Source organism: Bubalus bubalis, chromosome 2 (genome assembly GCF_019923935.1).
Source record: "Bubalus bubalis isolate 160015118507 breed Murrah chromosome 2, NDDB_SH_1, whole genome shotgun sequence".
In the NCBI taxonomy this organism is placed as follows: domain Eukaryota; kingdom Metazoa; phylum Chordata; class Mammalia; order Artiodactyla; family Bovidae; genus Bubalus; species Bubalus bubalis.
The window spans coordinates 55,698,928-55,843,106 of NC_059158.1; positions in this window are offsets into that span (position 1 = coordinate 55,698,928).

The following is a 144,179-nucleotide window of genomic DNA, read 5'->3' on the forward strand; positions in this document are numbered from 1 at the left end:
ACCACAGCTTTGAGTATATGTATTTTTGTTGGCAAAGTCATGTGTATGCTTTTTAATATGTTGTCTAGGTTTGTCATGGCTTTTTTTTTTTTTTTAATTTTATTTTATTTTTAAACTTTACATAACTGTATTAGATTTGCCAAATATCAAAATGAATCCGCCACAGGTTTTTCTACCAAAAAGCAGACATCTTTTAATTTCATGGCTGTAGTCACTGTCCACAGTAATTTGGAGCCCAAGAAAATAAAAGTCTTTCACTGTTTCCATTGTTTCATCATCTATTTGCCATGAAGTGATGGATCCAGATGCCATGATCTTAGTTTTTTGAATGTTGAGTTTTAAATCAGCTTTTTCACTCTCTTTGTTCATCCTCATCAAGAGGCTCTTTAGTTTCTCTTCACTTCCTGCCATTTGAGTGATATCATCTGCATATCTGAAGTTGTTGATATTTCTCCCAGCAATTTGTATTCCAAGTTGTAATTCATTCAACCCACATTTCAAGTGACATACTCTGCTTATAAGTTAAATAAGCAGGGTGACAATATACAGCCTTGACGTACTCCTTTCCCAATTTTGAACCAGTCTGTTGTTCCATGTCTGAGTCTAACTGTTGCTTCTTGACCTGCATACCAGTTTCTCAGAAGACAGGTAAGGAGGTCTGGTATCCCATCTCTTTAAGAATTTTCCAGTTTATAGTGATCCACACAGTAAAATGTTTAGTGTAGTCAATGAAGCAGAAGTAGATGTTTTCTCTGGGATTCCCTTGCTCTTTCTGTGATGCAATGAATGTTGGCAATTTGATGTCTGGTTCCTCTCTCCACCTTTTCTAAAACAGTTTGTACAAGTCGTCTGGAAGTTCTCTGTTCACATACTTTTGAATCCCAGCTCAAAGGAATTTGAGCACTGCCTGGCTATTATGTGAAATGAGAGCAACTGTATAGTAGTGTGAACATTCTTTGGCTTTCCCTTTCTTCGGGATTGGATTGAAAGCTGACCGTTTCCAGTTCTATGGCCACTGCTGAGTTTTCCAAATTTCCTGGTATATTGAATGTATGACTTTAACAGCATCGTCTTTTAGAATTTGAAATAGTTCAGCTGGAATTCCATCACCTCCATTAGCTTTGTTTATAGTGATGCTTCCTAAGGCCCACTTAACTTCACACTCCAGAATGTCTGGCTCTAGGTGAATGACCACACCATCATGGTTATATGGATGATTAAGACATTTTTTTTTGTATAATTCTTCTGTGTAGTCTTGCCACCTCTTTTTAATCTCTTCTGCCTCTCTTAGGTCCTTGTCTTTTCTGCCCTTTATTGTGCCCATCTTTGCATGAAACATTCCTTTGGTATCTCCAATTTTCTTGAGGAGACCTCTAGTGTTTCTCATTCTATTGTTTTCCTCTATTTCCTTGCATTGTTCATTTAAGAAGGCTTTCTTATCTCTCCTTGATATTTTCTGGAACTCTGCATTCAGTTGGGTATATCTTTCCCTTTCTCCTTTGCCTTTCACTTTTCCTCTTTCCTCAGCTATTTGTAAGGCCTCCTTAGACAACCAACCACTTTGCCTTCTTGCATTTCTTTTTCTTTGGGGGTGGTTTTGGTCATTGCTCCCTGTACAATGTTATGAACCTCTGTCCATAGTTCTTCAGGCACTCTGTCTACCAGATCTAATCCCCTGAATCTATTCATCACCTCCTCTGTATAATGATAAGGGATTTTATTTAGGTCATACCTGAATGACCTAGTGGTTTTCCCTATTTTCTTCAATTTAAGCCTGAATTTTGCAATAAGGATCTCTTAATCTGAGCCACAGTCAGCTCCAGGTCGTTTTTGTTGTTGTTGTTTACTGATTAAAGATTCTCCAACTTCAGCTGCAGAGAATATAATCAATCTGATTTCAGTATTGACCATCTGATGTTCTTGTGTAGAGTCGTCTCTTGTGTTGTTGGAAGGTGTTTGCTATGACCAGTGTGTTCTCTTGGCAAAACTCTATTAGTCTTTGCCCTGCTTCATTTTGTATTCCAAGGCCAAACTTGCCTGTTACTCCAGGTTATCTCTTGACTTCCTTCTTTTACATTCCAATTCCATATCATGAATAGGACACCTTTTTTGGTGTTAGTTCATGAAGCTCTTGTAGGTCTTTATAGAACCATTCAACTTCAGCTCTTCAGCATTTGATTAGGTGTAAAATAAAATAAACTACAAGGGTATATTGCACTACACAGAGAATGTAGCCAAGATTTTGTAATAACTAGAAATGGATTACTTTAAAAAATCAATCATTATACTCTACACCTATAACATATAATATTGTACATCAACTATACTTTAATTAAAAAATTAAATAAGAATATCTTATAAATGATTAGTTGATTATCTCTTGCTGCTTTCAAGAATCTTTGTCTGTCTTTTGACAGCTTGATTCTATTGTATCTCAGTGTGGGTCTCTGATTTATTCTACTTAGAATCTGTTGAGTTTTTTTGGAAGCTTATATTCATGTCTTTGATCAAATTCAGTATGTTTTTAAGCTATAATTTCTTCAAATACTCTTTCTGCTCCCTTCTTTCTCTCTTCTTCCTTTTGAATTCTCACACTGATCATTTTGGCCAACTTACTGGTGCCCCACAGGTTCTTGGAGTCTACTCACTTTTCTTCATTTTTTTTTTTCTGTTTCACAGAGTTGATAATTTTAATTATTTTATCTTCGAGTTTACTAACATTTTCTTCTGTGTGTTCAGACATGTTTTTAAATGCCCTTGGTGAATTTTTCATTTCAGTGCTCATACTTTTCAGCTCCAGAATTCCATTTGGTTCCCTTCTGTGTTTTCTTTTTATTGATATTTCCATTGTCTGTAAATCTTTCCTTTGACTCTCTCCACATCTTCTGTTAGTTGAGCATCTTTAAGACAGATGTTTTTAAAGTTTGCTTAGTAAAGTCACCACCTGTTCTCTCTCAAAGGTGTCTTTATTGACTTTCTTTCTTTTGTATTTTTAAATGGACCATGATTTCCTGTATGATCTGTGATTTTATTTTTGGTTGAAAATTAGATATTGGAATATTATAATATGTAGCTCTTGAAATCAGATTCTCCCTTTTCTCCAGTATTTGCTTGATGCTGTTTTGTTTGTTTATTTTGTTTTAACTAACATAGTGTGTGTCTGTGTCAAAGATAAACTTAAAGTCTCTAGGTCATTTCTGACGGTGACATATGTGACTTTCCCTGGGCATCCATAGTGACTTTTTAAAGTCCACCATATATGCAATAGCTTTTGAATATCCTAGTCTTTAAATGCCTGGCTCCCCAAGAAAAAGAAGTGTGAATGGAAAAAAAAAAAAAAAAAGGCTCTACCTCTTTAAATCCCTAGTCAGAGGGGTTTGCTACAGTAATGATGCAGGATGCAGCAAGTGGCATCCAGTCTCTTTATCTACATCTCCACCTTCAGAAGTGACAATCAGTGATTAGTACACAAATGCTCAATATTTGACAGACAAGATTTTCATTGCCCGCTGTGGCTCCAGCAGTTCATATGCAATCAGCTCTAAGAATGATGGCACAATTTCCTGCTTTGAGGCTGTGGGTTAAAGAATGGGTAACAGTTACCATACCAAAGGTGAAGTGAACTGAAATTACCTGTGATTTACCATCCATGCCTTCCAGTGGAAACTAGAAGCCTTTGGGCAGATGCTAGTATTGAAGGCATAAGTGTTCATCACTCAGTCATTTCTGACTCTGTGACCAGGTAGACTGTAGACCACCAGGCTTCTCTGTCCATGGAATTCTCCAGGCAAGAATAATGGAGTGGGTAGCCATTCCCTTCTCCAGGGGATCTTCCTGACCCAGGGATCAGTCAGGGTCCCTGTCATTGCAGGAGACCTTTTTCATCTGAGCGACCAGGGAAGACCATTGAGGGAGGGCATAAGTTAATATCAAATGTGATTTTACTTGGCATTTCCCTAATGAATATTTACTTTTTTGTATCTGTTTGCATTCATTTACCATCTTTGTTAAAATGTCTGTTCCAATCTTCAGCCAATATTTTAAGTTAGGCTGTTCATTTTCTCATTGTTGAGTTGTAGATCTGTATAAAAATTGGTTATCAGATATAAGATTCCTAAATTTTTCTGCAGTCTATGTCTTCATTTTCTTGTTCCCTTAATGGTATCTTTAGATAAGCAAAAGTTTTTCATTTTGATGAAATCCTTTTTATCGATTTGTCCTTTTATAGACAGTGCTTTTGAAGTCATATCTAAGTAACTGTTTTCTAACAGAGGGTGACAAAGGTTTTTCTCTCTATATTTTCTTCCAAAAGTTTATAGAAGTTTACAATTTGGGTTTTACATTTAGGACTATGATTGAGTTGATTTTTTTATATGGCACACCGTATGAATTAAAGGTTTTTGCATATAGATATTGAATTATCTTTATAGTATTTGTCATGAGAAAAACCCATGTTTTCTCTACTGAATTGCCTTTGCACTTTGCTGAAAGTCAGTTGTCTATATAAGTACGGGTCTATTTCTGGACTCTATTCTGATCGTGTGACTTCTGTGTCTGTCTTTATGACAATATTACAATCTTGACTACTATACCTTTATAGCAAATCTTAAATCCAAATGTATTCTTCATGTTCAATGTCAGATTTTTCAAGGCCTTTTGTATTTCCAAGTGAATATTAGAACTAGTTAATCGTTCTTACAAAAACACACAGTGATTTTTTATTGAGTCTGCATCTGAATTTATAGAACAATATGAAGAGAACTGATGTTTTCTTAATACTGAGTCCTTGACCCAAGAGGATAATGTATTTCCCAAATTCTATGAGTCTTTTAAAAAATTTTGTTTGGCAATGTTTTGCCTTTCATAAATTTTTTAATGTATGAAAACATTAAACATATTAGCCTTTCATACATTTTTAATCAAATTTACCCCCCAAGTATTTCATAGTTTAAGATGCTATAAGTTTATTTTTTAATTCAGTTTTGCATTTTCTATTGCCAGTTTACAAAAATACAATTTTTTAGTTCTGTGACTTTTTGGGTGTTTTTCTTATCTTTCATCGGATTTTTTACATAAACAATCATGTTGTCTACAAACTAAAGCAGTCTTAATTTTGTCTTAGATGCCTCATTTCTTTTCCTTGCCTTGTTGCACTGTCTAGAATCTCCAGTAATTTATTGAAAAGAAATGATGAAAATGGACATTCTTGACTTCTTCTTGGTCTAAAGAGAAACATTGTTTTTCATCATTAAGTATGACATTGTCAGTAGATTTTTTTCTGAATGTCTCTTATCAAATTCAAAGAATACCCTCTATTCTTCGAGTGCTGACAGTTTATTTACTAGGAATGCTAATTTCATGTGATGAAATGTTTAAATGATACTTTTTTTTTCTTTTTATGTTTGTTGATATGGTTCAGTTCAGTTCCCTTCAGTTGCTCAGTTGTGTCCAACTCTTTTTGACCCCATGAATCGCAGCATGCCAGGCCTCCCTGTCCATTACCAACACCCAGAGTCCACCCAAACGCATGTCCATCGAGTTGGTAATGCCATCCAGCCATCTAATCCTCTGTTGTCCCCTTCTCCTCCTGCCCCCAATCCCTGCCCCCAAGCATCAGGGTCTTTTCCAATGAGTCAACTCTTCACATGAGGTGGCCAAAGTATTGGAGTTTGAGCTTCAGCATCAGTCCTTCCAATGAACACCCAGGACTGATCTCCTTTAGGATGGACTGGTTGGATCTCCTTGCAGTTCAAGGGACTCTCAAAGAGTCTTCTCCAACACCACAGTTCAAAGGCATCAATTCTTCAGTGCTCAGCTTTCTTCACAGTCCACTCTCACAACCATATATAACCACTGGAACAACCATAGCCTTGACTAGACAGACCTTTGTTGGCAAAGTAATGTCTCTGCTTTTCAATATGCTATCTAAGTTGGCCATAACTTTCCTTCCAAGGAGTAAGCATCTTTTAATTTCATGGTTCCAATCACCATCTGCAGTGATTTTTAAGCTGAAAAAAGTAAAGTCTGACACTGTTTCCACTGTTTCCCCATCTGTTTCTCACGAAGTGATGGGACCAGATGCCATGATCTTAGTTTTCTGAATGTAGAGCTTTGATATGGTGGATTACATTAAAAATCTTTGAATATTAAAATGATTTGACATTTCTAAAACAAACAATATTTGTTCATGATAAATATCTTTTATATGTTATGGAGTTTGATTTGCTTAAGTCACTAAAGTTGTTGTGTCTTATAGTTCTTGAATCTTTTCTTCTACAGTGTTAAGCACATCAGTGTATTTTTTTGTACAAAATTTATACAAGTTTTTTAAAATATATTTTAGTCTGTACTTAACATGCTCTGTTTTTCCCATGACGTCTCTCATTTGTGTTATGTGTAAGTCTCTTTCTATTGATTAATATTTTTTTCCTCATATGTGTCATATTCTTGACCCTATACGAACTGCAATTATTATTCCCCTGCTTCTTTTGAGTGATACTTTCCTCTCCTCAGGAAATGTCCTCATATATATGTCCCATACTCTCAGTCCCATCAGAGTTCACCTGAGTTCCTTCTCACTGCTCTGCAATCTCTGAATACTCTTTCCAAGCAAAAAGATGGAGTAATCTATGATTCACTTCTTGTCTCTCAGAGATGAATACTCTTTACTACTGTGTGCAATGTCTAAAAATCATTGTTTAATGTATTTTCTCTGATTTTCTTAGTTTCTTAAAGTAGGTGAGTAAATTCAATCTCTGTTACTTCATCTTAATTCATAGCATAATTCTTCTTATGTGTAAATATTAATCTCCCTTTTCACCACCCTAGAAACCTCTTTCTAATTTTAACACATTATATAGTTTGTATTTTGCATATCATCTGAAAATAACAACTATCTAATTTCCTGTTTTATCCTTGTATCCTTATTTCTTAGTATATTGTTACTTTTCATTTATACTCCTTAGGAATCCCATGTGATGTTATAAAGAAATTTTGAAAGTGATCACTCTTGACATCTTACATTACTATTGCTTCACCATTAAGTCTGTTATTTATAGTAGATTTTGATGTCTGACATTTTTTATGTTTTTTATGACAAATATGACTAAATGATTTTCAATACCTCTTTTGCATTTAATGAGATGATCATCCTATTTTTCCCCTTCAACCTGTAAATGTGGTAAATTGTGTTAATAGGTTTTTCTATTTGATCATGAGTGCTGACTTTTTAACTAAATTGTCTAATTATTTTAGCAATATTTTATTTAGCTTTTTTGGTAATGTTTTTAATATTGGTCTGTAAATTTCTTTTCTAATATTGTCTCTTTGTCATATTTAAGTATCAGAGTTTTAGCCTTGTAAATTGCATAGAAAGTATTTTCTCTTTATCTAATCTCTAGAAGAGTTTATAATTGAAATTATCTATTCCTTGGCAATTTTATAAATCTAAAACTATTAAGGTAAAATCTTTTCATAAGAGGAAGGTATATAACTATTCATTCAAGTTATCTAATGGTTTTATTAGCATTCAGGCTTTCTATTTCTCCTGAAATAAGCTTTGCTAAATTATTTCTAAGATTTTTGTCTAAGTTCTCAAATTTATTCACATATTTGTTGTTCATAGCATTATATTTTTTAAAAAACACTTCCTCTCTATTTGTATTCATCCTTCCTGTTTATGCTTGTGCTTCCCTGGTGACTCAAGCAGTAGAGTCTGCCTGCAGTGCAAGAGATAGAGGTTCAATCCCTGGGTCAGAAAGATACCCTGGATAAGGGAATGGCTACCCACTCCAGTATTCTTGCCAGGGAAATCCCATGGACAAAGGAACCTGGTGGGCTACAGTCCATGCAGTCTTGAGGAGTCGACACAGCTGAGAGACTGTCACTTTTACTTTCTCCTGTTTATATTGATCACTCTGTCAGAAATTATTTAATTAACCTTTTAAAAGACATAGCTTTTAACATTGATTCCTTCTATTTAAGAAATTGTTGATCTTACTTTTATCATTATCTTTCACTTTAATTTTACTCTTTCCTTTACTAACTTAGTAAGTTGAATGGTTAATTCATAATCATTATTTTTTAGAATTTCCTATTTTCTAATAAACATGTTTTATGATATTTATTTCCCTTTAAGTTTTCTATGGCTGCACCCCATGAGATGTTTATATTAGTAATTTCAATATTCAGGTCAAAGACCTTTAATTTTCATTATGATTCCTTCTTTGCATTTTGAATTATTTAGAAGTATGTGATTTATGTTCTATTTTTTTAATTTTATTTTATTTTTTAAACTTTACATAATTGTATTAGTTTTGCCAAATATCAAAATGAATCCACCACAGGTATACATGTGTTCCCCATCCTGAACCTAAATAAATGAGAGTGATAGTATTTATTGATTTATAAGTTACTTAGGAAAAACGTATTTTTAATGATTTAGTTCGTTGAAATTTGTTGTATCTTGCTTGGTGACTTAATGTTTGATCATTTTTATAACGTTCCCTATGTTTGAGGATAATTTATAGCTATAATTTTCAATATAAGATTCTATATCTATCAAGCTTATTTATTGTGTTGTTTAAAACTCCTAATTCCTACTAACTGTTGTATTCCCTATCCTCCAACTGCTGAGAGAGCACTGAAAACCCTCACTGTTTCATCAATTTTTTTATATAGTTTTGTCAATTTTTGTTCTCTATAGGTGTATACAAGTTTAGAATTGATGTATCACCTAGAAAATTGAATTTGTCATCATTGTAATAATGGTCTTTATTCCTCATATGTTATTTGTCTTGGTAAATTTAGATGTATCTTTTATAAACTCTATGTAGCTGGGTTTTGTTTCTGTGCTCAATATGGAAATCTCTATATTTGAGTGGACATTGTAGTGCCTCTACATTTTTTTTGTCAGAATTATTTCTACAATCTAATTTTGGGTTTTGGGTTTTTTTTGCTTTTACTGCTTTTTCTATGCTGTTTTGTTCTTATTCTTTGTATTAATTGAAGGGTCTGTGGGTATCTTCCTTGCATTTTTAATACTCTGCTGTTTATGAGACAGGACTCTATTATCTTTTAGACTTTAGATACTATGTTTCAATCCTTTTAGTATTATACAAGAATTCCTAGCATATAGACTATAGTAGGCAGAAAGCTAGCACTCCTACTCCCAAAATGTTCACATCCTGATCTTTGAAACCTATCAAAATATTTTCAGGCATAAATAATTTGCAAATGTGATTACAAGTCAAAGTCCTTAAGGTGGAAAATTTATCTTGGATTATCCAGATGGCCAAATCTAATTAATATATTCCTTAAAAGTAAATAATCTTTCAAGGCTAAAATTGGAAAAAGATGTGACAATAGACAAATTACTAACAAGACACAATAGTGTTGGCTTTGAATGCAGAAGGTGGCCATGAGCCAGGAATATGCATTCTGTCATTAAAAAAAGAGTCAAGGAAATGAATTCTTTCCTAGAGATTCCAGACAGAAATGGAACCCTGATAACATATGGATTTTAGCCAAGTGAGGCCTTTGTGTGACTTCTTATCACAAAATTTGCAATAAATTTTTGTAACATCAATAGAAAACTGTTTAGTATACACACTTAATCAAAATTACTTAGTATCATATGACATCAGCAAGATGGCAGGTGATGAAGCTCCAGGCCTCTGTTCTCTCATATAAACACCTAATAATCAATAACATATGGACCAAAATAGTTTTGTGAAAGCTTTAGAAGTGGCAGCAACCAAGAATATGCCAAGCCAAGAAAAAAACACATTCAAATCAAGAGGAAATTTATGTTTTTCCTCACTCTTGTGCCACCACCCTCCTGTAACTCACTGAGCACAGTAGCAGGTTATTGGGAGAAGGAAGTACAACTTCTAGTTCTTATCTTGTGATAGAAAAGAAAAATATATAATTGACTGGCAATGGTCTAGCTTGTCTGAGGACTGTTTTTCTGTCTTACTTGACTATGAGAGCTGACAGAAATGATGTAAGAACTGGGTTATAAGACTGGATATTTCAACTGAAAACTTATTCTGGTGCCACAGTTTGTTAGACCTTCAGAAGGTCTGCAGACACATGAACACCTGCAGAAGATTACAGGCCAATTCCACCAGCTGCCTCAGCCCCTTGTCACTGAATGTAGAGACAATGCTGAGGACTGAAAACCCCCTTGAAGCCACCACAAACCCCCTTCAACTTTCACCATCGAGGATCACGCCGTTTTTGATGTAGTGACTAGATGGCTCAGCGAATGACACACCACACCCCTTTGGACACATTGCTGTCATGTAGCCTCACATTTGTTGTCCTTCACCACCAGGACTGGAGCTATACAATGCCCCAGTGCCCACCCCGACCCTGACTCCCTTGCAAGTGAAGAGCCTTCTTTACGGAAGTCAGTATATAAAGCCTGGAAGAGGTGATTGCTAATTGAATGTGCATAAATCTATGCAAGGCTACAGAGATTGTGAAGAGTCAAGAGAACATGAACCAGCAAAGAAACATAATAAACCTGGTAACTGACTCCAAAGAAATGAGATCTACAAACTGCCAGACAAACAATTTAAAGTAATTGTTCTAAAGAAACTCAGAGACCACAAGTGAACACAGATAAATGATTTAACAAAATCAGGAAAACAATACAAGAACAAAATGAGAATTTCAACAGAGATATAAACCATAAAATGTACAATAGGAAGTTTCAATATCAGACTCAATCAAGCATAAAGAAATATCAGTGAACTAAAGGTAGGTCATTTAAATTATCAAGTCAGAGGAGAGAAAAGAATAAAAAAAAATGAAGATATACTATTGGACTATATCAAAAGAAACAATATCTGCATTATTAGAATTTTAAAGGAGACAAGATGTATAAAGGGGAAGAAACCTATTAAAAGAAATAATGGATAAAAACTTCCCAAATCTGGGAATGATATGGACAACCAGGTACATGAAACTCAAATTTCCCAAATAAAGTTCAACCCAAAGAAGACCACCAAGACATGTTATAACTGTCAAAAATCAAAGACAAAGAAAGAATTTTGAAAACAACAAAAGAAAAGTTTATCACACATAAGGGGATTCCCATAAGGCTATCAGTGGATTTATTAGCAATAACCTTGCAGGCCAGGAGAGAGTGAGATGACATATCCAAAGTACTGGGGAAAAAATCCCCACTGACCAAGAATTACATTACCTGACAAATTTGGTGAGAGTAGAACTTATGTTCTCAAGGTGCATGTGTGTGCATGCACACACACACACACAACTACAGGAGGTCATAGAGATATTTGATTATGGTAATCATTTTGCAATGTATGCATATATCAAAATATCACATTATACATCTTAAGTATATACAAATTTTGTTAATTAAAATAAGTGAAAAAATTGTTAAGATAAAATGCTGAAAGAAAAAATGTCAACAAAGAAGACTATATTTTAAGGAAACTATCTTTAAAAAAATAAGGGAGGATTAAAACATGGATGTGGAGTACATCCCTCTCCATGGATACATTAGTAATATACCTTCAGACAGAAAATGTCACAGAACACCAGTTGAGAGCAGGCAGGAGTTCCTGACAATAAGAAAGGAATGTATGTATCCATGCAAAACTCAGTAGGGCAAAGGAAAGAAAGGAAAAAGGGGAGAGTGAGCAGGACTGGCCCTGCACCTGGGAGGTGGAAGAACTGAAGCAGGGATCAGATCCCTACGTTGCAGCAAGTGCAGCAGCTGATCTATGACAGTCTGAATGAAATGAAAAACACACAGACAACACTTGCCACAGCCCTACATACCCTGGACAGGGATGCAAGTGCCCTGGAACACATGGCAGCTGGAGCTGGACCATAGGAACTGGAGAGTAATCCCAGGGCATGGTCTGCTGTTGACTGTGAGGAGACAACCTGAGGGGCATGAAGAAGGATATCACAGGGGGAAATGCCTTTGGAGGAAATCCTGGCCGCCATGGAGGCAAGGAGTTAGTGCTGAATCACACGCAGGTGTTGGAGCCATCACTGTAGGCTCTGTCTCTCCACAAGCCAGTGCTGGCAGCCGACTATAGAGAATGACTCTAGAGATGGTGGCCTTTAAGTGTCTGATGCACTGAGCAATAGATATGGATCCCAGCCAGGGGGTCCATATAAGTAGCCTGACACACCAAGCAACAGATAAGGACCAGCCAAAGAGGCCCTTTCTTGGAGAGGGAAATGGCAACCCACTCCAGTACTCTTGCCTGGAGACTTCCATGAATGGAGGAGCCTGGTGGGCTCCAGTCCATAGAGTTACAAAGAGTCAGACACGACTGAGCAACTTCACTTTCACTTTCAAAGAGGCCCTTTGAACACCAGCTGCTAGAAGCCAGAAAAATATTCTAATAGTGCCATAACTCTTGCAGCTGAGTCAGCTGGCATCCTGTACACTTGGTGCTGCCAGGGTGCCTGCGATCCAAATAGCTACACCACCTCCACACTCAATCCTCAGTGGGACAGAGCTGCCAGAGGCTAGAAAAAAAAAACCTTAATAGTGCCATCTCTCCTGCACTAAAGGCAACTGACTCCCCTGTGTACATGACATTACCAAGGTCTCCATGATCCAAGCAGCTGTGCCACCTCCATGCTCAATCCCCACTGGGGAAGAGCTGCCAGAAGTTAGACAAAATCCGAAGAGCACCACATCTCCTGCTCCCCTAGCTGCTGGCTCCCCGGCATACCTGCCAGGGACCCTGTGATCCAGGCAGGGGGACCACCTCCACACCTACTCTACTCTGTGGCAAACCCAAGTCCTCCAGGGCAACCTCAGAAGGAAACTCCTGAAGGACAATCCACATACAGAGGTGGAGATAAAACCACAGTTGAATCCCAGGGGCACTGTGGTTAAGAAAGAGAATCAAAAACCTTCCCACCGGCTATACATGCTGCATATAAAATCTAAATAATCAAAAAGGCAGATTTTGTGTCTGTGGAATATATAAAAGGAGCTCCCACAAAAGACTATATATGAGAGCTCCTGCAAAAGAAACCACACTAGCTCTGGATTCTGTGGACATTGGAGGCAAAAACATTCAGGAGTAGGGCCAGATTAGAGTCTGAGCTTTCCCCATGGCAAGTCCAGTGGAGGGCACCCTAGAGAGGCAGAGGTGGACCGTAACTCATAGTGAGGGAAAGGACTCTGACAGCCGAGATCTGGGGAAAACATTTATTGTTATTCTTATATTTTGATTTGTTCTGTAGTTGATTCTGATTTTTTTTTTCTTCTTTATTTTCCCCTCTGTAGTGGCTGTTGATTTTATTACTACTATTAAATCTATTTAAACTTTTGAAAATTTTTAAAATCACATCTTTCACTACCTTTATATACTTCTACCTCTATGTTGGCCTTTTGCAGTTATGTAGGGTTTGGGTTTTTTTTTTTAATATTTTATTTATTTTTAAACTGTTTTACTTTCTAATTCTTTTGTTTGTTTTTCTTATTGTTCTTTTCCTACTGCAGTTATTCTCTCTCTCTCTCTCTCTCTCTCTCTCTCTATATATATATATATATATATATATATATATATCTCAAATAAATCAGTTTCATATATTTCTGTTTAACTTTGTTTTTCTGTATTTTTTATTTTCTTCCTTTCACTATGTTTCTTTGTTTTGCTTCCTTTATTATATTTCCCAATTAGCACTCTTTTTTTTTCTTTTCTGCTTTGTATATTACTTAGTTTTCTTTTTAATTGGTCAATATCATTTTTGGTTTCCTTTGCTTTGAAGGTAGCTTTCTAATACTTTCTTTTCTTTGGAATATTTTGGTTGTGTGGGTGTGTGCATGTGTGTGTTTTCCATAGTTTTCATTATTTTTCTGATTTTGTATTTACTATGTGCATGACTCATCTTTTGTTTATTGTTTTGTTTTTTGTCTTTGCATGTTTGTTTTAATTCCCTTTAATGCCATAACAAATGACTTGAGGGATCTCAACACCCTGGCCAGAGATCAGGCCTGAGCCTTTGGAGAGGGAGCACTGAGTCCAGGACCCTAGACTACCAGAAGACGCCAAACCCCAGGGAGTACTAATTAGTGAGAATGCCTATGAAATTTCCACCTGTATTCAAGACCAGGCATCAACAAACTGCCAGGAACAACCAGTGTAGGATACTTCACCCAAACCAAAAGCAAGACAAAAACACAAACCCAAGCTTCAACAGACTGTATTCCCAGGTACCCAAAAACATACTACCTCACACATCCCTACCCATCAGAGGGGAAGGAAACTCACCCTTTCCCACCAGAACACAGGCACGATTCACTCCAAACAAGAAACCTATACAAACCCCTGGAACAACCTTACCCACTGAGGACAGAAACCAAAAGGAAGAAAGAATACAACCCTAAAGCCTGGGAAATGGGACCTCAATCACAGTAAGTTAGAAAATAAATGAAAAAAAACAGAGAAATATTGTAAAGATGAAGGAACAAGGTAGAAACTTGGAAGACCAAATAAGCAAAGAGGAACCAGGCAAACTACCTGAAAAAGAATTCAGAGTCATGACACTCAAGATTGATGATACAAAACCTCGAAAATAGAATGGACAAAATGCAAGAATCAATCAACACACTCAGCAAGTACCTAGAAGAAATAAAGAATAAACAGAGATGAACAACACAAATACTGAAATCAAAAACACTCTAGAAGGAATCAATAGCAGAATAACTGAGGCAGAAGAATGGTTAGAAGCTGGAAGAGACAAAAGCAAAGTAAAGGAAAAAGAATGAAAAGAATTGAGGATAATTGCAGAGGGCTCTGGAACAATATTAAATATGTCAACATTCAAATTAAGGGGTCCCAGAAGAAGAAGAGGAAAAGAAAAGTTCTGAGAAAATTTTTGAAGAGGTTGGCTTATATCCCTGGGTTGGGAAGATCTCCTGGAGAAAGGAAAGGCTACCCACTCCAGTATTCTAGCCTGGAGTCCGACACAACTGAGCTACTTTCACTTTCACTATAGTCAAAAACTTCCCCAACCCTGAGAAAGGAAATAATTAATCAAGTCCAAGAAACACAGAGAGTCCCATACAGGATAAACACAAGGAGAAACATGCTGAGACACATACTAATCAAACTAACAAAGATTAAACACAAAGAAAAACTATTAAAAGCAGCAAGGGAAAAGCAACACATAACATACAAGGGAAAGTCCAAATGGTCAACAGTGGATCTTTCAGCAGAAACTGCAGGCATAAGGGAATGGCAGGATATAATGAAAGTACTAAAAGATAAAAATCTACAACCAAGATTACTCTACCTGAAAAAGATCTCATTTAAAATAGATGGAGAAATAAAAAGTTTTACAGACAAGCAAAATTAAGAGAATTTAGCACTACCAAATCAGTTTTACAAAAAATGTTAAAGGGACTTCTATAGGTAGGAAACACAAAGGAAGGGAAAGAACTATAAAAACAAACACAAAACAATTAAGAAAATGACTATATATATATATATATATATATATATCTCAATAATCACTTTAAATGTAAATGGATTAAATGTTCCAACCAAAAGACACAAACTGGCTGAATGAAAAAAAAGAGAGAGAGAGAGAGAGAGAGAGAGACCCATATATATGCTGTCTACAATAGAGCCACTTTAGACCTAGACACAAATATAGACTGAAAGAGAGAGGATGGAAAAAGATATTCCATGAAAATAGAAATCAAAAGAAAATCAAGAGGGAATTCTCATATAAGACAAAATGACCTAAAAATAAAGAATATTACAAGAGATATGGAAGGACACTACATAATGATCAAGGGATCAATCAAAGAAGAAGACTTAATAATTGTAAATATTTATGCACCCCAACATAGGAGCACCTCAATACATAAGACAAACACTAATAGATATAAAAGGGGAAATGGACAGAAACACAACCATAGTTGGAAGCTTTAATATCCCACTTACACCATTGTGCAGAATGTCAAAACAGAAAATTAATAAGGAAATACAAGCCTTAAATAACATCAAACAAGATGGACCTAATCGATATCCTCAGGACATTCCATTCAAATGCAGAAGAGTTTATTTTCTTCTCAAGTGCACATGGAACATTCTCCAGGAGAGACCACATCTAGGTTACAAACCAAGCCTAAGTAAATTGAAGAAAATTGAAACTGTATAAAGCATATTTTCTAACCACAATACTATGAGCCCCGATTTCAATTAAAGGGAAATAACTGTAAAAACCACAAACACATGGAGATCAAACAATACGTTTCTAAATAATGAACAGGTTACTGAAGAAATAAAAGGGGAAATAAAAAAATTCCTAGAAAAAAAATGGTAATGAAAACACAACTCAAAACCTATGGAATGAACCAAATCAGTTCTGAGCAGGAACTTTGGAGCAATAAAATACTACCTCAAGAAACAAGAAAAACATTGAATATATAACCTAACTTTACACGTAAAACAACTGGAAAATGAGGGGAAAAAGAAACTCAAAGTTATTTGAAGGGGAAAAAATCATAAAATAAGAGCACAAAGATATGAAAAATAAATGAAAGAGACAGTAGTAAAGATTAATAAAAGTAACAGCTGGTTCTTAGAGAAGACAAAGGAAATTGACAAACCATTTAACAGACCTGATTATCTGGGTCGTGAAGATACTTTTTGTACAGTTCTTCTGTGTATTCTTTCCACCTCTTCTTAATATCTTCTGCTTCTGTTAGGTCCATACTATTTCTGTCCTTTATTGAGCCCATCTTTGCATTAAATGTTCCCCTTGGTATCTCTAATTTTCTTGAAGAGATCTCTAGTCTTTCCCAATCTATTGTTTTCCTCTATTTCTTTGCATTGATCGCTGAGGAAAGCTTTCTTATCTCTCCTTGCTGTTCTTTGGAACTCTGCATTGAAATGGATATATCTTTCCTTTTCTCTTTTGCTTTTTGCTTCTTTTCTTTTCACAGCTATTTATAAGTCCTCCTCAGGCAGCCATTTTGCTTTTTTGCATTTCTTTTTCTTGGGGATGGTCTTGATCCTTGTTTCCTGTACAATGTCATGAACCTCCATCCATAGTTCATCAGGAACCTTATCAGATCTAGTCCCTTAAATATATTTCTCAGTTTCACTGTATAATCATAATGGATATGATTTAGGTCATATATTAATGGTCTAGTGGTTTTCCTACTTTCTTCAGTTTAAGTCTGAATTCGGCAATAAGGAGTTCATGATCTGAGCCACAGTCAGCTCCCGGCCTTGTTTTTGCTGACTGTGTAGAGCTTCTCCATCCTTGGCTGCAAAGAATATAATCAATTTGATTTAGGTATTGACTATCTGGTGATGTCCATGTGTAGAGTCTTCTCTTATGTTGTTGGAAAAGGTGCTTGCTATGACCAGTGCATTCTCTTGGCAAAATCCTATTAGCCTTTGCCCTGCTTTATTCTGTACTCCAAGGCCAAATTTGCCTGATATTTTAGGTGTTTCTTGACTTCCTACTTTTGCATTCCAGTCCCCTATAATGAAAAAGACATCTTTTTTGGGTGTAGGTTCTAAAAGGTCTTGTAGGTCTTCATAGAACCGTTCAACTTCAGCTTCTTCAGCGTTACTAGTCAGGGCATAGACTTGGATTACTGTGATATTGAATGGTTTGCCTTGGAAATGAACAGAGATCACTCTGTCATTTTTGAGATTGCATCCAAATACTGCATTTTGGAATCTTTTGTTGACTATTATGGCTACTCCATTTCTTCTAAGAGATTCATCCCCACAGTAGTAGATATAATGGTCATCTGAGTTAAATTCACCCATTCCAGTCCATCTTAGTTCGCTGATTCCTAAAATGTCAACGTTCACTCTTGCCATATCCTGTTTGACGACTTGCAATTTGCCTTGATTCATGGACAGTCCAAGTTCCTATGCAATATTGCTCTTTACAGCATCAGACCTTGTTTATATCACCAGTCACATCCACAACTGGGTGTTGTTTTTTCTTTGGCTCCATCCTTCATTCTTTCTGGAGTCATTTCTCCACTCATCTCCAGTAGCATATTGGGCACCTACTGACCTGGGGAGTTCATCTTTCAGTGTCCTATCTTTTTGCCTTTTCATACTGTTCATGGGGTTGTCAAGGCAAAATACTCAAGTGGTTTGCCATTCTCTTCTCCAGTGGACCACATTCTGTCAGACCTCTCCACCATGACCCATCCGTCTTTGGTGACCCCACATGGCATGGCTTAGTTTCACTGAGTTAGACAAGGCTGAGGAAAGCTCATCAGTAGCCACAGGGCTGGAAAAGGTCAGTTTTAATTCCAATCTCAAAGAAAGGCAATGCCAAAGAATGCTCAAATTACTACACAATTGCTCTCATCTCACATGTTAGTAAAGTAATGCTTAAAATTCTCCAAGTCTGCCTTCAGCAATATGTGAACTTAAAGTTCCAGATGTTCAAGCTGGTTTTAGAAAAGGCAGAGGAACCAGAGATCAAATTGCCATCATCTGTTGGATCATCGAAAAAGCAAGAGAGTTCCAGAAAAACATCTATTTCTGTTTTATTGACTATGCCAAAGCCTTTGACTGTGTGGATCACAATAAACTGTGGAAAATTCTGAAAGAGATGGGAATACCAGACCACCTGACCTGCCTCTTGAGAAATCTGTACACAGGTCAGGAAACAACAGTTAGAACTCGACATAGAACAACAGACTGGTTCCAAATAGAAAAAGGAGTTTGTCAAGGCTATATATTGTCACCCTGCTTATTTAACTTATATGCAGAGGACAGCATGGGCTGGAGGAAGCTCAAGCTGGAATCCAGATTGCCAGGAGAAATATCAATAATCTCAGATATGCAGATGACACCACCCTTATGGCAGAAAGTGAAGAAGAACTAGAGTCTCTTGATGAAAGTGAAAGAGGAGAGTGAAAAAAGGTGGCTTAAAGCTTAACATTTAGAAAACTAAGATCATGGCATTTGGTCCCATCACTTCATGGCAAATAGATGGGGAAACAGTGGAAACAGTGGCTGACTTTATATTTGGGGGCTCCAAAATCACTGCTGATGGCGACTGCCGCCATGAACTTAAATAATACTTGCTCCTTGAAAGGAAAGCTATGACCTACGTAGATAGCATATTAAAACATAGACATTATGGTTTTTCCAGTAGTCATGTATGGATGTGAGATTTGGACTATAAAGAAAGCTGGGCACTAAAGAATTGATGGTTTTGAACTGTGATGTTGGAGAAGACTCTTGAGAGTCCCTTGGACTGCAAGGAGATCCAACGAGTCCATCCTAAAGGAAATCAGTCCTGAATATTCACTGGAAGGACTGATGCTCAAGGTGAAATGCCAATAATTTGGCCACCTGATGCAAAGAACTGACTCACTGAAAAAGATCCAGAAGCTGGGAAGTAATGAACACAGGAGAAGTTGATGACAGAGCATGAGATGGTTTAATGGCATCACGAACTCTGTGGACATGAGTTTGAGTAACCCCCAGGAGTTGGTGATGGACAGGGAAGCCTCACATGCTGCAGTCCATGGGGTTACAAGGAGTCGGACATGACTGAGCAACTGAACTGAAGGAGACAAAAGAGTTCTATATAGAAAAATATAAGACACTCATGAAAGTAATCAAAGACAACATGAACAAATGGAGAGATATTCCATGTTTCTGGGTTGGAGGAATCAATATTTTGAAAATGACTATAATACCAAATACAATCTACAGATTAAATGAGATCTCTATCAAGTTAGGAATGGCATTTTTCACAGAATTTAATTTTTTTTTTTTTTTTTTTTACAATTCATATGTAAACACAAAAGACCCAGAATTGACAAAGCAATCTTGAGAAAGGAGAATGGAACTGGAGGAATCAACCTTCCTGATTTTGGACTACACTACAAAGCTACAGTTATCAAGATAATATGGTACTAGCACAAAAACAGAAATATAGACCAATGGAACAAGACTGAAAGATCAGAGATAAACCCACATATATAAGGGCACCTTATTTTTGACAAAGAAGGCAAGGATACACAATGGAGAAAAGAAAGCCTTTTCTGTAAATAGTACTGGGAAAACTGTATAGCTATGTGTTAAAAAAAAAAAAAAGAAAGAAATTAGAATACTTCCTACCATACACAAAGATAAAACGGATTAAAAACCTAAATATAAGATCAGAAAGTATAAAGCTCTTAGATGAAAACATAGGTGGAACACTCTATGACATAAATCACAGCAATATCATCTATGACCCACCTCCTAGAGTAACTGATATAAAAACCAGAATAAAAAACTGGGACCTAATTAAACTTAATAGCTTTTACACAGCAAAGGAAACTGTGAGCATGGTAAAAAAGACAACCCTCAGAATGGGAGGAAATAATAGCAAATGAAACAACTGACAAAGAATTAATTACCAAAATATACAAGCAGTACCTGTAAATTAAAAATAGAAGAGCAAACAATACAATTTAAAAGTGAGTAAAAGAGCTAAATAGACATTTAACCAAAGAAGAAATACAGAGAGCCAATAAACACATGAAAAGATACTCAACATTGCTCATTATTTGAGAAATTGCAAATCTAAATTATATGAGATATCACCTCACACTGATCATGATAGCCATCATCAAAAAATGTACAAAAAATGCTGTAGAGAATGTTAAGAAAAGGGAAATGTTTTGCACTGTTGGTGTTAATGTAAGCTGATATAGCCATTATGGAAGACTGCATGAAGATTCCTTAAGAAACTAGAAATAACACTGGTAGCTCAAACTGTAAAGAATCCAACTGCAATGCAAGAGACCTAGGTTCAATCCCTGGGTCAGGAAGATACCCTGGAAAATGGAATGGCATCTCACTCCAGGATTCTTGCCTGGGGATTTCCATGGACAGAGGCACTTTGTGGATACAGGTCATGAGGTCACAAAGAATTAGACACAACTGAGAGACTAACAGCTTTGGTTTCTTTTTCATGACCCCAAAATCCCACTACTGGGCATATGCCCTCATAAAACTATAATTGAAAAAGAAACACATACCCTAATGTTCACTGCAGCACTATTTACAATAGCTAGGACATGGAAGTAACATAGATGTCCATTGACAGATGAGTGGATAAAGACGCCATGATACATATATGCAATGGAATATTCAGTTCAGTTCATCAGGCACTCTATCTATCAGATCTAGGCCCTTAAATCTATTTCTCACTTCCACTGTATAATCAGAAGGGATTTGATTTAGGTCATACCTGAATGGTCTAGTGGTTTTCCCTACTTTCTTCAATTTCAGTCTGAATTTGACAATAAGGAGTTCATGGTCTAAGCCACAGTCAGCTCCTGGTCTTGTTTTTGCTGACTGTATAGAGCTTCTCCATCTTTGGCTACAAAGAGTATAATCAATCTGATTTCAGTGTTGACCATCTGGTGATGTCCATGTGTAGAGTCTCTCTTGTGTTATTTGAAGAGGGTGTTTGTTATGACCAGTGCATTTTCTTGGCAAAACTCTATTAGTATTTGCCCTGCTTCATTGCATATTCCAAGGCCAAATTTCCCTGTTACTCCAGGTGTTTCTTGACTTCCTTCTTTTGCATTCCAGTCCCTGTAATGAAAAGGACATCTTTTTTGGGTGTTAGTTCTAAAAGGTCTTGTAGATCTTCATAGAACTGTTCAACTTCAGCTTCTTCAGCATTACTGGTTGGGGCATAGACTTGGATTACTGTGATATTGAATGGTTCGCTTTGGAAATGAACAGAGATCATTCTGTCATTTTTGAGATTGCATCCAAGTACTGCATTTTGGACTCTTTTTGGACCATGATGGCTACTCCATTTCTTCTGAGGGATCCCTGCCCACAATAGTAGATATAATGGAGCTATTCCAAATCCTGAAAGATGATGCTGTGAAAGTGCTGCACTCAATATGCCAGCAAATTTGTAAAACTCAGCCGTGGCCACAGGACTGGAAAAGGTCAGTTTTCATTCCAATCCCAAAGAAAGGCAATGCCAAAGAATGCTCAAACTACTGCACAATTGCACTCACCTCACACGTTAGTAAAGTAATGCTCAAAATTCTCCAAGCCAGGCTTAAGCAATATGTGAACCGTGAACTTCCCGATGTTCAAGCTGGTTTTAGAAAAAGCAGAGGAATCAGAGATCAAATTGCCAACATCTGCTGGATCATGGAAAAAGCAAGACAGTTCCAGAAAAACATCTATTTCTGTTTTATTGACTATGCCAAAGCCTTTGACTGTGTGGATCACAATAAACTGTGGAAAATTCTGAAAGAGATGGGAATATCAGACCACCTGACCTGCATCTTGAGAAATTTGTATGCAGGTCAAGAAGCAACAGTTAGAACTGGACATGGAACAACAGACAGGTTCCAAATAGGAGAAGGAGTACGTCAAGGCTGTATATTGTCACCCTGTTTATTTAACTTCTATGCAGAGTACATCATGAGAAATGCTGGACTGGAAGAAACACAAGCTGGAATCAAGATTGCCGGGAGAAATATCAATAACCTAAGATATGCAGATGACGCCACCCTTACGGCAGAAAGTGAAGAGGAACTCAAAAGCCTTTTGATGAAAGTGACAGTGGAGAGCGAAAAAGTTGGCTTAAAGCTCGACGTTCAGAAAATGAAGATCATGGCATCTGGTCCCATCACTTCATGGGAAATAGGTGGGGAAACAGTGGAAACAGTGTCAGACTTAATTTTTCTGGGCTCCAAATCACTGCAGATGCAGATCGCAAAGAGTCGGACACGACCGAGCAACTGATCTGACTGATCTGATTCAGTTCAGTACAGTCACTCAGTCGTCTCCGACTCTTTGCAACCCCATGAACTGCAGCACGCCAGGCCTCGCTGTCCATCACCAACTCCCGGAGTTCACTCAAACTCATGTCCATCAAGTCGGTGATGCCATCCAGCCATCTTATCCTCTGTCGTCCCCTTCTCCTCCTGCCCCCAATACCTCCCAGCATCAGGGTCTTTTACAATGAGTCAACTCTTCCCATGAGGTACCCAAAGTACTGCAGTTTCAGCTTTAGCATCATTCCTTCCAAAGAACACCCAGGACTGATCTCTTTAGAATGGATTGGTTGGATCTACTTGCAGTCCAAGGGACTCTCAAGAGTCTTCTCCAACACCACAGTTCAAAAGCATCAATTCTTCGGTGCTCAGCTTTCTTCACCGTCCAACTCTCACATCCATACATGGCCACTGTAAAAACCGTAGCCTTGGCTAGACGAACCTTTGTTGGCAAAGTAATGTCTCTGCTTTTGAATATGCTATCTAGGTTGGTCATAACTTTCCTTCCAAGGAGTAAGCATCTTTTAATTTCATGGCTTCAATCACCATCTGCAGTGATTTTGGAGCCCAAAAAAATAAAGTCTGACACTGTTTCCACTGTTTCCCCATCTATTTCCCATGAAATCTCAGTCATAAAAAGGAACACATTTGTGTCAGTGCTAATAAGGTGGATGAACCTAGAACCTAGTATACAGAGTGAAGTAAGTCAGAAAAATGTATATATCATATTGTAACTCATTTGTATGCAATCTAGAAAGATGGTACTGATGAACCTATTTGCAGGGCAGTAATGGAAATGCACCAGAGAAGGCAATGGCACCCTGCCGGGAGCCGGCATATTGAATATTGAGTGCATATTGCATATTGCATATTGAGTGCAGCACTTTCCACAGCATCATCTTTCAGGATCTGGAATAGCTCAACTGGGATTCTATCACTGCCGGGAGCCAGCGTGAGTAGCTCCACCCATGACAAAGGTCATGAGGAAGGAGGCTTGGCATACGCAAAGGTGGGATCAAGCCTCAGGAGTCTCCCTGGAAATTCTTGAGCATCTACCCCCAAAACCAGAGTCTGCCTACTTTCTGCTTTGTGCTCTCACCTACACCTCTGACTTTACGGGGGGCTGTCCCCCACTACCTGTTTCTGAAAAAAAGAGTTAACTTACAGCTCCAGTTAATAAAGTTCCTGGGTGTGATAGTATTTCAACCTATAAACTCCTTTGGAAGTCCTCTAGCCTGCCTGAATAGGTTTTTCCAGCCACATGTGACTGCTCAGAGCCTCCCAACTGTGAGAGGCATGAGATGTTCTAAACTGTCTGAAGATAGATTCCTTTGAGCAGTTAAAAGATTAATTAGAAATTGTATTGGTGAAGGGTTTTTCACTTGTTGGGCCAATGTTTGCTGCTAAGTCTCCATATCCCTTACCTGCTGTGTCCCTGGCAGTGTATTGATTAATATAATTGGTGTAAGTAGTAGCTTTAATGTTTGTAACTTGGGACCCTTGAGTTAATTCTTTCTTGTTACAGCCCACCACATCTTTGCTCTGTAGGAATGCAACTTTATCTAATGCTTTTGGAGGGTGGCTCCTGACCAATCACCTTTAGAGAAAAATAAGTTTTCTGAAGAAAGGGTCTTAAAATGTTAACAGGCCTCCGGGCCAGAAGATGATGCAAATCACCTAAGCTTTTGCATATGATAAGTTTGCAGGAAGAAAGTCTGGCTTGCTGCATGACTCTACCCCTTCCCCCATTATCCTCTATGCATAACTTAAGGTATAAAAACTACTTTGGAAAATAAAGTGTGGGCCTTGTTCACCAAAACTTGGTCTCCCCATGTCATTCTTTCTCTCACCTTCTGGCTGAATTATTCAGCCTCTTTTCTCCACTGAATTTCCTCACTGAGTTATGCTTATTTCAGCCTCTTTTCTTCACTGAATTTCCTCACTGAGCTATCCTTATTCTATTACTCTTTATATCCTTAATTAACATTTAATTAAGCAGTTGTTTCCTGATCCTCGCCGATGCCGTCCCCGCTTCGAATTCCCTGGATCCACCGGGGCTGGACCCCGGCAGCACCCCATTCCAGTACTCTTGCCTGGAAAATCCCATGGATGGAGGAGCCTGGTAGGCTGCAGTCCATGGGATCGCAAAGAGTCGAACACGACTGAGCAACTTCACTTTCACTTTTCACTTCCATGCGTTGGAGAAGGAAATGGCGACCTACTCCAGTGTTCTTGCCTGGAGAATCCCAGGGATGGAGGAGCCTGGTGGGCTGCCGTCTATGGGGTCGCACAAAGTCGGACACGACTGAAGCGACTTAGCAGCAGCAGCAGCAGCAATGGAAATGCACACATTGTATGTGTGCATACACAGTCCATAATGGACACATTATGTATGTGTGCATACATAGTCCCACCCTCTCCTCCCCTGCTGCAGTGTGTCCATAAGTCTGCAGCAGGGGAGGAGAGGGTGGGACAAATGGAGAGAGTGGCAATGGAAACATACACACTACCATATGTAAAATAGATAGCCAATGGGAACTTGCTATATGACTCAGAGAACTGACATGGGCTTCATGACAACCTACAGGGGTGGGATGGGGTAGGAGGTGGGATGGAAGTTCAAGAGGGCGAGTACATATGACTAATTAATGTTGATGTATGGCAGAAACCAACACAATAATGTAAAGCAATTATCCTTCAATCAAAAATACATTTAAAAAATAAATTCTAAAGAGATTTGTTGTTGTTTTTCAGGCTCCCAGTCATGTCCATCTTTTTGTGACTCCATGGACTGCAGCACACCAGGCTTCCTTGTCTTTCACTGTCTCCCAAAATTTGCTCAGACTTATGTCCACTGAATCAATGATGCCATCCAACCATCTCATCCTCTGTCTACTAATGAATTTAAGTTGAAATAAAAGAATATGAGAGGATAATTCAGTATCATACAAAAATATAAATGTCTATAGTAACAGTAAATATCTAGACAAATATAAAACTTGTATTATAATTTTTATTTATAAACAGTTTTATTCTATTATAGGATTTAAAATCCAAAATCATAAAAAGTGATTAAAATCTACATAAATGGGTATAGAATATATTTGTAATATTATCAACATAAAGTGGAAAACTTGAGAGAGAACAAGATGGCAGAAAAGTAGGTGTATGTGGAGTACATCTCTCTCCACAGATACATCAGGAATACACCTTCAGACACAGAAGTGCATGCAAAACACCAACTGAGAGCAAACAGGAGTACCTGGCCACCAGAAAAGAACATATAGAACCATGCAAAACTCAGTAGGATGAAGGAACTAGGGGGGAAACAGGAATTTTACTAGGACTGGACCTGCCCCCAGGAGGTGGGGGAACCGAAGCAGAGGTCCAATCCCCACATCGGGGCAATCGTCTGGGTCAGAGGAGAAATATTTAAGGTTGAGAGTGAAACAGCAGATCTGTGACAGCCTAAATGGAATGAGAATCAGATAGTCCTTGCCACAGCCATACATACCCTGAACAGGAACAAAGGTTCCCTGGAAGGCACAGTGGCTGGGAACTGGACCACAGGGATTGTGGAGCAATTCCAGAACAAGGGCTGCTGTTGACTGCAGAAAGATGGACCGAGGGGATGTGAGGGAGGAGATTGTGGTGGGAAATGCCTGTGGAAGAAAGCCAGGGAGATGTGGAAGCAAGGTGATACTGCTGAGTCATGCATAGGGGGTGGAGCCATCATAGACTCTCTCTTCCCACATGCTAGTATCAGTAAATGAACAATATAGGGGCTGGTCAATCAAGTGCCTGATGCACCGAACTACAGAGTAGGACCCCAACCAGGGGGTCCCTCTATGTTCCTGATGTACAGAACAACAGAGAAGGACGCTAGGCAAGGGAGCCCTCTAAGTGCCTGAATGGGCAGAGAGACAGAAAAAGACTAGCCAAAGAGTGGCCTCTTTGGCCACCAGAGGCTGAGAAAAGACTCTGATAGGGCCATAACTCTCTTGGCTGAGGCAGTCTGTGTCCCTGCACACTTGGCGCTACAAGGGTCTCTGTGACTGAAGTGGCTGCACCGCCTTCACTCTCAACCCACACTGGGGCAGAGCTGCTATAGCCAAAAAAAAAAAAAGTCCTGCATCTATGCACGTGGGGTTGCTTCAGTCATGTCCAACTCTTTGCGAGCCTGTGGGCTGTGGCCTACCAGGCTTCTCTGTCAGGTGGGTTCTCCAGGCAAGAATACTGGAGTGTATTGGCCAATACTGCTTGCCATACCCTTCTAGAGTACTATATTTCCTGCTGCTCTAGCTATCAACTCCCCTGAGTACCTGATGCTGCCAGAACCCCTGTGACACTTAAAGACGTGGCCCTCACTGGTTCAGATCCAACTCCTCCTGGGCACAGTCAGGAGCAAACCCCAATGGACAACCCATATGCAAAGGTGGAAATAAAACCACAATTGAAATCCATAGTCAATAAAGCAGATTTAGATGCATTTCTGGTGTTCTCTTGCCTTTTTGATGATTCAATGGATGTTGACAATTTGATTTCTGGTTCCTCTGACTTTTCTAAATCCAGCTTGAACATCTGGAAGTTCATGATTCACGTACTGTTGAAACCTGGCTTGTAGAATTTGAGCATCACTTTGCTAGCATGTGAGATGAGTGCAATTGTGCAGTAGTTTGAGCATTCTTTGGCATTGCCTTTCTTTGGAATTAGAATGAAAACTGACCTTTTCCAGTCCTGTAGCCACTGTTGAGTTTTCCAAATTCACTGACACTTTCACAACATCATCTTTTAGGATTTGAAATAGCTCAACTGGAATTCTATCACCTCCACTAGCTTTGTTCGTAGTGATGCTTCCTAAGGCCCACTTGACTTCACATTCCAGAAAACCTGGCTTTAGGTGAGTGATAATACATCGTGATTATCTGGGTCATGAAGATTTTTTTTGTATAGTTTTTCTGTATATTCTTACCACTTCTTAATATCTTCTACTTCTGTTAGTTCCATACCATTTCTGTCCTTTCTTCTGCCTATCTATGCATTAAATATCCCCTTGGTATCTCTAATTTTCTTGAAAAGAACTCTAGTATTTCCCATTCTATTGTTTACCTCTATTTCTTTGCACTGATCACTGAAGAAGGCTTTCTTATCTCTCCTTGCTATTCTTTGGAACTCTGCATTCAAATGGGTATATCTTTCCTTTTCTTCTTTGCCTTTAGCTTCTCTTCTTTTCTCAGCTATGTATAAGGCCTCATTAGGCAACCATTTTGCCTTTTTGCATTTCCTTTTCTTGGCGATAATCTTGATCACTGCCTCCTGTACAATGTCATGAACCTCCATCCATAGTTCTTCAGGCACTCTGTCTATCAGTTCTAATTGTCTGATCTATTACTCAGTCCTTGAATCTATTTGTCACTTCCACTGTATAATCATAAGGGATTTTATTTAGGTCATACCTGAGAGGCTTCCCTGGTGGCTCAGAGGTTAAAGTGTCTGCCTCCAATGTGGGAGACCGGGGTTCGATCCCTGGGTCGGGAAGATCCCCTGGAGAAGGAAATGGTAACCCACTCCAGTATTCTTGCCTGGAGAATCCCATGGATGGAGAAGCCTGGTAGGCTACAGTCCACGGGGTCGCAAAGAGTCAGACACGACTGAGCGACTTCACTCACTTCACTATACCTGGAAGTGGTTTTCCCTACATTCTTCAATTTAATTATGTATTTTGCAATAAGAAGTTCATGATGAAATGAAAAGGACCAACCTTAGGGGGGCTGAAACCAAAATGAAGAAAGAATTCAACCTTGAAACCTAGGAAAAGGAGACATCAAACATAGTAATTTTAAAATAAAATAATGAAAGGCATAGAAATACTGCACAAATGAAGGAACAAAGTAGAAACACAGAAGTCCAAATAAATGATGAGAAAATAGGCAAACTAACTGAAAAAGAATACAGAATAATGATAGTAAAGATGATCAAAAACCTTGAAAACAGAATGGAGACAATGCAAGAATCAATTAATGAAGAGCTGGATGAATTAAAGAATGAACATACAAAAACCAGAATTACCAAACTTAAAAACAAGCTCTAGAAGAAATCATTGGCAGAATATTTGAAGCAGATGAATGGATCAGTAAGCTAGAAGATAAAGTGGTAGAAATAACTGCAAAAGAGCAGAAGAAAGTAAAAAGACTGAAAAGAACTAAGGATAGTTTCAGAGACTTCTGGGACAATATTAAACATGCCAGCTTTTGAATTATACGTGTCCCAGAAAAGGAAGAGGAAAAGGAGGGGTGTGAGAAAACTTTTGAAGAGATTATAGTTGAAAATTTCCACCACATGCAAAAGGAAATAGTCAATCAGTCCAGGTTATGCAAAGAGTCCAAAACAAGAAAAATCCACGGAGAAATAGGCCAGGACACAAACTAATCAAACTAGCAAAGTTTAAACACAAAGAAAGAATATTAAAAATAGCAAGAGAAAAGCAATTGTAGCTTTGCATTTTAGCTACAGCACAATTGCACTCATCTCCCAGGATGGCAAAGTAACGCTCAAAATTCTCCAAGCCAGGCTTCAACAGTGCGGGAACTGTGAAATTCCAGATGTTCAAGCTCAATTCAGAAAAGACAGAGGAACCAAAGATCAAATTGCCAACATCCGTTGGATCATTAAAAAAGCAAGAGAGCTCCAGAAAAACTTCTACTAATGCTTTAATGACTATGCCAATGCCTTTGACTGTGAGGACCAGGACAAAGTCTGAAAAATTCTTAAAGAGATAGGAATACCAGACCACCTGACCTGCCTCTTGAGAAATCAGTATGCAGGTCGGGAAGCAACAGTTAAATGGGACATGGAAAAACAGAACGGTTCCAAATCAAGAAAGGAGTACATCAAGGCTGTATATTGTCACCCAGCTTATTTAACTTATATGCAGAGTACATCATGAGAAATTGTGGGCTGGAGAAAGCACAAGCTGGAATCAAGATTGATGGGGAAAATAGCAATAACCTCAGATATGCAGATGACATCACCCTTATGGCAGAAAGCAAAGAAGAACTAAAGAGCCTCTTGATGAAAGTGAAAGAAGAGAGTGAAAAAGTTGGCTTAAAACTCAACATTCATAAAACTAAGATCATATGGCATCTGGTCCCATCACTTCATGGCAAATAGATGGGGAAACAGTGGAGACAGTGACAGATTTAATTTCGGGGGGCTCCAAAATCACTGCAGATGGTGACTGCAGCCATGAAATTAAAAGATGCTTGCTCCTTGGAAGAAAAGTTATGACCAACCTAGACAGCATATTAAAAAGTAGAGACATTACTTTTTCAGCAAAGGTCCTTCTAGTCAAAGCAATGGTTTCTCCAATAGTCATGTATAGATGTGAGAGTTGGACTATAAAGAAAGCTGAGTGTGAAGAATTGATGCTTTTGAACTGTGGTGTTGGAGAAGACTTTTGAGAGTCCCTTGGACTGCAAAGAGATCCAACCAGTCCATCCTAAAGGAAATCCATCCTGAATATTCATTGGAAGGACTGATGCTGAAGCTGAAACTCCAATACTTTGGCCACCTGATGCGAAGAGCTGACTCATTAGAAAAGACCCTGATGCTAGTTTTGAGGTGGGTCTCTTGTAGACAACATATGTGGAGAACAGTGTGGAGATTCCTTAAAAAACTGGAAATAGAACTGCCTTATGATCCAGCAATCCCACTGCTGGGCATACACACTGAGGAAACCAGAAGGGAAAGAGACACGTGTACCCCAATGTTCATTGCAGCACTGTTTATAATAGCCAGGACATGGAAGCAACCTAGATGTCCATCAGCAGATGAATGGATAAGAAAGCTGTGGTACATATACACAATGGAGTATTACTCAGCCATTAAAAAGAATACATTTGAATCAGTTCTAATGAGGTGGATGAAACTGGAGCCTATTATAGAGAGTGAAGTAAGCCAGAAAGAAAAACACCAATACAGTATACTAACGCATATATATGGAATTTAGAAAGATGGTAACAATAACCCTGTGTACGAGACAGCAAAAGAGACACTGATGTATAGAACAGTCTTATGGACTCTGTGGGAGAGGGAGAGGGTGGGAGGATTTGGGAGAATGGCATTGAAACATGTAAAATATCATGTATGAAATGAGTTGCCAGGTCAGGTTCGATACACGATACTGGATGCTTGGGGCTGGTGCACTGGGACGACCCAGAGGGATGGTATGGGGAGGGAGGAGGGAGGAGGGTTCACGGTGGGGAACACATGTATACCTGTGGCGGATTCATTTGGATATTTGGCAAAACCAATACAATTATGTAAAGTTTAAATATAAAATAAAATTAAAATATATATATATTAAAAAAAAAAAAAAAAAAAAAAAAGGCACAGAAAAACAACCTGACGGGAGTACAAAACACTCATGCTCATTTTGCGTATGAGTTCTGTGAGGTTCAACTGTCAAAACAATACGTGAAATTAAATTTTATTACATGTACTAATTAAATTATTATTTTAACAAAAAAAAAAGAAAAGACCCTGATGCTGAGGCAGGAGGAGGCTGGAGGAGAAGGGGATGATAGAAGATGAGATGGTTGGATGGCATCACCCACTCAATGGACATGAGTTTGACTAAACTCTAGGAGTTGGTGATGGACACGAGGCTTGGTGGGCTGCAGTCCATGGGGTCACAAAGAGTCCGACATGACTGAGTGACTGCACTTACTGAACTGAAGGGGAAAGCAACAAGTAATATTTAAGGGACACCCCACATATTTAACAGCTGATCTTTCCGAGGTATTCTGCAGGCCTGAAGGGAATGGCAGGATATATTTAAAGTACTAAAAGAGAAAAATCTACACCCAAGATTGCTCTACCCAGCAAGGATTTCATTCACACTTTTGGAGCAATCAAAAGCTTTTCAAACAAGCAAATGTTAAGAGAATTCAGTACCACCAAATCAGCTTTACAACAAAATTTAAAGGGACTTATATAGTCAAGAAATACAAGAGAGGAAAAGATCTACAAAATCAAACCCCAAACAATCAACAAAATGTCAAAAGGAACGTTTATATCAATAATTAGTTTAAATGTGAACAGACTAATTGCTGCATCCAAAAGACACAGACTGGCTGAATGGATACAGAAACAAGACCCATATACGTGTTGTCTACAAGAAACCCATTTCAGACCCAGAGTCACATATAGACTGAAAGTGAGAGGATGGAAAAATATATTCCATGCAAATGGAAAAAAATAGAAAGCTGGAGTGGCAATCCTCATATCAGACAAAATAGACCATAAAATAAAGATGATTACAAGAGATCAGGAAGCACACTACATAATAATCAAGGGATCAATCCAAGAGGAAGACATAACAGTTGTAAATATCTATGAACCCAACATAGGAGGACCTCAATACATAAGACGAACACTAAAAGACATAAAAGGAGAAATTGACTTTAACACAATAATAGTAGGGGACTTTAACACTTCGCTCATACCAATGGACGGATCATCAAAACAGAAAATTAATAAGGAACATAAGTATTAAATGATACATTAGATGAGATGGATCTCATTGATATCTTCAGGACATTCCATCCAAATGCAGAACATACCTTTTTCTCAAGTACACATGGAACATTCTCCAGGATAGACCACATCTTGGGTCACAAATCAAACCTCAGTAAACTTAAGAAAATTGAAATCGTATCAAGCATCTTTTCTGACCACAATGCTATGAGACTAGCTATCAATTTCAAGAAAAAAATTGTAAAAACACACACACACACAAACACAATGAGATTAAACAATACATTTCTAAATAATGAACAGGTTACTGAATAAATAAAGAAGGAAATAAAAAAATTCTAGAAACAAATGACAATGAACTCACAACAACTCAAAACCTATGGGATGCAGCAAAAGTAGTTCTAAGAGGGAAGTTTATAGCAGTACAACCCTATCTCAAGAAACAAGAAAAAACATCAAATAGACAACCTAACTTTACACCTAAAACAACTGGAAAAAGAAAAACAAAGAAACCCCAAATCAGCAGAAGGAAAGAAATCATAAAGATCAGAGCAAAAATAAATCAAAAAGAAATGAAATAAACCATCAGTTCAGTTCAGTCGCTCAGTCATGTCCGACTCTGTGATCCCATGAATCGCAGCACGCCAGGCCTCCCTGTCCATCACCAAATTCTGGAGTTCACTCAGACTCACGTCCATCAAGTCAGTGATGCCATCCAGCCATCTCATCCTCTGCCGTCCCCTTCTCCTCTTGCCCCCAATCCCTCCCAGCATCAGAGTCTTTTCCAATGAGTCAACTCTTCACATGAGGTGGCCAAAGTACTGGAGTTTCAGCTTTAGCATCATTCCTTCCAAAGAAATCCCAGGGCTGATCTCCATAGTAAAGATTAATAAAACTATAGGCTGGTTTTTTGAGGCGATAAACAAAATTTACAAACCTTTAGCCAGACTCATCAAGAAAAAAGTGAGAAGAATCCAATCAACAAATTTAGAAATGAAGAAGAAGAGTTTACAACAGATAATGCAGAAATACAATGGATTATAAGAGACTATTATGAACAGTTATATAGCAACAAAATGAATAACCCGGAAGAAATGGACAGATTCTTTGAAAAGTTCAATCTTCCTGAACCAGGAAGAAACAGAAATTATAAGCAATGCAATTACAAGCAATGAAAGCAAATCTGTGATCAAAAATCTCCCAAAAAATAAAAGCCCAGGACCAGATGGCTTTATAGGAGAATTCTGTCAAACATTTAGAGAAGAGCTAATGTCTATCCTTCTAAAACTCTTTCAAAAAATTGCAGAGTAAGGAATCCTTCCAATCTCATTCTATGTGGCCATCATCACCCTGACACCAAAACAAAAACAACACAAAAAGAGAAAACTACAGGCCAATAACACTGATAAAAATAGACGTAAAAATCCTCAACAAAATTTTAGCAAACAGAATTCAACAACACATTATTTTTTTTATTTTATTTTTAAACTTTACATAATTGTATTAGTTTTGCCAAATATCCAAATGAATCCGCCACAGGTATACATGTGTTCCCCATCCTGAACCCTCCTCCCTCCTCCCTCCCCATACCATCCCTCTGGGTCGTCCCAGTGCACCAGCCCCAAGCATCCAGTATCGTGCATCGAACCTGGACTGGCGACTCGTTTCATACATGATATTTTACATGTTTCAATGCCATTCTCCCAAATCCTTCCACCCTCTCCCTCTCCCACAGAGTCCATAAGACTGTTCTATACATCAGTGTCTCTTTTGCTGTCTCGTACACAGGGTTATTGTTACCATCTTTCTAAATTCCATATATATGCGTTAGTATACTGTATTGGTGTTTTTCTTTCTGGCTTGCTTCACTCTCTATAATAGGCTCCAGTTTCATCCACCTCATTAGAACTGATTCAAATGTATTCTTTTTAATGGCTGAGTAATACTCCATTGTGTATATGTACCACAGCTTTCTTATCCATTCATCTGCTGATGGACATCTAGGTTGCTTCCATGTCCTGGCTATTATAAACAGTGCTGTGATGAACATTGGGGTACACGTGTCTCTTTCCCTTCTGGTTTCCTCAGTGTGTATGCTCAGCAGTGGGATTGCTGGATCATAAGGCAGGTCTATTTCCAGTTTTTTAAGGAATCTCCACACTGTTCTCCATAGTGGCTGTACTAGTCTGCATTCCAACCAAAAGTGTAAGAGGGTTCCCTTTTCTCCACACCCTCTCCAGCATTTATTGCTTGTAGACTTTTGGATCGCAGCCATTCTGACTGGTGTGAAATGGTACCTCATAGTGGTTTTGATTTGCATTTCTCTGATAATGAGTGATGTTGAGCATCTTTTCATGTGTTTGTTAGCCATCTGTATGTCTTCTTTGGAGAAATGTCTATTTAGGTCTTTGGCCCATTTTTTGATTGGGTCATTTATTTTTCTGGAGTTGAGCTGTAGGAGTTGCTTGTATATTCTTGAGATTAGTTGTTTGTCAGTTGCTTCATTTGCTATTATCTTCTCCCATTCTGAAGGCTGTCTTTTCACCTTGCTAATAGTTTCCTTTTATGTGCAGAAGCTTTTAAGGTTAATTAGGTCCCATTTGTTTATTTTTGCTTTTATTTCCAATATTCTGGGAGGTGGGTCATAGAGGATCCTGCTATGACATATGTCAGAGAGTGTTTTGCCTATGTTCTCCTCTAGGAGTTTTATAGTTTCTGGTCTTACGTTTAGATCTTTAATCCATTTTGAGTTTATTTTTGTGTATGGTGTTAGAAAGTGTTCTAGTTTCATTCTTTTACAAGTGGTTGACCAGATTTCCCAGCACCACTTGTTAAAGAGATTGTCTTTAATCCATTGTATATGCTTGCCTCCTTTGTCAAAGATAAGGTGTCCTTAGGTGCGTGGATTTATCTCTGGGCTTTCTATCTTGTTCCATTGATCTATATTTCTGTCTTTGTGCCAGTACCATACTGTCTTGATAACTGTGGCTTTGTAGTAGAGCCTGAAGTCAGGTAGGTTGATTCCTCCAGTTCCATTCTTCTTTCTCAAGATCGCTTTGGCTATTCGAGGTTTTTTGTATTTCCATACAAATTGTGAAATTATTTGTTCTAGCTCTGTGAAGAATACTGTTGGTAGCTTGATAGGGATTGCATTGAATCTATAAATTGCTTTGGGTAGTATACTCATTTTCACTATATTGATTCTTCCAATCCATGAACATGGTATATTTCTCCATCTGTTAGTGTCCTCTTTGATTTCTTTCACCAGTGTTTTATAGTTTTCTATATATAGGTCTTTAGTTTCTTTAGGTAGATATATTCCTAAGTATTTTATTCTTTCCATTGCAATGGTGAATGGAATTGTTTCCTTAATTTCTCTTTCTGTTTTCTCATTATTCGTGTATAGGAATGCAAGGGATTTCTGGGTGTTGATTTTATATCCTGCAACTTTACTATAGTCATTGATTAGTTCTAGTAATTTTCTGGTGGAGTCTTTAGGGTTTTCTATGTAGAGGATCATGTCATCTGCAAACAGTGAGAGCTTTACTTCTTCTTTTCCAATTTGGATTCCTTTTATTTCTTTTTCTGTTCTGATTGCTGTGGCCAAAACTTCCAAAACTATGTTGAATAGTAGTGGTGAAAGTGGGCACCCTTGTCTTGTTCCTGACTTTAGAGGAAATGCTTTCAATTTTTCAACATTGAGGATAATGTTTGCTGTGGGTTTGTCATATATAGCTTTTATTATGTTGAGGTATGTTCCCTCTATTCCTGCTTTCTGGAGAGTTTTTATCATAAATGGATGTTGAATTTTGTCAAAGGCTTTCTCTGCATCTATTGAGATAATCATATGGTTTTTATTTTTCAATTTGTTAATGTGGTGTATTACATTGATTGATTTGCAGATATTGAAGAATCCTTGCATCCCTGGGATAAAGCCCACTTGGTCATGGTGTATGATCTTTTTAATGTGTTGTTGGATTCTGATTGCTAGAATTTTGTTAAGGATTTTTGCATCTATGTTCATCAGTGATATTGGCCTGTAGTTTTCTTTTTTTGTGGGATCTTTGTCAGGTTTTGGTATTAGGGTGATGGTGGCCTCATAGAAGGAGTTTGGAAGTTTACCATCCTCTGCAATTTTCTGGAAGAGTTTGAGCAGGATAGGTGTTAGCTCTTCTCTAAATTTTTGGTAGAATTCATCTGTGAAGCTGTCTGGACCTGGGCTTTTGTTTGCTGGAAGATTTTTGATTACAGTTTCAATTTCCGTGCTTGTGATGGGTCTGTTAAGATTTTCTATTTCTTCCTGGTCCAGTTTTGGTAAGTTGTACTTTTATAAGAATTTGTCCATTTCTTCCACGTTGTCCATTTTATTGGCATATAATTGTTGATAGTAGTCTCTTATGATCCTTTGTATTTCTGTGTTGTCTGTTGTGATCTCTCCATTTTCCTTTCTAATTTTATTGATTTGATTTTTCTCCCTTTGTTTCTTGATGAGTCTGGCTAATGGTTTGTCAATTTTATTTATCCTTTCAAAAAACCAGCTTTTGGTTTTGTTGATTTTTGCTATGATCTCTTTTGTTTCTTTTGCATTTATTTCTGCTCTATGTTTTAAGATTTCTTTCCTTCTACTAACTCTGGAGTTCTTCATTTCTTCCTTTTCTAGTTGCTTTAGGTGTAGAGTTAGGTTATTTATTTGACTTTTTTCTTGTTTCTTGAGGTGTGCCTGTATTGCTATGAACTTTCCCCTTAGGACTGCTTTTACCGTGTCCCACAGGTTTGGGGTTGTTGTGTTTTCATTTTCATTCGTTTCTATGCAAATTTTGATTTCTTTTTTGATTTCTTCTGTGATTTGTTGGTTATTCAGCAGCGTGTTGTTCAGCCTCCATATGTTGGAATTTTTAATAGTTTTTCTCCTGTAATTGAGATCTAATCTTACTGCATTGTGGTCAGAAAAGATGCTTAGAATGATTTCTATTTTTTTCAATTTACCAAGGCTAGCTTTATGGCCCAGGATGTGATCTATCCTGGAGAAGGTTCCATGTGCACTTGAGAAAAAGGTGAAATTCATTGTTTTGGGATGAAATGTCCTATAGATATCAATTAGGTCTAACTGGTCTATTGTATCGTTTAAAGTTTGTGTTTCCTTGTTAATTTTCTGTTTAGTTGATCTATCCATAGGTGTGAGTGGGGTATTAAAGTCTCCCACTATTATTGTGTTATTGTTAATTTCTCCTTTCATACTTGTTAGCATTTGTCTTACACACTGCGGTGCTCCCATGTTGGGTGCATATATATTTATAATTGTTATATCTTCTTCTTGGATTGATCCTTTGATCATTATGTACTGACCTTCTTTGTCTCTTTTCACAGCCTTTGTTTTAAAGTCTATTTTATCTGATATGAGTATTGCTACGCCTGCTTTCTTTTGATCCCTATTTGCATGGAAAATCTTTTTCCAGCCCTTCACTTTCAGTCTGTATGTGTCCCCTGTTTTGAGGTGGGTCTCTTGTAGACAACATATGTAGGGGTCTTGTTTTTGTATCCATTCAGCCAGTCTTTGTCTTTTGGTTGGGGCATTCAACCCATTTATGTTTAAGGTAATTACTGATAAGTATGATCCCATTGCCATTTACTTTATTGTTTTGGGTTCGAATTTATACACCATTTTTGTGTTTCCTGTCTAGAGAATATCCTTTAGTATTTGTTGGAGAGCTGGTTTGGTGGTGCAGAATTCTCTCAGCTTTTGCTTGTCTGAAAAGCTTTTGATTTCTCCTTCATACTTGAATGAGATCCTTGCTGGGTACAATAATCTGGGCTGTAGGTTATTTTCTTTCATCATTTTAAGTATGTCTTGCCATTCCCTCCTGGCTTGAAGAGTTTCTATTGAAAGATCAGCTGTTATCCTTATGGGTATTCCCTTGTGTGTTATTTGTTATTTTTGCCTTGCTGCTTTTAATATTTGTTCTTTGTGTTTGATCTTTGTTAATGTGATTAATATGTGTCTTGGGGTGTTTCGCCTTGGGTTTATCCTGTTTGGGACTCTCTGGGTTTCTTGGACTTGGGTGATTATTTCCTTCCCCATTTTAGGGAATTTTTCAACTATTATCTCCTCAAGTATTTTCTCATGGTCTTTCTTTTTGTCTTCTTCTTCTGGGATCCCTATGATTCGAATGTTGTAGCATTTAATATTGTCCTGGAGGTCTCTGAGATTGTCCTCATTTCTTTTAACTCGTTTTTCTTTTATCCTCTCTGATTCATTTATTTCTACCATTCTATCTTCTAATTCACTAATCCTATCTTCTGCCTCTGTTATTCTACTATTTGTTACCTCCAGAGTGTTTTTAATTTCACTTATTGCATTATTCATTATATATTGACTCTTTTTTATTTCTTCTAGGTCCTTGTTAAACCTTTCTTGCATCTTCTCAATCCTTGCCTCCAGGGTATTTATCTGTGATTCCATTTTAATTTCAAGATTTTGGATCAATTTCACTATCATTATTCCGAATTCTTTATCAGGTAGATTCCCTATCTCTTCCTCTTTTGTTTGGTTTGGTGGGCATTGATCCTGTTCCTTTATCTGCTGGCTATTCCTCTGTCTCTTCATCTTGTTTAAATTGCTGAGTTTGGGGTGTCCTTTTTGTATTCTGGCAGTTTGTGGAGTTCTCTTTATTGTGGCGTTTCCTTGCTGTGTGTGGGTTTGTACAGGTGGCTTGTCAAGGTTTCCTGGTTAGGGAAGCTTGTGTCGATGTTCTGGTGGATGGAGCTGTATTTTTTCTCTCTGGAGTGTAATGAAATGTCCAGTAATGAGTTATGAGATGTCTACGGTTTTGGGGTGACTTTGGGCAGCCTGTATCTTGAAGCTCAGGGCTGTGTTCCTTTGTTGCTGGAGAATTTGCTTGGTATGTCTTGCCCTGGAACTTAGAGAAACTTTTCATCTTTAACATAGATGTTTTATCAATGGTGCTGTACAGAAGGAGAAGTTTTGAAAATACTGTAAAAATAAGACCGATAACTGGAAGTAGGAGGCTTAAGTCCAAACCCTGACTCCAGGGAACTCCTGACTCCAAGGAACATTAATTGACAGGAGCTCATCAAACGCCTCCATACCGACACTGAAACCAAGCACCACACAAGGGTCAACAACACATTTAAAAGCTCATACACTGTGATCAAGTTGGTTTTATTCCAGGGATGCAAGGATTCTTCAATATATGCAAATCAGTCAATGTGATAGACCATATTAACAAACTGAAGGATAAAAACTATATGATCATCTCAGTAGATGAAGAAAAAGCCTTTGACAAAATTCAGTACCCATTTATGAGTAAAACTCTTTAAAAAAAAAAAAATCAGCATAGGAGGAACCTACCTCAACATAGTAAAGGCCATATATGATAAGCCTACAGCAAACATTATTCTCAATGTCGAAAAACTGAAAGCATTTCCAATAAGATCAGGAACAAGACAAAGTTTCTGTTTTCACCACTATTAGTCAACTTCCTTATTTTAGGAAGTCCTACAGCAATCATAGAAGAAAAAGAAATAAAAGGAATCTAGATTGGCATAGAAGTAACGCTCTCACTGTTTGCAGATGGCATGATACTGTCCATAGAAAACCCTAAAAGTACTATCAGGAAATTACTAGAGCTAATCAGCGAATTTAGCAAAGTCCCAGGATACAAAATCAATACACAGAAATCACTTGCATTCCTATATGCTAACAGTGAAAAATCAGAAAGAAAAAATAAGGAATAAATTCCATTCACCATTGCAACAAAAAGAATTAAATATCTAGGAATAAACTTACCTAAGGAGACAGAAGACCTGTATATGGAAAATTATAAGACACTGATGAAAGAAATCAAAGACAACATAAACAGATGGAGAAATATTCCATGCTCCTGGGTAGGAAGGATAAATATTGTGAAAGTGAATATACTACCAAATGCAATCTACAGATTCAATGTGATCCCTATCAAATTACCAATGCATTTCTCACAGAACTATGACAAAAAATTTCACAGTTCACCTGGAAACACAAAAGACCACAAATAACCAAAGCAGTCTTGAGAAAGAAGAATGGGGCTGGAGGAATAAACCTTGCTGACTTCAGATTATACTACAAAGCTATAGTCATCAGGACAGCATAGTACTGGCACTAAAACAGAAATATATACCAATGGAACAAGATAGAAAGCCCAGAAATAAACCCATGAACCTATAGGTACCTTGTTTTTGATAAAGGGGGCAAGAATATACAATGGGGCAAAGACAGCCTCTTCAATAAGTGGTGCTGGGAAAACTGGACAGCTACATGTAAAAGAATAAAATTAGAACACTTTCTAACACCATACACAAAGATAAACTCAAAATACATTACAGACCTAAGTGTAAAACCAGACACTATAAAAATCTTAAAGGAAAATATAGACAGAACACTTGATGACATAAATCCAAGCAAGATCCTCTATGACCCACCTCCTAGAATAACAGAAATAAGAACAAAAGTAAACAAGTGGGACCTGATTAAACTTAAAAGCTTTTGCACAGCAAAGGAAACTATAAGTAAGGTGAAAAGGCAACCTTCAGAATGGGAGAAAATAATAGCAAATTGAATAACTGACAAAGAATTAATTTCCAAAATATGCAAGCAGTTCATACAACTCAATGCCAGAAAGACAAACAACCCAATCAAAAAGTGGGAAAAGATCTAAACAGACATTTCTTCAAAGAAGACATACAGCTGGCTAACAAATGCATGAAAATATGCTCAACATCACTCATTACTAGAGAAATGCAAATCAAAACTACAATGAGATATCACCTTATACCTGTCAGAATGGCCATCATCAAAAAGTCTACAAACAATAAGTGATGGAGAAGGTGTGGAGAAAAGGGAACACTCTTGCACTGTTGGTGGGAATGTAAGTGGATAGAGCCAATATGGAAGACGGTCTGGAGATTCCTTAAAAAACTAGGAATAGAAACACCATGTGACCCAGAAATCCCGCTGGCATATACTCTGAACAAATCAAAATTGAAAAAGACACATGTATCCCATTGTTCATTGCATCACTACTTACAATAACTAGAACATAGAAGCAACCTAGAGGTCCATTGATAGATGAATGGATAAAGTTGTGGCACATATACACAATGGAATATTACTCAGCCATAAAAAGGAATACATTTGAATCGCTTCTAATGAAGTGGATGGACCTAGAACCTATTATACAGACTGAAGTAAGTCAGAAAGAGAAAGATAGATAGATAGATAGATAGATCCTACTCCATATATATGGAATCTAGAAATGTTTTACCAAAGAATTTATTTGAAGGGTAATGCTCAAAATTCTCCAAGCAAGGCTTCAGCAATACATGAACCATGAACTTCCAGAGTTCAAGCTGGTTTTAGAAAAGGCAGAAGAACCAGACATCAAATTGCCAACATCCACTGGATCATCAAAAAAACAAGAGAGTTCCAGAAAAACATCTATTTCTGCTTTATTGACTATGCCAAAGCCTTTGACTGTGTGGATCACAATAAACTGTGGAAAATTCTGAAAGAGATGGGAATACCAGACCACCTGACCTGCCTCTTGAGAAACCTATATGCAGGTCAGGAGGCAACAGTTAAAATTGGACATGGAACAATAGACTGGTTCCAAATAGGAAAAGGAGTACGTCAAGGCTATATATTGTCACCCTGCTTATTTAACTTCTATGCAGAGTACATCATGAGAAACGCTGGGCTGGATGAAGCACAAGCTGGGATGAAGATTGCTGGGAGAAATCTCAATAAGCTCAGATATGCAGATGACACCACCCTTATGGCAGAAAGTGAAGAGGAACTAAAAAGCCTCTTGATGAAAGTGAAAGTGGAGAGTGAAAAAGTTGGCTTAAAGCTCAACATTCAGAAAACGAAGATCATGGCATCTGGTGCCCTCACTTCATGGGAAATAGATGGGGAAACAGTGAAAACAGTGTCGGACTTTATTTTGGGGGGCTCCAAAGTCACTGCAGATGGTGATTGAAGCCATGAAATTAAAGAACACTTACTCCTTGGAAGGAAAGTTATGACCAACCTAGATAGCATATTCAAAAGCAGAGACATTACTTTGCCAACAAAGGTCTGTCTAGTCAAGGCTATGGTTTTTCCAGTGGTCATGTATGGGATGTGAGAGTTGGACTGTGAAGAAAGCTGAGCACCAAAGAATTGATGCTTTTGAACTGTGGTGTTGGAGAAGACTCTTGAGAGTCCCTTGGACTGCAAGGAGATCCAACCAGTCCATTCTGAAGGAGATCAGCCCTGGGATTTCTTTGGAGGGAATCATGCTAAAGCTGAAACCCCAGTACTTTGGCCACCTCATGCGAAGTGTTGACTCATTGGAAAAGACTCTGATGCTGGGAGGGATTGGAGGCAGGAGGAGAAGGGGACAACAGAGGATGAGATGGCTGGATGGCATCACTGACTTGATGGACGTGAGTCTGAGTGAACTCTGGGTGTTGGTGATGGACAGGGAGGTCTGGCGTGCTGCGATTCATAGGGTCACAAAGAGTCGAACACGACTGAGCAACTGAACTGAACTGAATAGATAAACAGACATAGAGAACAGACTTATGGACATGGGGAGAGGGGAGGAGAGGGTAAGATGTATATAGAGAGTAACATGGAAAGTTACATTACCATATGTAAAATAGATAACCAAAGGGAATTTACTGCATCAGGAAACTCAAACACTGGCTCTGTATCAACCTAGTGGGGTGGGATGAGGAAGGAGATGGGAGGGAGGTTCAAGGAGGGAGGGGATATATGTATACCTATGGCTGATTCATGTTGAGGTTTGAGAGAAAACAACAAAATTCTGTAAAGCAATTATCCTTCAATTAAAAAATAAATATTTTTTTAAAAATAATGTGGAAGAGTTAGTTATAAAGGAAAAGCATTTTGTATATGACTGAGGTTGTTATCAATATAAAATAAGCTGTCATAACTTTGGGATTTTTTTATACAGATGATAAGAAAACCACAACCTACTTTAAGGTCTATACTCTGTTAAGCTGTGCCTGTTGTAAGAGTACCACTTCCCAGGTGGCGCTAGTGGTAAAGAATCTGCCTGCAATGCAGGAGACATAGGATCTATCTCTGGGTCTGGAAGATCCTCTGGAAGAGAAAATGGCTACCCACTGCAGTGTTTTCTCCTGGAAGATTCCATGGAAAGAGTGTCCTAGATGGCTATAGTCCATGGGGTCACAAATTGTCAGACACAACTCAGGTATGGAGTATCCACAAAAGGATTTTGTGAGTAAATATTCAGTAGGATGTGGGTTTGAATATGCCCAAAATATGTCAAGAACCCACTTGAGTGAGTTACTCACACACCTATTTGCATGAGAGACCTAGTAGTACTGCACACAAGGAGCTCATCCTGACAGACATGGGAGTCATGGGGGAGTGCAGGGCATATTTGAATACAGAAGGATAAGACGTACTCATATAGTTCCTCCACCACTGGTCCCAACAACCTCCTAGTGGACTTCATTTCAGTCGCTTAGTCGTGTCTGACTCTTGCGACCCGATGGATTGCAGGACAACTGGCCTCCCTGTCCATTGCCAACTCCCAGAGTTTACTCAAACTCATGCCCATTGAGTCAGTGATGCCATCCAACCATCTCATTCTCTGTCATCCCCTTCTCTTGCCTTCAATCTTTCCCAGCATCAGGGTCTTTTCTCATGAGTCAGTTCTTCGCAAGTGGCCAAAGTATTGGAGTTTCAGCTTCAACATCAGTTCTTCCAATGAATATTCAGGATGGATTTCCTTTAGGATAGACTGGTTAGATCTCCTTGCAGTCCAAGGGACTCTCAAGAGTCTTCTCCAACACCACAGTTCAAAAGCATCAATTCTTCAGAGCTCAGCTTTCTTTATGTTCCAACACTCACATCTATACATGACTACTGGAAAAACCATAGCTATGACTAGATGGAACTTTGTTGACAAAGTAATGTCTCTGCTTTTTAATATGCTGTCTAGCTTGGCCATAACTTTTCTTCCAAGGAGCAAGTGTCTTTTAATTTCATGGCTTGCAGTCACCATCTGCAGGGATTTTGCAGCCCCAAAAATAAAGTTAGCCACTGTTTCCCCATCTATTTGCCGTGAAGTGATGGGATCAGATTCCATGATCTTAGTTTTCTGAATGTTGAGCTTTAAGCCAACTTTTTCACTCTTCTCTTTCACTTTCATCTAGAAGCTCTTTAGTTCTTCTTCACTTTCTGCCATAAGAGTGGTGTCATCTGCATATCTGAGATTATTTATATTTCTCCCAGCAATTTTGATTCCAGCTTGTGCTTCATCCAGCCCAAAATTTCTCATGATGTATTCTGTACATAAGTTAAATAAGCAGGGTGACAATATATAGCCTTGATGTACTCCTTTCCTGATTTGGAACCAGTCTGTTGTTCCATGTCCAGTTCTAACTGTTGCTTCCTGACTTGCATACAGACTTCTCAAGAGGCAGGTCAGGTGGTCAGATATTCTCATCTCTTTAAGAATTTTCCAGAGTTTGTTGTGGCCCATACAGTCAAAGGCTTTGGCATAGTCAATAAAGCAGAAGTAGATGTTTTTCTGGAACTCTTTTGCTTTTTCAGTGATCCAACGGATGTTGGCAATTTGATCTCTGGTTCCTCTGCCTTTTTGAAAACCAGCTTGAACATCTGGAAGTTCATGGTTCACATATTGCTGAAGCCTGGCTTGGAGAATTTTAAGCATTACTTTACTAGCTTGTGAGATGACCACAATTGTGAGGTTGTTCGAACATTCTTTGACATTGTCTTTCTTTGGGATTGGAATGAAAACTCACCTTCTCTGATCCTATGTCCACTGCTGAGTTTTCCAGATTTGCTGGTATATTGAGTGCAGCACTTTCAAAGCATCATCTTTTAGTATTTGAAATAGCTCAGTTGGAATTCCATCACCTCCACTAGCTTTGTTCATAGTGGTGCTTCCTAAGGCCCACTTGATTTCACATTCCAGGATATCTGGCTCTAGGTTGGTGATCACACCATCATGAAGATCTTTTTTGTATAGTTCTTCTGTTATTCTTACCACCTCTTCTTAATATCTTCTGCTTCTGTTAGGTCAGTAATTTGTTAAAAAGCAGCTTTGTGTCTTGTTGGAGGCAAGGGGCACTTCCTCCACATCTTTAAGGTGTCTAAGGAAACAAAGGAAGGACTTTTAGAAGAAGCTCTGGTGGATGGAGAAGAGAGGCCCCACTACTCCCTGTGAGATGTGTAGGAGCTAGAATTTGGGCAGGCAGCTGCACTTCCCTCCCGACCTTCCGTGACTTCCTGAACTGACATCTTATCATGTTTCCTCCATCAGTAAGACTTTCCTGTTGCTCTTTGGAAAAGATCCAAAACTTTTGCTTTGGTTTCCATGCCCTGGCCCATGTCAATAAATCAAGTTACCATGTCATTCTCTTAGAGCACTGGCTTTTTCCTCTAAGACCTTTTCTCATTTGTGATCACTTTGTGTAATTTTTCTATTAACTTCTTATCCTAATCCAACCAGCTGGCCAACCAAATCATTGGAGAGGCTCTTATTCCCAGACCATGTCCAGTGTCTGGCTCAGAACAGGCAGATTCACGTTTCCTTATGAAGGTAGGATGAGACACCAGAGTAGCCTGAAGACATTCCAATTTAGTTCAAGGTATAAGGGCCTGGAAATAAAAGGATAGTCATGGGTCATCTCCTGCTTCTTTGCTCACATGCTGTGACTGCCATGACCCCCTCCCATCCCCAACCCTGGGCTCATGTAATCACTGACTTGTTTGACATAGTTATTGTGGTTGTGTAAGGAGGAAATATAATTACTGATTTAAGTAACAAAAATAATGCTGATCACTTTCATTCACTGCTTACAAGATAAGATTTATTTTTGTCCATCCTCCAAACAACCCTTCAAAAAAAAAATTTATTTTTAACTGCCTTATTCAGCTGAGGAATCTGGTTATCTACAGCTGTGTAACAGATTACCTCAAATTTTAGTGACTTGGCATGTGATTCAGGGTCAATATTTCAGGCAGGAGCTAGCTGGTGATTGTTGTGCACCATGACCAGGCATCCATGGAGGTCACAGGTGTTATTCAGCTGGTGGGTGTGCTGGTCTGCAGGGTCCAGGACAGCTTCATTCCCCATGTGTCTTGAACCTTGAGGGGATGGCTGTGGGCTAGATGTATTCAGGTGAGACTAAGGCCAGATGATGGTCTCAGGGTATCTGGTCTCTTTAGGCAGTCACTCAGGCTCACAAACACTATTCAAAAGCCCCAGAAGGAAGCTGCAGAGCTTCAGAAGAGACATCACTGACAATCACAAAACTCGCTTCTCCTGCAATCTCTACATCATGCAAATCATTTGAACCCAGCTCAGATTCGAGGGAAGACACCGTCCCTCAATGGGAGAAGCAGCACAGATGTTGCAGTCATCTTTGATCTACCGCAGAGGTCAATGGCTCATCTGTGTCAGTGCAGCCCTGGGAGGCAAATCTCAGGTGAACCAGAGGCTACAGAAAAGTACTACTTCTCTGTACTTTAGATAGCCAGAAACTTAATTTCTAGAAGTGGACCCATTTTCTTCTCTAGAAAGAAAGATATTTAAGATTAAATACCTTTGGTTTTCTCTCAGGGAAATGAGGAAAGAGGAGAAAGATTTCAAAGATGCCAGGAGTGATCCATTTATTCCCTGGTCTGGGATTCTCTACTGGGTGCACCTGGAGCTCTGGTAGCAGTTCCAGGCAGGTGTGGGTGATGGGCTGAAGAAGCTACTGGAAAGAAAAGATGCATGACTACAACTGACATATCCCTGGGAACATAATTAAAACTAACATATCCCCAGGGCCTGAAAAGAAACCAGTTTGAAAAATTGAAATGAACTTAACTCTGTTCTGTTGTGGGCAATAAGCTTCTTTGCTGCCCTAGTGTAAATGATGCCTGGAAAACTTTCTGAATGGACCTTACATGGGACACGGAAGTGTTTCCTTGTAAGAACAGCCTCCACAGACTGATGAAACATTCCCAACCCCCCACTTCCCTCCTGGTCATGTGAGTCCACAGCTTCAACTCTCTTCTGAATGCTTTGAAAGCTCTGACAAACTTTAAATCTAGACGGATGAGGGAAGAAGGGAGGGAAGGGAGAAGGAGAGGTCGATCCTTTCAAAATTCATTTCAGGGTGCTCTTGCGTCTTGACTATCCACCAGGAAGAAGCTAGAGTCACCCTACTCTGCCAGGAAGGGTTCCCAGAAAGGAGGATTCAGTCAACTACCCTCTTAATATACCAACCCCTCTTAGTTTTATAACCTTCTACTTTCTATCTCTATTGATACCTGGTTCCAAACATGAACTTGTGATACAAGCAAACTCCAGAAAATTCCTGATTTGGGTGGAACCCCAATTCTGTTTGGCAATGACCTCTGAGCATGTCAGTTATCCTTTCCTAGTGGTCCAGAGCCCTCCTCTGCCTGTCTTTCTGCATTTTTCTTGAAAGGGTGGAGTAAATTCCTCTAGACTAAATGGTGATGACCTTAAACATCTCAGAAATTCAGAAATCATATGACAGCCAGGATCTTGGATACTTAGAGTGATAGAGAGTCAAGGAAACTGAAGGATTTCATGGTACTGGAATGTCCCCTTTTTGCTCAAAGGAGTCTTGGGATTACCTGGTGCTGATTTGGGAAGCCCCTACAGGGTCAAGGGGAGACAAAGAATTGGGTCTGGGCCACCCAGCAGAGCAGCTCCATTTCCAGAAATCTGACAGGGGTCTCTGCAATACTGTTTTTGAAAACCAGATTGTTTGGCCAGAAAAAAAGCAAACTGCTAATTTAGTGCAACCCAGTGATTGCTATTGTTTCCACTAATGTTGAAGCAGTCAAGCAACAACATCCTCAGGGTGGGCATAGAAATGGCAGGTGGAGGGAAGTGAATAGGGCCAGGCTCAGAGGATGTGAGGGCTCATAAAGTTCTATGCAATCACTCAGCACTGGCCCAGAGGGTCCAGAGGCTAGGGCTCACAGCTCACAGCTTGATGGGGGAACCAAGGACAATAGACCCTGTTACAATTAAAGAGTTAAGGTGTGCTTCCTGGGGACTGAATATCTACTTCCAAACAGAGACAGCCTTTTTCTGATCTCTTGAGGGCATAGGACAGATGCTCCTGTGACAGACGAGCTGGAAGAGGTTGCTTCAGGCAGAGGAATCAGCAAGGCCAAGGGCCTGACATGGCAATCCCTAAAAAGGAATGATTACATAGCTGAGTTCATCTTCTGAAAGAGGTTTGGACTGGGGTGCCAGAACACTGAGTGCACTATAATTATGACCAAGTTCTGCAGCTTTTCAGAGCCTCTGTCTCATCATTTATTAAATAAAGTTACCAGCAAAAGGGAAACATTGAAGAGTGGCTGAATTCAAGCATGAGCACAGTGCTGAACTGTGGACGGGCCTGAGAAGTCATGGGGCTGTGGTCATGACTGCCCTGGGCATGAGGGTGGAGTCCAAGAACTCAATTAGCATTCATCAGTTGTTGATTGGAGTTTGTTGGAATGTTAGACACTGTTTTGAATAAACACTAAGTACAATTTGCTCATGTAGTATTTGCTCTTTGTTTGTTTTTAATTAGCAGACACACAATTTAGCTCCTAGGAGCCTCAAAGAATAAAGTATTTCATGTGGATGCCACCCCAGGTTTATTTTCATGGAGCTTGAGCAATGACCCCTCTCAGAGATGGGAGGTTTATGGGTCCAGCAGTCAAACATTGCACCAGGAAATCCATAATGACCCCTGCAGCGTTGGTAACTACAAATACTCATTAACTTAAAAAATGCAAGTCAGCCATTCACAGATTGTCCATTGGATTTATAACTTAATTAGCATTTTATGAGGCTTGTTTGTTAACGGTGAGAACTCAGATGACTAAAGTGGCCTTCTTTCCCTCTTCATTTCATTATGGGGTTAGAGCAAAATGGGAAACATTTGATTAGCAAATCAGCATCTGACTTAAGATATTACAGTAAGTGGTCTCCAAGGAATACATTAAAAGTTCTTCAAGTATTTCTGAAGGGACAGCATTTTACAGCACAGGCAACTCTTCCAAAGGTAAAATACAAAGATATTTACACAAAATGCCAAGTTATCAATGTCTTACATCAATGATCTGAATTCCCTAAATGAAAGAATTTGCACAGTTATTCATGAAACTAAGAAAATATAGGTCAGGAAAATAGCTCTCTCCTCTTCCAGTTAGCTCAATATGTACATCCACTCTATGAATATCACCAAGTTCCAACCATGCGCCAGCACTGGAATAAGTAATAGGGAGCAATCAATAAATAAAACAGCAAGACAATGTCTTAGCTTTCGGTGCAATGAGCAAGTCAGACCATCATCAAGCAATTATACAGACAAGCAGTGACCAGTGTAGGAAAAAAAAAAGCATAGAGCCCATTCAGGTCTGAAGATCAGGAAAGAGGTCTCTGAGGAGTAACATTTGAGATAATATGAAAACCAGATTTACTTGGGAGAGAAGCAGAGGTTCCCAGTAGAAGGAAATGGCAAATATAAGGACCCTGAGTAGAAGAAGCTTAAATTCTATGTTCCAACAGAAGGTTCACACCAGAGAAGTTTCTGGTGGCAGAAAATGAAAGGGCACTTAGAAGCAGGAGAAGTTGGGGTATGAAGCTATAGCATTCTAGATATTTTATGACTTGCCTACAAGCACATCCTTGAAGCAATTGAAAGTTATTAGTTCAGCTGGGTTCTCTAGGAAGCAGTCACTAGACAAAGAATAGCAAACAGTTTATTGGGTGTAATACCCGTGGATGATAAAGAGGAGAGTGAACCAGACTAGTCAGGAAGACCTCACACCTGGATGCAGCTCAGTTGTCACTCGGTATAATTCCTTTGAGATTCATCCACTTTGTTGCACATATCAATTTGTTCCTTTATATTTCTTGGTAGCATTCATGGTATATAAGTACCACAGTTTAACTATTCATTCATTTAAGGATATACAGATTGTTTCCAATTTTAGCTATTATGAAAACAACTACTATGAACATTCATGAATGGGTTTTTGTGTGAATATGAACTTTTATTTCTCTAGTATGAAGGCCTAGAAGTGCTATTCCTGGGTCATGAGGTAACTGCATGTTAAGTATTACAAGAACTGCTATTTTCAAGGAAGGTTTACCATTTTTCATTTTCACCAGCAATATATAAATGATAAAATTTCTTCACATCCTTACCAGTGTCTGCATTGTCACAATTTTTTATTTTAGCCATTCTGATGGGTATGTAGCAATAGTGTGTCATCAATTTTAATTTGCATCTTCTTAAAGGCTAAAGCTGTTGAGCATACCTTCATATGCTTATTTTCCATCTGCATGCTTTCTTTGGTAAACTGTGTGTTCATGTCTTTTGTCCATTTTTGAATCATGCTATTTGTTTTTTAACCAATGAGCTTTAAAGGTTCTTTATCTATTCTAAATAATTGTCCTTTGTCAAGCATGCAGTTTGAAGATATTTTCTCTCATGTTGTCCTTATCTTTCCATCTCTTTAACAGGATCTTTCTCAGAACAAAGCTTTATATTGCTTTTTTTTTTATTTTATTTTTTAACTTTACAATATTGTATTGGTTTTGCCATATATCAACATGAATCCACCGCAGGTATACACGTGTTCCCCATCCTGAACCCTCCTCCATCCTCCTTCCCCGTACCATCCCTCTGGGTCGTCCCAGTGCACCAGCCCCAAGCATCCAGTATTGTGCATCAAACCTGGACTGGCAACTCGTTTCATATATGATACTATACATGTTTCAATGCCATTCTCCCAAGTCATCCCACCCTCTCCCTCTCTCTTTACAGCTAGAACAAACAATTTCACAATTTGTATGGAAATACAAAAAACCTCGAATAGCCAAAGCAATCTTGAGAAAGAAGAATGGAACTGGAGGAATCAACCTGCCTGACTTCAGGCTCTACTACAAAGCCACAGTCATCAAGACAGTATGGTACTGGCACAAAGACAGAAATATAGATCAATGGAACAAAATAGAAAGCCCAGAGATAAATCCACACACCTATGGACACCTTATCTTTGACAAAGGAGGCAAGAATATACAATGGATTAGACAATCTCTTTAACAAGCGGTGCTGCGAAAACTGGTCAACCACTTGTAAAAGCATGAAACTAGAACACTTTCTAACACCATACACAAAAATAAACTCAAAATGGATTAAAGATCTGAACATAAGACCAGAAACTATAAAACTCCTAGAGGAGAACATAGGCAAAACACTCTCTGACATACATCACAGCAGGATCCTCTATGACCCACCTCCCAGAATATTGGAAATAAAAGCAAAAATAAACAAATGGGACCCAATTAAAGTTAAAAGCTTCTGCACAACAAAGGAAACTATAAGCAAGGTGAAAAGACAGCCTTCAGAATGGGATAAAAGAATAGCAAATGAAGCAACTGACAAACAACTAATCTCAAAAATATACAAGCAACTCCTACAGCTCAATTCCAGAAAAATAAATGACCCAATCAAAAAATGGGCCAAAGACCTAAATAGACATTTCTCCAAAGAAAACATAAATTGGCTAAGAAACACGTGAAAAGATGCTCAACATCACTCATTATCAGAGAAATGCAAATCAAAACCACTATGAGGTACCATTTCACGCCAGTCAGAATGGCTGCGATCCAAAAGTCTACAAGCAATAAATGCTGGAGAGGGTGTGGAGAAAAGGGAACCCTCTTACACTGTTGGTGGGAATGCAGACTAGTACAGCCACTATGGAGAACAGTGTGGAGATTCCTTTAAAAACTGGAAATAGAACTGCCTTATGATCCAGCAATCCCACTGCTGGGCATACACTGAGGAAACCAGAAGGGAAAGAGACACGTGTACCCCAATGTTCATTGCAGCACTGTTTATAATAGCCAGGACATGGAAGCAACCTAGATGTCCATCAGCAGATGAACAGATAAGAAAGCTGTGGTACATATACACAATGGAATATTACTCAGCCATTAAAAAGAATACATTTGAATCAGTTCTAATGAGGTGGATGAAACTGGAGCCTATTATAGAGAGTGAAGTAAGCCAGAAAGAAAAACACCAATACAGTATACTAATGCATATATATGGAATTCAGAAAGATGGTAACAATAACCCTGTGTATGAGACAGCAAAAGAGACACTGATGTATAGAAAAGCTTTATATTTCAATGAGACCAAGTTTTATCATGTTTTTCTCTTAAGGACTATGCTCTTAATGTCAAATCTAAGAATTCTTTCCATGTCCTGGATTCCAAAGCTTTTCTCTTATGTTCTTTTATAAAATTTTTAGAGTTTTACATTAAAATATATGATCCTTTTTTTTTTTTTTTTTTTTTTTGGCCATGTCATGCAGCTTGTAGGATCTTAGTTCCTCAACCAGGGATTGGACTCAGGCCACTGCAGTGAAAGCATCAAGTCCTAACCACTGGACTACCTGGGAATTCCCTATATGATCCATTTTGAGTTACTTTTGTGTAAGGTATAAGCAAGGTTGAGTTTTATTTATTTACTGCCCTTTGAATGCCTTGTTATTCAACATCATTCTGTGCAAAGGCTGTCTTTCCTCCCTTGAATTGCTTTCAGACCTTTGTTGAAAACTAGTCATGAATGATGTCACAAAAGTTTGTGGAGTAATGAACTCTAAATTTCCATCTCTCCACTATGATTAAGCAGGCAAAGACTGCCAGAGTTGACTTTCTCAGAACAATGGAATCTATAACAAAATTTACAACATCTAGATGGATGTCTAATGAAAAAAGAAGCCACTAAATTTTGGTAAGAGAGCATTCTGGACTTTAAACTTATACTTCCACTCTTCCCCACTCCTCTGCTCCAGGGCTTGGAAAAGAAGGAAGGAAGAGGCAAGGTCAGGAGGGTAAGGGGCAGGAAAAAGTTGTTAATTTCACTGAGGTGGCAAAATGTTTGAAGGAGAGACCCAGAGGTGAAAATAAGGGACTTTGAAATTAAAATTATAAGTTCAGTGATTGGTAAAGACAAAGTCAGGGTATAAGCCTAGGAGTGTATTTGTACTTTTTCCCTAGTCTGTAATCATACCAGCTTCACTTACTTCACTATTTAATGGGGCCTCATGCATGGACAGTGCCCTCAGCCCCTTTGGAACCCTGTCCTAATGCACCTTCCCTACGAAATCATTTCCAGGGTTGATCTCATGTTCCCCTCACCTCCACCCATGCTGCCAGGCTAACATGAAAACTTAAACCCATGACTCAGGTCTCAGTTTGGCTTACCAATTATTCCACATGCTCCCAGGCCATTCCACTCTCTTTATCCATGGCAGCTCCTCTGACCTTCTCCATCACCTATCTTGATCTTACCAGATGGATGGTCCAACATACTCACTCATGTGTAAGAATTCCTGCAATACACATCCTGCTCAAAAGATAGATATATCTGATCTGGTCTTATTTTCTATCCAGTCTACTCCCCCAAAAATTATTCCTTAGAACATAACATCTTTATAACTAAAGTCATATATTTTCACTATAAATATAGTGGTGTGGTGAAGCTGGGTCACTGGGGCAAGAAGTCATGGGATTGAGAGGCCCAGGAAATCCTGGCGGCCAGGCAGTAAGACAATGAGTGAGCGGGTTCTGGGCATAGAGAGGGTGGTGGTCAGAATGGTGGTAAGAGTGGGGAGAAACTGAGGGTCATTAGAGAAAACTAGGCTTATGACCATGAGCTTCACCTTAGGTGATGCAGGGCATGTGGGATTGAGAGCCCAGGGTTAGGGCCCCATATGGATGTGAGAAGCCCCAGGAACTCTGACAGCTGGTGGAAAGAGTGATAGGAAGATGAAAGGTTGTTGCTGAACCACAAAAGACCCTGGGATTCTTGGCCTCTGGAGGAGAAGAATTCAATCTGGGCCTAGAGATGAGGCTTGATTGCTCAGAGCTTTTGTGTAATAAAGTTTTATTAAAGTATAAAGAGATAGTGAAAGCTTCTGACATAGACATCAGAAGGGGACAGAAAGAGTGCCCCCTTGCTAGTGTTAGCAATGGAGTTATATACCTTTTAATTAGTTATTACAATGAATCAAAAGAATGTCTGGAGGTTGTAAAGACCTTACTAGACCCACTCCCATAATTTACATTTTAAGATTACAGGATTAGCCAGAAGGTTTTTTCCAGAAACTGTCCTCAAGCAGGATACATTACTGTTATATAATCCTAAAGAATGTAGAGAGGAAAAAAGTTTTTCCTTTCCTTATCCTTGAGAATTCCAGACCCCTCTCTCCTTGGGGACCCCCGGACTTCTTATCAACCTGCCTAGGAATTGACTCTCTCATTCCCCCGTTTTCTTTTAGGAGAATTATGTTGCCAGGGAAAGGGACATTTCATTTTCTTTCCATAACTACTTCCTGCTGTTGAGGGACGTGCTCTCTAAATTGTTGAGGCAACATATTCTCCTAACCCTTATACTGAGGGTCTCTGATCCGGGGGCCCCAAGTAATAGTTTGAGGAGGCTGTGGCACTCGTAGGAGCTTGGACAACCATTTGTAATTTAAAAGCTTTCAGACGGTTAGAAACAAACCCTGTTTTACAGTTACAGACATAAGATTATAGATGTAAGATGTAATAGTCATTAAACCAAGTTAAAACCTAATCAAAATTAAAAGTTACGTTATGCCCATAGTTAAAGTACAAAGTGTTACACCAGTCCATTTTAGGGTTGTTAGATGTCATCAGTTTAAGAAGAGGCATCACATATGATTGTTGTTGAAGGTATTTGCAGACTTGGAGAAAGTCTTTTCTTTGAAGTGGAGGTGTCCGCCATGGGAAGCCTTCCACGGATGAAGAGGGGAGTGCTGTGCAGACCCAGAAGTTAGACTGATTGTGGAATGCAGTGTAGGAATGAGCCCAGGACAGGAAGGCATTGCCTTGAGGGTCAAATGGCAGACTCAGGACCTTTGGCATCAGCAGAAGTAGGCTCACATAGATTATCAGGTCCATCTGGAAAGAACAAAGTCAGAGCATAGAAAGTAAAGGCATAAAATGATGTCAGTTAGTTCTGGTCAGGGTGCCACTTCTTAAGTCGAGTGTGATGCACCCACAAATCAGTTCCTGGCACTTTGATAGCTGTGGGACAAGAAAGATTAACCTGGTAAGGGCCTTTCCAGAGGGACTTAAGAGATTGGTCCCCAGATCCCAATGTTTTTATCAGGACCTCAGTTCCTGGCTCAAATAGAGGCTTGCTTGACACAGAGACTGGGTCAGGAATCACCTCCCAGAGTTGTATTAATGCCTGTTGAAAAGCTGAGAGCTGAGTTACATAAGTAGTTAATGCCAAGGCTTTAGGAAAACTTTTCCATTGCTCAATGGAATTAGTAATCGTCCATCCATGGACTATAACCATCCTTTATCAGTAATCTTTGTTCCTCTTTTCTCATATCTTTCTAATTCTTCCTCAGTATATTGTGTGTTTTCCTGTTCCATAGGACCTGTCCAGATCAAGGACATTTGCAGTGAAGGGGTTTCATAAAGTGCTGCTTTTTTGGCTTAATAATCAGCCAGCTGATTATCTTCAGCTACTTTACTCCCATCCCTTCTGAGCCCTTTGCAATGCATAACAGCTACTTCTTTAGGACAATATATAACAGTTTAAAGTTTCTTGATCTCTCTGAAATGCTTAGTAGGTTCTCCTGTTGCCTTTTATTTCTTTATACCCAAAATAGGGGTGTTGCATGGACTGTTACAAGGAATTAATAGCCCCTGCTCCTTTAAATTCTCAATGATGGGTTATAACCCACCCTTAACCTCAGGTTTCGGTGGATAGTGCTTCTTAATGTGGAAATAAATGCGGGTCTTTGAGCTTGACAACTACAGAAATAGCATTTTGTGCTCGACCCACAGATTTTCCATCAGCCCACACTCTAGGATTTACATTTGTCCAACCTAGATAGCATATTGAAAAGCAGAGACATTACTTTGCCAACAAAGGTCTGTCTAGTCAAGGCTATGGTTTTTCCAGTAGTCATGTATGGATGTGAGAGTTGGACTGTGAAGAAAGCTGAGTACCGAGGAACTGATGCTTTTGAACTGTGGTGTTGGAGAAGACTCTTGAGAGTCCCTTGGACTGCAAGGAGATCCAACCAGTCCATTTTAAAGGAGATCAGTCCTGGGTGTTCTTTGGAAGGAATGATGCTAAAGCTGAATCTCCAGTACTTTGGTCACGTCATATGAAGAGTTGACTCATTGGAAAAGATTCTGATGCTGGGAGGGATTGGGGGCAGGAGGAGAAGAGGACGACAGAGGATGAGATGGCTGGATGGCATCACTGACTCGATGGACGTGAGTCTGAGTGAACTCTGGGAGTTGGTGATGGACAGGAAGGCCTGGTGTGCTGCAATTCATGGGGTCGCAAAGAGTCGGACACTACTGAGCGACTGAACTGAACTGAACTGAATTAAAGGGAGAGAAAGGGAGGGCTCCATATTCATGAAAACAGAGGCATGGACTTTGCTCAGTATATCCCTTACCAAAAGGGGTGAGGGAGACTCTGGCACGATCAGAAACTCGTGTGAAAATAGCACAGAGTCCCAGTTACAGCTTAAAGAAGAACTGAAATAATACCTTTTGGCTCATCCAGACAGTCCTGCTATGGAAGCAGATCAGGAAGAAACTGCACCAGGGGCTTTAGTAAGCACAGAGTAAGTTGCCCCAGTATCTAAAAGGAACTTGATGGATTGCACCCCCCCACCACCACCACCAGTTATTAATACCCAGGGTTCCTCAGGTGTAATTAGGATAGGATCTTGTGTGGGGATCCCCGGGCACCTTCAGTCCTGATTGTCTTGAGAGTCTGACCCCTGAGACCTACGCCTCTGGGGGCAGTCTCTCCTCGAGTGTGGTCCCTTGCAGACCCGACATGGAGATGGGGGCAGCTTAGATGCCTGAGGGAAATCCCGCTTGAGGTGCCCCTTCTTTACACAGTAATAGCAAAGGGCTTCTCTCAGTCTATCTAGGAATTTACTGGGGGTTTCCTTCTCTTCTATGTTTGCCAATTTGGCATAGTTTAAAGTCTTAGCATGCACTTGCCTGAGTCCTTCAAGAACACATCGACAAAATAACTCTGATCCTATCTTCCTTTAGCTGTGGTATAGTCCCAATTTTGTTCTATAATTGGGACCACCTGAGTCCTAGTGAAGAGGGCAGCTATCTCATCCTCCCTCTTCCCTACTGATTCATTACCAAGTTACTCATCTCCATAAGCAACAGCTCTCCCCTAAACTCGACTTTTTGAGTCAGGAGTCAGCGTTTGTCCCAAGATATACATCACATCCTCCCAAGTAAGGTCATAAAGCAGTCCTGTAAGGGCTTCTATGTACTTTTTGGATCCTCTAAATAGTCTCAGATTCAATTGATACTATTTGAATTTCTACCAAGATTGTGGCAACCCCTACTGGAAGGGTGCCCTGATTCTCAGCCTGTTCAGTTGGGAGCCCCTGATACAGTGGCAAAGTAGGAGGACAGGAAGGAGCTGAAGGTTTCACACCCAAATCTATACCCTTAGGACATAAGTCTGGCATATCTCAAAGAGAGAAAAAGGGCAACACATAGGCTACTTCTACCCATTTCCCTTGTTTTCTACAGAACCGGTCTAATTGTAAAACAATATTATAATTAAAAGACCCTCCAACCGGCCACCGTTCACCATCCTCCAGTGGATACTGTGGCCATGCAGTATCACATAGGAAGATCAGGTGTGTTTTCTTTAAGCTCTGGGGATCAAATCTATCCCAGGTTTTCCAGCATACAGTTCAAAGTAGTGAGGCTGGAATTTTTAGCTCCCATCTGTAAGAGAGAGAAAAAAAAAAAGCGACAAGTGCCATCTGGAGGCGTCCCTCCCTGCTCTAGATGGGGGTGTAGACAGACTTTACATTGAAGCCTTCCTTCCCCAGTAGGACTTAGTCTGTCCCTTACCGATGCAGGTGTCATACTCGTCCCTCCCGGTTCTACCACCGAGACGGGATGGAGATGCACCAGGGGTAGACCTGATGGCGTCCAGTTCCTCGCCTTTAAAATCTTGCTTGCCTCTGATGCCACCCGGGTGCAATCAAAGTAACCTTCTGGAATGCCTCCCAGGCTAAGACTGCTGGGGGAAACATTCATCACTTGATTGCCTATGCACAACCCTGAGTATATTCCTGACCACAGTAAGACTGGTATGAACATAAAACTGAGATGTTCCTTCCAAGTGTCACCACACCAGTACAAGCAATAGAAAAAGAGACGGTGAAGGGCTGTCCAGTGAGGAAAAAGTTATTTTTGTCCTCGAGTTATTAGGGCCAGTCTTCCAGTTCATTCCCACAGATTCCACAGAAAGAATATCTAAGGAGCTGGGACAAAAGCCATTGGAAAGCCTCCTCTGGTCCACTAACAGCTAGCATTACCAAAGGAAGAAACTCATTGTACTTCCAATCTGAGTAACCTTTAACTTCAGAGATGCTCTTGGAGCTAGAGCTCTGTCTAGTTTCCGAACTTTCAACACCTAGCAAGGTTAGGCGCTTCCTGACTACCAATCCAAGTTTTGGACCTAAGTCACAGTACACAGTAACAGCATAGATCAAAAGTCCCTTGAAAGCCTATGATCCAACAGATAGGTTAGTATTTCTAATTCCCAAGAAGTTATGAAATGGTCAGTAAGACCTGAAAGTCTGACCGAGAAAGGAGAGTTCGGTCCACACGCTTTGCCCATTTCTGGTCGGTCCCTGAAGGAGACATTGTGTGCCTCTTGGCATTGGCAGGTCAGTATAAACCCCCGACAGGCTTCTGCCATAAACCATATGAGGTCACCGCAGAATAGCAGAGCAAGGCTCCTCACTTGCTTCATGCAGAGCATGTCATTCATTCACACAAGCACACTGTAGAGTTAATAAAGTATAGCAGAAAACGTGTTCGCTAGGAGAACAAAGAACTAGAGCTCCAAGCATCCTTACCTTGTCCTGAAGAATCCCTGATGAGCACCCAAGATGAAAGGTTGTTGCTGAACCACAAAAGACCCTGGGATTCTTGGCCTCTGGAGGAGAATTCAATCTGGGGCCAAAGATGAGGCTTGATTGCTCAGAGCTTTTGTGCAATAAAGTTTTATTAAAGTATAAAGAGATAGAGAAAGCTTCTGACATAGACATCAGAAGGGGACAGAAAGAGTGCCCCCCTGCTAGTGTTAGCAATGGAGTTATATACCTTTTAGTTATTACAATGAATTGAAAGAATGTCTGGAGGTTGTAAAGACCTTACTAGACCCACTCCTATAATATACATTTTAAGATTACAGGATTAGCCAGAAGGTTTTTTTTCCAGAAACTGTCCTCAAGCAGGATACATTATTGTTATATAACTCTAAAGAATGCAGAGGGGAAAAAAGTTTATCCTTTCCTCATCCTTGAGAATTCTAGACCCCTCTCTCCTTGGGGACCCCCGGACTTCTTATCAGCCTGCCTAGGAATTGACTCTCTCAGAGCCAAGTCATCAGGGATGGTTGGAATACAGGTGAGCTGACTGCAAGAAGGCCGATATGTCAGAAGACCATGGGTTTCCTCAATGATGCCCAGGGAGGTGCCCAGGAAGCTGCCCAGGGCAGGACACTTCAGTTGGGCCCCATGGAGTCTCTATCGAGTCCAGGACAATGTCATTGTGTCCTGCATCTTCTACACCAAACTTTTCTGTCACTGCATTTGGGTCCTTTTCTCTTTCTCCACTTCTTTCCTTGTGTCACAGACCACCTGTCCCTTGAGTCACAGATCCCAATGGTCTCCATCATTGGCCAAACACTCTGCAAATCCTCATGTCTGGTGGCGATCTTTCTCAGGTTTCATCCACACACATCCCACATGTCCAAGGTGGAGTTCATGGTCACAAGCCAAGATTTCACTGATGACCCTCACTTTCTCCCACTTTTACCTGTGACCACCACTCCCTTCCTGCCCAGAATATGCTCACTCACCATCTTACTGTCTGGCGTCCAGGATGTCTTGGCTTATCCTTCAGTCCCAGCCCAGACTCACACCTTCCATGGGACTTAACTGAGAGGAGGAGGCACTTCTAGCTACATGCTGGTGGGCATTGTATTGCATGTTTGCTTACAGTTGTCAACATCTCTCATCCCCAGAGGAGAGCTCTTGCAGGGTGCCACCAAGATGTACAGAACATTTCCAGAGATGGCTGGGGAAAGGAGAGAGGAAATAAAGGAGGGGGAAAAGGGAAAGAAAAAGGAGGATGGGATGAGGGTTAAGAGGTAGGATGTAAGGAAGAGGAAGAGAGGGAGAAGTGGAGGAGAAGAGGGGGGTGGGGGAGAAGTAGGGAGACAGGGACTGATGGAGGGAGTGGAATGGGGAGGAGAAGGAAGTTTTCCTTCCTAATTGTTCTGGAACCTGGGTGCAAGGTGGACTGAGACCTGACTGTTCCTGGACCTCAGTCTCGTCTGCTCTGAGGTCTTAGTCCATGCCCCAACCTGGAGTCACATCTCTCTGTAACCCTCTATTTGGCAGCATCAGGCCTTCCTTGCTGACTTCATACAAACCTGCACTCCCTTCAGAACAGGTTACCATTGTTGCTGCAATTCCTCTATGCTCTTGCCTATATTAGAGCATATATACTGCTAAGGGTCTAGGAGGAGTTTCACCCATCTTAATGTTCCAGAACTTCTTTTGGTGCTAAGACCCCAGCCACATGGCTGAGTGGCCTTGCATTGAAAGTCAGCAGGCAGTGGCAGTCCATCCTGCAGCCTCACCTACAGCCAAGAACACTTGCCGCACCCCATCTTTGTGTGCTCAACCACAGGAGCACATCAGCCTCAGCTCCCAGCTCCAGCCCCACGCAGCCCCTCAGCTTTGCCTTCTGAAGAATCCTCTGACCCCATAACACCAGCCAAGCACAGGGAGGCCACACTTTGGTCAATGAGAGTCACTAGTACTACAATCATGGGGCACTGGGCATCCTCTAGGCAAACAGGCTGCACTAGGTGAGCCAGGCAGGTGGCACCAGTTTCAACTCATACACCACCATAGCACCCTTCCTTCTCCAGAGTGATGGGTAGAAGAGAAGTCATGGGTAGAAGAGAAGTCATGGCTCCTAGAGCTCAGGCTATGAGAATCAGCTGGAAGGGGCCCAACACCTTATTAGGGCAGTCCTGCCACATAGTTAGGGAGGAATGTCCCTGGGAGTAATATCACCAGGGTTCAGACCCCAGATCCTGCCCCTTCCTGAGTTACCTAAGTGTGTGGCTTTACCTGTCTGTGCCTCAATCCTGCACCTATAAAGAGGATGACACTAGAACATACTCACCAAGTCATGCTGGAGGATGTGAATCCCTCGGAAGACCCATTTCTGGTGTAAACCCAACACATGTGGTCTGGACCCCTCTTTTATTGCATCACCTCAAAGTAGGCCAGGGTCCCTTGCAGCTGAGAGCTCCCAGACTAGAACAGTACTCCAGGGGAAGTTGGCCAGTTCTCTCAAGCAAGTTATTGACAGAACGGGACTTGCCCTAGGTAAGTGGGTACCAGATGGTCATCTGGGAGCTTAAAACAGAGATTCTGATTCTTCAGATCTGGAATGGGGCCTGGAAATCTTCATTTTAAAAGCCCACCAGATGATCTTGATGTTCAGCTAGGTTGGGGATTTAATGGCCAGATGACCTGTAAGAGGCTATGGTTCCATTCTTCAGGGCAGTCTCTCTCAGCACCAAGCACTGCTCTGACCCTGGAACACGCACCTCATATCGGATCCCTACATTTCAGCGGTGTAATTGCCTCCTGGTTTGTATGAGAAGGCAGAGCTAAGAGCTTCTGGTCTAGCTTCAGCAACATGAGCCCCTCCACAGGCCAGGCTCGCTTCCTCAGCAGCACTGTGGAAATCAAATTGGCCTCCTAGAGATTTGATGGCCTGGAAGAGAAGTCTCCTCAAGAAAGAATCAGTCACTCCCCAGTCACTGTTCAGTCAGGGAAGTGAAGGTCTCCCATTTCTGCTAACAGCTCACACACTGGCCTTGCTGTCTCTGCCTGGCAAAAAGTTCTTGTTGATGAAGAGCCTCTAGCTAGCATAAATCTGAGATAGTGACAAGAACTTATTCTGCCCCAGGATTGGTTTCCTGGAAAAGTAATTGGCAGTAAAATTCAGGATAATAATTTCCTTTCTTTCCATCTGACATTTTTCAGAATCCCAGGATAATGTACAGAAGGAAGCCCCTCAGCTGCTATTTTTATTTCAAGCAAAATGGAAATAAAAAAGATTCCCATTGCAGATGCAAACTTCAATGTACTTGTGCTGGTCAGATGACCATGTCTCAGAGGACAAGAGGTACAGCAGGAAGAACCTTTACCTGGAATAGATAAGGTCTGGGTTCCCATCCTATCTTGGTGTTGCTGATTGCCTTTGGACTGATCGTGTCCTTGCTAAGGATCCTGGATCCTCACAAGTAAAACAATAGAGTGGGAGGAGATGGTCTCCAGGCTTCCCAGACTCTAAAACTTATGGCTTGCAAACCAAATTTTCTAAACAAAATAATGTGGCGTGTGAAATCACTTTGTTGTAACTCATCCCATGTTGTAGGTAGCCAAGAGCTGCTCTGGCATGATGAGAAGGAAACATGTTCAGCACATGTCTGGTGAGTAGCTTCATCAGATGGATTACAGTGCTGGAAGCAGGAGTGCAGGGGTAGGTGGACCATAGTTATAAGTCAGTATTATTTAGGATGATCTTGCTAGCAAGAAACCCTACTGAAAATGAATTAAACATTGAATGTAATTATTGTTTAAGAAGAGTCATGGGTTAACTCAGCAATTCAAGATAAAAAATTCAGGCTTTTTCAACTGTCTTATTCCTCATCATCTAGGTTGGTTATATTTCCCCTCATGACTACTAAGGGCAGCTGCCAGTGATCCAGGCATCACACTGCCACATCACGTGTCCTGAGAAGGAAACAGTGGAGGCCAAAGGTAGAGATTTAATGTCAGTTACGCCTAAAATGTGTCATCTTAATTTTCACTGGCATATACTACACAGGATTATTCATAGACTCATTTGTCCCTGCCTCTTTCCACTAATCACAACTATAAGCCATGAAAATGATGCATGACAAACAAAGCATAACTCTGAAGGTGGAAGAGGAAGACAAGCTAGTTTGAGACCTTGGGGATGAAATAACAGCAGCAGGGTGTTTTACAACCTCCCACCTAAAGGATGAAGGTAACCCAGATCTATAGCCTAGCAACAGAGGGCAGCCCAGATAGTCTCATTCCTCACCAGGGTCAAATAGGAGTCATGCCAACAACATAAGGTAAGTCAACTCTCTAGTAAGGGGGATCAGGTGGTATACCCATCAGAAGAAAAGGGCTACCATATGCACTCTTTTTTCCCCTTAGGCCTGGGATCCCCCTTTCCACTCAGAGATACTGAGGTGGATAATTGGACAGAGCTGTCATGGCACCCCACTCCAGTACTCTTGCCTGGAAAATCCCATGGACAGAGGAGCCTGGAAGGCTGCAGTCCATGGGGTCGCTGAGGAAATGGCAACCCACTCCAGTGTTCTTGCCTGGAGAATCCCAGGGATGGGGGAGCCTGGTGGGCTGCTGTCTATGGGGTCGCACAGAGTCGGACACGACTGAAGTGACTTAGCAATCAAAACAACTACAGCAGGTGGCCTGATCTAGGAAATCTCTTTGTCCCCTGGGACCCAAGACTCCTCCCACCACCCGGAGGCAAAGATCATGAAGGGCACTGGTAGAAGGATCCTACAATCCCACTCACTGACTGGGAGCCTAACCTGTAAAGATCACTCCATCCTTCAAGAAAAACCAACATGAAGCCAAAGAAGATGCTGCAACAGCACATGAACCCATCAGTTCAGTTCAGTCACTCAGTCATGTCTGACTCTTTGCAACCCCATGAACTGCAGCACGCCAGGCCTCCCTGTCCATCACCAGCTCTCAGAGCTTGTTCAAACTCATGCCCAATGAGTTTGAGATGCTATACAACCATTTTATCATCTGTCATCCCCTTCACCCCCTGCCTTCAATCTTTCCCAGCATCAGGGTCTTTTCCAATGAGTCAGCTCTTCACATCAGGTGGCCAAAGTATTGGAGTTTCAGCTTCACCATCAGTCCTTCAAATGATATTCAGGACTGATTTCCTTTAGGGTCGACTGGTTGGATCTCCTTGCTGTCCAAGGGACTCTCAAGAGTCTTCTCCAACACCACAGTTCAAAAGCATCAGTTCTTCAGTGCTCAGCTTCCTTTATGGTCCATATCTCACATCCATACATGATTACTGGCAAAACCAAAGCTTTGACCAAATGGACCTTTGTTGGCAAAGTAATGTTCCTGCTTTTTAATATGCTATCTAGGTTGGTCATAACTTTTCTTCCAAGGAGCAAACATGAGCAAATTGAGCAAATATCTCAATGAACAACAACAACAACAAAAAATCTCAATGCTCAAAAAAATGAGCAAACATCTTTTTGCTCAAAATTTGCTCAAAAATTAAAAGATGAACACCCATATTTTAATTCATGGCTGCATCACCATCTGCAGTGATTTTGGGGCTCAAGAAAATAAAGTCTGTCACTCTTTCCACTGTTTCCCCATCTACTTGCCATGAAGTGATGGGACTGGATGACATGACCTTTTTTTTTTTTTTAATATTTTGTTTTAAGCCGACTTTTTCACTCTCCTCTTTCACTTTCATCAAGAAGCTCTGTAAGTTCCCCTTTGCTTTCTGTCATCAGGGTGGTGTCATCTGCATATCTGAAGTTATTGATATTTCTCCTGGAAATCTTGATTCCAGCCTGTGATTCATCCAGCCTGACGTTTTACATGATGCACTCTGCATATAGTTAAATAAGCAAGGTGACAATATGCAGCCATGAGGTACTCCTTTCCAAATTTTGAACCAGTCCATTTTTCCATGTCTGGTTCTAACTGTTGAACCCATCAGGCAAAAGTAATTCTGCAAAAGCTTAGAAAACTGAACTGAAATTGAAATTACAACCTATATGCTAAGCCTGAACAGTTGACTACTTGATAATAGCATAAAATTTAAATAATACCTGACACACTCCTGAAAATAGACAAAAGGTCCAAGATACAATAAAAAAATCACCTGTAGACCAAACCCCAGGCTTTCACAGTGGCTTAGTGGTAAGGAATCCACCTGCAATGCAGGAGATGCATTGCAGGTTTTGTCCCTTGGTTGGGAAGATCTGGAGGAGGTCATGGCAACCCACTCCAGTGTACTTACTGGGAAATGTACCAAGAAGCCTGGATGGCTACAGTCCATGGGATCAAAAAGAGTTGGGACAAAACAACTGAAGCAATTGAGCACACATGCATGCACCAAAACCCAGGGCAATCACAACTTGATTGAGAAAAATAACTTATACTGATACTAAAAATATGTCAAATGTGGAAATTACCTGCCAAGGATTTTAAAGCAATCATTATAAAAATGTCTCAGCCTTCGGTTATAAATTCTCTTGGAAAAATAAAAAATAGGAAAAATAGATGTTATTAAAAGGGACCAAATGGAGATTACTGTACTGAAAAACTCAATAGCATAAATGAATGGGTTCAATAATAAAATAGAGATGATGGAGGTAAAGTCAGCAAACTTAGAGACAGATCAATGGAATTCACCCAATCTGAAGAACTGTGAAAGCCTAGACTTTAAAAAAAAAAAAAGAGGGGGCCACAGGGACCTTTGGAAAAACAACAAAATTCACAATACTTTATTGTCGGAGTCCCAGAGGGAAAAAGGAGAAAGGCCTGAAAAAATATTTGAAGAAATAATGTAATGGGTAACAGCATGCCAAATGTGGTGAAACACACAAACCTAGAGATTCAACAAACTGATTAAACCCCAAACAGGATACAAGCAAAGAAATCCTTGCCAAGACACATCATAATTTAACCTAAAGACAAAGGAAATATCTTGACAGAAGTCAGAGAGAAATGTTTCATTACATATGTGCATTACATACCAATTTGAATGACAACAGATTTCTCATCTGAAATTATGGAGGCTGTGAAGAGATCGCACACTGTTTTTCAAATGCTACCAGGAAAGAACTTTCAACCACAAGTTCTATAAGCTGGTGAAATTATCCTTCAGGATTGAAAGAGAAATAAAAATATTTTCAGATGAAAGAAAACAAAGAATTTGCCACTAGTAGATGTACCTTTAAAAAGTAGCTAAAAGAAGTTTTTTCAAACAAAGAAAATTATGAAAGAAGGGATTTTGGAACATCAGAAAGGAGGAAGGATCAATGGAAAGAGCAGAAATAATATATTACTTTTTTGCTTTTAAGTTTTATAACTCATATTTGATAACTGAAACAAAAATTATAACACCATCTGACACCACAGATACGATATTTAGGTGAGGAAGGAAAACAAATCTAAAAGAAAGTGAGGTTTCCAGAGTTCCATTGATGTAGTAAAGTGTTGATACCATAGTCTATTGTATGTCACATGTGTAAATTCTGTGTGGGTGTGTGTATGTGTGTGCATGCTCAGTTGCTCAGTCACATTCAACTCTTTGTGATCTCATGGACTGAAGCCACCAAGCTCTTCTGTCCATGGAATTTTCCAGGCAAGAATACTGTAGTGAGTTGCCATTTCATACTCCAGGGCACCTTTCTGACTAAGGGATTGAATCTGCATCTCTTGCATCACCTTCATTGGCAGGCAGATTCTTTACCACTGTACAACCTGGGAAGCTTGCATATTATAATACTCAACCACTAAGAAAATTGTGCAAGGATATATCTCAAGAACATTATAAATAAATCAAGTGTAGCCCTAAAAATACTTTCAAGTAGCCATCAGGAAGACATATACACAATGGAATATTATTCAGCCATTAAAAAGAATATATTTGAATCAGTTCTAACGAGGTAGGTGAAACTGGAGCCTATTATACAGAGTGAAGTAAGCCAGAAATAAAAACACCAATACAGTATACTAATGCACATATATGGAATTTAGAAAGATGATAATGACAACCCTATATGTGAGACAGCAAAAGAGACACAAATGTATAGAACAGCCTTTTGGACTCTGTGGGAATGGGAAAGGGTGGGATGATTTGGGAGAATGGCATTGAAACATGTATATTATCATATGTGAAATGAATCACCAGTCCAGGTTTGATGCATGAGACAGGGTGCTAGGGGCTGGATGCACCGGGATGACCCAGAGGGATGGGATGGGGAGGGAGGTGGGAGGGGGGTTCAGGATGGGGAACACATGTACACCTGTGGTGGATTCATGTCAATGTATGACAAAACCACTACAATATCGTAAAGTTATTAGCCACAGTTAAAATAAATAAATTTATATTTAACAAAAAACAAAAAATAAATAAAAATAATCCAAGATTTTAACATATTCAAAATTAATTTCTTTATATTCTAAAGGCATAAATATGCCTGAACGTTTTGCATAATTCTGCCAGAATTTTTCATATAATGGGATCTGCCTAATGATACATCATGCTTATTACAAAACACATGAAACAAGAAATGAAGACCAAAGAACTTTTTTTTATTAAATTTTTCAAAGAATATATTAGAAAAAATGTATTAAGACAGTGGAAAATAAAAAATGGTAAGGTTTTAAGCTTTATTCTACAAAACAAGCAGAAAATAAATCCAGTATTATGAGAAATATGTGGTCCCCACATAATACAAACTGTATATTTTTTCATATAGTCCTAAAGCTGAAAATAAAGTCTCTAGGCATTTTTAAAAAAGAAAAGAGAAACAGTAGTGAGAACATAGGAAACAAATAAAAACATAAATAATAAAATTATAGATGTAAGCATCTTAATAATTAGTTTAAAAGTAATGACCTACTTAGGTGTATTCACACCAATCAAAATACAAAGATCTGCAGAATAAATGATAAACATGACAACTATATGCCTCTTACAAAAGACTCACTTGAAATCAATGACATAGGTAGGTTGAAATTAAAAGAATAGGAAACAATATATCATGTAAAAATTTTAAAATAAAGCAGAACAAGACTGGCTATGTTAACCTGATAAAGCCAAATTCAAAACAAAATGAAATTCACTAGGGACAAAATGAAACCTATATAATGGTAAAAGGGTCAGTCCACCAGAAACACACAACAATCCTAAATCTGAGTAAATTATAAAGCATAAAATATATTAATGGATAGAAATAATAGGAGAAATAAGCAAACACAATGCTAGACTTTAGGGAATTCCCTAGTAGTCTGGTGGTTAGCACTCTGCAACTTCTCTCCCAAGAGCTCGGGTTCAGTCTCTGGTTTGGGAACGAAGATCCCACAAATCATGTGGTCATGGCCAGTGAAATCAAAACTTGACTTTAATTTTAAAAAAATAGAGACTTTAATAATTTTCAACAACTGATAGAATTACTACAGAGAAATCATCAAAGATATAGCAGATATGAATAACACAAAGAAAGGGATCCAACTGACATATAGAGTACTACATCCCAGAAAAGCAGAATATACATTTCTCCAAGTGCTTACAGAACTTTCACCAAGAAAAAAGACCATGAATTGAGCCATAAAACAAATAGCAACAAATTTAAAATAATATATAAAATGTTCTGACTTCAATGGAATTATACAAAAAAAAAAAAAATCAATAATAGCACTATCTACAATAGCCAGGACATGGAAACAATCTGATCTCCATTAACAGATAAATGGATAAAGAAGATGCGGTACACATATACAATGGAATATTACTCAGTCATAAGAAAGAATAAAACAATGCCATTTGTAGCAACATGGACAGACCTAGAGATCACCATACTAAGTGAAATAAACCAGAAAGAAAAAGACAAATACCATATGATATCACTTATATGCAGAATCTAAAATGTGATACAAATGAACTTATTTACAAGACAGAAACAGACTCACAGACATTAAAAAACAAACTTATGGTTACCAGAAGGGAAAAAGGGTAGGAGAAGGATAAATTAGGAGTTTTGGATTAACAGATGCAAACTACTATATATAAAGTAGATAAATAAAGACACCCTACTGTATAGCACAGGGAAATATGTTCAATATTCTGTAATAAACCATAATGGAAAAGAATATACACACACACATATCTATACACACACATATATATAATCACTTTGCTGTACACCAGAAACCAACACAACATTGTAAAACAACTATACTTCAGTTAAAAAAAATTAAAGTAACAGAATAATAATAGGAAAAGCTCTAAACATGTGAAAATTAAGCAACAAACTTCTAAATGACACATGGGTCAATTAGGAAGTCTCAAAGGAAATAAAAATATACGTAGGCTGAATGAAAGCTAAAACATAACATATAATACTGAGGTGCAGCTAAAGCAATAATGACAAAAATTTATGACACTTACATACATGTAATTCTTTTGTTACAAAGGAGTAAAGGTCTCAGATGAATAATTCAAATTCCTATCTCAAGAAACTACTACAGGAAAAGGAAAGAAAAATAAGCATAAAAAAAATTTTTTAATGATAGCAGAAATCAGTGAAAATACAAATAGGAAAATATGATGAGGGGTCCCAAATCATCCCTAGTCTTAATGATTTACTGGAATACTCAAAATAGTCTTGTATTCACAGCTAAGATTTCTTAGAGTGAAACATCAACCGAGGGGAAAAGTGCAGTGGTGAAGTTCAGGATAGGCCAGGCACAAGCTTCCAAGTGTCGTCTCCCAGTTGAATCATACAGATTGAATTTAATTCCCTCAACAGTGAGATATGACAAAGTGTGTGATATTTCACCAACCATAGAAGCTCATTAGAGACCTACTGCCCCAGGTTTTCAGTGGGATCTTGACTATATAAACACCCTCTGCTGAGCACACTCCCAAATTTCAGACTTCCAAAAGGAAAGCACATGTTCAACAAAACCACATTGTTTGTAAAATTTGGGCATAGGAAGCAACTTTTACCATATCTGAAAATAAGGGGAGTCCTTCTGGAATCTAAGGGCCAATTCTGTAACTTCTAAATAAGCCTTTCAAAGAAAAGCAATCTCAAGCTTCCTATGTTAACTTATTTCGAAAAAAAGAAAAAGAAAAAAACACAATACAGTATCAATGAAACAAAATGCTGTTTCTTTTTTTTAAATTAATACATTTCATAAGTCTGTAGATAGACTGAAAATAAGGAAGATATCAAACAATAGGAAAGCTAGCCTATAGATAGAATAAAATGCATTAACACTACAGATAATACAGTCAATAATGGGTAATAAAAAAGGAAATACTCTGAGTGATTTCATGCTCACTATTTTACAGCATAGAAGAAATGATCCACTTCCTTGAAAACCACAAATTAAAATTCAACCAGGGTGAAATAGATTTTCTAAATAATCATGTAAACATTGATTTTGCGATTGAGTTTCTAATTAAAATCTCCAGAAAAGAGAAATCCCCTGGTCCATATGGTTGTATTGAATTCTGCCTAATAATTAAACAGTTAATATAATTTTAATAGTTTCTTCTAAAAATTAAAGAAGAGGAAAGATTTCCTAACTCATTTTATGATAGTAACACCCTGATACAGAAACCAAGCAAAGACAGTACCAAGAAAAAAGATACCATAGACCAATATTCCCCCAAAACTCAGGCCCAACATTCTTAATGCTGTATTATAAAACTGAATTTATCAATGCATTAGAATTATAAAGTATGACAAAGTGGAATTATTTTAGGAATACTTCACTTGTTCCATATTCAAAAATTAATATATTCCCCTTATCAACAAGCACAATAAAAATCATATATCAATTAAGACAGAAAAGGTATTTGACAAAATTCAACACTTATTCATTAAAAAAAAAAAAAAAAGAACTCTGAGTAAATTAGTAATAGAGGGAAATTACCTCAAGGGATAAAGAACATCCACAATTGATTCTATAGCTTACCTCATACCTAGTAGTGAAAAGTTAAATCATTTTCCACTAAGATCTTTTACAAAGCAAGGATGTTCTTTCATCAGGTTTGATAAACATAGTGCTAGAATTTCTAGTCATTGTCATGAAATGAGAAAAAGCAACAAAAGACACACAGATTGGGAAGAAAGAAATAAAATTATCTCTATTTGCAGACGACATGATTATCTCTCCCAAGAAATCCTTAAAAAGTGATAATCCAAAAAATATTTCAGAAAAGTTGCAAGATACAAATCAACACTCAAAAATCAATCACATTTCTCCAGCAATGAGCAATGTTGAGCATCTTTTCATGTGTTTGTTGGCCATTTGTGTGTCTTCTTTGGATAAATGTCTGTTTAGGTCTTCTGTCCATTCTTTGATTGGGTTGTTTGCTTTTCTGATACTGAGCTGTTCGCATATTTTGGAGATTAATCCTTCATCATTGCTTTGTTCGCAGTTATTTTCTTCCATTCTGAGGATTATCTCTTCATATTGTTTATACTTCCCTTTGCTGTGCAAAAGCTTTTAAGTTTAATTAGAGCCTATTTGTTTATTTTTGTTTTTATTTCCATTACTCTCCAAAGTGGGTCAAAGAGGATCTTACGTGATTTATGTCAAAGAATATTCTGCCCATGATTTCCTCTAAGAGTTTATAGTTGCTCGTCTTACATTTAGATCTTTAATCCATTTTGAGTTTATTTTTGTGTATGGTGTTAGGAAGTGTTCTAATTTTATCCTTTTACACATGACTCTCCAGTCTTCCGAGTACCACTTATTGAAGAAGCTGTCTTTTCTCCACTGTATATTCTTGCCTCCTTTGTTAAGGATAAGGTGTCCATAGATGCATGGGTTTATTTCTGGGCTTTCTATCTCATTTCATTGGTCTATATTTCTGTTTTGGGGCCAGTATCACACTGTCTTGATTACTATAATTTTGTATTATAGTATGAAGTCAGGAAGGTTGATTTCTCCAGCTCTGTTTTTCTTTCTCAATAAATGCTGGAGAGGATGTGGAGAAAAAAAGAATCCTCTTGCATTTTTGGTGGGAATGTAAATTGTACAGCCACTATGGAGAACCGTATGGATATTCTTTTAAAAATTAGAAATAAATCTTCCAAATGACCCAGTAATCCTATTACTGGACATACAACCAGTTCACTTCAGTTCAGTTCAGTTGCTCAGTAGTGTTCGACTCTTTGCTAACCCATGAATTGCAGCATGCCAGGCCTCCCTGTCCATCACCAACTCCCGGAGTTCACTCAGACTCACGTCCATCGAGTCAGTGATGCCATCCAGCCATCTCATCCTCTGGCGTCCCCTTCTCCTCCTGCCCCCAATCCCTCCCAACATCAGAGTCTTTTCCAATGAGTCAACTCTTCGCATGACATGGCCAAAGTACTCGAGTTTCAGCTTTAGCATCATTCCTTCCAAAGAAATCCCAAGGCTGATCTCCTTCAGAATGGACTGGTTGGATCTCCTTGCAGTCCAAGGGACTCTCAAGAGTCTTCTCCAACACCATAGTTCAAAAGCATCAATTCTTCAGCGCTCAGCTTTCTTCACAGTCCAACTCTCACATCCATACATGACCACTGGAAAAACCATAGCCTTGACTAGACAGACCTTTGTTGGCAAAGTAATGTCTCTGCTTTTGAATATGCTATCTAGGTTGGTCATAACTTTCCTTCCAATGAGTAACAGTCTTTTAATTTCATGGCTGCAGTCACCATCTGCAGTGATTTTGGAGCCCAAAAAAATAAAGTCTGACACTGTTTCCACTGTTTCCCCATCTATTTCCCATGAAGTGATGGGACCAGATGCCATGACCTTCGTTTTCTGAATGTTGAGCTTTAAGCCAACTTTTTCACTCTCCTCTTTCACTTTCATCAAGAGGCTTTTTAGTTCCTCTTCACTTTCTGCCATAAGGGTGGTGTCATCTGCATATCTGAGGTTATTGATCATGGAAAAAGCAAAAGAGTTCCAGAAAAACATCTATTTCTGCTTTATTGACTATGCCAAAGCCTTTGACTGTATGGATCACAATAAACTGTGGAAAATTCTGAAAGAGATGGGAATACAAGACCACCTGACCTGCCTCTTGAGAAATTTGTATGCAGGTCAGGAAGCAACAGTTAGAACTGAACATGAAACAACAGACTGGTTCCAAGTAGGAAAAGGAGTACTTCAAGGCTGTATATTGTCACCCTGCTTATTTAACTTATATGCAGAGTACATCATGAGAAATGCTGGACTGGAGGAAACACAAGCTGGAATCAAGATTGCCAGGAGAAATATCAATAACCTCAGATATACAACCAGAGAAAGGCATAATTCAAAAAGACACAAATACCCAAGTATTCATAGCAGCACTATTTACAATAGCCAGGATATGAAAACAACCTAAATGTCCATTGATGAACCATCCTAGATGTCCATGTCCATCTATCCACTGATAGATGAATGGATATAATCATTGTGGTACAATTACTATATTGTACAACAGTGGAATATTACTCAGCCATAAAAAGGAATGAATGTGAGTCAGTTGTAGTGAGGTGCACGAACCTAGAGCCTGTTATATAGAGTGGAGTAGTCAGAGAAAAACAAACATTTTATATTAACATGTATATATGGAATCTAGAAAAATGGTACTGATGTACCAATATGCAGGGCAGGAATGGAGACCCAGATGTACAGAATGGACTTGTGGGGCACAGTGGGGGGATTAGATGATAGGATGAATTGAGAAAGTAGAACTGACATACGTACACTACCTGAGCAAAATAAATAGCTAGTGAGAAGTTGTTATATAATACAGGGAGCATGGCTTCATGCTCTCTGAGGACCTAGAGGGATGGGATGTGTGGTTGGGGTGAGAGGGAGGCTCAAAAGAAAGGGGAGATATATATATATAGAATATATGACATAGAATCAAGTGATTCTATGTCACAATGAGTGACTCAAGCATCACTACGAAAACTATATAAAGTGTCAGACTTTATTTTTTTGGGCTCCAAAATCACTGCAAATGGTGACTGCAGCCATGAAATTAAAAGATGCTTACTCCTTGGAAGGAAAGTTATGACCAACCTAGAGAGCATATTGAAAAGCAGAGACATTACTTTGCCAACAAAGGTCTGTCTAGTCAAGGCTATGGTTTTTCCAGTGGTCATGTATGGATGTAAGAGTTGGACTGTGAAGAAAGCTGAGCACCGAAGAATTGATGCTTTTGAACTGTGGTGTTGGAGAAGACTCTTGAGAGTCCCTTGGTCTGCAAGGAGATCCAACCAGTCCATTCTGAAGGAGATCAGCCCTGGGTGTTCTTTGGAAGGTGAAAGAACTTTGGAAGGTGAAAGAACTTTAGAAGGTGAAAGAACTAAAGCTGAAACTCCAGTACTTTGTCCACCTCATGCGAAGAGTTGACTCATTGGAAAAGACTCTGATGCTGGGAAAGATTAAAGGCAGGAGGAAAAGGGGACAGCAGAGGGTGAGATGACTGGATGGCATCACCGACTCGATGGACTTGAGTCTCAGTGAACTCCAGGAGATGGTGATGGACAGGGAGGCCTGGCATGCTGCAACTCATGGGGTCGCAAAGAGTCGGACATGACTGAGCAACTGAACTGAACTGAACTGAACTACCATTTGCCTGGGGCTCATCTTTGATTTCCCATTTTTGGGTATGTGTTTTAATGTCACTTAATACCATAACAAACCACTTGTGGAATCTATGTTCCTAACCAGAGATCAAATCTCGGGCCTTTGGAGTGGGAGCACTGACTCCAAGACTCTAGACTGCCAGAAAACCAACCCTAGGGAGTATGAAATAGTGAGAACTCACACAAAGGAAACCACCTGAATACAAGACCCGGCATCACCCATCCACCAGTAGCACCATGTGCAGGACACCTCATTCAAAAAACAAAGACAAAAATACAACCCAACCATCAACAAACAGGATTACCACCTCACTCAGCCTTGCCCATCAGAGGAAAAACAAACAAACAACAACAACAAAAGAAAAAAAAACAGCATAAATATCACCCTATACAAAGCTTACACAAACCACTGGACAAAGCTTAGGAGGGAAGAAACCAAAAGGAAGAAAGAATTCAGCCTTGAAGCCTGGGAAATGGAGACCTCAAACATAGTAAGTTTTAAGAAAAATAGTGAAAAGGCAGAGAAATACTGCACAAACGAAGGAACAAACAAGAAACACAGATGTGTTTCTTGTTCACAAAAAAATGAAGAGGACATAGGCAAGCTACCTGGAAAAGAAATCAGAATAATGATAGTAAAGATGATCAAAAACCCTGAGAACAGAATGGGGAGAATGCCAGAATCAATTTAAAAAGACCTAGAAGAATTAAAGAATAAACACAATTACTGAAATTAAAAATACTCTAGAAGGAATCAATAGCAGAATAACTGAAGCTGAAGAATCAGTGAGCTGGAAGATAAAATGGTGGAAATAAATTCTGAGGAGCAGAATAAAGTAAAAACAATGAAAAGAACTTATGATAGTCTCAGAGACCTCTGGGACAATATCATATGCACCAAAATTTGAATTATTAGGGTCCTAGAAGAAGAAGAGAAAAAGAAAAGGCATGAGAAAAGTTTTGAAGACATTTTAGTCGAAAATTTCCCCAATGTGGAAAATGAAATAATCAAGTTCAAGAAGTGCAAAGAGTCCCATACAGGATAAATCCAGGGAGAAACATGCCAAGACACATATGAGTCAAACTAGCAAAGATTAAACACACACAAAAAAAGAATAAAAAAAACAGCAGGGAAAAGCAACAAGTAACATTCAAGGGAAACCCCATATGTTTAACAGTTGATCTTTCATTAGAAACTCTGCAGGGCATAAGGGAATGGCAGGATATATTTAAAGTACTGAAAGGGAAAAATCTACACCCAAGATTACTCTACCCGGCAAGGATCTCATTCACAATTTCTGGAGAAATCATAAGCTTTTCAAACAAGCAAATGTTAAGAGAATTCAGTACCACCAAACCACCTTTACAACAATGTTCAGTTCAGTTCAGTCGTTCAGCTGTGTCCGATTCTCTGTGACCCCATGAACTGCAGCACACCAAGCCTCCCTGTCCATCACCAACACCCAGCGTTCACTCAAACTCATGTCCATTGAGTCAATGATGTCATCCAGCCATCTCATCCTCTGTTGTCCCCTTCTCCTCCTGCCCCCAATCCCTCCCAGCACCAAGGTCTTTTCCAATGAATCAACTCTTCTCATAAAGTGGCCAAAGTATTGGAGTTTCAGCTTTAACTTCAGTCCTTCCAAAGAACACCCAGGACTGAACTCCTTTAGAATGGACTGGTTGGATCTCCTTGCAGTCCAAGGGACTCTCAAGAGTCTTCTCCAACACCATAGTTCAAAAGCGTCAATTCTTCGGTGCTCAGCTTTCTTCACAGTCCAACTTTCACATCCATACATGACCACTGGAAAAACCATAGCCTTGACTAGACAGACCTTTGTTTGCAAAGTAATGTCTCTGCTTTTCAATATGCTATCTAGGTTGGTCATATTTTTTCTTCCAAGGAGTAAACGTCTTTTAATTTCATGGCTGCAGTCACCATTTGCAGTGATTTTGGAGCCCCAAAACATAAAGTCTGACACTGTTTCCACTGTTTCCCCGTCTATTTCTCATGAAGTGATGGGACTGGATGCCATTGTTTTTCTGATTTTGTTTTTCTGGATGCAATTGGTTTTCTGAATGTTGAGCTTTAAGCCAACTTTTTCACTCTCCACTTTCACTTTCATCAAGAGGATTTTTAGTTCCTCTTCACTCTCTGCCATAAGGGTGGTGTCATCAGCATATGTGAGGTTATTGATATTTCTCCTGGCAATCTTGATTCCAGCTTGTGCTTTTTCCAGGCAAGGGTTTATGTTAAAGGGATTTATGTAGTCAAGAAATACAAGAGAGGAAAATTACCTACAAAATCAAACCCCAATCAACAAAACATCAGAAGGAATATATATATATATATATCAATAATTAAATGTAAACAGATTAAGTGCTCATCCAAAAGACACAGACTGGCTGAATGGATATAAAAACAAGATGCATATACATGCTGCCTACAAGAAACCCACTTCAGACCTAGAGACACATATGGAATGAAATTGAGAGTATGGAAAAATATATTCCATGCAAATGGATGGCAAAAGAAAGCTGGAGTAGCAATCCTCATATCAGACAAAATATACCTTAAATAAATAATATTACAAGAGATTAGGAAGAGGACACTACATAATGGTCAAGGGATCGATCCAAAAGGAAGACATAACAATTGTAAATATCTATGCACCCAACATATGAGCACCTCAATACATAAGACAAACACTAACAGACATAGAAGGAGAAACTGACATCAACACAACAATAGTCAGAGAGTTTAACACCACTCACTCCAGTGATCATCAAAACAGAAAATTAATAAGGAAACACAAGTGTTAAATGATACATTAGATGAGATGGATCTCATTGATATCTTTAGGACATTCCATCCAAATGCAGAATACACCTATTTCTCAAGTACACATGGAACATTCTCCAAGATAGACCATATCTTGTGTCGCAAATCAAACCTCAGTAAATTTAAGAAGATTGAAATCATATCAAGCATCTTTTCTGACTACAATGTTATGAGACTAGCTATCAATTGCAAGAAAAAAAACTGCAAAAAAACAGAAACATGTGGAGATTAAACAATACATTTCTAAATAACTAACAGGTTACTGAAGAAATCAAGAGGAATTTTTTTTTAATTCCTAGAAACAAATGACAATGAAAATACAACACCTCAAAACTATGGCATACAGCAAAAGTAGTTCTAAGAGGGAAGTTTATAGCAGTACAATTCTACCTCAAGAAACAAGAAAACAACCTCACTTTATACCTAAAACAACTGGAAAAAGAAAAACAAAGAAACCCCAAATCAGCAGAAGGAAAGAAATCATAAGGATCAGAGCAGAAATAAATGAAAAAGAAATAAACCATAGTAAAGATTAATAAGACTATAGGCTGGTTCTTTGAGATGATAAACAAAATTGACAAACCTTTAGCCAGACTCATCAAGAAAAAAAGTGAGAAGAATAAAATCAATAAAATCAGAAATGAAAAAGGAGAGTTTACAGCAGGCAACACAGAAATACAAAGGATAACCTGGAAGAAATGGACAGATTCTTAGAAAAGTTCAATCTTCCAAGACTGAACCAGGAAGAAATGGAAATTATGAACAACCCAATTACAAGCCCTGAAATTGAAGCTGTGATCAAAAATCTCCCAAAATCAAAAGCTGAGGACCAGAAGGCTTCACAGGAGAATTCTGTCAAACATTTAAAGAAGAGCTAATGCCTATCTTTCTAAAACGCTTTCAAAAAAATTTCACAGGAAGGAACCCATCCAAACTCAATCTACAAGGCCACCATCACCCTGATACCAAAACCAAAGACAATACACAAAAAAGGGAAACTACAGGCCAACATCACTGATGAAAATAGATGTGAAAATCCTCAACAAAATTTTAGCAAACAGAATCCAACAACACAATAAAAAGCACATATATCATGATCAAGTTGGGTTTATTCCAGGGATGCAAGGATTCTTCAATATATGCAAATCAATTAATGTGATACATCATATTAACAAATTGAAGGATAAAAACTATATGAGCATCTCAATAGATGCATAAAAAGCCTTTGACAAATTTCAGCACCCATTTATGAGTAAACCTCTTCAAAAAATCAGCATAGGAGGAACCTTCCTCAACATAGCAAAGGCCATATATGATAAGCCCACAGCAAACAATATTCTCAATGGTGAAAAATGGAAATCATTCCCCCTAAGATCAGGAACAAGACAAGAGTGTCCACTTTCACCACTATTATTCAACATGGTTCTGGAAGTCCTAGCTACAGCATTCAGAGAAAAAAAGAAATAAAAGGAGTCCATATCAGAAAAGAAGAAGTAAAGTTCTCACTGTTTGCAGATTACATGATACTGTACATAGAAAACCCTAAAGATAGTATCAGGAAATCACTAGAGCTAATCAGTGAATTTAGCAAAGTCCCAGGATACCAAATCAATACACAGAAATCACTTGCATTTCTACATAGTAACAATGAAAAATCAGAAAGAGCAATTAAGGAATCAATCCCATTCATCATTGCAACAAAAAGGATTAAATATCTAGGAATAAACTTACCTAAGGAGACAGAAGATCTTTATATGGAAAATTATAAGACCTGATGGAAAAAATCAAAGATGACATAAACAGATATAGAGATATTCCATGTTCCTGGTTAAGAAGAATCAATATTGTGAATATGACTATACTACCAAATGCAATCTACAGATTCAGTGTGATCCCTATCAAATTGCCAATGGCATTTTTCACAGAACTATGACAAAAAAATTCACAATTCACCTGGAAACACAAAAGACTCCAAATAGCCAAAGTAGTCTTGAGAAAGAAGAATGGAGCTGGAGGAATCAACCTTCCTGTCTTCAGTCATCAAGACAGTATGATACTGGCACAGAAACAGAAATATAGACAAATGGAACAAAGTAGAAAGACCATAAATAAACCCATGCACCAATGGGTACCATATTTTTTACAAAAGAGGCAATAATATACAATGGGGCAAAGACAACCTCTTCAATAAATGGTGCTGGGAAACTGGACAGCTACATGTAAAAGAATGAAATTAGAACACTTCCTAATACCATACACAAAGGTAAACTCAAAATGGATTAAAGACCTAAATGTAAGACCAGAAACTATAAAATTCTTAGACAGAAACATAAACAGAACACTCGATGACATAAATCAAAACAAGATCCTCTATGACCCACCTCCTAGAATAATGGAAATAAAAACAAAAGTAAACAAGTGGAACCTGATTAAACTTAAAAGCTTTTCAATAGCAAATGAAACTATAAGCAAGGTGAAAAGACAACCCTCAGAATGGGAAAATATAATAGCAAATGAAACAACTGGCAAAGTATTAATTTCCGAAATATACAAGCAGCTCATACAACTCAATATGACCTAAACAGACATTTATCCAAAGAAGACATACAGATGGCTAACAAACATATGAAAAGATGCTCAACATCGCTCATTACTAGAGAATTGCAAATCAAAACCACAAGGAGATATCACCTCACACCAGTCAGAATGGCCATCATCAAAAAGCCTACAAACAATAAATGCTGGTGAGGGTGTGTTGAAAAGGGAATGCTCTTCCACTCTTTGTGGGAATGTAAACTGATACAGCCACTATGGAAACGGTATGGAGATTCCGTTAAAAACTAGGAATAAAATCACCATATGACCCAGAAATCCCACTCCTAGGCATATACCCTGAGGAAACCAAAATGGGAAAAGGCACATGTACCCCATTGTTCACTGCAGCACTATTTACAGTAGCTAGAACATGGAAGCAACCTAGATGTCCACTGACAGATGAATGGATAAAGAATTGTGGTACATATACACAGTAAAACCAAAAGCTGGCTCTTTGAGAAGATAAATAATATTGACAAACCTTTAGCCAGACTCATCAAGAAAAAAAAGAGAGAAGAATCAAGTCAACAAAATTAGAAATGAAAAAGGAGAGGTATTACTCAGCCATTAAAAGGAATGCATTTGAGTCAATTCTAATGAGGTGGATAAACACAGAGTGAAGTCAGTCAGAAAGAGAAAGATAAATATCACATACTAATGCATATATACGGAATCTAGAAAAATGGTTCGGTTCAGTTCAGTCACTCAGTCGTGTCCAACTCTTTGTGACGCCATGAACTGCCGCACACCAGGCTTCTCTGTCCATAGAAAAATGGTACTGAAGAATGTATTTGCAAGGCAGCAATGGAGAAACAAACATAGAGAATAGACTTATGGACATGGGGAGAAGGGAGGGGAGGGTAAGATGCATGAAGAGAGTAACGTGGAAACTTACATTACCATATGTAAAACAGATAGCCAATGGGAATTTGCTGTATGTCTCAGGAAACTCAAACAGGGGCTCTGTATCAACATAGAGGGGTGGGATGGGGAGGGAGATGGGAGGGAGTGTCAAAAGGGAGAGGATATATGTATACCTATGGCTGATTCATGTTGGTGTTTGACAGAAAACAACAAAATTCTGTAAGAAATTATCCTTCAATTAAAAAATAAATAAATGTTAAAAAGATTCAAAAAAAAATTACAGGGCAACTGACACAACCAGAACTGTCCCCAGCAAAATGGAATGTGAGGTTACTGCAGTTATGACCAAGTTTGCATATGCAAGCAATGCCAACCACACCAGAACTGTTATCTCTTGGACACTGTACAGTACATCACATCTAATTGCATAAATGCTAAAAGGTGGAGGGGAAAATGTACATCTAGGGTTAATAAAGGATGATACACAACCTGTCAAAGACTCTCTTTTCTTTTGGTGAGGGCTTCATGCTATTTACAGGGGTCTGCATTATCTCCATGCTCTTGTCTATCTCTCCCTTGGTCTGTAATGATCACTTTCCATCTCTGGGAGCCTTGTGTCTCCTGACTTGTTAATGCATTGCAGGATGCTGAGTCCAAGTCATGAAAAAGGCATAGCCATTCGTGCATTGAATCCACCCTGTTTAGATGATCTCACCCTCAACTATCAATATTAGAGCCAAGCCAAGTTCAGGAGGCACCATTAAGAGTCCCTCAGCTCCATTCACTTCCAACCAAGAGGTAGAGTGATGCCCAGATCAGAGAGCTTCATCTTATGAGACAGGAGTGAGATGTGGCAACAGGAGACAGAGGTTGCTGCCTCTGTCTTGAACCACCTCATCCAACCAGAAGTTCTTTTTCCTTCCATGTGACCATTGTACAGTCTCAATCCCAGAGGAGTGACTGTCTGTGTGTGACAGTCTCTTTGCCACAGACAAGTTCAAGGTTAGCTGCAAGTATTTGTTAGCTGTAAATGTTTAAGATTCAAATCTTTGTTAAGGGTTTCCTCTCTACCTGCTCTTCCTTCTATCTCTGTGTTGCCCCTCCTCCTCCTCACCTAACTCTCTAGAGAGCAGCAGAACCTAGTGGCCCATGGAGTCCCCAACCCAGATCGCCTCATGCCTTGGCCTTTCACCTATGAGCTGGGCATTGTTAGCTGCACTCACATCCTGGATTTTCTAGGGTTGCAGAATTGATGTAAGTCACTGAGAATAGAGCTAAGGAAATGGTCAGTACAATGTAAGACTAACTCTGTTATTAGCACATGTATTTGCTTAGTCAACACATGCAAATGCTTTAACTCTCAGTTCATATGTCATTTTCCCAAGGAGACCCCCTGCTTCCCTGGACCAGACGAGCCCCTGAGATAAGTTCCAAGCTATGTACTCTGAAGTATTTATCACTGTTTGCAATCGAGTTTGCACTGTCTTAATTACTTAATCAATGCTTGTCTGCCCCCATGGGGCTGCAGGCCCCTGAGGTCAGAGTTCAAGGCAGTTTTTGTTCATCATGACTTCTCCTGTGTCTTCTAGTACACAGTCTGGCATAGAGTGTGTTTACATTAAAGATTTGTTGCTTAAGTGGATGAATGATTAATAGATGCCACATCTATATGTATTGTATTAAAATAAGTTTGTGGTTTCAGTGACTCAGGTAGGGGAAGGTGTGAGCCCTGAGATAAGTAAAGACTTCAATGCAATGGAAGAAAAGCCAAGAGAGACCCCTGCACACCTCGGTGCAGCCCACCTACCAGATTCTGTGGCTGCCGGTTCTTAATGAGCTGAAGACAGAGGCTGCAGCATGTAAGGGGAAAGCCTGTGGGTGCTAAGGAAGCCCCTCATTTCTGAATCTCTTCCTCTTAGCCCACAGGTAAACTTGACCATAAAGTGAAGAATGACAGCAGGATCACCAGCAAGGTCACCTGCAAGGTCACAGTCCTCACCCTGTTACAGTCTGGACCTATGCTATTTGCTTCCCTGATAGCCTAGCAGCTAAAGAATCCACCTGCAGTGTAGGATAACAGGAGATGTGGGTTTGATCCCTGGGTCAGGAAGATTCCCTAGATGAGGAAGTGGAAACCTACTCCAGTATTCTTGCCTGGAGAATTCCATGGATAGAGGAGCCTGGTGGGCTACAGTTCACGGGGTCACAAAGAGTTGGACATGAATGAGTGACTAAGCACTCACCCATGTCATTTGAAATTTCATACTTTATCTTTATGCTTTCTTTTAAAAATATAAATGCAATTTCTGCTTATAAAAGATACAGATAATACACAATTGCATACAAATTTCTTTTTCTCCACAAAAACTCCAATTGGCTTTATGAACTTCTGGACCTTTCTAGCACATGCAAGTGTATAAAGCTGTATCTACATGTGTGTTGGGGTCACCATCCTCCTATGATGCAACCTCCTGTTTGCTTCCTGCAGTGTCACATTGCTATCTCTTCGTCCAGGCACAGAGATCTAGCTCATTCTTTGCAGTGTGGCTTCTTCATCCTTGCTCATCCCCAGGGAACTCCCTGATTCCCCAATCCTAACTCTCTGCCTTTGTTCACACTGTTCTCCTATCCAGAACAAACACATCACCCACCATCCACCACAGCTCATACCCTGTGTAGTTCTTGAACCTCAGTGCAGACTCAGTGAGCAGACCCTTCCCATGGATGAGTGGACAGTCCATGGTGGAGGCCTCCCTGTGTTCCTGCATCACTGCCTCTATCCTGCCCAGCAGGGCCATGCGCCACCTCTCCATATCCCCAGGATCTGGGCCTCACACGAGAAAAGAAAACCCCAGAGGAAGGAAGCGAAGCCAGCCTGGGCATTGGAAAATCCTCAACACAAGGGAAGGAGCACACAGATTATGACCCAAATGCTGGTAAACAGGGACACCTGTGACACTGATCTGTTTAACATCTCTCTGCTCCTCCTCCCAGGCATCTACTCTTCACCCATCACAGAGGAGTCCCCTGTGCTGAGTGCCTGCCCAGCACTCCTGTACCTGGCATCACTGACCGGGCACGGGGGAGTTGGAGGGACCAGGAGGGCTTCTGAGACGAGGTGTCCCACAGCAGTCACAAAGGGTCAATAGGATCTTCCAAGCAGAGAAGGAGTGGGCAGTCACCTCCTAGCAAGAGGGGGCACAAAGTTCAGGCTGTGAAAGATGGTTAGCACAGGAGATCTAATGTGTAGCAATGTGGCTGTAGTTCACAAAGCCGTATATACTTGAAATTTGCTGCCAGGGTAGATTTTAAGTGTTCTCACCACACACCCAGAAAAAGAAGAAAATGGTAACTATGTGAGGTGACAGATGTGTGAATTAGCTTGAGTGGTGATCCTTTTACAGTGTATACCTATGTCAAAAGGGCTTCCCTGGTAGCTCACCTGGTAAAGAATCCTCCTGCAATGCAGGAGACTCTGGTTCGATTCCTGGGTCAGAAAGATCCCCTGGAGAAAGGATAGGCCACCCACTCCAGTATTCATAGGCTTCCCTGGTGGGTCAGATGGTAAAGAACCTACAATGTGGGAGACCTGGGTTCAGTCCCTGGGTTGGGAAGATCCCCTAGAGAAGGGCATGGCAACCCACTCCAGTATTCTTGCCTGTAGAGTCCCCGTGGACAGAGAAGACTGATGGGCTACAGTCCATAGGGTCACAAAGAGTTGGACACAACTGAATAATGAAACACACAGCATAGCACCTATATTAAAACATCAAGTCGTCACTTTCAGTTCAGTTCAGTTTCTCAGTCGTGTCTGACTCTTTGAGATCCCATGAATTGCAACTCCAGGAGTCCACCCAAACCCATGTCCATTGACTCAGTGATACCATCCAACCATCTCATCCTCTGTCATCCCCTTCTCCTCCTGCCCTCAATCTTTCCCAGCATCAGGGTCTTTTCCAATGAGTCAGCTCTTCACATCAGGTGGCCAAAGTATTAGAGCTTCAGCTTGAGCATCAGTCCTTCCAATGAACACCCAGGACTGATCTCCTTTAGAATGGACTGGTTGGACCTCCTTGCAGTCCAAGGGACGCTCAAGAGTCTTCTTCAACACCACAGTTCAAAAGCATCAATTCTTCGGCACTCAGCCCTCTTTATAGTCCAAATCTCACATCCATACATGACCACTGGAAAAACCATAGCCTTGACTAGACAGGCCTTTGTTGGCAAAGTAATGTCTCTGCTTTTGAATATGCTATCTAGGTTGGTCATAACTTTCCTTCTAAGGAGTAAGCATCTTTTAATTTCATGGCTGCAATCACCATCTGCAGTGATTTTAGAGCCCAAAAAAATAAAGTCTGACACTGTTTCCACTGTTTCCCCATCTATTTGCCATGAAGTGATGAGACCAGATGCCATGATCTTGGTTTTCTGAATGTTGAGCCTTAAGCCAACTTTTTCACTCTCCTCTTTCACTTTCATAAAGAGACTCTTTAGTTCTTCTTCACTTTCTGCCATACAGGTGGTGTCATCTGCATATCTGAGGTTATTGATATTTCTCCTGGCAATCTTGATTCCAGCTTGTGCTTCATCCAGCCCAGCGTTTCTCATGATGTACTCTGCATAGAAGTTAAAGAAGCAGGGTGGCAATATACAGCCTTGACGTACTCATTTTCCTATTTGCAACCAGCTTGTTGTTCCATGTCCAGTTCTAAATGTTGCTTCCTGACCTGCATACAGGTTTCTCAAGAGGCAGGTCAGGTGGTCTGGTATTCCCACCTCTTTCAGAATTTTCCACAGTTTATTGTGATCCACACAGTCAAAGGCTTTGGCATAGTCAATAAAACATAAATAGGCATACACAATTTTTGTTTTCTTATTATACCTCAATAAAGATGGGAAAAAATAGAGAAGAAAAAAATTTTTTAAACCCTAAAGAAAGTCAACTCTATCTGTAAGTTCACATCTAGCTAATTAAACTGTGCAGACCTGACTGGTACATCTATATAGCATTAAATCTCACAAACGCCATTTCATTTATGTCAGAGGACTATCACTGGCTTACTGAAACCTGCAAGCAAATAATTACCATAATTCAAAAAAATTTTTAAGGCCAGCACAGCACAGTGTCTTCTGCCCAGCGCACTTCAAGGGCAGGTGATGGCAGGAAGTGGGCCCTCGAGGCCATGGGCAAGGAACTTGGCTGCTTTGGGAAAGAACAGAACGACAGAAGTGATCAGACTTGCCTTCTTGAGAGGTGGCAGTGGAGAAGCACAGGTGCAAAACCAAGACACCAAGATACTTAGAGGTCCTCATTCCACCTTCCTGAAGGGCAGAGGGGAATAGCACTTCAAGGAGTGTGGGGGCTGGTGACCCTGGGCAGGGCTGGCTCAGGGCTTTAGTGGGGCCACTCACCGCCCAGGTGAGCCCCAAAAGTAACTTGCTGCGTGGCCAGTCCAAGGAAGCCCTTTCCAGACATCCAACCATCTTCCAGGAGAGCTGCTTCCTCTGGGTCCCTCCCATGACACAGACAGGTAGTCACCCTCCACTTCCATCCCCCGGGAAGCAGAGAACATTGTCCAGCAAGGCACTTGTGTGAATGAGTGTGGGGAAGACAGAAGCTCTTTCCTAGTTGGTGCCCTTTGTGGTAGGAAAAGTGTGATTGTGCTTCTCGTTATTTTATTTCTCCAGGCTGCTCCTGGGGTGGGTGGGTGGCCTTGCATTTGAGGAAGGTGGTCTGCCACTGGCTATGCCCATGTTGGAGACTGACTCAGGAGAAGAAAGAACAGGAGCCCTGCCTGCTCTTCCCCAGGGCATGGAGGGCTCAGTGTTACATGTGGAAATATAAATAAGATGCTATAATTTACTGGGAAACTGTGTCCCATAAACCCTACTGATTTCCCCTAACTGCAGGCTCTGTAATTGTTGATGTGATTCCACAAACTTCCATCTTAAACAGCCAGTCCATTCTCCCCAAGAAGTCTACACTTAGAGGTGTCCAGACAGATGGGATTTTCCATTCGAAACAAGCACCACAAACCCACTAAACAACCAAGCAATGTAGGTGTATGTGTGGGTGGAGAGCTTGGGATCGGGCATTGGTGTTTGGTGAGCCACTGCCCTGCATAAGTGTTCACCTGGACATTTCCACATAAGGCCTGCTTTCCTAAGGTCATCACACAGTTCAGTAGCAACTCTGACCACATTTCAGTGTGGACCCAGGGCCCCTGGAGGCCTCAAGTGGGTCCTGACCCCCTCTCTCCACTCCATACCATCCTACTCCCCACTCAGGGCAAGGGACATGGCTATCCCAGGGGCTCAGTGCAGAGCACTTGATAAGCAACTCTTGGGGCTAGGGGCTGAGTTCCAGTCTGATTTGTCCAGGCCCAAGTATCACACATCAACTGACTTAGGTTGAACGCCTCTGTGAGGCTATGAAAGAAGCTTCCAAATCCTCCACCTCTCTGCCTTTCTCTGCCACCTCTCTGTCCATCGGTCAAACAGGCAATATATTTCAAACTGCAAATCTAGGTTTCCACACCCAGGTCCACTTTCCTTAATGCTGTGACTGTAACACAAATGACAGATGGGTAAAGAGCTCTGGTAGAGACACTGTAACCCTCCAGGCGATAAAGTCCTGGCCCCAAGTGTTTGCAGTTTGCAGTTTTCCATTTCTCCCCATGTTCTCCCACACCTGTCATCCATCATCTTGTTTGTCTTTGACTGTATATAGCATGTGTAACAACTGAACGACTTCACTTTCACTTTTCACTTTCATGCGTTGGAGAAGGAAATGGCAAGCCACTCCAGTGTTCTTGCCTGGAGAATCCCAGGGACGGGGGAGCCTGATGGGAGGCCATCTATGGGGTTGCACAGAGTCGGACATGACTGAAGCAACTTACCAGCAGCATCAGCATGTGTAAGGGGTCCCCTTTCCTCTGGACCACTGTGGCCTCAGGGACTCTGTTTTCTGTGTCAGGCAACAGGCTGTCCTCCTAGGCCATGGAATCTTTCCATCTCTCTGGGATCAGATGGGCTGGGCTTACAGACTGCTGCTCCCTGTGCCCAGCTTTGGCCAGGTGGCTCAGAATTTCTCCCCCTGGGTTCCTGCTGGAGAACCTGGAATCTGAATGTTAGGCTCAGGACCCTAGAAACCAGGAGTCCTTTTGGAAAACAACTTGTTCCTCTTATGTTAATGATTGTATTTCTCTCTCTGATCAATGGAGATGAGGAATCAAGTGGGACTCACCCCATGGAGGGCACGTAGTGTAGAAATGACCCCCCATTAACCCACCCCACTTTCCCCACCAGCCTCATTTTATTTTTTAAATATCACTGAATTGTACCCATTGTGAAAACCGCCTCAAATCCATGCTTTTACTTTGCAGAGGTGCAACACACTCTAGTACTCTTGCCTGGAAAACCCCATGGACAGAGGAGCCTGGTGGGCTACAGTCCATGGGGTCGCAAAGAGTTGGACATGACTGAGCGACTTCACCTTCACCTATAAATGATTATCAATAATGAAAATTTAGTATTATAGCAACAGAGAAAGAACTGGAGCACACACGACTGCTAGGCTAGACTCTTTCCTCTAACAAAGGCCTGAGGAGGGCCCCATAGAGGCTGGTGTCATTCTCAGTGATCAGTGCATTCACTCCCTCCCAACTCATCCTTCTCTCCTGAGTGCCTCCCAAGTGGTAAATCCCACCTCAGGGACTCAAATGCATGCAGGCCAATGCCCCTGCAATCAAGAACTCAGACAACATGAGCAATGAGAAAACTGAGTGAGTAGAAATTTGTAGGCCATTTGGGGAGCACAGGGGAAAATTCTTTAGGGATGAAGAGCCCAGAGGTGGGAGAGGCTGCCATAACCAGTGCACAAGGCTTCAGGTGTAGAGCCAAAGGGTCACAAGAACTCTGTCTTAGAGATGCTGGTAGAGGGTCTTGGCTTTGGCACCTCTGTAGGGAGTGTTTGTGGGTCAGCAGGCAATACAGTGGGCATCACAGACACTGGGACCCAGCTCCTTCTCAATGCCATGCCTCTGACATGCCCTGATGGACTCAAGGAGCCAGCTGACTCTCACACATAGCTCATGAAGGCAGGTAAGAATGCACAAATATACACTAACACTTGGGTATGTTTAAAATGCAATTCTGTTTTCCAAAAATTAGCGAAACTCCAGATATGCCAGTGTGCTAGAGTGGGTGAGCAAAAATCATTCACATAATTGCACTAAAGGAACATCTAGCATTTGGTATCATCTGTAACAACCTCAAGATCCTAATTAAGACACACTGAACAGTGGTCCCAACTGAATGGACCAAGTAAAGAGAGACAGCAATGGTTCTGGGGGAGCCCCAGAGCGACAGGTGCTGTCCAACTCCAGAGGTGACAGCGGTGTGTTAAATAGGAGGTTGGTGTCTAGGGAGGAGGGCCATGCCAAGGGCCAAACACGTTATGTTACAGGGAAGAACAAAATCTGACCCCATGTTGGATCTGTTTCTTTTACTTTAACCTTTGCTTCTCATTGCTTTTGTTCACTAAAAGGATATTGTCTATACATAATGGCCTGCCTCAGGGAACCCTGCCCTTCTGCCCTGCCCACCTATTAATCCAAAGTGCCTTTGTTCAGGAAAACATTCTGACCCTGCCCACCTATGAACAGCTAAAGGAAGGAAGAAATTAACACACCCCCTCTCAGAGGCCGGCCACTCTAGGAGATATTTGCAAGAACTGATGTATAGAACAGTCTTTTGGACTCTGTGGGAGAGGGAGAGGGTGGGATGATTTGGGAGAATGGCATTGAAACATGTATAATATCATATATGAAGTGAGTCACCAGTCCAGGTTCAATGCACGATACTGGATGCTTGGGGCTGGTGCACTGGGACGACCCAGAGGGATGGTACGGGGAGGGAGGAGGGTTCAGGATGGGGAACATGTGTATACCTGTAGTGGATTCATGTTGATATATGGCAAAACCAATACAATATTGTATAGTTAAATAATAAAATAAAATTAAAAAAGAAAAATAATTACGGCCCTTTTACTTTACTTCCTCACCTCCTACCCCTCTCTATTCTGTGAAAGAACCTGTCATCCAGACCCCAACAAGATGGTTATTCTGAGACACTAGTCTGCCATCTCCTCAATCTGCCAGCTTTCCAAATAAAATCAATATTCCTTGCCTCAACACCTCATCTCCAATTTGTTGGCCTGTCATGTGGCAAGCAGAGCAAGAATATGTAACTCAGTACAGCTACACAGTTAGGTTCAGAATCCTGATTGTCCTTTCCTTCATACATTTTCTTTGAAAGTATTTTCCCATCACAGTGGGACTTGTGATGGTGAAGGAGACCTGCTCTTGGGGAGCTTGTTTGGAGATGGGAAAAGGCGAGAAGTTGCCAAGGAAGGTAATAAATGCTAGAATGGACTCTGAGTTGTGAGTGCTGCAGGCAGAGGGGGAAGCTGCCCACCTCCACTCCAGAAGGCTTCAAAGAGAAGCCACTTCCCAGTATAGGTCTGAAGACCGGCCATGTTAAGGGGCTGGAGTGAGGGAAGTTAGGGATGCTGGAGACCACCTGCAGTGTGACCATGAGTGGCCGGTGAAGCTGGAGTGGGAAATCTGGGTGGGAGGCAGAAGTAGGTGCTCTGAGGAGTGGGGACCTTCATCTGAAAGGATGAAGTCCTTCAGGCATTGAGAAGGCAGCTGGTCATCCGTTTGCCAAATGGGCAGTTAACAAAGATCCCATGGGATTTTGGGTGGAGATCGGATGGAGAAGGCTCTAGCTAGATTAAGTACTGGGGGAACCTGGACAAGAGTGAGTTGTCGATAAGGTCACAGTTTGGAAGTGGGTAGAGATGGTGATTTGAAGAGGCAGAAGTGGCAGGGGTGCTTAGTGATAAACTGGAAGTGGGCAGAAGTAGCAGGGATCCTGGCTCCAGGCTGAGACCAATGGGTGGACTAGGTGCCATGGGCTGGCAGAAGGGAGGCAGGGGGCAAGCAGCACTCCCAGCGAAGCGCCTGTGAGTGTCCCCAGGGGGACTTCCGCCTCTGAGCTCCCTGAGATCTGCCCCCAGGGATATATATGTGGAAAGATGCCGGCACAATGGGGACTCTCGTGGACAGTTAGGAAATGGAGGTTTGCAGAGACACTGCTCCGTGGAGTCGTCCCCACCACTCCTAGGCAGTCAGCACCACTGAGACGCTATGTTATTCTAAAGCCTTACATGAAAGCAGAGCCCAGCCTTACCTTGTACCCACCTCTGAGCCAGCAGCAGGAAACAGACCAAAACTGCTGAGAGCCCACCAAAACCTCCTGACAGAGTGCAGGGAAAGGAAGAGATAACACATAATAACCAAGAGTCATAAAGTGCTCTACAATTTACTACAGAGCAGATGCTATCAAACTGCACTGGGAAGAGTTGGCTTAGTCCCAGTTATAAATGAAAACAATGAAATTCAGGGGAAAAAAAATGAGGATGATCACTTCAGTCATTGAGAATAATTCTACCAGGTTGTTCCTCAAAATATTAAAAATAGTATTACCATATGCTCTAGCAACTCCACTTCTGTGTATACAACTAAAAGAATTGAAAACAGAGTCTTAAAGAGATACTTGTACACTAGTGTTCCTGGAAGCTTTATTCACAACAGTTAAGGGCTTGGAAGCAACCCACGTGTCCATGAATAGATGAATGGACAAATGAAATGCAGTATATACATATGATGGAATATTATTCAGCCTTTTAAAAAGAGGAAATTCTGACGTGATCCTTAAGGATATTAAGTTGAGAGAAATGACAAGCACTGTGTGATTCCACTTACAGATGAGGTACTTAGAGCAGTCAAATTCACAGAGACAGAAAGTACAAGGGTGGTGCCAGGGGCTGAGGGAGAAGAATGAGGAGTTAGTGCTCAGTGGATACAGAGTATCGGTTTTGCAAGATGAAAGGAGCCTAGAAATGGTTGGTGGTGATGGTTTGCACAATCATGAGCTTCACATTACTGAACACTTATTATGATTAATACGCTCATCTTTATATTATGTATATTTTACCACAATTTTTAAAAGGCTAGTAAAAAAAAAAGTTGTTTTAGTCACTAAGTCATGTCCAACTCTTTTGTGACCCCCCAGGACTGTAGCCTGCCAATTTCCTCTCTCCATGGGATTTTCCAAGCAAGAATGCTGGAATGGGTTGCCATTTCCTTCTCCAGAGGATCTTCCCAACCCAGGTAGCGAACCCGTGTCTTCTGCATTGGCAGCAGATTCTTTACCACTGAGCCACCAGTGAAAGCTGCCCCCCCCATCCCCAAGAAAAGACAGCAAATAATAATTACATAACAATGTTTTGCAGCCGCACGTCCTCTCCCCCCACCCCCATGTGTGGCCTGAGGGTGATAGCTTCTCACTGTTGGGGTTCACTGGATGTCTTATCAAATCTTATTAATCCTTTTCACCCAACCCCATAAATAGACTTTTCATTAAGTTATTTTCAGTTAAAAATAATAACAATGCTGCCAGTAGGGTCATTTTCAACCACAAACCCGGTGGGAGTGGGTGCCCCATCTGAAGAGATGTCCTCAGCCCAGTGACCAAAGCACTTAAGAGTGTCCAAACCACGCTCAGCCAGAGCCCTGTCCCCTCTGCTATTTTCAGACATTTCAGGGAGTCCCCCAACTCCAGAAGCATGTCTTTCACAGAGCTGTTTGTGACACTTTGATTGATAATCCTCCAGGCTCAGCAGAGGCACTAAATCCTGATAATGATGCGGCAGACTATTGTACATTAGCCCATCATTAACTGGAACTCTCCATAATATAATGGGATAAAAACATGACTTGGGACTTGGAAAAGTAGGGACCGTGCAGCCTTAGGGCAGGAAGTAGTGAGATGCGGTCCCAATGGGGAGAGCAGAGTTGGGCTCTGAGAGAAGGTGGCCACTGTGGCTGAGAGGCCTTTCCCAGGTGAGGCTTCCAGTCCTGCTAAGCCAGTCCTGAGAGTTAGCCCTTGAACCCATGGCCTAAGCCAACAGCATGGAAGGGCTGAGGTGGAAAGGCACCTTCTCTGTTTCAGCAGTAACTCATAGCACTCTGATCCCATCATGCCAAACTCCTAGTTTTACAGCTTTACAAGCACAGAGAAAGTCCCTAACCAAGTGAAGTGAGAAATCCTGGTGGGCAACATGGAGAGAGGCACAGGTATGACCAAGTGTGCAATGAGGGGCCCTGGTAAGCAACATGGAAAGAGGCGGAAGTATGACCTGGGTGTGCCATGAGAAATCCTGGTGAGCAGCATGGAGAGAGGTACAGGTGTGACCAGGTGTGTAACAAGGGATTCTAAGGGCAGCATGCAAAAGGCGTCGGTGTTACCTGTTTCTACCCCCTCCCTACTAGGAGAACAACTCATTGGAACTTCATGGGCCTCTACTTCCCCATTTGCAAAATGAAAGTAGTAATTTGGACCTATGATACACACAAAGAACATGGAGAAGGCAATTAATACATGCGCCCACCCCCACCCAGAAAAGGGAAGTGTCAGGAGACAGGACGTGAGCAAGGGTCCTGAGGCAGCTGAGGGCAAAGCTCCTCCACAGGCCCAGCTCCCATCTGCCCCCATTGCCTCCTTACCTCCTGCTGCAGGCACCTTACTCTCTTCAAGTTTATTGCAGCCTGCTGCTGCTGCTGCTGCTGCTAAGTCGCTTCAGTCGTGTCCGACTCTGTGCGACCCAATAGACAGCAGCCCATTAGGTTCCTCTGTCCCTGGGATTCTCCAGACAAGAATACTAGAGTGGGTTGCCATTTCCTTCTCCAATGCATGAAAGTAAAAAGTGAAAGTGAAGTCACTCAGTCGTGTCCGACTCTTAGCGACCCCATGGACTGCAGCCTACCAGGCTCCTCCATCCATGGATTTTCCAGGCAAGAGTACTGGAGTGAGGTGCCATTGCCTTCTCCGTATTGCAGCCTAGATCTTGCTAAAACTGCCTCTGCCCTTTGCTCTTGCTGTTCCCACCTGCTGAAATAGCCTCTACCAAGCATCACAACGGCTGCCTCCCCAACTTCCCCCTGGGTGCTGCTAAATTCTACCTTATGAGAAGGGCCTTGGATGGTTTATATATACATGTTTGTATCCCATTTACTCTGCCCCAATTCTTTCTCACTCAGAGTACTCATTGCCATGCTGTGCTGTGCTGTACTTAGTCGCTGTCATGTCTGACTCTTTGCGACCCCATGGACTATAGCCCGCCAGGCTCCTCTGTCCATGGGGATTCTCCAGGCAAGAATACTGGAGTGGGTCACCATGCCCTCCTCCAGGAACTCATTGCTATAGTGTGTGTGTATAATATATAAATATGAATGTGGGTTGATGTGATACCAGTCTTGTCTACTGCTGTATGCCCCAGTAGCTAGAAGGGTTTCTGGCCTCTACAGATGGGTTTGAATAAAGACAGAAAGAACCAGTGAGCACCAGTCAAACAGGCCCCCTCCCCTTCCTCCCTGATCAGACTCCCCGCCTGCCCTAATCCTGGCTTCTTCCTCTCTCTGGAGCCCCAGGCTGGTGTGTTCACTGCCCATCACACACCATGTGTTCATTGCCTCTGGTGAGGGCAACTCTCAGTCCAGAAAGTTAGGTTCACCGCTCTGAGTGCATCTCAGGGAGATGGAAGTGTGCACACAGTTCCTCTCTACCCCCAGCCTCTCCCCAGGCTCCTACTCTTCACATTTGTTCACCCAGTTCTATTTCCCCAGGATGTCATCCCACCTGTGTCTTTCACAGGGAGCCTGCACCAGCACTAAGATAAAATAAATGATTATTACCATAATTTTAAATTATTAAAGCTTGATTCTGCTGGTCACTTAACAGAAATTTCTTTCCTGGTGGAGCCTGAGGTCAATCCTGTCCTTTCCCCTCTTCTGCTCTGACAAAACCTGCAGCACAGTCCCACTCTAGAGGGTAATTATCAAGCTCCCCCAAGGAAGATGGATTCCCACGCTCCTCTGCATAACATATGCAGTGTAATTGGAAAGCAAAAAAGTTTAGCAAGGAAGGAAAACGGGAAGAGAGAGTGGTAAGAGCTGTGAAATTCACATCAAGCCTGCTTTAATCAAAATGTGCACTTTATCACCCCAGGTGGCATGAGAAATGTGGTATTTAATGTGTTTCTTTAACAGCCTGCTTGCAGCCCTGGAGGCCTGGAGCACTTGACTAGACATGGAGACATATGGGTCCTCTCTTTGCCAGGCCTCTGCCCCATGGAGAACTCCAAGGATAGCAGGTCTCAGCCTCAGTTTCCCCACTCTTTGATTGGTGCAGGCTGTAGGAGGGAGCCAGAAGCCACACTGTAGCCAATTCTTGAGTAAATACTCTCAGACAAACTCATTGGTGGCTTTTTTTTTCTTTTCAGGTTGACCATCTATTGAAGGTGAGGACCCAGCGGCTGGCTCAGAGGCAGAGAGCCCTGGAACATCACAGGCCAGCAATTCATCTAACGTCTCTGCTGTCTGGTGAAGCATGCTACCTCGAGGATAGTGGGCCCCAAGACACTTCACTCTCAGCAGGAGCCCTGAAGATGGGCTGCAAGCAGGTGTCCTTCCCCCATCCCCTAAGACTCTTCTTCCTCCCTCTCTACCCACTCTCCTCCTCCCCACATCTTCCTGCTTCTCTGCTCAGCCTGGACCTCCCATGCCTCCAGACACATCCACCAGTGCCTTCTTTTTTTAAGTGTATTTTTTTTTTTGGTAAGTATTATTGATTTATAATGTTTCAGGTATACAGAAAACTGATTCAGTTCTATATCATATATTCTTTTTCAGATTCTTTTCCATTACAGGTTATTACAAGATATTGAACACAGTTTCCCCATGCTATAAGTAAGTCCTTGTTTATCTATTTTATATACAGTAGCATACGTTATGGGCTTCCCGGGTGGCATTAGTGATAAAGAATCCACCTGACAATGCAGGAGACACAAGAGATTCAGGTCAACCCCTGGTTCTGGAAGACCCTATGGAGGAAGGCAAGGTAACCCACTCCAGTATTGTTGCCTAGAGAATCCCAGGGACAGAGGAGCCTGGTGGGCTACAGACTATGGGGTCACAAAGAGTCAGACATGACTGAAGTAATTTAGCACAGATACATGCAAAGTATATGTTGTATAAACATATAGTATATGTTTATATATAGTAATATAGTATATAGGTTGGAGAAGGCAGTGGAAACCCACTCCAGTACTTTTGCCTGGAAAATACCATGGATGGAGGAGCCTGGTAGGCTGCAGTCCATGGGGTCCCTAAGAGTCAGACACGACTGAGCGACTTCCCTTTCACTTTTCACTTTCATGCATTGGAGAAGGAAATGGCAAGCCACTCCAATGTTCTTGCCTGGAGAATCCCAGGGATGGTGGAGCCTGGTGGGCTGCCATGTATGGGGTCGCACAGAGTCGGACACAACTGAAGCGACTTAGCAGCAGCAGCAGTATATAGGTTAATCCCAAATTTCCAATTTATGCTTCCTCCCCTTTTCCCCTTGGTAACCATAAATTAGTTTTCTATGTCTGTGAGTTTGTTTATATTATGTAAATAAGTTACTTTGTATCTTTTTTTTTTTTTTTGACTTTACAATATTGTATTGGTCTTGCCATATATCAACATGAATCCGACACAGGTATACATGTGTGTATGATACCATATATATTCATCTTTGTCTGATTTACTTCACTTGGTATGATGATGTCTAAGTCCATCCATTTTGCTGCAATTGGCATTATTTCATTCTTTTTAAAGGCTTAGTGATATTCCCTTGTATATATGAACCACATCGTCCTTATCTGTATCTCTGTTGGTGGACATTTAGGTTGCTTTCTGCAAACAGTGCTGCGGTGAACACTGGGGTGCAGGTATCCTTTCAGACCATGCTTTGTTCCCTGATGTAAGCCCAGGGGTGGAATCGCTGAGTCATGTGGTAGCTTTATTTTTAGTTATTAAAGGAACCTCTATACTGTTCTCTGTTGTGGCTGTACCAATTTACATTTCCACCAACAGTGTAGAACTGTTCCCTTTTCTCCATAACACTGGCTCCTTCTAGATGTTTCCTCTCATACAAAGTATCACCTAAACAGAACTCAGATATTCTCATCCTCCTTATTATTCCTAATTGTATGATCTACTCACCAGTTTAAGCCAAAATCCTAGGTGTTCCTCTTGACTCCTCTTTCTCTCACAAGTAGACTTCAACCCATCAGCCAGTCCTAGCAACTCAGCCCCCAGTATAGAGCCCACTGAGTCCTCTTTCCCCATCTCCCCCAAGAGACTCTTTGAGGTCAGCACCGTCTCCTCCTAAAACCCCCAAAAGCCTCCTGATGGTGCAGCGTGCTGCTCTCTCCAAAATGTAAGTCACACACACTCCCTGAAGAAGCCACCCAGGGCCTCCTGACATGATGTAACACTCTCACACTCTGTGATCCAGGCTACTGGCTCCTTTGAACTGGCCTGCCTGCCCTGCCCACCTCCTGACTCTGCCTACAACCTCAGTAATTCATTTACAGAGAGGTCCTGATTTCACTGAGACTGAAGTATACACAATTCGGTAGCCCCTCTTTAAGAGAAGCATTATGAAAGTCTTTTCCACCACTCCATTATTGATTGCATTTCTAACAGGAGATAACTATTTTTTCAAAATGAGTATTAGTGAGAAATGATCCTTACAAGTCCACTCACCTGATCATAGGAAGAGTTGTCCACAGCCTATCTCCTGGCTCCCTACCACTGTCTCTTCTCCATGATCACATTTCTGAGGCTAGAGGCATAAGACATCATGCAGTGCCCTCTTGGACCTGTACCCTGGAATCATGTGCCAGATGTTAGGCACAAAACATGGTGGGAATATTTCTAGAAGATTCACTACAGCCAGAGGGCTAACAGTAATAGCCATGTGGATGTGATGGCAATCCCCATGCTGTGATTCTGCTCAACCCAAACTGAGCATATACCCAGCTTGGCTTCCCCTCTTCTGGATCCCAAAATAATAACAACCCCAGATACGAAAGGAATTGAAATATGTAGAAAATTTGAGCAGAGAGAGAGCCTTCAGTGATTATAGTTGAAAAGTTAGTGAAAATCAGCCATGTGACACATTGGGAGGGCCCACCACCACCAGTATCTTGGAAGAGGCCCTGAAAAGTGGAGGTTCTGCACACTGCTACCTTCCAGCATCCATGAAATGTGTGTGAGAAAGTGTCCAAAACACAGCACAGGCCTGCTTCATGGTGGGCCTGCAGGGGATGTGGTATAGATAACAGATATGAATGTATGTGTGTGTACACTCAGAAACACACAGTAGAGACCTATGCCCAACCAGGACGAGGAAGGGTGTGTCATCTGCCCGTTTGCACTCACTCACCCACATCTATGTGCCCTCATGCCCCAGTGTTCACCTCCTCACCAAAGCCCCAAAGGATTCTGTGAAGAGAGGATTCTTTTCTCTAGATCCTATTTGGTAGTAGAATAAGTCATTCCAACAACTCAAAAACACATCAAAGGTGCCCAGACCTAGCAATGGCCTTGCCAATTTGACTGTATATGCATGAAGAACTTTTTGAGAGCCCTGGACATTGGGAACCTAGCCCCCATCCTAACTGGCATCCCTCCACCATGGTACCATGCTGGGCCATCCATCTGGGCCACATTCTTCCTCACATACCTGTGACTGGTGCTTTCTCAGGTGAAGCTGGAAGGACCAGGCCCATGGCCCCAACCAAGGCCCAACAATCCAGGCTTCTCACTGTCGTCCAAGCAAGGGACCTGAACCAGGGGAGGGTACCTCCCCAGGGGGGAAAAGCAGGTGACTCTGCACAACCACTAGATACAGCCAAGTGTGGGGGTGAGCCCAGAGCAAGAAGACAGAGCTTGTGTCTGCCACAAGCAGCACAATGGGGACCCTCGAGGGAAAGCAAGGTCCCTCACACTTCCAATGGGCAACAGGGAAAACCTGTTTGGACCTAGACTTTGGGTCCAACCATTGTGGCAAAGACTCTGATGCTGGGAAAGATTGAAGGCAGGAGGAGAAGGAGCTGACAGAGGATGAGATGGTTGGATGACATCACCACCATGATGGACATGAGTTTGAGCAAGCTCCAGGAGTTGGTTATGGACAGGGGAGCATGGTGTGCTGCAGCCCATGAGGTGGCAAAGAGTCAGACACAACTGAGTGACTGCACTGAACTGACTGTGTGAGGAACTCAGAGCAAGTTCCCTGTGTCCCCAGAAGCCAGCTGCACCAGGCTTAGAGCTGCCCTCAGGGTAGATTTGCTAATGTGAGAATCAGCCTCCCAGAAGTGGTGTACAGGCTGCTGCCAGCTTTGGTGTCATGAATGCAGCAAGCATTTCCTAATCTTGTATGTGCCCATGCTGTGGCATTAAGGACAATAGAAACTGAAGCAGGATGTCTATATTTAAGTTGAAAGATGGGATACAAGTGCCTAAAAACTCTACAGAGAAGACTCAAGGCTGAACTAGGAAAAAATGACTTTAACAGAATAAGTGCTGGCCTCCTAGGCAGGCAGCCTGGGTGAAGTCCTGAGGCAGGTGGACCTTCATGACAGGATGTAAGTAACCTGAGCTTCTTAAGTTTCCATTTACTTGCTGATGGAACAGGAATTGTTAAATCTCTGTCCCAAGATCTGAACAGGATGAGGTGCCATATCAGGCAGGACAGGCTGTGTAAACCATGGAGACAAGCCACTTGGTCATTCACAGGTGATGTCATTGCCTTCCTCCATGGTCCCAGGCAGACAGGGACCAACTGATGGTCCCTTCCAGACCACCATCAAGAGGGACACAGCTGCAGAGATGGGGAAGAAGGCAGCCACAAGCAGTGAGCACCAGCCCATTCCTACTCTCCGGGGCCACAGCAAACCCACAGCCCTGCTCTGACTCAGCAGCAGGGTGGGAAGGCAGCTCCACAGGGGTCTGGAAGAAAGGAGAGAAACCAGTCTTTGTGACTAGCCCTGATCACACCACAGAGGCTGAGTAGGCACTCAGAGGAACACTAGATCCCTCTCCCTCTATTAAGTGCAACAATGAGACTCAGTACCCTCTTATGCTTGTGGAGTCTTGTTCTTTCTTAAAAACACTCTCTCTCTTGTCACCATTTCAAACTGTTCATGGAGTTCTTGAGGCAGCACCTTAAGGTGATCACACCAGTCAATCCTTAAGGAAACCAGTCCTGAATATTCATTGAAAGGACTGATGCTGAAGCTAAAGCCCCAATATTATGGCCACCTGATGCAAAGAACCGACTCACTGGAAAAGACCCTGATGTTGGGAAACATTGAGGGGAGGAGGAGAAGAGGGCAACAGAGGATGAGATGGTTGGATGGCATCACCAACTCAGTGGACATGAGTTTGAGCAAACTCCAGGAGATAGTGAAGGACAGGGAAGCCTGGTGTGCACAGTACAAGGGGTTGCAAAAAGTCAGACACAACTTAGCAACTGAACAACAACTCCTGTCCCCATCCAGATCCAGTAGAACTCTCTGAAGAAAAGAGAGAGACCATGGTAGGGAGTATTTCAGAAAAACTCTGGAAGAGGCTGGTGGTCCAGGCTTAGATCAATAGATTATGCGTGCAGGCTCAGTCCTGTCCAACTCTTTGTGACCCTATGGACTGTAGCCTCCCAGGCTCCTCTGTCCATGGGGTTACCCAGGCAAGAATACTGGAGTGGGTTGTCCTTTCCTTCTCCAGGGGATCTTCCAGACCCAGGGATCAAACTGGGGTATCCTGTAACTCCTGCCTTCACAGGCAGATTCTCTTACCACTGAGCCATGTTGATGGATAGAGAGGATGGTAAAGGGGTTCCTTATTGGGTGGTTTAGCAACATGAGTGAGTAGACACTGTGGTGTGATAGTGACAGCTAAGTGAAACTAAATTTAAATTCTGCAATACATATGATGAGACTAAACAGAATGTCTTAATGTTGTTAATACACCAATACTCCTCCCAAATAGGGCCAGTAATGTAAGGAAATTTGATTAAAAATCCAAATAAGATTGAGTTAGCATGTAATAGAAATACAGTCTCTGCCCTTTTTCTTTCTATTATCTTTTATATTTATTCTGTCAGTTGTACAATATGCACAAGGTAGGTGCTGCTGCTCCAGATATCTCAGCCACATTTCATGCAGGATGAAAAAGGAAATGATGCCTACCAGATAAATGAGTCCCTCTTAATCAAGAAAACAATTTTTTTTTCTGAATGCCCCAGCAGGAAGACATCACTTATATCTAATTGGTAAAAACCAGGTCACTTGCCACCCATGCTATGGGGGAGGGGAGTCTAAAAAGAAAAAAAAAATTAAAATTAAATAGGCAGCTAGCAATGAGAAGTTTTGAAACTCTGTTGAGTTTGTTAAATAATGCTAAATTTCATCTATGTATACAGAATAAGAAAAAAGTATAATATTCAGGTGAAAAAGTCCTGACAGATATTAAAAAATAGCATGAAGCTAAAATAATTAAAACAATTTAGTGTTGATGGGGGAAAACAGTCAAATCATTAGAACAGAATAGAAATTATAAAAATAATTCAAATATATATGGCTAATTAGTGCATGAGAATTATACATTTTAAATAAAGGTGGGATCTATCATTTAGGAAATCAATCATTAGGTTAGATTTCACCCTGGTGCCAATCATTGAATAAATTATAGGGGAACTAAAGAATTAAATATAAAAATAAAGCCTCAGAACTAGTTTCAGATACATAGATGGCTGTTTGTATAATATTGGAGTAGGGGGTATGTTTTTAAACATGATGTCAAATATGAAACCACAAAGGAAAAGAATAATAGACTCAACTATATTGAAAGTAAACATTCCTAAGTAGTGAAAACACAAAATCATAAGCAAAGTCAAAAGATAAACATAATTTAGGGAAATACTATGTTCATCAAACTTTTAATATCTTTCAATGTGTAAAATTTTTGAAAAGCAATTTTAAAAAGCAGAAGTAAATGCTTAGTTTATAAAAGAGCAAATTTAAAAAAAAAAGAAAAGCTTAAATGCTTTAATTGTCAAGGGAATACAAATTAAAGCAACAGCGCTTTGTTATTTTTCACCTCTAATTCATACATCATTGTTAAATCAGTGATTTGGGAGGTGTCTTTATATTTTTATTGTCTATATGGTCTAACTTCCTGCGATATGAAAATAAGCCATTTTAAACAGTTGAAGAGGTGTACAGGATTCATCCTTGGGGGAGTGAGGATTCTATCCTTTGGAGTCAGAATTTGACTTCCTTTTCATCCAGCAGCTTTTGCTGTACACCTGCAATGTGCAAGGTGCACTGAGCAATCTGAGTGTGGTATAAAGATGCTCATTACTGAGACTGGGTGGCCATGCTCCCAGAGACTCTCACCTCTGCTCCAGTGGTCAGCATGACCCATCAGAATCAGGTGCTTTCCCATCTCACAGGTCATCTTGCCCACTGACAGCAAAGCCCCTCCACTTGCTCCTTTCCTTATTATCTGGTATCTTTGTTCATTCAAGATGAGTCACTCGGACCTCCCTTTATCCAGGAAGTTTTCCTGGCCATTCCCATGCCACAGACACCAGTGGGGACCCCACCCTTGTGTCTGTACAGCTCACAGTTAGCAGGGATGGAAGTGGGGGTGTACCTTTCCCATTCTGTACTTTCAGCATCTAACACAGAGTAGGTGCTCACTTGCCAAAGCAGAAGATGGAAGAATAAACACAGGGCGGAGGGAAGGAAAAATGTAGATGCCTGGAATCCAAAAAAAGTTCAACCCAGACAGGCCCTGGGAGCTCAGAAGAGTGAGAGTCCCAGTGTATGAGAAGGCAGGGGCTGCCAGGAGGACATGAGACCCCAGTTGGGTTTATAAACTGAGTGAACTCAGAGAGCAGAGGGGAGAGAGGTGGAGCATACTTGGGTGTGATATGGGGCCAAGCGTGGGCAGGAGCCCTGATGCAGGAAGCAGAGAGGAGGCCAGGCACCCCCAAGGACTGGTTCTGGGCTGTCTCTGCTCAGGCTGAAGAGAGGAACCCACATAGTGACAACTCGGCAGCACACGGCATCCAAAGCTGCCCAGGTCAGGCAGATCCCACCCATCCCCTGCCAGACACTTGGCCAGGTTTTCTCCCAGGGCCTGTGAGAAGCATCCCCTCCTGCCACTGTGGAGAATGGAGCTCCCTGAGCTCCGCAGGAACCAGCTTTATGTGGAGAGGGGAGGGGGGTGCCTGGGCAGCAGCCTGCAGAGGTGTGATCCTGATTAACCTATTCAGGAGAGATTATGAGCTTTTACATGAATAGACATGCATTTGCTGAAGCTCTCAGACACTACAGGGAGCCAACCCATCGGTGTGCATGGCAAACACAGAGTCTCTCTGTGCAGGCCCCCAGCACTGAGCTAGAAGATGGGGTATAGGACAGAGAGCTTGTGACCCACACTAAGGACCTTAGGGCTGAGTCCTCAGGCCAGGCAGCTCCATCAGTCCTCAACTGGGCAGGTGCAGGTTTTGCCAATATCAACTGGAAGCCATGTCTAGAATGGATTGGGGACCTAGAAGCTGGTGGTGCAGGATGGCAAAGATCCTAACCGAGCAGTACTAGCTGGTGTGGGAAATGCACAGATAGATGTTAGCACTGACAATAAAGTGTTTAGACAGAAGGGGTGCAGGGAGACAGAGCATACCTAGTACCCAACTCAAATGTCTAGGCAGTTCCCGAGCCTAGAAATGGACCTGAAAACCCAGGAGTAGGCCCCGGTCTGGGGGAGGCAGACTGCCAGACCCTACTCTTCCAAGATCACAGCAACTCCTGGGCACATGCTGTGCACTTGCAAAATGCCGTCCTGTATCCAAGGAAGCAGTGCCCTGGGGCTTCTCCAAGGCAAGAATGCCCCTCAAATGCTCTGGCCTGGGCTGGAAAATGTTTCTTTGGTCAAGAGCATGACTAGGATGACACTTCTTATGAGGAGAAGAAAAGGAAGTTTCAAGAGCATTTTCCAGGAAGCCAGTTGTGCTGGGAGAAGCTCACCCAGTCCACACACAGTGAAGAGAAGACTGGACTGGCCCTGTGTGTACTGCGTTCTGTCCTTCCATCCTCAGGCCTGGTCTGGGCATCAGCCCACTTTCAACTCTAGTTTCTCCTTCTCCAGTGGCTCACCCTTCTGGGTTAGAACCATAACCCCAGCTCTATCTGAGCACCCAACAGGGCCAAGCATGGATGTCAAAGGAGGTGAGGACAACCCGGATACTCCAGGCTGCATGCTTAGAGCAGGACCTCCGCTCATGAGCCTGGCAAGAGGTGCCATTATAAGCTCTGCCCCAGGAAAAGAGCCTAGTCCCCAGCAAGAAAGGGCAAGGGTCACCCACAAAGTGAGAGGTATGGCACTCTCCAGCTGGAACCCCTACCTCACTCAGAAACCTTCTGCACCAGATGCAGTCAATAGAGCTGGTCCCTCATCTCCAGGGTCTCATCGATCATAAATTTTCTGAGATGGCAGAAAATTATATATTTTGGTCTCTCCACAGAATTCTTGGAATGGAACCCAAAACGCTTGTAATTTCCTAAATGTTGAGAATACTCGGAACACCTCTTGTTCTAATATTTGTCTGTGACACCAGCCCTTACTCAGGGCTCCTGAAACTCATGCAATTCCTCAGTAACAACAGCACTGGGAGCATCTTTTGTTCTAATGTGGTGACTCTGGGTGGGTTACTGGGTGGGGGCTTCTCAGAAAAACCAAGCCATGATTAGAAGCGTAGGATTTTCAGCCCCACCTGCCTCATCCTCCAGAGAAAAGGGAATATCAGGAAATGGAGATGATAATGGGTATTGGAGGAAGCCTCCATAAAATTTCATAATAAGAGGTTCAGAGTTTTCTGGACTGGTAAACACATGGAGGGCATGAAGCCCCTGTTGCTGCTGCTGCTGCTGCTAAGTCACTTCAGTCGTGTCTGACTCTGTGCGACCCCATAGACGGCAGCCCAACAGGCTCCCCCATCCCTGGGATTCTCCAGGCAAGAATAGTGGAGTGGGTTGCCATTTCCTTCTCCAATGCATGAAAGTGAAAAGTGAAAGTGAAGTCGCTCAGTCGTGCCCGACTCTTAGCGACCCCACAGACTGCAGCCTACCAGGCTCCTCCGTCCATGGGATTTTCCAGGCAAGAGTACTGGAGTGGGGTGCCATTGCCTTCTCCGTGAAGCCCCTGTACCCACATACAAACCTGGCACTGTGCATCTCTTCCTTATGGCCTTTATCATCATGCATGTGTGATAAGTTCTTTAGGTTGTATCCAACACTTTGTGACGCTATGGACTATAGCCCACCATGGGACTCTCCAGGCAAGAATCTTGGATGGGTTGCCATGCCCACCTCCAGAGGATCTTGCCGACCCAGGAATCAAACCATGCTTCTTTTATGTCTCATGCACTGGTTCAGTTCAGTTCAGTCACTCAGTCATGTCCAGCTCTGTGACCCCATGGACTGCAGCACTCTAGGCCTCGCTGTCCATCACCAACTAACAGTGTTTACTCAAACTTATGTCCATTGAGTTGGTGATGCCATCCAACTATCTCATCCTCTGTCTTCCCCTTCTCCTGGGAAAGACCTTCAATCTTTCCCAGCATCAGGGTCTTTTCAAATGAGTTAGTTCTTCGTATCAGGTGGTCAAAGTATTGGAGTTTCAGCTTCAACATCGGTCCTTCCAATGAACACCCAGCACTGATCTCCTTTAGGATGGACTGGTTGGATCTCCTTGCAGTCCAAGGGACCCTCAAGAGTCTTCTCCAACACCACAGTCCAACAGCATCAATTCTTTGGCGCTCAGTTTGCTTTATAGTCCAACTCTCACATCCATACATGACCACTGCAAAAACCATAGCCTTGACTAGATGGATCTTTGTTGGCAAAGTAATGTCTCTTCTTTTTAATATACTCTCTAGGTTGGCCACAGCTTTCCTTCCAAGAAGTAAGCGTCTTTTAAATTCATGGCTGCAGTCACCATCTGCAGTGATTTTGCAGACCCAAAAATAAAGTCAGCCACTGTTTTCACTGTTTCCCCATCTGTTTGCCATAAAGTGATGGAAGCAGATGTCATGATCTTAGTTTTCTGAATGTTGAGTTTTAAGCCAACTTTTCACTCTCCTCTTTCACTTTCATTGAGAGGCTGTTTAGTTCTTCTTCACTTTCTGCCATAAGGGTAGTGTCATCTGCATATCTGAGGTTACTGATATTTCTCCTGGCAATCTTGATTCCAGCTTGTGCTTCATCCAGCCCAGCGTTTCTCATGATGTACTTTCAGTTCAGCTCAGTTCAGTAGCTCAGTCATGTCCGACTCTTTACGACCCCATGAATTGCAGCACGTCAGGCCTTCCTGTCCATCACCAACTCCCAGAGTTCACTGAGACTCACGTCCATCGAGTCAGTGATGCCATCCAGCCATCTCATCCTCTGTCGTCCCCTTCTCCTCCTGCCCCCAATCCCTCCCAGCATCAGGGTCTTTTCCAATGAGTCAACTCTTCACATGAGGCGTCCAAAGTACTGGAGTTTCAGTTTTAGCATCATTCCTTCCAAAGAAATCCCAGGACTGATCTCCTTCAGAATGGACTGGTTGGATCTCCTTGCAGTCCAAGGGACTCTCAAGAGTCTTCTCCAACACCACAGTTCAAAAGCATCAATTCTTCGGCGCTCAGCCTTCTTCACAGTCCAACTCTCACATCCATACATGACCATAGGGAAAAAAATAGCCTTGACTAGCCGGACCTTTGTTGGCAAAGTAATGTCTCTGCTTTTGAATATGCTATCTAGGTTGGTCATAACTTTCCTTCCAAGGAGTAAGCGTCTTTTAATTTCATGGCTGCAGTCACCATCTGCAGTGATTTTGGAGTCCAAAAAAATAAAGTCAGCCACTGTTTCCACTGTTTCCCCATCTATTTCATATAAATTAAATAAGCAGCATGACAATATACAACCTTGATGTACTCCTTTACCAATTTGGAACCAGTCTGTTATTCCATGTCCAGTTCTAACTGTTGCTTCCTGACTGCATATTTCTCAGGAGTCAGGTCAGGTGATCTGGTATTTCTACCTCTTTAAGAATTTTCCACAGTTTTTTGTGATCCACACAGTCAAAGGCTTTGGCGTAGTCAATAAAGCAGAAGCAGATGTTTCTCTGGAACTCTCTTGCTTTTTCGATGATCCAACAGATGTTGGCAATTTGATCTCTGGTTCCTCTGCTTTTTCTAAATCCAGCTTGAACATCTGGAAGTTCAAGGTTCACGTATTGCTGAAGCCTGGCTTGGAGAATTTTGAGCATCTTCTAAGGGATTCCTGCCTGCAATAGCAGATATAATGGTCATCTGAGTTAAAGTCAACCATTCCAGTCCATTTTATTTAGCTGATTCCTAGAATGTTGATGCTCACTCTTGCCATCTCCTGTTTGACCACTTCCCATTTGCCTTGATTCATGGACCTAACATTCCAGGTTCCTATGCAATATTGCTCTTTACAGCATCGACTCTGGAAGTTATAGTCATGGCAATTAGGCATGAAGAGAAACTAAAAGTATCCAGATTGGAAAAAAAAAGCTATTTCTATTTGTATATGAAATGATGTTTTATGTAGAAAAGCTAAGGAAGTCATACATATTAAAAAACTATGAGAACTAATAAATGAGTTAGTAATATGGTTGGTTACAGGATAAAAACATAACCACCAACTGCACTTCTATACACTACAATGAAGCAACTGAAAATGAAGTTGAAAAAAACTAAAACTAGAGCAAGCACATGACCCTGTAACCCTACTCCCAGATATATACCCAGAGAAAAACATGATTCAAAAGGATATAGACACCCTGATATTCACTGCAGAACTGTTTACATTAGCTAGAAGAGGATGTGTGGTGCTCCATCATGTCTGACTCTTCAGTTCAGTTCAGTCGCTCAGTCGTGTCCGACTCTTTACCACCCCATGAATCGCAGCATGCCAGGCCTCCCCGTCCATCACCAACTCCCGGAGTTCACTCAGACTCACGTCCATCGAGTCAGTGATGCCATCCAACCATCTCATCCTCTGTCGTCCCCTTCTCCTCCTGCCCCCAATCCCTCCCAGCATCAGAGTCTTTTCCAATGAGTCAACTCTTCACATGAGGTGGCCAAAGTACTGGAGTTTCAGTTTTAGCATCATTCTTCCCAAAGAAATCCCAGGGCTGATCTCCTTCAGAATGGACTGGTTGGATCTCCTTGCAGTCCAAGGGACTCTCAAGAGTCTTCTCCAACACTACAGTTCAAAAGCATCAATTCTTCCGCCCTCAGTCTTCTTCACAGTCCAACTCTCACATCCATACATGACCACAGGAAAAACCATAGCCTTGACTAGACAGACTTTGTTGGCAAAGTAATGTCTCTGCTTTTGAATATGCTATCTAGGTTGGTCATAACTTTCCTTCCAAGGAGTAAGCGTCTTTTAATTTCATGGCTTCAATCACCATCTGCAGTGATTTTGGAGTCCAAAAAAATAAAGTCTGACACTGTTTCCACTGTTTCCCCATCTATTTCCCATGAAGTGATGGGACCAGATGCCATGATCTTCATTTTCTGAATGTTGAGCTTTAAGCCAACATTTTCACTCTCCACTTTCACTTTCATCAAGAGGCTTTTGAGTTCCTCTTCACTTTCTGCCATAAGGGTGTTTTCATCTGCATATCTGAGGTTATTGATATGTCTCCCGGCATGCTAGTAAAGTAATGCTCAAAATTCTCCAAGCCAGGCTTCAGCAATATGTGAACCGTGAACTTCCAGATGTTCAAGCTGGATTTAGGAAAGGCAGAGGAACCAGAAATCAAATTGCCAACATCCTCTGGATCATGGAAAAAGCAAGAGAGTTCCAGAAAAACATCTATTTCTGCTTTATTGACTATGCCAAAGCCTTTGACTGTGTGGATCACAATAAACTGTGGAAAATTCTGAAAGAGATGGGAATACCAGACCACCTGACCTGCCTCTTGAGAAACCTGTATGCAGGTCAGGAAGCAACAGTTAGAACTGGACATGGAACAACAGAATGGTGCCAAATAGGAAAAGGAGTCCGTCAAGGCTGTATATTGTCACCCTGCTTATTTAACTTTTATGCAGAGTACATCATGAGAAACACTGGGCTGGAAGAAGTACAAGGTGGAATCAAGATTGCTGGGAGAATTAGCAACCCCTTGAACTTTAGACTGTCAGGCTCCTCTGTCCATGGGACTTCCCAGGCTAGAATACTCGAGTGGGTTTATATTTTCTCCTCCAGGGGATCTTCCCAACTCAGGGATCCAACTTGCTTCTTCTGTGTCTCCTGCACTGTCAGGCAGATTCTTTACCACTGACAGACAGAACATGGTAGCAATCTAAATGCCCATTAACCAATGAATAGATAAAGAAGATATGGTGCATATACACTACTGAGTAATGGAATATTACTCAGCCATTAAAAAGAATGAAATAATGCCATTTGCAGCAACAAAGATGGACCTAGATATTATCATACTGAGTGAAGTTAGACAGAGAAGGAGAAATATCATATGATATTCCTTATATGTGAAATCTAAAAAGAAATGATACAAATGAACTTACAAAACAGAAAGAAACGCATACTTAGAGAATGAATTTATAGTTGCTGGGGGAAAGGAGAGGGGGAAGGGATACTTAGGGAGTTCATGATGCACATGTACATACTGCTGCATTTAAAATGGATAACCAACAAAGCCCTACTGTATAGCACATGGAACTCTGCTCAATATTATTATGGCACTCTGGATGAGAGGCGAGTTTGAGGGAGAATGGATATAGGTACATGTATGGCTGAGTCCCTCTGCTGTTCTCCTGAAACTATCATAACATTGTTAATTGGCTATACCCCAATAAAAAAAAATTAAAAGTTACTTAAATGAGAAAAAAGAGAAAATAATTGTATTTACAATAACATTAAAAAGAATAAAATATTTAAGAAAATTAACAGAAGTGCTTTCTATGACACGTCTTGTGACGGTGTTACTTCCCTGTGACACTGCCCGGGTAGCTCAGATAGTAAAGAATCTTTCCCACAGTGCAGGAAACATGTGTTCAATCCCTGGGTTGGGAAGATCCCCTGGAGGAGGGCATGGCAACCCACTCCAGTATTCTTGCCTGAAGAATCCCCATGGACAGAGGAGCCTGGTGGGCTGCAGTCCACGAGGTCACAAAGAGTCAGACATGACTGAGCAACTAAGCACAGCAACAGAAGTGCAAGACCTGTACATTAAAACTGCATACACAACATTGCTGAAAGGAATTAAATAAAATCTAAATAAAGACATTTAATGTTCATGGATTAAAAGACTTAATATTATTGAGGTGGCAACAGTCTTCCAACCAATCTACAGATTCAATGCACTCCTCATCAAACTCCCATGCTGATTTTTTGCAAAAATTTACAAATTGATCCTAAACTTACATGGATTGGAAGGAACTCAGAATAACCAAGACAATCTTGGTGAATAACTCATGTTTCCTAATTTCAAACTGACTACAAATCTACAATAATCAGTACAGTATAATACTGGAATAAGAATGAACATATAGGTTAATGGAATAAAATTAGGAGTGCAGAAATAAACCCTCATATTTACAGTCAATTGATTTTGCCAAAGGATCATGGAATGACAAAAGAATATTTTCTTCAATAAATAGTACTGGCACAACTGGATATCTTCACACCACACAAAAAAATTGACTCAAAACTGTATCATGCTGCATATTTGCCTTTACCAATGAAACACAAACCCACAAATTTATAGTTAATTAATCTACAACAAAGGGGACAAGAATATACAATAGAGTAAATACAGCTCTTCAATAAGTGCTGGGAAAGTTGGACAGCTTCATACAAAACAATGAGGCTAGAATATTTCCTCACATCATATACAAAAATAAACTCAAAATGGATTAAAGGCTTAAATGTAAGACCTTAAATCATAAAACTCCTAGAAGTAAACATAGGCAGAACATTCCTTGACGCAATTGTAGCAATATTTTGGGGGGTATCTCCTAAAGCAAAGGAAAAAAAAGCAAGAATAAATAAACGGGACCTAATTAATTTAAAAGCCTTTGCACAGCAAAGGAAATCATTGACAAATGAAAAACAACTTACTGAATGGGAGAAAATATTTGCAAATAGCATTACCCACACAACTCAACATCAAAAACCAAACAACCCAATTTTAAAATTAGATATAACAACTTAATTTTGAAAATGGCCAAAGACTTGAATAGACATTTTTCCAAATAAGACGTATAGACTGCCAGGAGACACATGAGAAGGTGCTCAACATCATTAATCATCAGAGAAATGCAAATCAAAACCACAATGTAATCACCTTACACCTGTCAAAATGGCCATCAAAAATGGGCAAATGTTGATGATGAAGCGAAGAAAAGGGAACACTTGTACACTGTTAATAGGAATGTAAATTGGTGCAACCACCATATAAAACAGCATGGATGTTTCTCAAAAGACTAAAAAGAGAATTACCATATGATCCAATGATTCCACTCCTGGGTAGATAAAAAACACTAATTTGAAAAGACACACGCACCCCAATGTTTATAGTAGCACTATCTACAATAGCCAAGGTATGAAAGCAAGCTGAGTTCCCATCAATACAGTAATGCATAAAGAAGATGTTGTACATATACAATGGAACATTACTCAACCATATAAAATGAAATTTTGTCATTTGCAACAACATGGATGGACTTGGAGGGTATTGTGTTTAGCGAAATGTCAAAGACAAAAAGACAAATATTGTATAATATCACTTATATGTGGAATCTAAAGGAAAAAGAAACTAGTTAATATAACAAAATGGAACAGACTTACAGATATACAGAACAAACTAGTGATTACCAGTGGGGAAACAAGAGGGGTAGCAAGTAGAGGTGAGGATTAAAAGGTACAATTACTATGTATAAAATAAATAGAGTACAAGAACATATTGTACAGCAAACAGCACAGGAAATACAGCTAATATTTGGTAAAATTATAATAATAAGCTTTAAAAATTGTAAATCTATATGCTGTACACCTGAAACTTATACAGTACTGTAAGTCAACTATACCTCACTAAAAATATACTGAGTCATAGGCCTAAAGGTAAGAACTAAAATTATACAACTCTTTAGAAGAAAATACAGGAGTAAATATTCCTCACCTTAGACTTGGCAATGGTTGCTTAGCTGCAACACCAACACAACATCAACACAAGCAAAAAAAAAAAAACAAAAATACATTGGGCTTCACCAAATTTTTTTAAATTTTGAGCTTCAAAGAACAAGAAAGAAAAGGGCCACCCACAGAATGATAGAAAATATTTGAAAATCATATATCTGATAAGGAACTTATTAGCAGAATATGTAGGACTTCCCTGGTGGTCCAGTGATTAAGAACCTCTCTGCCAATGTAGGGCGCATGGGTTTGATCCCTGGTATGGAAAGATTCCACATGCTGTAGAGCGACTAAACCTATGCTCCACAACTACTGAGCCCAAGCTCCAGAGTCTGTGTGTTGCAACTACTGAGCCTAAGTGCCTAGAGCCTGTGCTCTGCTACAAGAGAAGCCACCACAATGAGAAGCCCATGTACTGCAAAGAAGAGTAGCCCCTGATCACCACACCCAGAGAAAACTTGCACACAGCAAGGAAGATCTACAGCAACCAAAATGTATACCTGTGGCGGATTCATTTTTATATTTGGCAAAACTAATACAATTATGTAAAGTTTAAAAATAAAATAAAATTTAAAAAAAAGAATAAAGAATTCTTACAACTCAACAATGGAAAAATAAATAATCCAATTAAAACAAGTAAAATATTTAAGTAAATATTTACCGAAGGAAGATACACAAATTACTACATTCACACAAAAATTCTCAAACATCATTATTTATTATGAGTATGCAAATCAAAACCATAGTGAGATATCACTTCATGCTCATTAGAGGCTAAAATAAAAAAGACTGACAATAGCAAGTGTTGGTGAGGATGCAAAGAAATTAGAACCTTCACATAGTACTAGTAGGAATGAAAACTGATGAAGTCACTTTGGAAAATAATTTGGCAATTCCTGAAATTGTCAAACACAGAGTTACCATATAACTCAGCAATTTTATTCCTAAACATATATTCAAGAGAAATTAAAACATACATCCATATAAACACTTGTATCAAATGCTCATAAAAGCATTATCCATAGTAGCAAAAAGTAGAAACACCTTAAATTTCCAACTGATGAATGGATAAAGAAATTGTGGTATATCCATACATTGGAATATTGTGCAGTAATAAGTGAAATATTGATATCTGCTATAACATGAAGGAATCATGAAAACAGGCTAAGTGGGAGAAGCCAGGCACAAAGTGTCACATATTGCATGATTCCATGTGATTGAGTACATATATACTGCTGCTGCTAAGTCGTTTCAGTCGTGTCTGACTCTGTGCGACCCCATAGACGGCCGCCCACCAGGCTCCCCCGTCCCTGGGATTCTCCAGGCAAGAACACTGGAGTGGGTTGTCATTTCCTTCTCCAATGCATGAATGTGAAAAGTCAAAGTGAAGTCGCTCAGTCGTGTCCAACTCCTAGCGACCCCATGGACTACAGCCCACCAGGCTCCTCCATCCATGGGATTTTCCAGGCAAGAGTACTGGAGTGGGGTGCCATTGCCGTCTCCAACATATATACTGAGTGGCTGCCATATGCCAAGCACTGTTCTTGGATGTGGGGATTAATGACCAAATGCCATAGACTTGATAGCTATCCTCCTGAGGCCTTCAATCTAGTGCAAAAGAAACTTGAGAAACATGATTGTGCACATAATTAATTAAATAGAATTACAATTGTGATGGGTGGTAATAGGCATCAGTGGTCACAGGACTAGAAAAGGCCAGTTTTCATCCCAATTACAAAGAAGGGAAGCAATAAAGAACATTCAAACCACTAGACAATTGCCCTCATCCCCCATGCTAATAAGATTATGCTGAAAATCCTTCAAGCTAGGCTTCAACAGTACCTGAACCAAGAATTTCCAAATGTACAAGTTGGATTTAGAAAAGGTAGAGGAACAAGGCAATGGCACCCCACTCCGGTACTGTTGCCCAGAAAATCCCATGGATGGAGGAGCCTGGTAGGCTGCAGTCCATGGGGTCGCTAGGAGTCGGACATGACTGAGCGACTTCACTTTCACTTTCCACTTTGATGCATTGGAGAAGGAAATGGCAACCCACTCCAGTGTTCTTGCCTGGAGAATCCCAGGGACGGGGAAGCTTGGTGGGCTGCAATCCATGGGGTTGCTAAGAGTTGGACACGACTGGAGCAACTTAGCAGTAGCAGCAGAGGAACAAGAGACCAAATTGTCAACATTTATTGGATCATAGAGAAAGCAAGGGAATTCAAAGAAACACATCTACTTTACTGACTACACTAAAGCCTTTGACTATGTGGATAACAACAAACTGTGGAAAATTCTTAGAGAGATGGGAATACCAGACCATCTAATCTGTCTCCTGATAAACCTGTATGCAGGTAAAAAAGCAACAGTTAGAACATTACACGGAACAAGTGACTGGTTCAAAATTAGGAAAGGAATATGACAAGGTTGTATATTGTCTCACCACCCTGTTTATTTAACTTATACACAGAGTACCTCATGTGAAATGCTGGGCTAGATGAATCACAAGTCAGAATCAAGATTGCTGGGAGAAAAGTAATGGAAATAAAAACAAAAATAAACAAATGGAACCTAATTAAACTTAAAGACTTCCCTAGTGGCTCAGATGGTAAAGCATCTGCCTACAATGCAGAAGACCTGGGTTCAATCCCTGGGTCAGGAAGACCTCCTGGAGAAGGAAATGGCAACCCACTCCAGTATTCTTGCTTGAAAAATCCCATGGATGGAGGAGCCTGGTAGGTTACAGTTGCAAAGAGTCAGACACGACTAAGTGACTTCACTTTCCTCCTCAAAGAAAGGAGTAGCTTGGCTCCTGATTTAAACTTAAAAGCTTTTGCACAACTAAGGAAACTGTAAGCAAGGTGAAAAGGCAGCCTTCCGAATGGGAAAAAATAATAGCAAATGAAAAATTAAACACCTGATAAAGAGTTAATCTCCAAAATATGCAAGCAACTCATGCAACTCAATACCAGAAAAACAACGCAATCAAAAAGTGAGCCAAAGAACTAAACAGACATTTCTCCAAAGAAGACATACAGGTGGCTAATAAACACATGAAAAGATGCTCAACATCACTCATTGTCAGAGAAACACAGATCAAAACCACAATGAGGTACTGTCTCACACTGGTCAGAATGGCTGCCATCAAAAGTCTACAAACAATAAATGATGGAGAAGGTGTGGAGAAAAAGGAACCCTCTTACGCTGTTGGTGGGAATGTCAACAAGTACAGCCACTGTGGAAAATGGTGTAGAGATTCCTTAAAAAATTGAAAATAGAACTGCCATATGACCCAGCAATCCCACTGCTGGGCATACACATCGAGGAAACCAGAATTAAAAGAGATACATGTACACCAATATTCAGTGCAGCACTGTTTACAGTATCTAGGACATGGAAGCAACCTATATTCCATCAGCAGATGAATGGATAAGGAAGTTGTGGTACATATACACAATGGAATACTACTCAGCTATAAAAAAGAATGCATTTGAGTCAGTTCTAATGAGGTGGATGAAACTGGAGCCTATTACACAGACTGAAGTAAGTCAGAAAGAGGAACACCAATATAGTATATTAATTCATATATATGGAATTTAGAAAGATGGTAATGATGATCCTATATGCAAGGCAGAAAAAGAGACACAGATGTAAAGAACAGACTTTTGAGCTATGTGAGAAAAGGCGAGGGTGGGATGATTTGAGAGAATAGCATTGAAATATGTATATTACCATATGTAAAATAGATAACCAGTGCAAGTTCAATGCATGAAGCAGGGCACTCAAAGCTGGTGCTCTGGGACAACCCAGAGGGATGGGGTGGGAAGGGAGGTGGGAGGGGGTTCAGGACGGGGGGGGACACACATGCCTTAAAGATGATTCATGTTGAAATATGGCAAAAACCATCACAATATCATAAAGTAATTATCCTCCAATTAAAATCAATAAATTAATTTTTTTCCAAAAAAGAACATAGACACAATCCATCACTCTCATTTTGTTTGGAGGATAAAAAGATGACAGAGTCTGAGACCCCTGCCTGTTATCTCATGAAATGGATGGAACTAATGTTAATGCAAATAATCAATAAACAATCTATAATAAAAAAAATTTTTTTAAAAGATTGCTGGGAGAAATATCAACCACCTCCAATACATAGATGATACCACTCTAATGACAGAAAATGAAGAGGAACTAAAATGTCTCTTGATGAGGGTAAAAGAAGAGAGTGAAAAAGCTGGCTTAAAGCTCAATTCAAAAAACGAAGATCATGGTATCTGGTCCCATCACTTCATGGCAAATAAATGGGAAACAAATGAAAACAGTGGAAGACTTATTTTCTTGGGCTCCAAAATCACTGCAGACAGTGAGTGCAGCTGTGAAACTAAAAATCACTTGCTCCTTGGAAGAAAAGCTATGACCAACCTAGACAGCATATTAAAAAGCAGAGGCATCACTTTTCTGACAAAGATCCGTATAGTCAAAGCTACGGTTTTTTCAGTAGTCATGTGCGGATGTGAGAGTTGGACCATAAAGAAGGCTTAGTGCTAAAGAATTGATGCCTTTGAATTGTGATGCTGGAGAAGACTCTTGAGAGTGCCTTGGACAGCAAGGAGATCAAACCAGTTAAACCTAAAGGAAATCAACCCTGAATATTCATCAGAAGTATTGATGCTGAAGCTGAAACTCCAATACTTTGGCTACCTGATGGGGAGAGCCAACTCTTTGGAAAAGATCCTGATCCTGGGAAAGATTAAAGGCAAAACGAGAAGACAGTGACAGAGAATGAGATGGTTAGATAGCATCACTAAGTAATGGACATGAATTTGAGCAAAGTCCAGGAGATAGTGAAAGACAGGGGAGCCTGGTAGCTGCAGTCCATGGAGTCACAAACAGTCAGACACATCTGAGCGACTGAACAACAACAGCAAGTAATAGGCAGAAGTGTAGAGGACAGTTCATAGTCTGGGAGTTCAGGGAAGGCTTCACTGAAGTAGTGATCCAATTGTGTTTCCTGTTCTTTTTTCACATCTCATTATATATAAGAATTTCTTCATAAATAAGAACTCTTTATATACATAGTTTCCATATCTTCATAATATCCCTTTTATGTTGTGTCTCACCATCCTCTGGACAATGGAAAGTTAATTGCTTTCCATTTTTTCCCATTCTACATATTGCTTCAAGAAGTGTCTTTATGTGATATCTTTGTCCAGATTCCTAATTAGAGTTTAAGGATAAATTTCAGCTAAAGTAATTGCTGAGCCAAAAGATAGGAGCTTTTTAAAGTTCTCCACATGTATCATCAAAATGTTTTTCATGAAAATTGTAGCTTTCACATACTTCATTCTCACTGCACTGCATAGTGTAAATTGGAAAATTCTCCTTTCTCTCTCTGAATTCAACACATGGATCTGCTGAGCCTCCTGACAGTCATTCCATCCTGTAGCAGAGGTCCAAAACGAATTTCCTCTTAAGTGTCATTAATGGGTCCAATTCTACCCCAGGGAGTGAGAAAAAATACATCTAATTGCCATTCCTCCTCCCAGCTCTCCATTGCAGAATAATTGGCACTCAATGCCAAATCTCAATATACCCATCCTTCTTCAGCACGATCCTTCTTGCCCCTTTTTTCACCTCTTTTTAATGCTGTTGCTGTTGTTCATTTATTATTCCTTTTATAAATCATGCAGTGACTGTTAAAATGTTTAAATACATAAAATTTGCTCAAGTTCTGGTAGAAGAGAGTTGAATCTAGACAAAAGAAGTAGATAGGTAATTTGGTTTCAGAACTGACAAAACTTTATTTTTCTAGCCTCAAAGACTGATCTCAGTCAGGCTGGCCTTCAACTCTCAGATCTTCTTAGTAGTGCAGATACCTTGGGCTCATCCATCTTAACCTCTCTGAGTTTCTGAAAATGTGGATAGTCCCTGTTGCAGCGGGGCAAGTGAAAATGAAATCAGAAAGCATATCCAAGGGCATTGTCTAACATGCTAATTCTCCTCTCCCACACTACTTTCTAGGCTCCTCCATCCATGGCATGGAGCACCCATGCATCCCCCATAGACAAGGCCTCTGGGGCTTGTACCCAGATTCACAGTGGCTGTCACAGAGTCTACAGTGAGCCTCCACTGAGTCCACTTGGCACAGTACCTATTGAACCTTTGTGAGTATGCCTAATGAATGCAGGCCATAGTCCTTGAGAGGGGAACATTTTCTGGCCTAACTGGGCACACATGAAATCCTAAACAAGTTCAGAAAGAGCCTTCAGAGATTTAGGGGTAGGGGTAGGGGTAGGGTTAAGTCTGGGGTTGGGGTTAGGGTTAGGAAAACACTCAAGAAACCTGTGGGGTGAGGATGGAAGTGACCCAGCCTGAAGGATTGGTTGGGTTTCTCCAGCAAAAGGAAAGAAATTGTTCTCTTTCCATTTTTCTGAAATATTTTCTCCTTGGGACTTATCATGTTGAAAAGCATAATACTTCCCACTAAGTGATCTTTGTTATTATCTGTCTCTCCCCAAAGAAGAAGAAGAGAAGGCACAGATTTTTGTCTATTTTTCTCTCTACTGTATACCCACAATATGTGGAACATGGGTGGAGTTTTGACTTTCAGTTAGTATTTGTTGAGTGAGTGAATGAATGAATGAGGCAGCTGAGTGAATGAATAAGGAGCAGGAATGAAGGCATGCATGTATGCATTTTCAGAGAGAAGAGGAAGTGCTCCTGCACCATAGCGCCTCAGGGAGCTGGCAGACCAGGGGCTTTCATGGAGCTACAATACCTCAGCTGTCCCAAGCCCCAATACAGGCACACACACACATAAATCACCACTTCCATCTCAACCACTCTTTAGTGGATAGCGCCTTCCTCCAGCCACAGGGTCTGAGCCACCTGCCCTTTCACAGAAAAGCGGTCAATCACAGCCACTGGGAAGAGGCTGTGCTTGTGAACACCTGCATTGTTGTTTACAAGTAATGGAGAATTCTTTGGGGGGAAAGGAGGCATGGTCAAAGCTGGTGACACCTCACCAGGTGCCAGAGAACTCATATGGAGGTGAGGGGTGTGTGCTGTGCCTGATTTAACTCCTTAGTGCAAGGTTCATTGTTCTGCCTTTACCACAGTAAGAATGGAAATTCATGGAGCAATAGAAAAATTTAGGTTGCTCTGCTTCCTCTCCTTGGTGCTGGAGTACTATTGCCGTGAATTTATGAACAAGCATTAGAACAGTCCCTTCACTGGGGCATTTCTCCTGGTTTGTTTTGTGCCTTTGCTGTACCTGCCTGAAGAAACCTGTGGCAAACGGGAGGAACTCTATCTTTGAACACTTGCTAAAAGCTCCTATGGAGAAAAGATGCCTCACCTTCTAGGACTGATTGGAAAGTGACTGCCTTAGACATGGGAGGCCCCCAGGACCAGCAGCGGGTCCAGGTGTTGTTTAGTTACTAAGTTGTGTCCAAAGATAGTATGGCAGACCATAGGCAAGTCCAGCGAGCAGAGGAGAGGGGGTTGCTTTATAGAGGAAAGGAGGGAACTGGACTGGGGTTGTCTTCATCAACTGCTGGTGGTGGGCAGCTCATTGTTGTTGGGTAGGGAGGAAATCTTCCTTCCTGCTGGGGTTAGTAAACTGCAGCTGATGCATGTGTGAGATTTTCCCTTCCAGGGCTTCCCAACTCCACTTTCAATGAGGTTCCTTTATCCATTTTCACAGACTCTTTTTTGCTCCATCTACCTGAATAGTTCAGCCCCCTCCCCTCCCCTGGGTGCCCTGCATACCTGGGAACAACCTACCTCATCTTCTGCTCTCCAGGCTGTGTTAAGCATCTTCCTAATGAGACCCCCTGATGGCCACACCTCCAGAGAAGCTCTGCCTTGAGAATATTGGGGATCTGCCTCACCCCAAAGCCTCCTGAGGCAGAATCCCCTTCCATCTGTTGATTTACAGAGAAGGTCTGCTGTCCTCATTCCAGTGGGGTGGTTTCAGCTGGCACAAGGTGGAAGGAAGGACCCTATCTCAGGTCAAGGACACCAACCTGTAAGCTCACTCCCTTCATACTGGGTTGGCCCAGGCTTGAGAGGCAGATTGGCAACATAAGAGTGAGGAATTGGGTTGTGGAAGAAGGAGGGAGCTCTGGGGTAGGCAAGAGAGAGAACCAGGCTTTCACATCTTTCCAGAGGGATTTGACCATGAGTTTTGGCGGCCAAAAGGAGTTACCCCACGTCCGAGGTCAGGGGCAGCGGCCGAGAGTGCCAGGCTGCAACGGCGCAGGAATGGCAGAGAGGAGCTACCTGGTGTCCGAGGGCAGGGGGGGCGGCCGACAGGAGCTATCCTGCATCTGAGGTCAGGGGCGGCAGCTGGAAGGAGCTACCCCATGCCCCCACTCCCGAGGCCAGGGGCGGCGGCCGGGAGGACCAACCTCACGTCCAAGAAGCCGTGGCTGCGTGGGTGCAGGAGGGCCTGGAGGAGCTATCCCACGTTGAAGGTCAGGAAGGGAGGTGGTGAGAAGATATCCCTCGTCCAAGGTAAGGAGCAGGGGCTGTGCTTTGCTGGAGTAGCTGTGAAGAGATATTCCATGCCCAAGGTAAGAGAAACCCGAGAAAGACGGTAGGTGTTGCAAGAGGGCACCAGAGGGCAGACACACTGAAACCATAATCACAGAAAACTAGTCAATCTAATCACACTAGGACCACAGCCATGTCTAACTCAGTGAAACTAAACCATGCCTGTGGGGCAATCCAAGATGGGCGGGTCATGGTGGAGAGATCTGACAGAATGTGGTCCACTGGAGAAGGGAATGGCAAACCACTTCAGTATTCTTGCCTTGAGAACCCCATGAATAGTATGAAAAGGCAAAATGATAGGATATCGAAAGAGGAACTCCCCAGGTCAGTAGGTGCCCAATATGCTACTGTAGATCAGTAGAAAAATAACTCCAGAAAGAATGAAAGGATGGAGCCAAAACAAAAAGAATACCCAGCTGTGGTTGTGACTGGTGATAGAAGCAAGGTCCAATGCTGTAAAGAGCAATATTGCATAGGAACCTGGAATGTCAGGGCCATGAATCAAGGCAAATTGGAAGTGGTCAAACAGGAGATGGCAAGAGTGAAGGTCGACATGCTACAAATCAGCGAACTAAAATGGACTGGAATGGGTGATTTTAACTCAGATTACCATTATATCTACCTGCGAGCAGGACTCCCACAGAAGAAATGGAGTAGCCATCATGGTCAACAAAAGAGTCCAAAATGCAGTACTTGGATGCAATCTCAAAAACGACAGAATGATCTCTGTTCGTTTCCAAGGCAAACCATTCAATATCACAGTAATCCAAGTCTATGCCCCAACCAGTAATGCTGAAGAAGCTGAAGTTGAACGGTTCTATGAAGACCTACAAGACCTTTTAGAACTAATACCCAAAAAAGATGTCCTTTTCATTATAGGGACTGGAATGCAAAAGTAGGAAGTCAAGAAACACCTGGAGTAACAGGCAAATTTGGCCTTGGAATACGGAATGAAGCAGGGCAAAGACTAATAGAGTTTTGCCAAGAAAATGCACTGGTCATAACAAACACCCTCTTCCAACAACACAAGAGAAGACTCTACACATGGACATCACCAGATGGTCAACACCAAAATCAGATTGATCATATTCTTTGCAGCCAAAGATGGAGAAGCTCGATACAGTCAGCAAAAACAAGGCCAGGAGCTGACTGTAGCTCAGATCATGAACTCCTTATTGCCAAATTCAGACTGAAAGTGAAGAAAGTAGGGAAAACCACTAGACCATTCAGGTATGACCTAAATCAAATCCCTTATGATTATACAGTGGAAGTGAGAAATAGATTTAAGGGCCTAGATCTGATAGATAGAGTGCCTGATGAACTATGGAATGAGGTTCGTGACATTGTACAGGAGACAGGGATCAAGACCATCCCCATGGAAAAGAAATGCAAAAAAGCAAAATGGCTGTCTGGGGAGGCCTTACAAATAGCTGTGAAAAGAAGAGAAGCGAAAAGCAAAGGAGAAAAGGAGAGATATAAGCATCTGAATGCATAGTTCCAAAGAATAGCAAGAAGAGATAAGAAAGCCTTCTTCAGCAATCAATGCAAAGAAATAGAGGAAAACAACAAAATGGGAAAGACTACAGATCTCTTCAAGAAAATTAGAGATACCAAGGGAACATTTCATGCAAAGATGGGCTCAATAAAGGACAGAAATGGAATGGACCTAACAGAAGCAGAAGATATTAAGAAGAGATGGCAAGAATACACAGAAGAACTGTACAAAAAAGATCTTCATGACCCAGATAATCATGATGGTGTGATCACTGACCTAGAACCAGACATCCTGGAATGTGAAATCAAGTGGGCCTTAGAAAGCATCACTACGAACAAAGCTAGTGGAGGTGATGAAATTCCACTTGAGCTATTCCAAATCCTGAAAGATGATGCTGTGAAAGTGCTACACTCAATATGCCAGCAAATTTGGAAAACTCAGCAGTGGGCACAGGACTGGAAAAGGTCAGTTTTCATTCCAATCCCAAAGAAAGGCAACGCCAAAGAATGCTCAAACTACCGCACAATTGCACTCATCTCACATGCTAGTAAAGTAATGCTCAAAATTCTCCAAGCCAGGCTTCAGCAATATGTGAACCATGAACTTCCTGATGTTCAAGCTGGTTTTAGAAAAGGCAGAGGAACCAGAGATCAAATTGTCAACATCCGCTGGATCATGGAAAAAGCAAGAGAGTTCCAGAAAAACATGTATTTCTGCTTTATTCACTATGCCAAAGCCTTTGACTGTGTGGATCACAGTCAACTGTGGAAAATTCTGAGAGAGATGGGAATACCAGACCACCTGACCTGCCTCTTGAGAAACCTGTATGCAGGTCAGGAAGCAACAGTTAGAACTGGACATGGAACAATAGACTGGTTCCAAATAGGAAAAGGAGTCCGTCAAGGCTGTATATTGTCACCCTGCTTATTTAACTTATATGCAGAGTACATCATGAGAAACGCTGGACTGGAAGAAACACAAGCTGGAATCAAGATTGCCAGGAGAAATATCAATAACCTCACATATGCAGATGACACCACCCTTATGGCAGAAAGTGAAGGGGAACTAAAAAGCCTCTTGATGAAAGTGAAAGTGGAGAGTGAAAAAGTTGGCTTAAAGCTCAACATTCAGAAAACGAAGATCATGGCATCCGGTCCCACCACTTCATGGCAGATAGATGGGGAAACAGTGGAAACAGTGTCAGACTTTACTTTATGGGCTCAAAAATCACTGCAGATGGTGACTGCAGCCATGAAATTAAAAGTCGCTTACTCCTTGGAAGGAAAGTTATGACCAACCTAGATAGCATATTCAAAAGCAGAGACATTACTTTGCCAACAAAGGTTCATCTAGTCAAGGCTATGGTTTTTCCTGTGGTCATGTATGGATGTGAGAGATGGGCTGTGAAGAAGGCTGAGCATCGAAGAATTGATGCTTTTGAACTGTGGTGTTGGAGAAGACTCTTGAGAGTCCCTTAGTCTGCAAGGAGATCCAACCAGTCCATTCTGAAGGAGATCAGCCTGGGATTTCTTTGGAAGGAATGATGCTAAAGCTGAAACTCCAGTACTTTGGCCACCTCATGTGAAGAGTTGACTCATTTGAAAAGACTCTGATGCTGGGAGGTATTGGGGGCAGGAGGAGAAGGGGACGACAGAGGATGAGATGGCTGGATGGCATCAGTGACTCAATGGACGTCTCAGTGAACTCCAGGAGTTGGTGATGGACAGGGAGGCCTGGCGTGCTGCGATTCATGGGGTCGCAAAGAGTCGGACACGACTGGGTGACTGAACTGAATTGAACTTTGTGGTCCTGGAGAAAGGGGTGCATATACTCTGCAACAAGGCAGTTCCAGTGGCCCCCAACAAAGCAGCTAGGCTGTCTGGGGAGACTCAGAGGGACTGGCAAACTGTTTAGGATTAATTCATGCAGAGATCTGAGAGGAATGCATTTCCCCTTCCTCCACCCAAGGACCCCAGGCTCTGGACCAGATTGATCTCAAGCATCCTGCCTGACCCCTTCAGCTGGAGCGTGCCTCCTATTGGGACAGGTCTACTCTCAGAGAGAAGGTCTAGTCTCATCATGGAAGCAGTTTTCAGCCTCCTAAAGTACCAGGAGCCTCCCTAGTGAACAAGGGTTTGTCTCTTTTCTGGTCCATCTCCCTATCAGAGTGGGTCATCCTTCAAGTCAGCAGTCCTGAGCATCAACCACAGGAAGCCTGGCCCTCAGCCAGTGAGGACCAGAGTGTTTCCTGGATGCATGACTGTGACCAAGAAGTTCTGAAGGGGAGGCTCAGGTCATGGATTCTCACTCTTCAAATGAAGAAACAGGCAAAAAGAGTGAGGAGGCCTGTCTATCCATCCTTGAAGTCATGTGGCATATATTCACTATTGTATTATTAAAGATGAGCTTATGCTGTGACTTAGCAATTCAGTTTCTGGGTATGTCCCATAAAAAGAAAAAATTAGAAAAGTGGCAACTTTCAAAGCTCAAAACTATTCATTACAGAATTATTGTTGATGACCAAAAAATGAAAACAGTCTAAATATCCAAAAATAGGAAAGCAGTCGGATAAATGACAAAGCAACCATGAATGCAGTCAGTACAATGCCTTTTGCAGCAGAAGGCTATTGACATGTAGAGGTTCACAGCCCAGTGCCAAGTGTAAAGGGAAGCTACAAACTCCATCACTGCAGTTACATAAGTGGCTACAGGAGTGACTGAAACACAGGAACACAGGAGTGACAGGAAACACACACAACATCAAACAGAAATGATGGGCATATGGTGATGTTTTGTGTTTTTCAAGAATGTTTGCCTTTAGTTTGAGGGTATTGACTATGTAATTGGAAAAATGATCTACTTTTTAGAAAACCCAACCACAATGGAGGGATAGCCCAGCTTTTTCCATAAGATCTCACACTTGGTTAGTGGAAGAAACTAGACTGAAATTTAGGACATGACCTTTCTGTCCTATGCTTATTGTATTGGTCCTTGTGGGCCCAGTAAGGGTCTCAAAGCTTCCTTCTACCTCAGGCTGAAATATTTCTGTCCCTTGTCCCTCTTGCTAAACCCCTTCTTAGCTGATAGACAAGGGATTAATAACACTTTGGCATGTATGGTTACGTGTCTCAAGTAGATGGTTACATGTCTCGAGTAGATGTTTACATTTTAATATGGCTAATTCGTCAATCCCACTTGGAAAACAAGTTTAGGTTTTGCCAACCAGAATCTCATTCTAGACTGCTATAAGTATTCATTTATGCATCTCTAATTTTGTTACCGAACTCATGTATTTCACATGCCAAACTAATCAAAATGTTGGATCCTAAAGCAGAGAAAGGTTTATTGAAGGTCCATGCAAGGAAATGGGTGGTTCATGCCACCCCAAAACCCCTAACTCCTAAAAAGGTTTTAACAAAGCACTGTTAAAGTCAAGGCGAGGGAGGTGAGTGGTTGGTTGTTGCAAATGTCTTGGTGAAGGAATCCTTTGTTCTTGCAGCTGTCCACATAAGTCAGATAATGATGTAAACGTCCAAGACAAATGTTATTCTGTATTCTACAACTTTTTATCTCAAAATAAATGAATCTTAAAGGTCAGGGCTCTGAGAGTAAGCTATCCTGTATACTTCAGGCTAGAGGGAACATTGTTTTACAAAAGGTGCAGAGCCAGTATCACTGAGTACAGGCAACAGAGCGGAAGAGTAAAAGCTAAATTAATAGATCTAATGTGGAGTGAGGTTTGTACTTTCCTATTACAGTTTGATCGTACAGGTTCTGCACATTTCTGGTTGACATCATTCCTGGGATCTACTCTTTCCCTGAATGGACACTGTTTCCCACTTTATTTCTTAACTGGTTTTGTTAGTATATAATAAACTTTGGTTAGTGGATATTGATTGTGTAAGTGGCCAATTTATGTGCCCTGTGTCTCTTGGCACCCAATCGGCTATGGTTTTCAAGTCCAGTTGCAATTCAGAATATCCTGGGAAGCTTGCCTGCACCTAACCATTGGAAAATCTGATTCAGCCAGTCTGAGGCAAAGCCCTAAGTATTTAGCAAGTGTGCTACATGATTCTGATGGACGCGAACACTTCCTAGGCAGGCATCAGGAGACAGCTAAGTGCTTTTAAATATTACTACTGTATCTTCTTTTCATAGGTAGTCTTTCCCCAGCTTGGTCCAGATATGCACTAAAATATATCTTGGTCTGGATCTCTTTCAATTGATTTTATTTGGCCCCTGGTGATATCTTTTGATCTCAGCCTTGATGTCTTTGCTCAGCTCAGGGAAAATGTTTCATTAGTTCTCAGTTAATACAGTCCAAATATCCTGAGGGTACCCAATGGGACTCTATTCTATCTCTTTATCTTCATCATCAACTTCCTCTCCTTTGTTTTAGGAGAATTTTAGTAATTTGTCTTATAATTCACTGGTTTGGTTTCATTTCCCATATCTAATTCACTGTCTAAAATCTATTTTCAATTAAATTCATTGTATTTTCATCTGAAAATAGTTGCATTTTCATAGTGCAGCAGTCTCTCAACTTAAGACTTCTGGCAATATCTCTGACTTTTTGTTTGTTTGAAGGAGGGGATAATGCCTTGGCATCTTAGAACATTTTCCTTAACTCTTCAAATTGAAACACATTTTGAATAATGGGGTTTTTCCTATTATCAATTTTTTTTTTACATTTTTTCACTCTTAGAGGGTCTTGGAGGCTCTATGTTTATCAAGTATTGGATATAGATATGATCCTCTAAAAAATCTCTAGGTTGTTTCATATCATTTGGAGTCAGATGAAAAGAATGAAATGTCAATAAATGTTATGTTTCAGTGACAATCTTGGGGAAAATTCTAATTTTCCAGTTGTATGACTTTATACATGTAGCCTAACTTTTTTTCTTACATGTTATTGTCTCTTTCAAGGGGTAGACCTATGTGAAAAAATGCCTATTAACACATTACAAGGGAATAATTTCAAGAGGGCAGAAGAATAAGATGGGGAGTTCAACTTTCCCCTGATAAATACATCAAAACCTCATCTGCATGAGGAACAACTTCTACAGAACACTTTCTGAATGCTAGGACTCCAGACTCCCATAAAGGCAAACCAATCTCCTCAGAATGAGTGTGTAAGTTTTCTGGGTGTTCTTGGCTTCTGAGTGTTGCTTTCACCATTAGTATTGGGGTCTTGTTTTCTGTGCTATGTGGCCTGTGAAGTCTTGATGCTACAGTAATAGGTCGGGCCTGAACCCCCAAGGTGGGAGACCTGAGTCCTGGGCTTTGGACCATCAGAGAACTCCCAAACTGACAGAACATTAATTTTTTGATGAGAGTTCTCCCAAGGGCCTCAGTCTCAACACTAAGATCAAGCCCCCACAAAGGCCAGAAAGCTCCATGCCAGATTCCTCACACCATACTTTTAGTAAAACAGAAACACAACACTGTCCATTAGCAGAAAGGCTACCCAAAGCCATACCAAGCCCATAGACTCCCCAAAACACACTACTGTACAGAGCAGTGCCCTTCAGAGAGATATGATCCAGCTCCATCAACCAGAACACAGGCACAACTCCCCTCGACCAGGAAATCTTCACAAGTTACTGGTCCAAAGCCATACATGGGAAGCAGACTCCAGAATTAAGAGGAACTATGATCTTCCAGCCTGCAGACAGGAGACCCCAAACACAGTAAGTTAAATTAAAAGACAAAGAAATACACACCAGATGAAGGAACATGGTAAAAAACAAAACCCCATAAGACCAAACAAATGAAGAGGAAATAGCAGTTTGTTTGAAAAAGAATTCAAAGTAGTGATAGTAAAGAAGATCCAAAACATGGAAACAAAATGGAGTCACAAATAAATAGACTGAAGGCAGAGGCTTAGAAGATACAAGAAGCATTTAACAAGGACATACAAGACTTAGGAATAGATAATCAGCAATGAACAAGATAACAAATGAGATTAAAAATTCATAAGGGACAACAAATAACAGAATAACTGAGGCAGAAGAACAGATAAGTGAGCTGGAAGACTGAATGGTGGAAATAACTGAAGCAGAGCAGAATAAGGAAAAAGAATAAAAAGTAATGAGGACAGTCTCAAAGATCTCTGGGACAACATTAAACACACCAACATTCAAATAATAGAGGTCCCTGAAGAAGAAGAAGAAGAAGCAGCGTATGAGAAAATATTTGAAGAGATTATAGTTGAAAACTTCCCTTACATTGGAAAGGAAATAGCCACCCAAACCCAGGAAGGCCAGAGAGTCTGATATAGGATAAACCCAAGGAGAAACATGCCAGTAAAAGTGAAAGTTGCTCAGTCATGTCCAACTCTTTGCGACCCCATGAACTATATAGTCCACGGAATTCTCCAGGCCAGAATACTGGAATGGGTAGCCTTTCCCTTCTCCAGGGGGTCTTCCCAGCCCAGGGATCAAACCCAGGTCTCCCCGCATTGCAGTCAGATTCTTTACCAGCTAAGACACAAGAGAAACCCTGGAATACTGGAGCCTATACCTTCTCCAGCAAAAATTAAACACAGAGAACAAACATTAAAAGCAGCAAGGGAAAAGCAACAAATAGCATACACAGGGGTCTCCATAAGGCCAACAGCTGATCTTTCAACAGAAACTCTTCAGACAATATACTTAAAGTGATGAAAGGAAAAAACTTACAACCAAAATTACTCTATCCAGCAAGGATCTCATTCAAATTTGAAGGAGAAATCAAAAGCTTTACAGACAGGCAAAAGTTAAGAGAATTCAGCATCATCAAGCCAGCTTTATAACAAATGGTAAAGGAACTTCTCTAGACAGGAAACACAAAAGAGAGAAAAGGCCTACAAAAGCAAACCCAAAACAATAAATGGAAACAGGATCATACATATCAGCAATTAGCTTAAATGTAACTGGACTAAATGCTCCAAGCAATATCTACAGTGCATTTCATCCACAAACAGTAGACTTCACTTTATTTTCAAGTGCACATGGAACATTCTCCAGGATAGATCACATCTTGGGTCACAAATCAAGTCTTGGTAAATTTTAAAAATCTGAAATCATTTCAGGCATCTTTTCTGATCACAAAGTTATAAGATTAGATATCGACTACAGGAAAAAACTTTAAAATCACAAATGCATGGAGGCTAAACAATATGTTTCTGAATAACCATGTGGTCACTTAAGAAATCAAAGAAGAAATTAAAAAAAAAAAAAAAAACTTAGAAGCAAATGAGAATGAAAACATGACAACTCAAAATCCATATGTGGAAGTCATTCTTTGCAACCCCATGGGCTATACAGTCCACGGAATTCTCCAGGCCAGAATACTGGAGTGGGTAGCCTTTCCATTCTCAAAGGGATCTTCCAACCCAGGGATTGAACCCAGGTCTCCCACATTGTAGGTGGATTCTTTACCAGCTGAGCCATCAGGGAAGCCCATGTGGGGTGCAGTAAAAGCAGTGCTAAAGAGAAGTTGATAGCAACACAAGTCTACCTCAAGAAACAATAAAACCATCAAACAAACAACCGAAGCTTACATCTAAAGCAACTAGGAAAAAAAAAAAAAACCTCAAAGTTAGTATAAGGAAAGAAATCATAAAGATCAGAGTAGAAATAAATGAAGGAGAAATTAAGGAAACATTAGAAAGATCAATAAAACTAAACCTGGCTCTTTGAGAAGATAAAATTGATAAACAATTAGCCAGAGGCATCAAGGGAAAAGGGAAAAGACTCAGCAATAAAATTAGAAATGAAAAAGGAGATTTTACAAGGAATAACACAGAAATACAAAGGATCATAAGAGACTACTACTGTTACTGAATTTTCAAGTCCATGTGCCTGATGCACGGTGAGACCCATCAATACTAAAACATTAGAGTTTGGAACAGAAAAAGGTTTATTACAAATCCATACAAAGAGATGGATGGCTCATGCCCTAAGAACCCTAAAGTTACTGAAAACTTTCGGCAAGTCCCTTTAAAACCAAAAGGTGAGGGATGGTAATGGTTAGTTGTTGCAGAGTTCTCAGTGTCAGATCCTTTGTTCCTGAGGTCAGATCATGGTCAGATAATGATAATCCTGTAAATCTCTACCAGCTGAATGTTATTCTCTGTCTTGAAAAGAAAGGGAGAAGTCACAAAACAAAACTTTCACCCTCCAAGGTCCCAATCCAGGCTAAGAGATGGCAGATCTCAGTTGACAGCTCTTTCGGGGTCAGATTCCCACAACCTGCCCAGCTGTCATCCCTGAAGGAGCCAGGCACCCCACCCAACTGTCTCTCAGTCTCCTCAGGCTGCCCAAATGAGGAGAATAAGTTTCACAGACTGCAACCCACACAGACAGCCACTGCTATTGGGTCACAGAGACAGGAATGGGGACAGGTTCACCTTTGCCTCAAGGCTTGGACCACAGCTAGTGGAGGCCTTAGTGAGGGCTCTGAAGCCTTGTAGGACAGAGTCCCCAGTCTATTCCCCAGGGCCTTCCAGCTCATCCACTGGCCCAAGGCTGGGTAAGCTGGAGGGGCTCCAGAAGGCCTGAATCTGTCTCTTACCTCACTCTCCACCTGATGACCGCCACACCACCGACCCTTGACTGAATCACTTCCCAGTGGTTCCTCACTGACAGTTACCAGTGGGCAGGGCCCACTGCAGTGCTGACCAATTGCTGAGCAGGACAGCTAAGGATTGCTCATTGATAGTTGGTTGCTTATGGAAGGGGCCCACTGAGGCACCAAGCAATGGCTGAGCAAGACCTATTGCATAGGAAGGGTGCAGAGTAATAAAGCACAGCAATGGCTACCTGCTAAGGGCTCTGTTGATTTTGCTCTGTTAGACTATGAACAATTATATGCCAACAAAATGGACAGCCTAGAAGGAATGGATAAATTCTTAGAAAAGTATAACTTTCCAAAACTGAACCAGGAAGAAATAGAAAATATGACCAGACCAATAACAAGCATGAAATTCGAAATTGTAATTAAAAAAAAATCTTCCAACAAAAGCCCATGACCAGATAGATGGCTTCATAGGTGAACTGTAGCAAAAGTTTAGAGAAAAGATAACATCAATCCTGCTCAAACTCTTCCAGGAAATTGCAGAGGAAGAAAACTCCAAACTCATTCTACAAGACCAACATCATCCTGATACCAAAACCCAACAAAGATGCCACAAAAAAAGAAAACTACAGGTCAATATCACTGAACATAGATGCAAAAATCCTCAACAAAATTCTAGCAAACAGAAATCAACAACACAGTAAAATGATCATACCTCATGATCAAGTGGGCTTTATACCAGATGCAAGGATTCTTCAACATACACAAATCAGTCAATGTGATACATGATATTAACAAATTGAAAGATAAACACCATATGATTATTGCAATAGATGCAGAGAAAGCTTTTGACAAAATTCAACATATATTTTTGATAAAATCTCTCCAGAAAGTAGGCATAGAAGGAATACACTAATGACAAACCCTCAGCAAACATTATTCTCAAAGTGAAAAACTGAAAGCATTTCCTCTAAGATCAGGAACAAGACAAGGGTGCCCATTCTCACCACTATTACTCAACACAGATTTGGAAGTCCTAGCCAAAGCAATTAGAGAAGAAAAAGAAATAAAAGGAATCCAGATTGGAAAAGAAGTAAAACTCTAACTGTTTGCAGATGACATGATGTTATACATAGAAAACCCTAAACATGTCACCAGAAAATTACTAGAGCTAGTCAGTGAATATAGTAAAGTTTCAGGATATAAAATTAATACATAGAAATCCCTTGCATTCTTATACACTAACAATGAAAAATCAGAACAAGAAATAAGGGAAGCAATCCCATTCACTACTGCAACAAAAAGAATAAAATACCCAGTAATAAATGTACCTAAAGAGACAAAAGATTTATATGCAGAAAACTATAAGACATTGATGAAAGAAATCAAAGATGACAGAAAAACAGATGAAGAGATATACCATGTTCTTGGATTAGAAGAATTAATATTGTGAAAATATCTATACTACTGAAACTAATCTACAGATTCAATGCAATCCCTATCAAACTACCAATGGTATTCTTCACAGAACTAGAACAAAGAAATTGCAAATTTTGTACAGAAACACAAAAGACCACAAATCACCAGTGCAATCTTGAGAAAGCAGATCAAAGCTGGAGGAACCAACCTTCATGACTTCAGATTATTTTACAAAGCTATAGTCATCAAGACAGTATGGTACTAGCAAAAAACAGAAATATAGACCAATGGAACAAGACAGAAAGACCAGAGATATATCCATACATCTATGGGAACAATATATTTCACAAAGGAGGCAAGAATATACTATGAAGAAAATACAGCTTCTTCAATAAGTGGTACTGGGAAAATGGGACAGTTATATGTAAAAGAATGAAATCAGAACACATTTTAACACCATACACAAAGATAAACTCAAAATAGATTAAATGCCTTAATGTAAGACCAGAAACTATAAAACTCTTAGAGGAAAACATAGGCAGAATACATTTTGACATAAATAACAGCAACATCCTCTATGATCCACTTCCTAGAGTAATGGAAATAATTAAAAAAAAAAAATAGGACCTAATTAAACTTAAAAGCTTTTGAACACCAAAGGAAACTATAAACAAGGTGAAAAGACAACTCTCACAATGGGATAAAATAATAACAAATGAAACAACTGACTAAAAATTAATCTGAAAAATATACAAGCAGATCGTGCAGTTCAATGCCAGAAAAATTAACAACCCAATCAAAAAATGGGCAGAAGACCCAAACAGATATTTCTCCAAAGAAGACATACAGATGGCTAATAAACACATGAAAAGTTACTCAATAAGACTCATTACTAGAGAAATGCAAATCAAAACTACAGTGAGGTATCACCTTACACTGGTCACAATGACCATCATCAAAAAGTCTACAAACAATAAATGCTGAAGAGGGTGTGAAGGAAAAGGAACCCTCTTGCATTGTTGGTGGGAATGTAAATTGATACAGCTACTATGGAGAACATTATGCAGGTTCCTTAAAAACTAGAAATAAAAATACCATATGAGCCAACAATTCCCCTACTGCACACATACCCTGAGGAAACCATAACTGAAAAAAACATTATGTCCCACAATGTTCATCTCAGCACTATTTGCATAGGATATGGAAGCAAAGATAAAGAAGTTGTGGTACATAAATACAGTGGAATATTGCTTAGCCATAAAAAGGAACACATTTGAGTCAGTTCTAATGAGGTGGATGAACCTAGGGGCTATTACATAGAGCAAAGTAAGTCAGAAAGAGAAAAACAAATATTGTATATTAACCCATGTATATGGAGTCTAGACGGAGAAGGCAATGGCTCCCCACTCCAGTACTCTTGCCCGGAAAATCCCATGGACAGAAAGATGGTACTTACTGATGAACCTATTTGCAAGGCAGCAGTGGAAATGCAGACATAGAGAAAAGACTTGTGGACATAGTGAGGGAAGAAGAAGGTGGGACAAATTGAGAAAGCAATATGGAAACATATAAACTATTTTACAATACATATGTAAAATAGATAGCCAATGGGAATTTGCTATATGATGCAAGGAGCTGAAACCCAGTGCTCTGTGAAAATTTAGATGGGTAGGTTGAGTGGGAAGTGAGAGGGAGGTTCAAGAGGGAGGTAATATATGTATACCTATGGCTGATTCATGTTGATGAATGAGAGAAATGAATACAAGACTGTAAAACAATTATATGCAATTAAAATAAATAAATTAAAAAAAAAAAACATATAAGATGGCTCCTGACTCCTGGTGGATAATTAAACACTGAGGTGGATTACCATGTAGTCATTGTGGATGCTGCTATTACTTGCTTTCTGTTTCAGTTAGGTATCTGATTATCTTGGGAGTTGCTCTGTGTACAGATAAAGATCAGACCAGAGAAGGAGCCTGAATTCTGTCCTGGGATTTTCTGCATCATCCCGTACTTCATAGATATGCATTTGGGAGAAGGGAGGGGTAGAATGTTGGACTAGCCAGTAGCAACAACCACTTGTTATTACTACTTCAAATGAATTTCTGCTTCTCTACTACAGTCATTTTTCTTAAATTAGCAGCTAGCATTGATGACAAAAAGAAAATTCTTATAAACAGATGGTCCCTTTAACTACTCACTCACACAACCATTGTGTTCTGTTTGGGGTCTGATAATCCATCTAACAGAGTTTTATCAAGAAAACACACTGGTCATAACAAATACGCTTTACTAACAACACAAGAGATGATTCTACACATGGACATAACCAGACGGTCAATACCCAAATCAGATTGAATAGGTTATTTGTAGCTGAAGATGGAGAAGATCTATACAGTCAGCAAAAACAAGACCTGGAGCTGACTGCAACTCAGATCATCAGTGTCTTATTATAAAACTCAGGCTTAAATTGAAAAAAGTAGGGAAAATCACTAAGTCAAATCCCTTATGATTATACAGTGGGAGTGACAAATAGATTCAAGGAATTAGCTCTGGTAGGCAGAGTGCCTGAAGAACTATGGACAGAGGTTCATAGCATTGTACAGAAGACAGTGACAAAAACTATCCCCAAGATAAAGAAATGCAAGATGGCAAAGTAGTTGTCTGAAGAAGATTTACAAATACCTGAGGAAAGAAGAAAAATGAAAGGCAAGGAAGAAAGGGAAGGATATGCAGAGTTTCAGAGAATAGCAAGCAGAGATAAGAAAGACTCCTTAAATGAACATTGCAAAGAAATAGAAGAAAACAATAGAGAGGGAAAGACTAGAGATCTCTTCAAGAAAACTGAAGCTATCAAGGGAACATTTAATGCAAGGATGGGTGCAATAAAGGACAGAAACGGTGAGGACCTAACAGAAGCAAAAGAGATTCAAAAGAGGTGTCAAGAATGCAGAGAAAAATTATACAAAAAAAAGTGTTAATGACACAAATAACCATGATGGTGTTGTCACTCACTTATATCCAGAAATCCTGGAGTGTGAAGTCAAGTGGGCCATAGGAAGCATTACTGTAAACAAAGCTAGTCGAGGTGATGGAATTAAAGTTGAGCTATTTCAAATCCTAAAAGATGATGCTGTTAAAGTGTTACACTCAATATGTCAGCAAATTTGGAATACTCAGGAGTGGCCACAGGACTAGAAAAGACCAGGTTTCATCCTAATCCCAAGGAAGGGTAATGCCGAAAAATATTTGAACTACCATACAATTGGGCCAATTTAACATGCTAGCAAGGTAATGCTCAAAATTCTTCAAGCTAGGCCTCAGCAGGAGGAAAACTGAGAACTTCTAGATGTACAAGCTTGATTTAGAAAAGGCAGAGGAACCAGAGATCAAATTACCAACATTTGTTAGATCATAGAGAAAGGAAAGGAATTCCAGAAAAACATCTGCCTCATTGATGTACAAAAGCCTTTGACTGTATGCTATGGATGGAGATTCGTGACATTGTACAGGAGGCAGGGATCAAGATCATCCCCAAGAAAAAGAAATGCAAGAAGGTAAAATGGTTGTCGGCGGAGGCCTTACAAATAGCTGAGAAAAGAAGAGAAGCAAAAGGCAAAGAAGAAAAGGAAAGATATACCCATTTGAATGCAGAATTCCAAAGAATAACAAGGAGAGATAGGGAAGGCTTCTACAGTGATCAGTGCAAAGAAATACAGGAAAACAACTGAATGGGAAAGACTAGAGATCTCTTCAAGAAAACTAGAGATACCAGGAGAACATTTCACACAAAGATGGGCGCAATAAAGGACAGAAATGGTATGGACCTAACAGAAGCAGAAGATATTAAGAAGAAGGGGCAAGAATATACAGAAGAACTATACAAAAAAGGTCTTCATGATCCAGATAATCACGGTGGTGTGATCACTCACTTAGAGCCAGACATCCTGGAGTCTGGTGGGCCTTAGAAAGCATCACTATGAACAAAGCTAGAGGATGTGATGGAATTGCAGTTGAGCTATTTCAAATCCTCAAAGATGATGCTGTAAAAGTGCAGCACTCAGTATGCCAGCTAGTTTGGAAAACTCAACAGTGGTCATAGGACTGGAAAAGGTCAGTTTTCATTCCAATTACAAAGAAAGGCAATGCCAAAGAATGCTCAAACTACCACACAACTGCACTCATTTCACATGCTAGCAAAGTAATGCTCAAAATTCTCCAAGCCAGGCTTCAACAGTATGTACACTGTGAACTTCCAGACATTCAAGCTGGATTTAGGAATAGCAGAGGAATCAGAGATCAAATTGCCAACATTCATTGAATTATTGAAAAAGCAAGAGAGTTCCAGAAAAACATATGCTCCTCCTTACTGACTATGCCAAAGCCTTTGATTGTGTGGATCACAACAAACTATGGAAAATTCTGAAAGAGATGGGAATACTAGACCTGGCCTGCCTCTTGAGAAACCTATATGCAGGTCAGGAAGCAACAGTTAGAACTGGACGTGGAACAATAGACTGGTTCCAAAACGGGAAAGTAGTATGTCAAGGCTGTATATTGTCACCCTATTTATGTAACTTGTATGCACTTTACATCATGAGAAATGTTGGGCTGGATGAAGCACAAGCTGGAATTAAGACTGCTGAGAGAAATATCAATAACCTTGGATATTCAGATGACACCACCCTTATGGCAGAAAGTAAAGAAGAACTAAAGAGTCTCTTGATGAAAGTGAAAGAGGAGAGTGAAAATGTTGGCTTAAAACTCAACACTCAGAAAACTAAGATCGTGGCATCTGGTCCCATCACTTCATGGCAAATAGATGGGGAAGCAGTGGAAACAGTGACAGACTTTATTTAGGGGGCTCCAAAATCACTGCAGATGGTGACTGCAGCCATGAAATTAAAAGACACTTACTCCTTGGAAGAAAAGTTATGACCAACCTAGACAGCATATTAAAAATCACAGACATTACTTTGCCAACAAAGGTCCGTCTAGTCAAAGTTATGCTTTTTCCAGTAGTCATGTTTGGATGTGAGTTCTACTCTAAAGAAAGCTGAGCACCAAAGAATTTATGCTTTTGAACTGCAGTGTTGGAAATGACTCTTGAGAGTCCCTTGGACTGCACAGAAATCCAACCAGTCCATCCTAAGGAAATCAATCCTGAATATTCATTGAAAGGACTGATGTTGAAGCTGAAACCCCAATACTTTGGCCACCTGATTCAAAGAACTGACTCACTGGAAAAGACCCTGATGCTGGGAAAGATTGAAGGCAGGAAGAGAAGGGGATGACAGAGGATGAAATGGTTGGATGGCATCACTGACTCAATGAACATGAGTTTGAGTCAACTCTGGGAGTTGGCGATGGACAGGGAGGCCTGGCATGCTGCAGTCCATGGGGTCACAAAGAGTCAGACATAACTAAATGACTGAACTAAACTGATCTGTGTGCATTACAGCAACCTTGGAAAATTCTTAAAGAGATGAGAATACCAGATCACCTTTCCTGTTTCTTGAGAAACATATATGTGGGTCAAGAAGCAAAGTTAGACCTTGTATGAAGCAACTGACCTTCAAAATTGGAAAAGGAGTACAATAGAGTTAGATATTGTAACCCTGATTATTTAACTATATGCAGAATTGTTGTTGTTGTTGTTGTTCAGTTGCCAAGTCGTGTTCGACTCTTCGTGACCCCATGTATTGCAACATGCCAGACTTCCCTGTTCCTCGTTATATCCCACAGTTTGACCAAGTTCATGTCCATTGAATCAAAGTTACCATCCAATCATTTCATCCTCTGTTGCCTTCTTCTCCTTCTGCCTTCAATCTTTCCCAGCATCAGGGTCTTTCCCAATGAGTCAGTTCTTCGCATCAGGTGGCCAAAGTATTGGAGTTTCAGGTTCAGCATCAGTCCTTCCAAAGAGTATTCAGGGTTGATTTCCTTTAAGATTGATTGGTTTGATCTCCATGCCGTCTAAGGGACTCTCAAGAGTCTTCTGCAGCAACACAGTTTGAAAATATCAGTTCTTTGGCACTCTGTCTTCTAACTGTCCAGCTCTCACATCCATACATGACTACTGGAAGGACCATAATGTTGACTATATGGACCTTTGTTGGCAAAGTGATGTTTTTTATTTTTAACACACTGTCTAGATTTGACACAGCTTTCCTGCCAAAAAGCAATTGTCTTTCTATTTCATGACTGCAGTCATAATCTGCAGTGATTTTAGAGCCTAAGAAGAGGAAATCTGTCACTGCTTCCACCTTTTCCCCTTCTATTTGCCATGAAGTGATGGGACCAGATGCCTTGATCTTAGTTGTTTTTTGTTTTTTGTTTTTTTTTTCTCAAATTGAGTCTGAAGTGGGCTTTTTCACTCTCCTCCTTTACCTTCATCAAGGGTCTCATTAGTTCCTCTTTGCTTTCTGTCATTAGAGTGATATCCACAAGTCTGAGGTTGTTATTTCTCCCTGCAATCCTGATTCCAGCTTGTAACTCATCCAACTTGGCATGATGTGCTCTGCATATAAGTTAAATAAACAGGATGACTATAAACAGACTCGTTGTACTCCTTTCTTAATCCTGAATCAGTCAGTTGTTCTGTACAGGGTTGTAATTGCCGCTTCTTGACCCACATTCAGGTTTCTCAGGAGGCAGGTAAGATGGTCTAGTATTCCCATCACTTTAAGAGTTTTCCAAAGTTTATTATGATCCACACAGTCAAACAGACATGATTGAGTGACTAACACACACATAGTCAAAGGTTTTATCATGGTCAGTGAAACAGGGGTAATATCCTACTACAATTCCCTTGCTTTCTCTAAGATCCAGCAAATGTTGGCACTTTGATCTTTGGTTCCTCTGCCTATTCTAAGCTCAGCTTTAACATCTGGAAATTCTAGGTTCACTTAATGCTGAAGCCTAGCTTTGAGGATTTTGAATATATATAACCTTACTGGCATGGGAGATGAATGCAATTGTCCAGTGGTTTGAACCGTATCTGACTTCCTACTTTTGCATTCCAGTTCCCTATGATGAATAGGACATCTTTTTTGGTGCTAGTTCTAGAAGGTTTTATAGGTCTTCATAGAGAAGGCAGTAGTACTGCCCTTTTTGGAAATTGGAATGATGACTGACCTTTTCTAGTCCTGTGGCCACTGCTGGGTTTTCCAAATTTGCTGACGTATTGAGTGCAGCAGTTTAATAGCCTCATCTTTTAGGACTTTTAAATAGCTTTTCTGGAATTCCACTAGCTTTATTGGCAGAAGTGCTTCCTAAGGCCCACTTGACCTCACATTCCAGAACATCTGGCCCTGAGTGAGAGACTACACCATTGTGGTTGTCTGTGTCATTAAGATCTAGTTTTTATATAGTTCTTCTCTGTATTCGTTCCATCTGTTCCTGATCTCTTCTGCTTCTATTAAGTCTTTACTGTTTCTGTCCTTTATTTGCCCATCTTTGGATGAAATGTTCCTTTGATATTTCCACTTTTCTTGAGGAGGATTATAGTTTTACCCTTTCTGTAGTTTTCCTCTGTTTCTTTGCATTGTTCATTGAAGAATGCCTTCTTGTCTCCCCTTGCTATTCTCTGGAACTCTGATTAGTCAGGTTTACCTTTTGCTTTCTCCCTTGCTTTTCACTTCTCCTCTTTCCTCAGCTATTTGTAAAGCCTCCCCAGACAATCACTTTGCCTTCTTGCATTCCTTTTTTTCTTGGGATGGTTTTGTTTGCTGGTTCCTGTACAATATTACACACCTCTGTCCATAGTTTTTCAGGCACACTTTACTAGATCTAATCCCACGAATCCATTGGTCACCTCCACTGTATATTCATAGGGGATTTGATTAAAGTCATATCTGACTGGCCTATTGGTTTTCCCCACTTTCTTTATTTTAAGCCTGAATTTTGCTTTGAGGAGCTGATGATCTGGGCCACAGTCAGCTCCAGGTCTTGTTTTCACTGACTGTATACAGCTTCTCCATCTTCAGCTACAAAGAATGTAATCAATCTGATTTCACTATTGACAATTTGGTGATGTCCATGTGTAAAGTTATCTCTTGTGTTGTTGTAAAAGAGTGTTTTCTATGACCTGTTTGTTCTCTTGGAAGAATTCTGTTAGCCTTCACCTTGCTTCATTTTGCACTACAAGGCCAAACTTGCCCATTACTCCACGTATCTCTTGACTTCCTACTTTTGCATTCCAATCCCCTATGATGAATAGGACATCTTTTTTGGTGTTAGTTCTAGAATTTTTTATAGGTCTTCATAGAGCTAATGAACTTCAGCTTCTTTAGCATCAGTAGTTGGAGTGTAGACTTAGATTACTGTGATACTGAATAGTTTTCCTTGGAAATGAACCGAGATCATTCTGTTGTTTTTGAGGTTGCATTTCATACTCTTTTGTTGATTATGATGGTTACTCCATTTCTTGTATGGGATTCTTGCCCACAGTATTAGATATAATGGTCATGTGAATTAAATTCACCCATTCCCATCCATTTTAGTTCATTGATTCCTAAGATGATGATGTTTTTTCTTACCATTTCCTGCCTGACCACATCCAATTTACCTTGATTCATGGATCTAACATTTCATATTCTTATGCAATACACTTCTTTACAGCATTGGATTTTACTTTCATCACCAGACACATCCACAAATGAGTGTCGTTTCCGCTTTGGCCAGCTGCTTCATTCTTTCTGGAATATTAGTAGATGTCCTCCTCTCTTCCCCAGTAGCACACTGGCCACCTTCTGACTGGAGGGCTCATCTTCTGGTGTAATACCTTTTTGACTTTTTATACAGTTCATGGGGATCTCACAGCTAGTTTACTGTAGTGGTTTACCATTCCCTCCTCCAGTGGATCACATTTTGTCAGAACTCTCTACTGTGACCCATCCATCTTGGGTGGCCCTACACAGCATGGCTCATAGCTTCATTGAGTTATGCAAGCCCCTTTACCACTAGGCAGTAATCCATGAAGGGGATCATCATACAAAATGCTGGGATGAGTGAATCACAAGCTAGAATCAAGATTGCTGGGAGAATTATCAACAACCTCTGATATGTAGATAATACTTCTCTAATGGAAGAAAGTGAAGAGGAACTAAAGGGCCTCTTGATGAGGGTGAAAGAGGAGAGTGAAAATGCTGGCTTAAAACTCAACATTCAAGAAACTAAGATCAAGGCATCTGTTCCCATTACTTCATGGCAAGCAGAAGGGGAAAGAGTGGAAGCAGTGACAGACCTTATTTTCTTGGGCTCCAAAATCACTGTGGATGGTGACTGCAGCCTTGATATTAAAAGACACTAGCTCCTTGGAAGGAAAACTATGACAAGCCTAGACACCATATTAAAAAGCAGAGACATCACTTTGCTGACAAAGTTGTGTATTCAAATTGTGGTGTTGGAGAAGACTCTTGAGAGTCACTTGAACTGCTAGAAGATCTAGTCAGTTAATCCTAAAGGAACTCAACCTCGAATATTTATTGGAAGAGTTGATGCTGAAGCTGAAGCTCCAATATTTTGCCCACCTTATGTGAAGAGCTGACTCTTCAGAAAAGACTCTGATGCTGGGAAAGATTAGGGCAAAAAGAGAAGGGGGTGGCAAAGGATGAGATGGTTAGATAGCATCACCAACTCAATGGACAAGAGTTTGAGCAAACCAGGAGACAGTGAAGGACAGGAAAGCCTGCTGTGCAGAAATCCATGGGGGTCACAAAGAGTCAGACACAACTTAGTGACTGAACAACAAGAAAGCCATCTCTCCTCTGGCCCAGTCCTACAGCTGCTGCTGCTTCACAATCTGTGCTGAATGAGGCTTGAGCCCAGCCTCCTCCTTTCAGTTGTCTCTCATGTTGTATATGTAGTGCATTTTCATATGATCAAAAGTGACCTTAACATCTTTCCTCCTTGTGTGGAATTTAATTTCTTAACTGCAGTTTTATACAGTGCAAAATGAAGATGTTGTGTCTCTGATCTTGCAAGAAAAAACCAGTTCCTCACCTGTGTGGGGAATGTGGGATTGATTGATATGTTAATGTAGGAGGATGCAGTCCTGAAAGGATGTCAGGTACTTCTAAATATACACTGTGTGCGGCCCAGTTCTGCCTGCTGCAGGCTTTGATGTCGAATAAAATGGGATAAGGGTGAGAGAGCGAAGCCATATCACAGATCTTCTTCCTTCTAACAGAAGGGCAAAGGTCAGCAAAATCCTAGTCAGCTACTTCCAAGCAAAGCAAAGGGTACCTCTTTTGATAGCTTGAAAAAGGAAAGTCACATTAAAATTTAGAGTTAAAATTCTCAGCAAGGCACTCTGCCTCACAACCAAAGGCCCCACTGGACAAAGAAGTTAAAGAAAATTTCAATAGTTCTCCTCATAGGCCCTACATATGATTATGGTGTAAGTAGGTGAACATGGAAAACACAAAGATCAACCATAGCAAAAAGAAGGTGGCCGACCTGGTTCTTTTTGGTTCTCAGAGAGAGAGGGAAGCACCCCAGGATTCCCTGTCACTGAGAGCTCCCAACTGAATAGCTTAAAAATATTTTGTCATGGAAATTGGATTAATAGTGCATAAAACACAATTCAGCCCTGGAACCAAGACCCTTTGAAATGAGACTCAGCTCTGATAATTAATATCAGCAAAGGAAAAAGAGCTGTCAAGGAAAATTTGCCCAATTATATTAGAGCAAATGGAATTAGGGGCAAGGCAGAGAGAAATGACACAGTAACTAACAGATGAACATGTTTCAGGGGAAATTAAGGAAAGAGAAGATAGCTCATAGCAAAAGACTAATGAAGAAAATAAGTTGAGCAAATATAAAACCTGAAGACAAAAAAATGTTCCCATTAGTCCTTCACACCAGGGAAAGACAATACAGAAATGTGAATGAGTAAAAGATGAGACTAAAATGCAGAGAATAGGCCTAAAATAGAAGTTTTTAAAATTTAATATCAAAGAACATCATTAACAGAGCTAGTAAATTAACAGAAGTGGAAAGGGAAAAGGTAATTCATTGCTGACATAGAGAAAGACAGATTTGAGATGACAGCTATGAATGCCCAAGAAAAGACCTAGAGATTAAAACAATCATGAAAAAAGCAACAGAAATGAAGGACAGGCCAGGGAGACTAACTGGGGTCCCTGAAGTGTAAATATCCCAAAAGGGGAAGAAAATTTTCATGAGCTAAAGAACAAGGACTGAAACCAATCTAGAAGGTAAAAGCTACACCCCAGGAAACATTAATACATAATGAGTGCCATTGAAATAGTTTCTGCTTAAGTTAATAAACACTAAGGGTAAAGGCTTGTTTCAGGCATTTAGACATAGAGTGCAACAAAGAGAGCTGGCCAAGAACAGGCCAGACCATGCAGACAAATCTTAGGCTGCCCCCTTAGCAGCATTCAGAATTTTAAAGACAAAGACATGGAGAGAAAATTCTGAGAGCAATAACACATTAACCAAGAATGTTATACCCAGCCAAACT